This window comes from Dama dama, chromosome 4 (genome assembly GCF_033118175.1).
Source record: "Dama dama isolate Ldn47 chromosome 4, ASM3311817v1, whole genome shotgun sequence".
NCBI classification, from domain to species: domain Eukaryota; kingdom Metazoa; phylum Chordata; class Mammalia; order Artiodactyla; family Cervidae; genus Dama; species Dama dama.
In genome coordinates, this window is record NC_083684.1 from 72,504,716 (window position 1) to 72,639,464 (window position 134,749).

General features: G+C 49.9%; 6 protein-coding genes and 2 pseudogenes across 14 annotated transcripts; 4 read left to right on the top strand and 4 right to left on the bottom strand.

Annotated features, from left to right (window-relative positions):
• Positions 1-8,509: 8,509 nt before the first annotated feature.
• TRIM28 (tripartite motif containing 28) lies at positions 8,510-14,563 on the top strand. Of its 2 annotated transcripts, XM_061140458.1 has the most exons (18): positions 8,510-8,876; positions 9,209-9,321; positions 9,532-9,664; positions 10,787-10,828; positions 11,305-11,440; positions 11,518-11,634; positions 11,719-11,833; positions 11,993-12,139; positions 12,243-12,357; positions 12,436-12,542; positions 12,631-12,667; positions 12,749-12,794; positions 12,874-13,126; positions 13,212-13,531; positions 13,609-13,732; positions 13,812-13,898; positions 13,977-14,114; positions 14,218-14,563. In XM_061140458.1, exons 1-18 carry the CDS (start codon positions 8,525-8,527, stop codon positions 14,392-14,394), a joined length of 2,559 nt encoding a protein of 852 aa, XP_060996441.1. In that variant the 5' UTR covers positions 8,510-8,524; the 3' UTR covers positions 14,395-14,563. The 2 variants fall into 2 exon arrangements, with proteins under 2 accessions (XP_060996441.1, XP_060996442.1); XM_061140459.1 differs by lacking the exon at positions 10,787-10,828.
• A 573-nt stretch (positions 14,564-15,136) lies between these two features.
• Positions 15,137-17,886, bottom strand: CHMP2A (charged multivesicular body protein 2A). Of its 5 annotated transcripts, none has more exons than XM_061140512.1 (7): positions 17,737-17,875; positions 17,345-17,495; positions 16,822-17,035; positions 15,799-15,978; positions 15,598-15,728; positions 15,457-15,518; positions 15,137-15,344 (listed from the first exon to the last, which is right to left on the bottom strand). In XM_061140512.1, the coding sequence occupies exons 3-7, from the start codon at positions 16,987-16,989 to the stop codon at positions 15,217-15,219; spliced, it is 669 nt and encodes a 222-aa protein (XP_060996495.1). In that variant the 5' UTR covers positions 16,990-17,035; positions 17,345-17,495; positions 17,737-17,875; the 3' UTR covers positions 15,137-15,216. The 5 variants fall into 5 exon arrangements, with proteins under 5 accessions (XP_060996495.1, XP_060996496.1, XP_060996493.1 ...); XM_061140513.1 differs by having other exon boundaries at positions 17,345-17,534; positions 17,737-17,870; XM_061140510.1 differs by lacking the exon at positions 17,345-17,495 and having other exon boundaries at positions 17,737-17,886.
• A 650-nt stretch (positions 17,887-18,536) lies between these two features.
• UBE2M (ubiquitin conjugating enzyme E2 M) lies at positions 18,537-21,324 on the bottom strand. 2 transcript variants are annotated; one of them, XM_061140517.1, is made up of 6 exons: positions 21,151-21,324; positions 19,910-20,004; positions 19,749-19,787; positions 19,533-19,636; positions 19,164-19,227; positions 18,537-19,058 (listed from the first exon to the last, which is right to left on the bottom strand). In XM_061140517.1, the coding sequence occupies exons 1-6, from the start codon at positions 21,257-21,259 to the stop codon at positions 18,918-18,920; spliced, it is 552 nt and encodes a 183-aa protein (XP_060996500.1). In that variant the 5' UTR covers positions 21,260-21,324; the 3' UTR covers positions 18,537-18,917. The 2 variants fall into 2 exon arrangements, with proteins under 2 accessions (XP_060996500.1, XP_060996501.1); XM_061140518.1 differs by having other exon boundaries at positions 19,164-19,282.
• Positions 21,325-25,930: 4,606 nt separating this feature from the next.
• Positions 25,931-35,653, bottom strand: MZF1 (myeloid zinc finger 1). 3 transcript variants are annotated; one of them, XM_061140472.1, is made up of 5 exons: positions 34,154-35,653; positions 33,625-33,733; positions 33,078-33,148; positions 32,848-32,968; positions 25,931-27,531 (listed from the first exon to the last, which is right to left on the bottom strand). In XM_061140472.1, the coding sequence occupies exons 1-5, from the start codon at positions 34,547-34,549 to the stop codon at positions 26,096-26,098; spliced, it is 2,133 nt and encodes a 710-aa protein (XP_060996455.1). In that variant the 5' UTR covers positions 34,550-35,653; the 3' UTR covers positions 25,931-26,095. The 3 variants fall into 3 exon arrangements, with proteins under 3 accessions (XP_060996455.1, XP_060996454.1, XP_060996453.1); XM_061140471.1 differs by having other exon boundaries at positions 33,625-33,745; XM_061140470.1 differs by having other exon boundaries at positions 33,625-33,808.
• A 1,924-nt stretch (positions 35,654-37,577) lies between these two features.
• LOC133055259 (WW domain-binding protein 4-like) lies at positions 37,578-38,425 on the top strand (annotated as a pseudogene).
• Positions 38,426-39,120: 695 nt separating this feature from the next.
• LOC133055013 (tigger transposable element-derived protein 1-like) lies at positions 39,121-44,875 on the top strand. Its single transcript, XM_061140480.1, has 2 exons — positions 39,121-40,585; positions 42,888-44,875. The coding sequence occupies exons 1-2, from the start codon at positions 40,511-40,513 to the stop codon at positions 44,724-44,726; spliced, it is 1,914 nt and encodes a 637-aa protein (XP_060996463.1). The 5' UTR covers positions 39,121-40,510; the 3' UTR covers positions 44,727-44,875.
• Positions 44,876-48,330: 3,455 nt separating this feature from the next.
• On the top strand, positions 48,331-54,739 carry LOC133055261 (tigger transposable element-derived protein 1-like). Its single transcript, XM_061140674.1, has 5 exons — positions 48,331-48,498; positions 48,902-49,267; positions 50,221-50,590; positions 52,357-52,436; positions 52,807-54,739. The coding sequence occupies exons 1-5, from the start codon at positions 48,331-48,333 to the stop codon at positions 54,634-54,636; spliced, it is 2,814 nt and encodes a 937-aa protein (XP_060996657.1). The 3' UTR covers positions 54,637-54,739.
• A 13,823-nt stretch (positions 54,740-68,562) lies between these two features.
• On the bottom strand, positions 68,563-84,205 carry LOC133052288 (histone-lysine N-methyltransferase PRDM9-like; annotated as a pseudogene).
• Positions 84,206-134,749: the final 50,544 nt, after the last annotated feature.

The window sequence follows — 134,749 nt, forward strand, 5'->3', positions numbered from 1 at the left end:
TGCCCACTCCAGTATTCTGGCCTGGAGAATTCCATGGACTGTATAGTCTATGAGGTCGCAAAGAGTCAGACATGACTGAGTGACTTTCACTTAACTGTGGATAGGGTGGATTCATTGTGTGTCAGTCAATGACAGTGGTTGTCTTTTTTGATGTGCAAGTCCTATCATTAGGTTTGGCTTCTGTGTCGTCTTAACAGGTTCCAGTCATCCTTTGGGCACTGACTGGTGTAACAAGGTGCTCCACGGGTGTGCTTCCACTGCAGGGGCACAGATTCCATCCCTGGTTGGGGAACTAAGTTCGCACATGTCCCATGGCATGGCCAAATAATAGAGAAAAATAAATAAATACACATAACCAGGTGCTCCGAGCTCACCTGGAGCTGTCCCTGAAATCCTTTGTCCCAGGACCCCTGGTTCCTAACTGCAGAGAAGGAGCTAAAGCTCTGGGCTCTGGATGTCTCCTATCCTTTCCCTCCCTGCCCTCCCTGGGGGCCAGAGATTCCCCAGGACTGTGGGAGCCTGGACAACATGGTGTACTCACTGGGATCGGTTTTCCCATCTGTGAAATGGGGGCTGCAGTAGGCAGAAGGGTGGCCCCAAAGATCTATACGCCATAATCCTTGGAAACCACAAGTGTTACCTCATCAGGAAAGAGGATCTTGGCAATTGTGATTAGGGACCTGGGATTGGGGAAATTATTCTGAGTTATTTGGGTGGACTCTAAATGTTAATTCACATACACTTTTATAAGAGCGAGGCAGAGGGAAGTTTGTCATCTGTCTTAATCGGTTCTAGGTACAAAAACAAAATAGTGATATTATAGACCAAGGCCAGAAATTTGGTTCTCACGATTCTGGAGGCTGAGAAATTGAAGAACAAGATGCCCACAAGGTAGGTTTCATTCTGAGTCCCCTTCTCTTGGCTTGGAGGAGGCTGCTGTATGGCTTTACGGTCACATGACCTCTTCACTGTGATCACAGCAAGCTGTCTGGTGTCTTTCCCCCCACTTTTTTTTTTAATTTGTTTTTGGCCACTCCTTGTGGCTTTCAAGATCTCAGTGCCCTGACCAAGAATTGAACCGGGACCACAGCAGTGGAAGCCCAGAATTCTAACCACTAGGACACCAGGGAACTCCCTGGTGTGTCTTCTTAACAGGACACTTAATAGGATGGAGGGCCATAACATTGTACAGAAAGCAGTGACCAAAACCATCCCTAAAAAATAAATGCAAGAAGTTAAAGTTGTCTGAAGAGGCTTTACAAATAGCTGAGAAAAGAAGGGAAGTGAAAGGCAAGGGAGACAGGGAAAGATATACCCAAATGAATGCAGTGTTCCAGAGAATAGCAAGGAGAGATAAGAAAGCCTTCTTAAGTGAATAACAATACAAATAAATAGAGGAAAACAATATAATGGTAAAGACTAAAGTTCTCTTCAAGAAAATTGGAGATATCAAGGGAACATTTCATGCAAGGAAGGGCACGATAAAGGACAGAAATGGTATGGACCTAACAGAAGCAGAAGAGAAAAAGGAGAGGTAGCAAGATAACACAGAACTATCTGAAAAAGATCTCAATGACCCAGATAACCATGATGGTGTGGTCACTCACCTAGAGCCAGACATCCTGGAGTGTGAAGTCCAGTGGGCCTTAGGAAGAATTACTACAAACAAAGCTAATGGAGGTGATGGAATTCCAGCTATTTCAAATCCTAAAAGATGATGCTGTTGAAGTGCTTCACTCAATATGTCAGCAAATTTGGGAATCTCAGCAGTGGCTATAGAGCTAGAAAACATCAGTTTTATTCCATTCCCAAAGAAGAGCAATGCCAAAGAAAGTTCAGACTACTGCCTGACTGCGCTTATTTCAAATGCTCGAAAGGTAATGTTCAAAATCCTTCAAGCTAGGTTTCAGCAGTTTGTGAATCTAGAACTTCCAGATGTACAAACGGGGTTTAGAAAAGGTAGAGGAACCAGAGATCAAATTGCCAACATTCGTTGGATCATTGAGAAAGCAAGAGAGTTCCAGAAAAATACCTGCTTCATGACTATGCTAAAGCTTTTGACTGTGTGGATCACAACAAACTGGAAAATTCTTAAAAAGATGGGACTATCAGACCACTTTACCTGTATCCTGAGAAACATGTGTACAGGTCAAGAAGTAACAGTAAGAGCCACACATGGAACAATAGGCGTTCCAAATTGGGAAAGGAGTACGACAAGGCTGTATATTGTCACCCTGCTTATTTAACTTATATGCAGAGTACATCATGCGAAATGCCAGGCTGGATGAATTACAAGCTGGAATCAAGATTGCTGGGAGAAATATCAACAACTTCAGGTACGGAGATGATATTTGGAATGACAGACTAATTACAGCTCAAGCAGACAGATCCTTCATTAAACAGGCAGCAGGTAGTACTTCTAAGTACTTCTAAGACATGGGAGCTGACTGATGCTGAAGGATTGACCATGATCCTGTTTTGTTGTTCAGTTGCTAAGTCAGGTCTAACTCTTTGCAATCCTGTGAACTGTAGCATGCCAGGCTTCCTTCACCATCTCCGGGAGTTTGCCCAAACTCGTGTCCCTTGAGTCAGTGATGTTATCCAACCATCTCATCCTCTGTTGCTCCCTTCTCCTGCCCTCAATCTTTCCTAGCATCAAAGTCTTTTCCAGTGAGTCAGCTCTTGGCATCAGGTGGCCAAAGTATTGGAACTTCAGTTTCAGCCTCAGTCCTTCCAATGAATATTCAGGGTTGATTTCCTTTAGAATTGCCTGGTTTGATCTTGCAGTCCAAGGGATTCTCGAGTCTTTTCCAGCACCATAATACAAAACATTAGTTCTTCATAGCTCAGCATTCTTTATGGTCCAACTCTCATATCTGTACATGACTGCTGGGAAAACCGGGAAAACCATAGCTTTGCCTATACGGACCTTTGTCAGCAAAGTGTTGTCTCTGCTTTTTAATAAGCTTTTAATAAGCTGTCTAGATTTGTCATGGGCTTCCCTGGACCTCAGTTGGTAAAGGATTCACCTGTAATGCAGGAGACCCGGGTTTGATTCCCAGGTCAGGAAGATCCCCTGGAGAAGGGGTAGACTACTCACTCCAGTATTCTTGGGCTTCCCTGGTGGCTCAGACCAGAAAGAATCTGCCTGCAAAGCGGGAGACCTGGGTTCAATCCCTGGGTTGGGAGGATCCCCTGGAAGAGGGCATGGCAACTCACTCCAGTGTTCTTGCCTGGAGAATCCGTGTGGACAAAGAAGCCTGGAGGGCTACAGTCCATACTGTCGCAAAGAGTTGGACACAACGGAGCAATTAATACTTTTACACTTTCATTTTCAGGTTTGTCATAGTTTTTTTTTTTCCAAGAAGCAATTGTCTTTTAATTTCATGGCTGCAGTCACCATCCGCAATAATTTTGGGGCCCAAGAGAAAAAAACTTGATTCTGCCTTCCTTTCTCCTTTTTATATGTCTTGTCTCCTCTTGGTTCTGCCCTGTGCGAAAAATACAAAGAGGCATGTGCTCAAGGCCAGTCAGGGAAGGGGGAGTGTCTGGGCACATGCAAAATGGAACTTTTTACATATTCATATAGGTGGGAGTGGACTGAGCATTTGCAGGCTCTATTGCACATATCTTTCCCATAATTCAGTATCATATAATCAGATGTATGTATATGTAGAATATTTATGAGCCCTTAATAGGCTCCTAGCTGCCTAAGGTTACTTGAGGACACAGCTGTGCATCAAGGGTGCTTTTGCCAGAGTGGGAGAAACCTCTGTGGTTAGTTTGTATCCACTCACTGTGTGCTGATGGCGCCTGTGCAGGAGCTGGAAAAGCTTGTGGTTATTTTTGTAACATATCTGTGAGATCTCCTGGGTGTGTCTGGGATGGGGTTTAGAGATCAGCTTGCTTGGTTTTTGGCTAGGCCACTCCTAGTTGCTGATGCCTAACTTCCTACATAACAATATAATGATACAGCTCTTAATGGCACAAAGTGAAGAGGAACTTAAAAGCCTCTTGTAGAGGGTGAAAGAGAATGAAAAAGCTGGCTTTAAACTCAACATTCAAAAAACTAAGATCATGGCATCTAGTCCCATCACTTCATGACAAATAGAAGGGGAAAAACTGGAAACAGTGACAGACTTTATTTTCTTGGGCTCCAAAATCATTGTGGATGAAATTAAAAAACCCTTGCTCCTTGGGGGAAAAGCTATGACAAAGCTAGACAGCGAGAGATTTGGACCATAAAGAAGGCTGAGTGCCAAAGAATTGATGCTTTTGAAATTCTAGGGCTGGGGAAGACTCTTGAGAGTCCCTTGGACTGCAAGGAGATCAAACCAGCCAATTCTCAAGGAAATCAACCCTGAGTATTCATTGGAAGGACCAGTGCTGAAGCTGAAGCTCCCATACTTTGGCTGCCTGATTGTAAGAGCCAACTCATTGGATAAGACCCTTCTGTGTTTTGCTGTCAGAGCTGGTTACCAAGGATGCTCACTGTACATGTCATGTGTATGCTTTTCTCTACATATCATAAGGCTCCATGAAAAGGTTTAAAAGTTCACAGAAACAAAACAGATCATTTGTTGCCACTGGCTGGTTGAAGCAGGAATGGAGAGTGAGTGCCCATGGATTCTGTTTCCTTTTGGGATGATGAATCTGTTCTGGAATTAGATGAACTGGTGATTGTACAACATTGTGAATGTATGAAATGGCATTGATTTCACACTTCAAAACAGATAAATTGATGGGTGTGATATGTGAATTTTAACACAGTTATTTTTTTAAAAAAAGGTTTAAAAAGTAATAGAAGGGGCTTCCCTGGTGGCTCAGTGGTAAAGAATCCGCCTGCCAATGCAGAAGGCATTGGTTCAATCCCTGGTCCTGGAAGATCCCACATTCTATGGGGCAACTAAGCCTGTGTGCCACAACTATTGAGACTGTGCTCTGCAATAAAAGTCACAGCAATGAGAAGCCGAGTGCCACAATGGGAGAGTAGTCCCCGCTTATAGCAACTAGAACCCCCCCCCCCCCCCCCCAGCAATGAAGACTCAGTACAGCCAAAAATAAGTAGATGTTTTTAAAAAGTAATAGACTTCAAATCTCATCTTGTAGCCTACAGAACTAGCATCATCTTCAAGCATTTGTCCTTTTACTCACTGACTGAGTGCCCTCTGTGTAGCAGGCCCCAGGTGAGATGCAGCAGACAGAGCAGTGATGTAAACAGTTTGGAGCTCATGTCTTTGTGATTCTCTCATGTTGAAACGTGAAAGAGGAGGAGGAGTCACCCAGAAAGAGAGGTGGGAGAACATTTTGGGCAGAAGGAAAAGCAAGTGCAAAGGCTATGAGGTGGGAACAAATGGGTCAGCCTGTGTGGTTGGAGCTGAGTGTTGAGATCAGAGGTCAGGAGGGACAGACTCATCAAAATCTGATTGTTATATGCCTGGTAAGATACATAAAATTGCCATTTTTGACTCTTTTTACATATATGATTCAGTGGCATTAAGTACATTGATGATGTGCAACTATCACAACTGTCTTGTTCCCAAATGAAACCTGTAAAGATGGAGAAAGAGATCGGAGTGATCCTGCTACAAGACTTCCCCAGGAAGTAGCTTTGGTGGTAATACCTGAAGGTTGGAGGTTGAGTCCTATGCAAGCATGGAGTTTGGGAAGTGAAGAGGCAGTAAGGATGGCTGTCTGCAGGCAGGTACGCTGTCTGCAAAGCCAGAATATAGACAATTTCTAGTGGTCCAGGATTGGAAAGGGTGAGATACCGTAGAGGGTGGCAAGGAACACAGGGGTTAAGGGTATAAGGCGACACCGGCTTACTGGGGAGTAAGATCATGCCCTGCCATGCTCTTCTGAACAGGCTGGCTCCTCAGGGAGGACTCAGAGGCAGGTTCTGGCCTGGCCTTGCCCTCCTGTAAGCCCACTTGTCTCCACCATCGCACTTCCCCGAGTTGTCTGAGCCTGATTTCTACTCGAACCTGCCTCCACGGATGCTGTTCTGAAAGAATTGCCCGAGTCTAGTGAAGGGACCATAAGCGGGGCAACTGGAGGACCCAACCTGTCCAGCAACTTCTAAGCACTTCCCACCTCTCCCGTGACTGCTCTCAGTGCCTGCCTGCCTCAGGGCCTGTGCACTTGCTTCTGCATGAACTGTGCTGTTGGAGAAGACTCTTGAGAGTCCCTTGGACTGCAAGGAGATCCAACCAGTCCATCCTAAAGTAGATCAGTCCTGGGTGTTCATTGGAGGGACCGATATTGAAGCTGAGACTCCAATACTTTGGCTACCTGATGCGAAGAGCTGACTCATCTGAGAAGACCCTGATGCTGGGAAAGAGTGAGGGCAGGAGGAGAAGGGGACGACAGAGGATGAGATGATTGGATGGCATCACCGACTCAATGGACATGAGTTTGGGTGGACTCCGGGAGTTGGTGATGGACAGGGAGGCCTGGCGTGCTGCGTTTCATGGGGTCGAACACGAGTCGGAATCGACTGAGCGACTTAACTGTTCTTCCTCCAGCTGTTAGGGCCAACCCTGAATCCCACACTCTTGACCATCACCTATTTATTTTGACTGGCGAGCCAGGATAGGTATGGCTCATCCCTACCCTTCGCAACCCTGTGATTTTGGGGCCCAGCACAAAGTGCTGGATGGGGTCATGGAAAAGTGCTCAGCTAATAATTACTAAAGGATTCCACGCCTCAGGCAGCGCACAGCCAGCCACCAACTTTCCTACTCCCTCTTCCTAGGAGGGAAGCGAGGACTCGGGCCCAGGCCGCGGGGGAGGGCGAGGCCCGCGGCGGGGGAGGGGCGGGCGCTGGGGCGGGGCGGGGCCCGGATTGGGGGCCGCGCCCGAGCCGAAACAAAGGCCGGAGCCGAGACAAAGCCCCGCGGCCCCCAGGCCCTGATGCGGGGGCCAAAGATCCCGCCGGCTGGGCCGCGCCGGAGGCACTTCCACCGCCGCCTCCGCGTGCGGGGTCCTGGGGAGCCGGGTGGGGGAGGCCGCGCCCCGCTCCCCTGAAGCTTTTGCGGGGTCGGTGGAGCCGCGCCTGGCGGAGTCGGGTCTGGGGGCCGGACGTGCCGGCCCTTCAGATTCTCTGCGTTCTCGCAGAATAGCCGCCGAGCCTCCTCCCGGACTGGAGGCTGCAGGACCGGGAGCCCCGCGCAGGGACGGAGGCTCACCCCAGGCACAGCTCCAGGGCTCTCGTGCCTCTGGTTTTCTCTGCCTGGTGACTCCAAATAGATCCCCTCCCGGCGACCTTGCTTTCCTCTCAGTACCCCTCCTCCCTCAGCTCCAGCCGCAGGCTCTGCTCCCTTGCCCGCGGGCCCACTGGGCTCCTTCCCCCCCTCCCCCCCGCCAGATTCCGCCCCACCCCCAGGATTCTCCGCACCGACTCCGCTTCTGACAGGATTCTCACAGAAAGACCGTGTTTGTCTCCCTCCCCTAAGATTCCTCCTCCAGGCCTAGCTTCCCCCACCTGATAGAACTCTCCCAGACATTGCTTCCTTCCTCAGACAGGCATACCCGCCTCCCACGCAGATCCTGCTCCCGGCTGAGGCAGGCTTACCCGCCCTACAGATCCTGCCTCCATCCTCGGATGGACCTCCCCACAGACTCCGCTCCCCTCTTCAGTCCGCCCACCCGAAGAGTGTCAAAGCCAGCGCAGTGGCTGGCTAAAAGGTGGCCAGGGGCGCTTGGGGACCAGGCGGAATTTCAGTTTCGCTGCTCTGAGCCCCTTGGGATCTAGTTGACTTAGGTTTCAGTGTTTCTCACGTTAAACAATAAAAAGGTTAGAACGCAAGTAACCGGCCCGGCCACAGGGTGGGGACCCTTGGCCCCTCCGCCCGGGCCAGCATCTCCCCTAGGTCTCGGTCCCGCCCCCTCCTGAGAGCACCCGGTGACGTCGCTGCGGGCGACCTCTCCGGACGGTCCGAGAGGCGGGGACCCAGGCGGGGGCCGACCACGTGCGCGCCTGCGAAACAAGCGGCCTGGAGCGGGCACTACAGTAGCGGGCACGCGCCCGGCCGGCGGGTCAGGCTGGGGCGGCGGAGACGCAGATGCCCGGCCCCTGCCTCAGGAGAGGCGCTGCGAGGGGTGGTGGCGGGGTGGAGCCGCGCGTGCGTACTCGCGGCCTCGCGCGCCCCAGCCCCGCCTCCAGGCCCGAGGCGCCCAACGCGCGTGCGCGACGGCGTCGGCGCCAGTTATTTCTGTCCCGCCCCCCGACAGTGGCTCTTTCTGCGAGCGGGCGCGCGGGCGAGCGGTTGTACGTGTGCCGTGTGGCGCTGATCTGAGCAGCCGCTGAGGAGGCGGCGCAGGCGGCGGCGGCGGCGGGAGAGCGGGCAGCGGCCGGGTGAGCCTCGGCAGCGCCCCGCGCGCAGCGGGCGGCGCCCCAGGCTTCGCCTGGCGGCGCTAGGCCTCGCGGCTGCAGCGGCCCAGCCGTTGGCTGCGAGCGCGTCTGCGCCTGCGTGGCGGGCCCCGCGCCCCTCCTCCCTCCTTGGGCGCCCCCGGCGGCGTGTGAATGGCGGCTTCGGCGGCGGCGGCGGCCTCGGCGGCGGCGGCGGCCGCCTCCGGCAGCCCGAGCTCGGGTGAGGGCTCGGCGGGCGCCGAGAAGCGCGCCGCCGCCTCCTCGGCCGCGGGCTCAGCATCGGCCTCGGCGGCGGCGTCCGCCTCGGCGTCGTCACCCGCGGGGGGCGGCGGCGAGGCGCTGGAGCTATTGGAGCACTGCGGCGTGTGTCGGGAGCGCCTGCGGCCGGAGAGGGAACCGCGCCTGCTACCTTGCCTGCACTCGGCCTGCAGCGCCTGCCTCGGGCCCCCGGCGCCTGCAGCCGCCAACAGCTCGGGGGATGGAGGTGCAGCGGGCGACGGTTCTGGTGAGTGCGGTCGGGCCGGGGGCGGCCCCTCCCCCACCCTGCAGCCAAGGTTCGGAGGAGGTTCGGGTATTGGGGGTCGGTCCCCAGCGTGACAATGGCAGGGGTCATCTGGGTGAGAGGGTCGGGGCCGGACAGTGGCCGAAACGGGTGCGGGCTGTGGGTCTCGTACTCGGATGGGGCGACTGTTTCAAGTTAGGTTGAAGAAGGGTTTGATTGCTTCTCCTAGAGCGGAAGGTTGGCCTAGTATGGGGTGGAAGTTGGCCCCTGTGGAGGATGGTATCGCAGTCTGGATGTGAATATGCGGTGATCTTGTTTTCCCCTGTTCTTCGCAGTGGTGGACTGTCCAGTATGTAAGCAGCAATGTTTCTCCAAAGATATCGTGGAGAATTATTTCATGCGAGACTGTGGCGGTAAGGCCGCCACGGATTCCCAGGATGCGAATCAGGTATGTGTTGCCCAAGCAATCCCTGGAAGGCCTCTGGACGTGGGTAGGAGTCTGCATCGCAGAGCATAGTACCAGCTCCAGGCTTTACCACGGCTTTAGCAGGTTATCTAGGCTAAGCAAAGGCATCATCTTACCAGGTTGTATTTTCTGGGTCTGAATGCAGATGTGTCTGGTGGTGCTGTCTCTTCTGACTCTGCCTTTGCTCAGCAGTGCTGCACTAGCTGTGAGGATAATGCCCCAGCCACCAGTTATTGTGTGGAGTGCTCTGAGCCGCTCTGTGAGACCTGTGTGGAGGCGCACCAGCGGGTGAAGTACACCAAGGACCACACCGTGCGCTCCACTGGTATGCAACACGGAGGGTGCTGCCTTGATTCTTCTCCTACATGTTTCTCCAGCTGCTTTTGATGCTGGTTGCAGATGGTGGTGGAGTGTCAGGGAATTTCTGAGGGGGTACCAATTGAAAGGCCCCAGGGCAGTGTTCAAAAAGGGGGAGGCCGGTGCTCTGGTGGTCGCCTCTGCTTGTCCGGGTGGAAGGGGCAAAGCCACAGGCAGGGAGTGGAGTGCACGGGGATCTCATGCTGCACTAGAGGGTGTATTGAGGCTTTGAGGAAGCACTTCAGGGAATTCCCCAGGCAGGGAATATGCCTCCGAGGTGGAGGGGGATCGCATGTACGGATACGGAAATGCAGGCTGTTGGGGAATGGTGTGAAGGATCTCCTAGGCCTGAGATTCCCTGGAATGTGGTTTAAGGCTCTGTAGGAAAAGTGAGGTCTTTGGACCTTGTGTCCTCATAAGCCATGAGTGTCCTCAGACTGGCACTGACCAGTGAGTGTTCTAAGTGTTCTTATTGTTAGGTCGCAGATGTTTCAAAGTCTAACTAGGTATCTTCAGATTTTTCTGTGAACGTGGTGGCAATTCTTCGGAGAGGGGCTTGGGCTTGGTTTTTCATCCAGAACTCTCTGTGAATGGTGTTTTGGTAGTCATGCCGTAGCTCCTGCAGCCCAGAGGACAGTTTTGATGGGAAAATCCAGATGGAGGTTGTTGCTGTGAGTCATGAGGAGCCAGGAGGGGGAAGGGTAGGGGTCTCCAAGGGGGTCCTGGGTTCTAAGCAAAGATCAGGGTGCAGGAGGGGGCTGTACTGGGGGGACTGAGATTTGCCTTATCTGTATCTCGATGTTTTTATGTCTCAGGCTGGGTCAGTGTAGCATTGAGACGTGATTGGGGAGGAAGGGGCTGGCTGTTCCCAAGCAGTTATCTAATGGCAGCAGATTCTGGGAAGCGGTGGGGGTCACTGTGGTGTATTAGTCTTTGGGGGGTTTTGCTTTGAGCACTTAAGACCCTTTTCCCTGTGCGGGGGCCTGACCCCTCTCTGAGGGTCCTGGTCTGACATCAACTTTGTCCAGCCTGAGAAGGCTTTGCAAGGCTCCTCGTGGGTTATTAAGATGGTGTGGTCTCCTTTTACCAGAGAAGAGAGAAGAGGTCTCCAGGCGTGGCTCAGGAGGAAAAGGTACCTGACATGTCTTTAGGTCCTTGTTTGCTTTCTGTCTGGGCCAGAAAGCTCTTGTGTGTGTCCGGATGCCATGGTTGCCAGAGTCCCCTCCCCTGCGGCACAGTCTTTTGAGTGGAGGAGAAAGGGAGCCCAGCAGTGGGGGCTGCAGAGGCGGAGGAGCTCTCTTGAGTGTCCACTTGGAGGAGTTTTCAGTAGAGGGAGCAGTGGGGTGGTTGTCAGAGGCCATCGTCCTTACACTTAAGTTGTCACTCCCAGAAGATGAAAGAAGGGAGTGCGGATCTCTTAGTCAAGATTAGGGCAGAGGGCGTTCAGAGCAAGGATTTGGGCCCTTCCCTGTCCACTGCTGTAGGCCCTCTGCATTTTTTAGCAGATAAGCCAGGGCTGCAGGACAGACACTGTGAGGCCCCAGTCTGTCTGCCCCTTGAGTTGAGGCAGTGAGGACCAGCTCCTGCTTCATAGACCCCATTCCTCAGGGCCAGCCAAGTCGAGGGACGGTGAGCGCACTGTGTATTGCAATGTGCACAAGCACGAGCCCCTTGTGCTGTTCTGCGAGAGCTGCGACACCCTCACCTGCCGGGATTGCCAGCTCAACGCCCACAAAGACCACCAGTGAGTCCTGAGGCATGGTGGGTGGGTGCTGCCCATTCCCATGCTGGGCGCCCGGGCCCACCTCTGTTTGCCCTCAGGTACCAGTTCCTGGAGGATGCAGTGAGAAACCAGCGCAAGCTCCTGGCCTCGTTGGTGAAGCGCCTCGGGGACAAGCATGCAACACTGCAGAAGAACACCAAGGAGGTTCGCAGCTCGTAAGTGTGGAAGCCAGTGTGATGGGAGAGGTCCTGGGGTGAGCACCTGCCCTACTGGCCCTGATCTCACCCTCCGCCCCCCAGGATCCGCCAGGTGTCTGACGTACAGAAGCGCGTGCAAGTGGACGTTAAGATGGCCATCCTGCAGATCATGAAGGAACTGAACAAGCGGGGCCGCGTGCTGGTCAACGATGCCCAGGTACCTCCTGTGTGGTGCTTGTCTGCTGACAGCTCGCTTTAGCTCTGGTAGCAGCGTCCTGGGGGTTTGGCTCCCTCTGCTGGCCGCTGATGCCATCCTTGGGTGGGGAGAGGTTCTAGTGCTGTTTCCTCCCTGACCTATCTTGCTCTCTACCTGCAGAAGGTAACTGAGGGGCAGCAGGAGCGCCTGGAACGGCAGCACTGGACCATGACCAAGATCCAGAAGCACCAGGAACACATCTTGCGCTTTGCCTCGTGGGCTCTGGAGAGTGACAACAACACTGCTTTGTTGCTCTCCAAGAAGCTGGTGTGTGCTGGTGGGCACCCAGGCGGTGGGTTCCAGGTCAGCACCTCCCAAGGCCTTGGAGCACTGTCCTTTGCCTCTGTACTCATGTACCGCTCTCCCCCAGATCTACTTCCAGCTGCACCGGGCCCTTAAGATGATTGTGGACCCCGTGGAGCCCCATGGCGAGATGAAATTTCAGTGGGACCTCAATGCCTGGACCAAGAGTGCAGAGGCCTTTGGTGGGTGTTTGTCTTGCTCTCACTGAAGCTTGCTCTCCCAGGCACTATGCCTTAAGCTGTTTTACCTCCTTGCTGCAGGCAAGATTGTGGCCGAGCGTCCTGGCACCAACTCCACAGGCCCGGCACCCATGGCCCCTCCTCGGGCTCCGGGGCCTTTGAGCAAGCAGGGATCTGGCAGCAGCCAGGTGAGTAGGGGAGGGGGCCGTGGGGGAGGAGAGGGGCCTGAGGCCTGTGGGTGGCCGGCCTGCTGAGGTCCTCTTGCTTTTCCTACAGCCTATGGAGGTGCAGGAAGGCTACGGCTTCGGATCGGGTGAGTGGTTTCTGCCCAGTAGGTGGGAGAAATCCAATGTCCTAGGTTCATCTAACCTATCTTTTTCTGTGTCCCGGGCAGATGACCCTTACTCAAGTGCTGAGCCCCATGTGTCGGGGGTGAAGCGGTGAGTGACTGTCCTTTGGTGCATGTAGGGACAGGGTGGTCATGGGGTCAGGGGTGCTCAACACAAGCCACACCCACAGGCCCCGCTCAGGTGACGGCGAGGTGAGTGGCCTCATGCGCAAGGTGCCACGGGTGAGCCTCGAACGCCTGGACTTGGATCTCACGGCTGACAGCCAGCCACCAGTCTTCAAGGTCTTCCCAGGCAGCACCACTGAAGATTACAACCTCATCGTCATTGAGCGAGGTGCTGCTGCCGCCGCTGCTGGCCAGCCTGGGACTGCGCCCTCAGGGGTCCCTGGGGCCCCTCCCCTGCCGGGAATGGCCATTGTCAAGGTGAGCCTGCTCCTGGGTATGCGGCTGGGGCTGGGGAGTGGAGGTCTGCTGTCCCGGCCACTAAACCACCCCTGCCTCCTCGCAGGAGGAAGAAACAGAGGCTGCCATTGGAGCTCCGCCTGCTGCCACCGAGGGCCCAGAGACCAAGCCTGTGTTGATGGCCCTGGGGGAGGGCCCTGGTGCAGAGGGTCCCCGCCTGGCTTCACCCAGTGGCAGCACCAGCTCAGGTCTGGAGGTGGTGGCTCCAGAGGGCACCTCAGCCCCAGCTGGTGGCCCAGGTTCCCTGGATGACAGTGCCACCATCTGCCGTGTCTGCCAGAAGCCAGGTGACCTGGTCATGTGCAACCAGTGCGAGTTCTGCTTCCACCTGGACTGCCACCTGCCTGCCCTGCAGGATGTGCCAGGGTGCGAGGCTGTGGAGTCTGCAGGGTGGAGGGCTGGGCTGGGTCCTGTGCAGCCCCTCACCTCTCCGTTTCCTCCAGGGAGGAGTGGAGCTGCTCTCTCTGCCATGTGCTGCCCGACCTGAAGGAGGAGGATGGCAGCCTGAACCTGGATGGGGGGGATAGTACCGGAGTGGTGGCCAAGCTCTCACCAGCCAACCAGCAGGTGATGGGGGGGACCCATATGTTGGGTTTTCCTGCAGCCCCCAACTCCTCTCTGACTCTGATGCCCATGTCGTCTGCAGAAGTGTGAGCGTGTTCTGCTGGCCCTCTTTTGCCATGAGCCCTGCCGGCCTCTGCACCAGCTGGCTACTGACTCCACCTTCTCCCTGGTGAGTTCTGGGACTTGGGAGGGTGGGAGGTGCAGGGGCTCTTCGGCCTCACCTTCAGCCTGTGGCCTCTGCCTGCAGGATCAGCCTGGGGGCACCCTGGACTTAACCCTTATCCGAGCCCGCCTCCAGGAGAAGCTGTCACCCCCCTACAGCTCCCCCCAGGAGTTTGCCCAGGATGTGGGCCGCATGTTCAAGCAGTTCAACAAGCTGACTGAGGTGAGCCGGTGAGGATGGGGGTGAGTTGGAGGTGGGGAGGCTGGGGGGCAGAGGGGGCAGAGGGGGCAGAGCTAGGACCCATCCACTGTAATCTGCCTGGCAGGACAAGGCCGACGTGCAGTCCATCATTGGCCTGCAGCGCTTCTTTGAGACTCGCATGAATGAGGCCTTCGGGGACACCAAGTTCTCTGCTGTGCTAGTGGAGCCCCCGCCGCTGAGCCTGCCTGGTGCTGGCCTGAGTGCCCAGGACCTGTCCAGTGGCCCTGGTGAGGGCCCCTGAGGCTGGGCAGCCCCTGAGCCAGCCCAGCCTGGCTCTGTTCTCTGTCCTGTCACTCCTTTCCCCATCTCCTTCCTCTGGTGGCCTGGCTCCCACTCCTTGGTGGCCCGTACCCTAGTCCCTCACGATATGGTTTTTACTTCTGTGGATTTAATAAAAACTTCACCAATTACTCAGGCCTTGGTTGGTGGGGGCAGCGGTCCTGGGCCTGGTGTCTGCCTGCCATCAGCCCCTCACCGAAGCCCTTGTGCTGAATGGGGTGGGGCTCATGTCTCTAGCCATCTGGTGTCTGGGGAGGGTTACGTGGTGGGCTGGCGGATCTCTGGGCAAGCAGGGGGAATCCCCAGGTGCGAGCTGCGTCCTAGACTGGGGCAGAACATTTCTTATAACCAGACAGGGTATCACAGTGAGCTGGGTGGGCTGAGACTTCCACTTGGCTAATAAAGTTGGGCACTGTATCCGTAGGGGATAGGCCTGGCTTCCTGGAATTATACCAAGAGGTCTGGGGGAACCTACCAACATTTTTGGGGGTGCTAGCCTTGAGGCTCAGGCGGGGGGGGGGGGTTGCTGCACCAGTGTTCGCAGCTCACCATCACCTCCCGAGCCCAGAGGACCTGGTAGGCTTGCCCAGATGAAACCATTCCAGCCCTCTATCCCACACCCTGACTGACTGGCACATTACCAAGCCTGAGTGACTTCCTAACCCAGCCTGGCTCACGTCAGGTCAGTCGCACAGGCCCAGAACTAGTGTCCAACTTCGTTTATTACAGAAGGTACAATGAAAATGCCGGGCCATCCACTGGCTCCCTGGGGCAGCATGGGCAGTCAGTCCCTTCGAAGGTTCTTGAGCCTCTCCTCCAGGTCTGCGTCTGCATCCACCAGGGCAGAGGCTGCAGCCTCTGCTTTCTTTCCACTGGCAGCCACACTGAGGGAGCCTCCAGTGGAAGGGAGGTCTGCAGAGAGTGGGGATTAGGAAGAGCACCCATGCAGAAGAGAGTAATGCAGGGGAGGGAGGTGGTGGCTGGGTCACAGGGTTAACACAGGGCCCAAGATGTAAACACTCACTTGACAGCTCATCTGTCAGGCTCAACCCCAGTTCATCCAGGACCTGGGCTACAACAGCATCACTAGATAAGCAGAGAATGCTTATGAGGATCAGGCGCAGAGCCAGGTATCCCTACCCACCCTTCCCGCCAGTCTCCAAACCTCTCTTCTTCGTCATCCTCATCCCCCATGGCGTCATCGATGGCGTCGTTCATCATCTCCTCCTTCATGTCCATGATCTCTGCCTGCCGTTCAAACTCCATCATGATCTTCTGGATCTGGGGCAACTTCAGCTGAAAGGGGGAGGAGGGTGAGTTTGGGCCCGAGTTCAGCAGGGGTGGGGGGTGATGGGGAGAGGCAAACCTGTCTGTTCATGGTGCCCATGGCTTTGGTGACGCCCTTCATGGCTTGTGCCATTGAGTTGTTAGACTTGAGCGTCTGGATCTTGAGGGACACAGCCTGGATGTTGGCCCGCATCAACACAAACTTTCGGACGTACCGCCTGGTACGCACCAGGTCTTTCGCCATGATCCGGACCGCGTCCTGAAGAGGGGACAGAAGGCAGGGAGTGAGCCTTGGGGGTGTGCTCATTGCCCCTGCATGTGCCCACTGAGGCCTTCAGGGGCTCCTGGGGATCTGCCCCAGTGCTCACCGCCCCCGCCCCGCCCCAATGCGTCTTGGGTCTCCACTGCATAGACCCCTCTGTAGGCTTCTCGCCTCTCTGGTCCAGGAATCCTGAAGAAAAGCCAGGCCCACCCTTTAGGAATCCTTTTTCCTCAATGGCTAGTCAACACCCATTCCTGAATTTCAATCTTGGCCAAAGAAAATCGCCCCCTCCACCTCACACAGGCTGCACCAAATCCTGATTTACATACAAAGGTATCCAAGCTCAGCTGTAACGTCCTCCCCAAAGCTCCTCCTTGCCTTACCCATCCCAGGAAATGTTACCTCCTCAAACAAGCTGCTCAGGCCAAAACTCAGCCATCTCTTGCTAGTTGGCCCTTAGGGCAAGTGGAATCTCATACCACATCTATTGAAGTAACTCCTTCAACTCAGCCCTCAGCTCCCACTGTTGCCCACGATTCTAAGTCGTCTGGCATGGGCCACTCTTGAGTTTCCCTATTACTCCCTCACTGAACATCTGCTGTTCTGACACACTTGACACTTGGCTCTTCGCAGGGTTGCCCTCTTAATTACTCAAGGCTCTAATATCAACTCCATAGAGGCAGCAGTTTTGGACTCTGAAATTAAGGAAAGCCCCACTCGAACCCTTCATTCCATTTCCCTAGAACATGTTAGTGTTTTGTCCCGTTTGCTGCAGCCCCAGGGTCTGACCAAGCGACGGCACCTGGCCTGGAGTCTCAGCCTGTGCCTAATCAAGCTTACCATCTGGCCCTGCTTGGCCATTTTCTTGATGTCTGCGATGATTTTCTTCTCCTGGGTCTCGAGCTTCTGTCGCTCACGGTCCAGCTCTCGCATGGCCCGGTTCAGGGCGCGCTGGTTCTGCCGCAGCAGCTCCTCTGGCGTCTTGCGCCGCCCAAACAACAGGTCCATGGCCGCAGAAGCCTACCAGTAAGCCTGGGGCTAGCGTGAAACCTGGCTGCAGGGTGGTGTGAGGCACAGCTGGGGTCACATTGTGTATGGGCGGGGACAGACGAGGGCTCACAAAAAGGAAAAGGGTGAGCAGGGAGAAAACGAGTGAATGGAAAGGCCAAAGAGTGGAGCCTGGAACTTGGGGAGCCCCAGCCACCCCAGCTCCTCTTACTCCACAGTGCCCCTACGGAGGTTCTGGGCTTCAATCTCCTCCTGACTCTGGGATGAGACCCTAGAATGTCCAATGGACCTAGGCTGGAGATGACCATGTGTGGATACAGCAGGGGAACGGGCGCGGGGAGAGGGGGCTCGGAACCTGGAGCTCCAAGGACAGGCCAGTTGACAGGGTCCCTAACACGAGGAGCTGGAGGCCGCAAGTGCTACAGACGGTCGATGTGGGGGCTCCGAAGCTGACAGCGCGTGGATGGCATTCAGTTTAGGGCGGGGATCTTAAATGCTGAGGGAATCTGGGTGCGGAGAATAAGGCTGCGGGATGTTGGGGAATCCTGGACAGAGGGCGGGATTTTAGGTGATGGGGTGCCTTGTTCACCCAGGAAACTCTTGGGGCCTTTCGGGGGTCTTGGGCACCGAAGGCAAAACAACATGGGGACCCAGAGGATAAGGGAGGGTCCCAGGCAGGGGCGAGGCCCTCGAACGCCGCCGCCCTCGCGCCCACCCAGGACCCGCGCCCCAGTAGGGGCGACTCACCGGAGTTGGGATGGGGACTCGCTTCCGTTTCCGGGTCACGCTCCTCTCTTTCAGAGCCCTGGAGCGCCCACCAACGACAGCCCCTCGGTTCTGTCGCCTCGACCGTCACCGCCGTTTCCGGATTAAACCATCTGACGTCACACGCCCCGCCGGCGCCCGGAATGCTGGGCGGGGACAAGAGCGCGCGTGCGCACGCGCCGAGGAAAGGGCCGGCCACAAACGCATGCGCAGCAGCTTCCGCCTCGCTGCCGCAAGCTTGGTATTCCGTAGGTTCAGGTCCAGCCTAAGGGAGTGGAGGCCCTGTCCCGTCCTGGCCCTGTGGGCTTGGTGCCCTTTCGGGCGCCTTCCTTCCAGCCACCCGGTGGTCCTGCACCCCACCACGTCACCCACTGTAGAGCCCTGCTCATCTGAGGGACCCAGAACTCGCGCTGATGTTTCCGAACTTCAGGTACCCAGTGGCATCAAGGCAGTTTTCCTCCTCCAGCAGGAGGGCAGAACAGTAGACGGTGCGGACTTAGCCCCTATGCCGGCTCACTGGCCGGGAAGCCAGTGGTTACTGGATCCTGCCCCTCCCTTGTCCCAGAGTGGGATTCATCTCACCCTGCCCGAGGCCTGGGGCGGGGTTTCCCCCACCAGCACTGCCTCGGGCACCGGGCAGCCTGCTGCCTAAGGCGGGGGGGTGGGGGGGGGGTGTCCCCTCATACCACCTGTGAGCATACAACTCCCACCACTCTTGCTGCAGGAGCTCTGGCGGCCATCACCTGCCCCTCCCAGCCCACAAAAGGAAGAGGCAGAGGCCATGCAGTAACATTCCCCTTTAATAGCCTGCTGGGACCTCCAGTGGTGGAGGGGTGGGGTGCCGGGTCCCCAGCCACCCAACCCCCATAGCCACCCACCCCAGAGCCCAGAGTAGGGGGTGGGGCTGGACAACACCCAGCGGGGGGCTAGACAAGCCAATTCATTTCCCATCGCTGAGTGGGTCGGGGGAGGCAGCGCCGACCTTAATCACGTGGTGGTTTAAAAAAAAACAAACTAGGAGCGGGTAGCAGGGAGGGGTGGCCGGCCAGGGCATGGGATTCCCCCACCAGCCGCCCCCATGTCCCCCCACCTGTGGCCCCCAATAAATATCTGCAGGGGACGCCGGGGCTGGTGGCCCTGGCAGGGGTGGGTATGCACCAGCCCTATTTCAGGCAGCGCTCGAAGTAGGTGGAGCCGATATAGCCACCCCGCATGGAGCGCTGCACATTCTGCTCAAACAGCCTCCGGTTATTCTGCAGGACCTCGGCGGCTTCCTTGTTCAGTGGGTCTTCAGGGTTGGGCTCCTGTGGCCGGTATGGGGGGCGGGGGCGGGGAGGTCAACAAGCCCAGAAGGCAGAGGGCCAACCTTCCCCAGCCGCCCTCCCACCCCCACCCCCACCCCTACTCACCAAGAAGAGATACTGCAAGCCATAAATTATGGAGTTTATCGTAAGGACTGGCTTCCAGTCCTCTCTGTGGGCAGAGAGCATCATGATAGGGGCTGGTGAGCAGGCAGCCACCACAGGCCCTGCTGGGACCAAACAGGTCAGGCCCAGGGCATGGGACAGCGCGGTCGGGAAATGCTAGCGGGAGGGTGCGGAGAAGCACAGGCCAGGGAGAAAGCCAAGGTCAAGCCATGAGGAAGAAAATGAGCTGGAGACAGAGGGACACACAGACCACAAGGGGGAGGGAAGGGAAAGAAACTGGTATAGTGCAAGGTCACTAAGGGGGCCTGGCAGGCAGGGCTGGGCAGCGTAGTGGAGGGCCAGTGCCCTCACCTGAGGATGTTGAGGCAGACGTTGCCCTCGAGGTCAATGTTGGGGTGATAAACCATCGTCTCACACTTCACCTTGGGGGGGTCATGCGGGTAACCCTGGCCCACCTGGCTCCAGGAGAAGAGAGGGCAGGTGGATAGGTGCACAGCAGTGCCTGGCTGGGGCCTCAGCTGTTGCTTCCTCAGCCCAGGGAGCCACCCCTGCCCACCTGAGACTCACCTTAAAACTGAACACAAACTTCCCGCTCTTGTAGAAGCCCTGTGAAGGAAGAGGAGAGGAGTCAGAACCCTGCTCTGCAAGGTCTGGCAGATTAACCAGGTATGCCAACTTGAGGTGGTGTCACCTGCCGTGCCTGAGAATCCAGTTAAGCGTGCCCTCACCTCATCAGGACAGATAACCAGCTTGAAGTTGAGGAGGTCGTCTGGATCTGAGAAACTGATGTCACACGTCTTGGGCAGATTCAGCTCGTTTATGTCTGGGTTTTCACAGCAGAAAAGGGCAACAGGCCGGGAAGGGGAGAGATAGTGGGTGCTCAGAGCAGGTGCCAGCAGAGCCTCCACAGCCTCTCCCAAGACCCCGGCTCTGTCCTGGGCAGTGGGCCACAACCCCCACCCTCCCCCTGCTCCTCCTGCTCCGCGTCTCAAGGCAGGCTCTTCCACATCTATGGAACACCGCAGATGTGCTTGAACTCCTGACCCAGGGTAAGCTCCAACTCTTCTGAATCCACAGTCCTAAGTCCCCCAACCCAGCTCCTACATGTTCCCACTCCTATGTGCCCCACCAAGAGCCTCTGACTACCCCAAACCCAGCATCCTGACCGTGACCTCTGCTTTCTAGAGAAATCTCTACTTGTCTGCCCAGATGCAAGGATCTTATCCCCCTTCCTCACCCTAAATCACCACCACCCCCAATCCCTGGCCCGCTGTCCATACACTCCTCTCTGCTTGTCATCCTAAACTCAGGACCCCATCTGACCGCCAGATCTGTGAGTTCCCAAGCCTCCTACCCTATACTATTCTGAGCATAAGATTTCCAGCATCTCTAGCAGGATGGTCTACACCAAACCCTACTCCTATCTCTACAATCCCTGGCACCCAGTATACCTCTCTCCTCCTGTCACCCCAAACTGACATGTGACTCCCCCAGGCCCACGAAACCCAGGCCCCAGAACCTACTTCACCAGGCCTGACTCTGATTCCCAGTGACTCTAGCGTTAATACATTAAATCTCCCACCCCGATCCTCAATCCTCGACCCCACTGTCCCTATCTTCTCTTCCTGTCGCCCAGGTTCCCGTCTGACCCCCAGACTCTCGAGTTGCCGGTCTCCCCCTTCCGCTGCCACCCTCAGATTCTCGGTCCCTAGTATCAAACGCCTAGCTTTCCGAATACGCCCAGTGCCCCCTGATCGGTCCCCCTACCTCCGACCACTTTGGTGATTATATTACCCCACCCCTGGCCCCTCGGCCCCCAGGCCCTGGTCTCCAAACCCCACATCCGCGGCCTCCCCGTTTCTGACACCTTTGACCCCTGGCAGCCGCATTACTCCACACCTGACTCCCGTATCACCCCGAGCCAGGCTCTGACCTCCGACCTCCACTCCCATCCCCCGACTCCCCTTACCCTTCTGGATCCGCAGCTGCGCCGCCGACGCCTTCTTGCTGCTGCCCTTGGTGCCGCCCGCCGACTCCTCCTCCTTCTTCTGCTGCTTCAGCGAGAACAGCTTGATCATCCTGCCGCCGCCGCCGCTGCCGCCGCTGCGGGGCCCGGGACCCCGGCCACCCGGCCCCCCGCCGCTGCCCGCGCCGCCTCCGCCACTCGGACCCGCCGCCGCGGCCTCTTAGGCTGCTGCCGCCGCCCGCCGGGCCTGCCGCGCTGCTCCGCGCCCACCGCGCGGCCCGCGTCGGCTCCCGTAGTCGGCTCCGGCCTGGCCCGGCGCCTCGGGCCCGCTCGGCGGCGCTCGGGCCCGTTCGGCTGTTCTCGGGATCACTCGGCCCCGCCCCCACCCGCCGCTCCCTCCTCCCGGCCGTCCGCTCCGGCGTCCTCAGGCCGTGTCCCTGGGCCTGGTCACTCGCTCTCTTCGCGAGGGCTCTGCGGCTCAAGGCGGAAGGGGGAGGCGGGGGCTGCGGTGGTCGTGTACTAGACAGGAGGGCCGGCTTCCGTGGCAGCAGCGGCTTCGGCGCGGAGGTCCGCAACGGCCTCGGGCGCCCCACCGCTTCGGCTATTTCCGTTGCCTGCCCGCTTCGGCTCTTCCCGTCCGGCCTGCGCTGTGCGCTTGCGCAGCCGCCGCCACCGCCCCACGTTGCTCCGCGCTGGGACTTGGGGGGTCGAGCTCCTTCGGCTTGGCTCGGGTATTTCCGTTCGTGCAGGCCGGCCGGTCACTTCCGGGGACGCCCGCGAGTCCGGGGTGGTGGTGGGGGGGTGGTGGTGGTATCGCCGCCATATTTAAGTGGGGCAGATGCGGGTCGCCTTACTTGCGGGCCGCCATGCCCACTCGCAGTCGTGCGAACGGCGGCGCAGGCGGGCCAAACGAGGGGCTTGTCCCCAGGGGCCACAGACCGAGGCAGGGTTAGGGTCAGAGCCTGAGCAAGGCCAGGAGCGTGGCCTACAGTGCGTGACCCAGAACCTTCGGTGTCCCATCTCAGGCCCAGAGAACCCGCTCGCAGAGAGTCTGGTTGAGGTAAAGTAACAAATAAAACATGTATTGTGTCAGAGCGTAGTACAACACTGTGGAGGTTTACACGAGCTCACACACTTGGGGGCAGCCCTCCGCGCGGGTCCAGAGTTCCCCGCGGGTCTAGAGTTGTCCCGCAGGAGACCTGCGGCCTTCCGCCGTCTGTTTGCGCGAGGTGGGCGGAGCCAGCCTCCCCTCCAATCGTAGCTCAGCGTGCGTCGGAAGGCGGGAGCAGGCGGCGCGGAGCGGTTCTGCGGCTTCAGGCTGTCACCGAGGACACCGTCAGGCGGTGAGCTGCGCCAAGAGAGCTGGTCGAGGCGGGGGCCGGGCCCGCGGGGCGGCCGGGGCTCTGCCCCTCAGCCTTCCCGCGTCCGAATGAGGTTCCTGCCGCACGCCCCATCCCGTCGCTCAGGCGACGTGCCACCGTCTTCTGGAGCACCGTGGGAGTAGTCCCGGCGGCCCGGTTGGCCCGCGCTAGTGGTGGGCAGGCTCAGCCCATGGCCTCTTCTTGGCGACCCCGGGCCAATCCTCACCCCAGAAAGTAACCTCCACCTTTTCGCGCCGTGGTTTGGTGTCCCTGCCGACCCCAGCCTTCTCCCGGGTACCCTCGGCGTCCTTGGGCTCCGTGGTCTCAGATCCCAGTCGTGGCTGTGCAGCCGTTCCCTTTTCCTCCCGCTTGCATTCCGCTTCTGCCATTCCAGAAGCCCCCCTTCAACCCTCTGGTTGTCCTCGCTCCACATTGCCGGCTTCGTTGACTTCTTTGAGAGCTGTGTGCTGGAGAGGTGCTGGGGTGAGGCTAAGCGATCGGAAGCCGCAAAAAACCTCAGTTTTGGGGCGGATGAGATTGCAACCATCCTGGTGTTCTCAGGCTTCAGGCATGACTGGTCCTGGGACGCGGAGGACTCTTCCAAAGTTAGTTTTCCTCTTTCTCTCTGTTCTTCTCATCTGCTCTACTCTTGGTGATTATCTTTGTACAGGACGTGAGGGTTGGTGACCATCCTGCAGTTTCCAACCAAAGTCTCAGGGATGGTTTTTATTGGCCAGCCTGGTTCATGTATCCATTGTCAGGCCAGTTGCCGAGACCCTTCAGCTAAAGTCCCATCTCGGGATAGAGTATTCATCCCCTGGAGAGATAACAGTCCACAGTTAGACTCGTGTGATCTTTGATCTTGTGGTTACCCCACTGTGCAGTGGGGAAGACTTGATCATGAAACAAAATGCTAAGCAAAGGGGGCCATAGTGTCTGGACCGAGGAAGAGAGGATGGCCTAAGTGAGGCAGGCGCCTGGGTTGGAGGTGGTGCAGCTAAGCTTGTCACCTTAGTGCTCACTCGAGTGGCAGAGAGGCCCAGGTGGTTTGGGTGGTACAGGTGCTTGTGGCCCTTGGGCCTGCCGCCTGTTAGTAGGCAGCACAGTTGCTTAACACGTGCAAAGGCCGTGAGGGAAGCTGGGGCCAGTGCTTTGGAGGGACTGGGCAGAGGACCGGGCAGAACCTGGTGGGTGGGTTGTGAGGGTGAAAGTGCACCTCCGATTGTTAGCCTAGCCTCTGGGCCCTGCCACTGTGAAGAAAGGGTCTGTCCAGGGAATGAGGGAGTAGGAGTGGGCAGGGCAGGGAGGCTGAGTGCTGTGGGCCTCCAGGCTGGAGGTGGATGGCTGGAATCAGAGCAGTGCTGATTGGTGGAGACAAGTAGATAGATCTGGGAGGCTGGGGTGCTGATGAGAATAACTGGATGGATGTGGCATGGGGCAGCCAGCTGGGCTTGGAAGTGGACAACATGGACTCGGATACCGACAGTCTGGGGACAGGCTGGCTGGGCACTGTTGTAGCCTTCCTAGATGACCAGTGCATAGGTATTCCTCTCCTGGGTTCTTCTATGGCTCTGGCCAAGTGGTCATTCTGTCCAAGCCTTCAGTCTTGATGATCACATGGTAACACTTGGGTCTTGACCTGTAGCTGTGTGACTGGATTGCAGAGGTGTCCCTGGCCAGCTGCAGAAATGACCTTTCATGGGTGGCCCTCACATAGCTGTTCACGTTGACTTCTCAGAGGGCTGTTTTGGGACGTGGGTCCATGGACTTCTCAAGGATTTGGGTGTGGGGTCCCATCCGGATGTCTCCATGCTAATCACGTTTGTTGTAATTTTTCCTGTGTGAAATTTCATGTTTTTATGTAGTTGTATCTGCACAGCTTTCATGATGAACACAAAGATGACCAAAGATGAGTTTTCTTTGTTTCAGATTATAAGTCACACAGGTCATTAAAAAAAAAAAAAAAATCCACATGACAGGATTTTATAAAGTTCCAGCAACATTCCTCCAACCTGAGACCACTAGCTTACTGGCTACCTGTGTTCATTCGTGTGACTTCCCTGATCTGATTCTTCAGCCCCTTCCTGTCTTCTTCTCTCTGATTCTATGTATCCCACACCAGGTTTCTCAGAACTCTTTGTGACCAGAGAACTGAGTGCTGTCAAAGGGCCGAGGGGACCCCCCCCCCCCCCCCGCCCCCCGCAGCTTCCCAGCCCTGATCTTGCCACACAGGAGTGCCTCTGCCTGGGGGAGTGGCTGACCTGCTGGATGTAGTAGATGCCAAGAGTGATTCTGGTTGTGGCTGGGGCTAGGCTACTGGGGAGGGGGAAGGAGAGGGGTAGAGCTGGGGAGGAGGCGGGCTGAGGCTGGGAGCGGGCCTTCTCTCGCATGTTGGTAGGAAGCCTCTGGCCCAGGCTGCTTGTCTTTTCCTAATACCAGGGCCCAAGTCTTGTGGGGACCGGGGTGACTCAAAGTGGTAGGTGAAATTCCAGCTGCGTTTCTGGAAGGGCTGTTCCTGGAACCCTCTAGGCCTCTAGACCAAGAGCAGGCTGACACCAGCCTAGGGTGAGGTTTAAGTCCCAAGCCCGACCCTGCTGCATGAAGATCCTCTTTTTGGAACTGCCTTTCACCCACGGTCTCTGATACTTCTGGCATCCAGTGGGGGAGTGGGGGGCCGTGTCAAGGCCCCAGTGGTAGGATGGAAGGGGAGGACAGGGCAAAAGCAGCAGTGGTACGGGAAGAGGCCGGAGGGGTCCAGAGGTCCCGCCCTCAAGTCTGCAGGACTCTGACCTGGAGCTGCCAGTGTCTGTCCACCTGCATGTCAGCAACTGGTGTGTCTTGTGAGTAGTTACTGAAAACACATGACAGAGACCTTCCAGTTGGAGGGTACTTAGGGCTTGTGCCTGGGGCCAGGGAGGGAAGAGAACAGCCCACGACAGCACCTGGAGGGCTGGGGAACTGGCCTGGCCTTGCCGCCAGCTTTGGTTCTCAGACCGGCTGGAGTCTGCGGGAACAGAGGAAAGTCTTTTAAGACTAGATTCCCACTTAAAACCTTACAGCTTTTACAGCTAAGATATGGCTTCCTCGGTTTCATAAACATATAAACTCAGGCTGGCGGTGGCCTCATGGGCCCCTGTTTGATGCTTCAGCACCCGATGATCTTGGCTGGCTGGCAGGGCAGTGCCCTCCAGGTCCTCCCCTGGCCGTTGGCTTGGCCAGCGGAGAGGTGGGTCGAAGGCAAATAGTACAGGAGCCCCGCTGTAAGGGGACGTACTGCAGATGGGGGGCAGGCCCTGCTAGGGGCCACATCTGCCGGGAGCCCTGGGTCTTGCAGGAGGCACGTGGTTACAGAGAAGGTGGTAGACCAGTAGCATGGGCTGAGAGGGGTCCTGGCAGGTGGGCAGACAGTGCAGACCCAGACGGAGGTTCTGTATATTGTTTATTGAGCACCTACTGGGAGCCAGGCCCTAAGAGAGCTGGCTTGTACAGACGTGATCACGGGTCTCCGCAACCCCATGAGGTAGGTGGAACACCTACCTACACACCCTGCCTCCAATGGTGGACGACGGTGGGGCCACGTGCTCCGGCTACTCTGCATTGTGCACGCGCTGGTGCTGAATGAGCTTGGTGCTCTGGTGGAAGCGGCGGCCGCAGTCCTGGCAGGCGAAGGGCTTCTCGCGCCGGTGGGTGCGCAGGTGCTGCGTGAGCGTGGGCCGCTGGCGGAAGGCCTTGCCACACTCAGGGCAGGCGAAGGGCCGCTCGCCCGTGTGGATGCGCCGGTGCTGCGTGAGGTTGGCGTGCTGCCGGAAGCGCTGGCCGCACTCGGGGCAGGCGAAGGGCCGCTCGCCCGTGTGGATGCGCTGGTGCTCGGTGAGCCGGGAGACTTGTGTGAAGCCCAAGCCGCACTCGCGGCAGCGGTAGGGCTTCTCGCCCGTGTGCGTCCTCTGGTGGCGCGTGAGCTTCAAGCGCTGGCTGAAGCGCTGGCCGCACTCGGGGCAGGCGAAGGGCTTCTCGCCCGTGTGCACGCGCAAGTGCTGCGTGAGCGTGGGCCGCTGGCGGAAGGCCTTGCCACACACGGCGCAGGCGAAGGGCCGCTCGCCCGTGTGAATGCGCCGGTGCTGCGTGAGGTTGGAGCGCTGGCGGAAGCTCTGGCCGCACTCGGCGCACCGGAAGGGCCGCTCGCCACTGTGCACGCGCCGGTGCTGCAGCAGCACCGCGCGGCGCCCGAAGCGCTCGCCGCACTCGGCGCAACCGAAGCACTTGTCGCCCGTGTGCACTGCCTGGTGCTCCAGCAGGACGGCGCGCCGCGTGAAGCTCTGGCGGCACTCGCTGCATGGGAAGGGGCCGGGGGGCTCGGGCGCGCCGGGAGGAGCGGGGGGCGCGACGCTGGGGCCCGGCGGGTCGCCGTGGATGCGCTGGTGCTGCAGCAGGTTGGAGCGCTGGCGGAAGCTCTGGCCGCACTCGGCGCAGCGGAATGGCTGCTCGCCTGTGTGCACGCGCCGGTGCTCCTCCAGGCGCGCGCTGCGGACGAAGCCCTGGCCGCAGTCGGGGCACACGAAGGGCCGCTCCTCCGTGTGCGTGAGCTGGTGGCGCAGCAGGTGTGAACTGCGGCTGAAGCTGCGGCCGCACTCGCCGCACACGAAGGGCCGCTCTCCGGTGTGGATCTTCTGGTGCCGCAGCAGGTTGCTGCGCTGGCTGAACACCTTCCCGCACACATCGCAGCGGCCCCCTCGCTCAGCTCCGGCCCGTGTGCCGGGGCGCCCCCGAGCCCGGCTGCGTCCCCTGGGGGCACGCCAGCTCGCCGCGGCTAGTCCGCGGCCCACGCCCTGGCGGGCATCCTCCGTGGGGTCCGGCTCACCTCCCAGGTCGCTGGAGAGCACTAGCGCGTGTGAAAAGCCAGCTTCGTGGGAGGCTGACTTGAGTCGGCCTGTGAGGCTGGCCACACCGAGGTCCCAGGGCAGGTGGATGTGAGGGCTCACGATGTCTGAGTCCACAGAGACGCTGTCCATCTGGAGTGTAAACCCTGCATGGCACAAGGGGATCCACTCATTGATGACAGAGAACCCGCTGGTGCCCAGAGACACTCCAGCCCTGGCGAAAGGGTGTGAAATGGAGCGACCTAAAACTGTCCAAGGAGGCAGACAGAAGTCACCTGGGCAGGGGCAGGGGTTCTGTCCGAACAGGCTTCCGAAGGCGGTAAGGATGGGACAGACAGGTGGAAGACTAAAAACGGGCGACCGGCTTTCCAGGAGTGGCATAAGTTTGCAAAACCGCCTTTCCGGAAGGGCTGTAGTGCAAAGGTGGCCCTTGCACTGGGCAGGTGGGTGATGTTGGTTCTCACAGATGCGGAGAAGTGGGTGGGTTTGAGGGAGGCTAGAAGTGGAGCGGACAGGCGGGAAATTCTGGCACCAGGACTTCTGTCTGCTGTGCCGTGCCTGTGATGCCCGCGGGACTCCTGTGGTGCTGCTGAGACCTCTGCAGCCACTGGGGCACAGGAGTCTGGCCCTGTCTGTAGGGAAGTGTGGATGTGGTACCGTGGCATTTACAGGGCACACGGAACCCTGGGCCTGCCTGTGATCAGACAGGGGTGGGCGTCTGGCTCAAAGGAGCAGGTTCCAGCCAGGCTGTGAGCACTCCATCCTTAGATGCTGGAGGAGGGAGGAGATGTAAGCACAGCACAGAGGAGGAGGGGGTTACATCAGGGACACAGAGAGGGGAACAGGGGTTTCAGGGATGACAGAAAATCTATAAGCTGCCAAGGAAAATGCAGATAAATTATACTGCATCAAAGGAAATCATTTGTGCTCAGCAAAAACCCTCAAGAGTCAAAAGATGAATGACAAACTGAGGAACCCTCCAGAGGCAAGGGTCTAATTAACCAAAGTAAGAGCAGCAATCAGTCAGCAGGAAAGAATGTGGGCAGAAGACTGGAAAAGAAAAGGAAATGTCACTGATGCTTAAATTCCCTAAAACATGCTTAGTTCCCCCCATAAGAAAACTGCATATTAGGGCTATACTCATCTGCAGTTTCACATCCTTACTCCAGAACCCAAGTGTCTGTGTGCATTGCTGGTGAGCACAGACAGAAGTTGGTGTCGTCAAGTACATCAAACAATAAATTTCCCGTGGGCTAATCCAACGATTCCACTTTTAAGTACTTCTCCACCAGTTGTGTTCCTCCCTGTGTGAAATGACCGGTATAGTGAGAGAGTCAATTCCTAGGCAGGTTGATAAGAAGTCTAGGGGTCCCCATGGAGAGAGGGGTCTGGAATTCTCAAGGAGGCAGAAAGGACAAACTTTTTTCCCTCTATAACAATAATGTATCCTGCTTGAGGACAGTCTCTGGAAAAAACCTTCTGGCTAGTTCTGTTATCTCAATATGTAAATCATGGGAGTAGGTCTGGTGAGGTCTTTACAACCTCTAGACATTCTTGATTCACTGTAATAACTAATTTGAGAGTATATAATTCCAGTGCTAAGACTAGCAAGGGGGTACTCTTTCTACCCCCTTCTGATATCCATGTCAGAAGCTTTGTCTATCTCCTTTATACTTTAATAAAACTGTATTACACAAAAGCTCTGAGTGACCCAGCCTCATCTCTGGCCCCGGATTGAATTCTTCTCCTCCAGAGGCCAAGAACCCCGGCGTCTTTGCGTGATTCAGCAACAACCTTTCAATAGGAGGGTTCTCAGTTCTCACTGAAAAATAACTCAAAAGAGTGTCAGTGGGAACCTGGATGGGTAAACAGGTGTGTTGTGGGGAGCTGTCCAAAGAGGAGGGCGCTCGCTGCTGTGTGTTCAAGTGGGAAGATGCACGAAAAATGTCAGGCAGAGAACAGGGTGAAGATTAAGCCTCCATGTGTGTTTTAAAGACGGCAAATGAGTATGCATCCACATTTGTGTTTGCTTTCCTGCACACAGAATCTTTCTGTAAGTCCATACAAAAGACCGGTGCTGCTGGCTGTTGGGGTGCAGGACCGTGTGACTCAGGCAGGGGAGGGGCGCTCCGCTGTATATGCCCTTGGGCCTTCTGAATTTTCTAACGTGAATGCTACCTATTCAGAATGTTCTCCTGATGAAAACACTGGCTGCACTGATGTTCCATGGAGGGCAAGGGGAGCAGCCAGGACACCCGGTGCGGAGCCCACAGTGGCTGAGGGAACCGGTATTTGAAGCAGGGGCCATAGTTGTCTGTGGGTGAGTGCAGCCTGAGGAAAGATGGGACTGCAGAGAAAGGACCTGCTGAGGAGCTGTAGGTGGAGCCGCCAGTGTGGCTGGAGAGAGCGGAGGCTGCGCTGTGCTGAGAGAGGCAGGGCGCTAGCTGCCCAGCAGGGCCCCCAGCTGAAGGCTGAGACAGCGGAAGGGGTGGCTGGCTGCCAGACCTCCTCTCAGCTTCAGCATGCAGCACTGACAGAACATAAGAGAAGAACCTTAAAAATACCTGGGACAGCTCCAAGACAATAAAGGACCGTCCAGAGCTTGTGCACCGTGCTCGAAAGTGGTAAGGCTGTAGAGACTGGGGGCTGAGGCCAGGCTCTGCCGTGAAGCTGGGGGTTGAGGACTTGGCCTGGGTGAGCTCAGTCCACCCACAGACTTTTGGTGTGGGTGAGCCTGCAGAGGGATCTCCACTGAACAGCTGGGGGCCCAGGTGAGCCTTCCAGTTCAGAGTCACGATGGACTCTGTGGCAGCCTGTCACCCAGGATGATGCTTAGTGCAGGGACAGATGAGGAACTCCCCGAGCCATGAAGGGCAGGCTGTTCGCAGTGCAACCAGTGGGAGCACTCGCACCTCAGGAAACCAAGCTAGCTAACAAGTCCAGAAATAACATCAGGTATGTCCAGGTTCTCAAAGGATGGGTCAACATCCATGAAGAAAGAATGAGTTTGGGCCCTTTATTGATAAAAACAGCAAATGGGGACTTCTGGGTAATAACAGTATCTATTTACATTGGTTTCATTGTGAAACAGCATTAAAAACCTCCATAAAGGTTTTCTTTGGTTTTGTTTTCTTCAAGATATAAAATCCACAAAGATGAAAAGGAAAGGAAACAAAGCAACCCCTGATATTTCTACTCTGGATGGGAGACCAAGCAAACAGTAATTGTGCAGCAGTGGGGAAAAATGGAAAGAAATCAGCCTGTTTGATCTCAAAGGCTTGAAATGTTCAGGATTCGGAAGGACCAGGTCCCTCTGGCCATGCAGGTAAAGGGGCAAGGACACCAGGTGGGCAGGGGAAGCTGACTCAAGCTGAAGCTAGGCTACCTCAGGGAACAGCGCTTGGCCCTCTGTGCACACAATTCTGAGGAGATGGAGGATGCAGGCGGGCATTGCAGTAGCTCTGATTTCTGGATCTCTTCTCCCATCCTGGCAAAAGGCTGGGTTGAGGGTGTGCGCCAACACTGAGGAAGTCGAGGGGGTAAGTGAAGCCACCCAGGGGACTGAGATGCCAACCTGTCTCCTAGCCGGGATGCAGGCAAGAGGCTAGACATGCCTTCTTAGGACACTCAGAGAAGAGAACTGAAGACCCTCACAGCAAGGGTGCCGCCTCCACGCAGCCCAGCCAGGGTGCCCTATGACTCCTTCAGTGGCATCCACGGTTGCTCCACCCACCCACACATGTCTCCCAAGAAGTGGGTCTCTGTGGGGAGCAAACTCTTCATCTCTCCTAGCTGCCCTCTCTCACCTGCCAGAGAGATCAGAGAGAACACTGGGAGAAAGCTTGAAGACAAGTCATCATTTGTTGGGCTCCAAAATCACTGTGGATGGTGACTGCAGCCATGAAATTAAGATACTTGCTCCTTGGAAGGAAAGCTATGACAAACTGAGACAACGTACTAAAAAGCAGAGACACCACTTCGCTGACAAAGGTCCATATAGCCAAAGCTATGGTTTTTCCAGTAGTCATGTATGGATGTGAGAGTTGGAACGTAAAGAAGGCTGAGCACGGAACAATTGATGGTTTTGAACTGTGGTGTTGGAGAAGACTCTTGGAGAGTCCCTGGGACTGCAAGGAGATCCAACCAGTCCATCCTAAATGAAATCAGTCCTGAATATTCATTGGAAGGACTGATGCTGAAACTGAAGTTTGGCTTCAGTTTGGCCACTTGATGTGAAGAACTGACTCACTGGAAAAGACCCTGATGCTGGGAAAGACTGAAGGCGGGAGGAGAAGTGGGCGACAGAGGATGAGATGGTTGGATGGCATCACCGACTGAATGGACATGAATTTGTGCAAACTCCTGGAGACAGTGAAGGACAGGAAAGCCTGGCGTGCTGCAGTCCATGGGGTTGAGAAGAGTCAGACACAACTTAGCGACTGAACAACAACAAATTATTATCCTCAGAGAAATAAGGAAAGATGTTACAACTGTAAGAACAGAAAGTGGCTTAAGTAAGTATTCAGGGAAAGAAGACACTGGTGGGAATTGAAACTCTACTAGCAGATGTGAAAATCTCAAAAGGAGAATCTGGAGGCTATCTGAAGAAATTTTCTGGAAGATAGAGCAGAAAGAAAGGGATGGGAAATTGCAGAGAACAGAACACTGCAGCATTTGTCCTAGAGCCCAATAACTGAGTGACAGGCATTCTAGAAACAAGAGAACAGAACAATGCAGGGGAAGGAACTCAAAGAAACAATTCAAGCCAGTTTCCCACAATTGAGAAATTGAATTTAAAGTTAAACAGCCTTACCAACAGTGGTGATAAAAAATGTTTTGACCCAGTTTTACAGCAGTTAAGAAAAAAATGTTTGGAGACTGAGTCAATAAAAAGAACTCTTCATCCAGCCAAAATTCAGTGTAATGTGGAGTGTTAGACGAATGTTTTAAATATGTAACACCTCTCAGAACTTTACCTCCTGCTCCAGAGTTCACAGGAAGGTCCACCAGGACACGGGAGTAAACCCAGAAGTGGAAAGGCCCAGGTAATGGGATGAAGACGAGATGGGGCCTGGATGATGGTGGGCCATCGCAGGCGTGTGACTGAGGTGGACCTCGCAGGGCATCTGGCCTGAGAGCCTGGGCGGTTGGGTGGGACACTGTGCTGTCGTGCCCAGTCCCCACCTGTGTGTAGGTCCCTCCTGTCTGTCCACCCTGCTGACCTGCTGTCCAGTCGGTGGGACGCAGGCCTGGAACCTGGGGGCCATCCAGGATGCCAGGGGTGGGAGAGGAGGTGGGGAATGTGAGTCCTGCTCTCAGGAGGGTTTATGGGGCCAGGAGGTTAATGGAGGGCTTGGCTTTGGAGGGCAGGAGATGCTGAAGCAGGCTGAACACTGCAGCGGCTGCCCAGGCAATGCGGGCGCGTAGGTGACACTGCAGAAAAGGGGCCCTGTGTTACTCACCTGGGGAGAAGATGCCCCCAGCTTCCTCCTGCCACAGGGCCCCACGGTGCTGCCTCCAGGAGGAACCCTCAGGCCCAGGCTCACTATGGGGGGAGGCCTGGTCCAGCACCACGCCACAGTCCTGAAACCACAGTGGTCACTGCTGGTCTGTGTAGCCAGGCCCACCCAGGAGGGACCTACCCAGCCCCCACCCAGCCCCACCCGCTGAGGCTCCCAGAGCAGGGACTCACCCGGGCCTGGTGGGGGAGCAGAGTGAAAGGGGTCCCCTGCAGGCTGCTTAGAGGCTGAGGACGCAGCGGTTCTGGAGAAGGAGGGTGCGGTCAGGAAGCTCCAGGGCGCCCCATCCCACTGCCCTCCTCAGTGCTGTGGCAGGTGCCAGGATCCGGTTGGGTGGGACCTGGGGCTGGCGTGGCAGGGGTATCTCGGGACTCACAGGAACGCGGTGTGGGGGCATGTCTGGCACCTGCCCGGGAGGCGGAGGAGAGAAGGGCACCCCCCAGCACTTGGTGCCCCCCCCGCCCCCCAACGCTCCAGTCTGCTGCTGTCTGGTCTGCAGCAGTTGGCTAATCTCACCCCCCACCCCCCCCCCCCGCAGCAGACCTCCTCGGGGAGAGGACTCCTTTCTCCCACACACGGGAATCCCAGGAGCCAGCACCATGCTGAGAACGTGGAAGGAACCACAGCTGTGGCAGGTTTGGCCCACAGGGGAGAATGGCCACCACTGGCTGGGCAGGATGCGGGGGCTGCCGAAGCAGAGGGCACATCTCCTGCCCTTACCTGGCTCCTCGGTAACCTCGGACTCCTCTTTCACCCGCAGGCCCAGTGCTGACTGCTCCATGGCCCCAGGGGGCATCTCCAGCCCAGGTTCTGGAGTCTCAGGTGTGGGCTGAGGGAGGGCCTGGAAGTTGGGGGGCTCTGTCCTCTCCGAGAGCACCTCCTGACCTTGCACCTGGACCGTGACCTGGGCAGGTGCCCCCCATCAGGAGCTCAGGTAGGGAGCTCCCTGGCCTCCACCCTCTCGGGATCCCAGGGGTACTGACTCGGCCTCTGAGGACCCACGGCCCCCAGGGACTGACAAGGAGGGCAGGGACGCCCTGCAGTTGCTCTCCTCTGCCGATACCGCCCGCCTCCCCCCCAGCCCTGCGGCCTGAGTCCTGACTCCAGCTGATGGAGGGCTGCCGTCAGAACCGCGGCTGCCCTGGCACAGGGTCTGCTGCAGGTGACCACTTGCAGACCGCGGGGGACTAGCATCCTGCTGAGCAGGGCCCCCCCAGGATGAGGCGGAGACCCCAAGCCTCTGACTCACCCATCTGCGGGGCCCTCCTGGCTCCCGGCGGAGGCCCTCGACCAGGGCCGCGGCCTCCTCAGGGCTGCCTGGCTGTTGTCCTCGCACGCGGGCCTGGATCTCGGGGGGTAGTGCGCCCAGGAACTGCTCCAGCACCAGCAGCTCCAGCATCTGCTCCTTGGAGTGCGCCTCGGGCCGCAGCCACTGGCGGCAGAGTTCACGGAGCCGGGCCAGCGCCTCGCCGGGCCCCGCGGCCTCCTCATAGCGGAAGCGCCGGAAGCGCTGCCGTGCCGCCTCTGGGCCCGGATCCCAGGCGACGGCTTCGCCCTCCGCCTCAGAGTCCTCTAGCTTCACCGTGACGGGCCCCTCATCTTCTAGGGATGCGCGGCCCCGGGAGCCCAAAGCCGACGGCCTCATCGGAAAGACCAGGCTGGGGCTCTTGAGGCCAGTGTCCACCCCCAGGGAGGAGCACGCAGAGGCTGCTGCGATGGGGACAGTGGCGTGCCGCTCAGGCCGGAGGCTGCCGCGTGGGGCCGGCCAGACCTCGCTGAACCCCTCTAGCTGGGCGTGTGCAGTCTCTGGTAACCCCCTGTTGCTGGGCTGGTTCTCAGGCCCAGAAGGCTCCTCCTCTGCCCGCTAAATCCCACCCGTCTACACGCACGGCCTGAGCCCTGCCCTCAGCCCTCTCCCGGCAAGAGATACCTACGCCTACGACCCCCACCGCTGGGCGGCCGCACCACCGCCACCCCGCCCCCGCCGGCCCATCACTGCGCCATCCACTCTCCTGCGTGTTTCTCCGACTGTTGCCCCCCCCCTCCCCCCCAGCGTGGTTTCATAGGGCATCCCCCCTCCAGCGGCCCCAGCCCACACCTGTGCGAGGCCCACTCTAGGGCACATCACTCTGACGCCATCCTCCCCCTATCCAGACCCCTTTTCTGAGCCCCATTATCTCCTCGACCTCCTGACTCAGGTAGGGCTAGCGGGTGATGGCGTTTCAGAGAGGGGTGCCAGGGGCCCCAGACCGCTGGCCTCGGAGCCTGCGAGGAGAGCCGGAGATCCTGACCCAGCCTATTTGCCACGTAATCCTGCCGTGTCGCTGGTGCCACTGTGAACCTCCGCTCCCCGGTCTGCAAACGGGGGCGACCCCCGCCCCACTCGTACGGTGCGAGTTTTGGAAAGAAACCGGAGTTTATTACGTTTGATTTCGAGGCCTCCCGATCCCGTGAGTCTGACCTTGGCTCCTTAAGGCTCCAAGTCTGCCTGAAACCCCAGGGGAAGGCTGGGCCTCCACGACCCTGCCGGCCCTGCGCACCTTTCCGAACTACATCGGCCAGGAGCCCAGGCGAGCGGCGCTTGCCTCAGGGAGCCGGGGCAGATCCGGGTGCCGCCATGGCAACGGGGCGGGTACTCCAGGCTCTGTCGCCGTGGCAACCCGCTGTGATTGCCCCGCCGCGCGCGACAACCCCGGGCCCGCCCGCAGGGAGCGCTAGGACCCTGCCCCGCGCCCCGCGCCCCGCGCCCCGCGCCCCGCGCCCCGCGCCCCGCGCCCCGCGCCCCGCGCCCCGCGCCCCGCGCCCGCAGGGCTGCCGTCCGGGTCGCTGCCCGAACCTTCCCGGCCGAGGGGGCCCGGCCCTCACCTCGGCGCTCAGCGGGCAGCTCCGCGCTCCCGAGCATGCGCACTCGCCGACCTCCACTCCCGGCCAGACTGTAGCTCCCAGAATGCTCCGCGCAGCAGCACACGCGCCGCCTCGCACCCCGGCCCTGCTCCCCCACTCAGTTTCCACTCTCGCCTGTTTCCACGCTCGCCTCAGTTTCCACCCTCCTCCCGCTGTGATGCCGGGCAGTGTCTTTCCAGACGGTCGGGCCACTCTTGGGGCCGTGTCTCCCCGCTCTCCCAGCCTCACTTTCAGGCGTCCCGGCACCCGTCGACGCGAGCTTCTCAGGGGGAAATGCGCCCAGCTCCTTCTTCCGGGCAGCGCGTGGCCCCCCCCAGCAAGTCTCCCTGAATTCTCTACGGGGCTTCCAGGGGTTAGGGTTCTGCACCAATCACGGCCCTCGCTAGGACGCCCTCAGCCCCCGTCTCCATAGCAACTCCCTGCCGAGACTGGGTCACCCTTTCCTCCGCCCTGGGGACCGCAAGCGAGCCTCCCATTTTCGCCCTGCAGAGAGCCAGGGCCCCGGGCCCGGGCCCGAGCGGTGTGGTTGGTTGGCCTTCCGCGCGCGTGCGCGGCCCGTTGACGCTCTTTTGTTGTCATCGGCGGTAGGCGGGCCCCAGGCGTCTCCACAGTAACCGGTGCGCTGAGCAGGTGGTTTCCAGGGCAACCCCGTGTACCGGGGGTGTCTGAGAGGATGGGAGAGGTGGGGTGAGGGTAGAGATGCTGAGCGAGCGAGACAGCGAGGAGAGAGTGAAAGTAAGTGAACACATAGTGACAGAGACAGGCAGGACAGACAGCGTAGAGGGCTTTCAACTCTCAGAGACCTAGATCAGAGAGTCAGGGCTGGTCAGACGTGTGTCAGAACAGTCAACAAGAGGGAGAGAAATCAGGGCCGGGATGGAGAGGAAAGGAGAGACAAAGGGTGAATCGATTTACAGCGAGACGTGCAGTTCGAGAGATTCAAGTGACAGACGAGGATCAGGAGTACAGAAGCAAGAGGAGAGACGGGGACAGAAATTGGAGATAGAGTGAAATGGGTCGAGAGTTTTCAAGGGTTCAGAGAAGGGTGACAGCAAGAAGAGAGACAGACGGAGCAGGAGGGACACTTGTTAAGGAAACTTACCCAAAACTTGTCAATAAGAGAAAAAAGATGGCTGGGAGTCCTAGCACCGTTTCTAGTAAGACTGCTTCAGGTTGTCTGATTCCCTAAGCGAAGCAACTCTTTTGATCAGAGTTCAGATACTGTGACGTTAGATGCTAACTTGTAAATGGTTGATAGGTTGTAAGTGTTTTCTGTCCAGTAGAGAAGGGTACCCCAAGTTTTTTTTTTTAACCACCCTGTAGGACACTAAGATGCCTGCCCACTCCTATGTGGGACACCACCAATCCAACTTTGCGCTATTATTTCAGTGTTTGTTTGTTCTTTTACCTTCTTTGTTGTTTCTTCTCTCTCACCTTCCCAGAACCACCTGTGTCATCCTGCTAGTTCCCACTGGAGGTAAATACCTCTTTGACACATGTTCACTGCGTTTGTTTTTAGTGGTTTCAAAAATTAAAATTTTGACAGTCTGAAGGCAACCATTTCTCCCTGAATGTGGAACAGATAGGAAGAAAGAGAAAACAGTGAGACAGACCCAGGGAAGGAAGGCGGTACGAAGGATGATGGAAAGAAAGAGACCGGTCCTGGCTCAAAGGCTCCAGTGTGCCTCTCGGTGAGCTGGGTCCCAACTCATCCCACACAGGGAATGTGAGCCTCACCCAGGCCTGGACCAGAGCGGCTGGTCCAGTCCATGGAAGACTACTGGGAGTCACAACCAAAGAAATTTCTGTGAGTACTGCAGGTGCTGGATAGTGGACAATAGGCCTAGTGTTTACTTTCTTGGAAGAGGAAAGAATCATAAGGAAAATGTGGCAAAGAGGATATGTGAGGTTAAACAGGAAAGCCTGGAGAAGGGAAAGGAAGAAGAAAAAGCATCAAAGGAGTTTGCTGCAGTGGAGGTAGCTGTCCTGAAAGGATACCAACAGGATTTGAAAAGGTTTGACTCAGAGTCAGAAATTTCAGAGCCAAGCATATTGTTAGTGACCAGTGCTGTTCCATTCATCTCTGCATCAAATCAGCAGGAAGACAAAAAAGACCCTTCAAAGGGCAGATGGGCAGAATGAGTTATCTCTCAGGGTTACCATTTCTATTATGATCTTATCACAGGAGTACCTCAGTGGGAAAAACCTGAAGGATTTCAAGGAAACTTAAAAAAGCAGCAGTGAAAACTGGGTAGAAGGATTAAGTGAAGATGGTTATACATGGTATTATAACACAGAAACAGGGGAATCCAGATGGGAAAAACCTGATGATTTCATTCCATACTCTGGCGATCTCTTATCTAGTAAAGTCAATGAAAGTTACTTGGTACCCTGGAAGAGTCCAACTATCAGATTCACATAGTGACTGATGGGGGAACAGGAAGCAAAAAAGGGAAGGGGTAAGGAAAGTTCTCTACAGCAATGCAAAAGCTAAAAATAAAGTTTAAGGAAAAAACTAAAACAGTGATAAAGGTACTGAACCAGAAACAGAAAGAAAAAAAATACCTAAAGGAAGAGTTCATGAGGTCCAAATGAAGAAAAATCCAAAGCTCATTAGAGAAAAAAAAAAAGTATATATATCAGGGGCTTCCCTGTTGGATCAGTGGTAAATAATCTGCCTGCCAGTGCAGAAGACTGGGTTCGATACCTGGTCTGGGAAGATCCCGTATGCTACAGAGCAGCTAAGCTCATGCACCGCAACTATAGAGCCTGTGCTCTAGAGCCCAGGAACACTACTGAAGCCCACAGCCCTGGAGTCCATGCTCCACAAGAGAAGTCACCGCAATGAGAAGCCCACGCACTGCAACTAGAGAGTAGGCCCCGCTCTCTGCAACTAGAGAAACGCCTGCGCAGCAACGAACACCCAGCTCAGCCCAAGTAAATACAATTTAAGAAAAAAATCAAACCCATATGGAGAATGGGAAGAAATTAAACAAGATGTTGAGTCCCATGAGGAGGTAGATTTGGAATTTCAAAGTGCTGAAAATGGTATGTATCAACTTCGGAAGCTGATGTTGGTGGGGAACCCAAAGTGGTCTCCTGAAGTTTGTGCAAACTCATGTCCATTGAGTCAGTGATGCCATCCAACCATCTCATCCTCTGTCGCTCCTTTCTCCTGCTCTCAATCTCACCCAGCCTCAGGGTCTTTTCCAGTGAGTTGGTTTTTTGCATCTGGTGGTCAAAGTATTGGAGCTTCAGCTTCAGCATGAGTCCTTCCCGTTAATATTCAGGGTTGATTTCCGTTAGAATTGACTGGTTTGATCTCCTTGCAGTCCTAGGGACTCTCAAAAGTCTGTCACTGAAAGAGTGTGTGCTGGGTCCATCTCCTCGCCGCTCAAAAGCCAATAAACAGGCCAGCTTGGTAGAAAGGAACGTTTGCTTTATATCTGATGCTGGCAACTGGGGTGGGGGGGGAGGAGGGTGTTGGACATCTGTCCAAAGGCGGACTCCCGCCCCCAACAAGCAGGGAGCAAGAGCTGTTATAGACAGAGGAGGGGGGTGGCTACATGCAGAAATCGCACAGGTATCTCTAACAGTCATCTTCAAATTGGTCATCAGTGGTCTGACCAACATGATCTTGGTTGTTTTAGGTGTAGTTAATCTTCAATTCTAGGGTCCATTTATTCCCATTTCTTTGCAGCCAGTTCTTGGAACTGTGGCAGCTCATGTCGTGGGTGTAGTCTGGTCATCATGTAGTTCTTCCACCTGGTGTTTTGGTATCTATAAGACAGCTCACAGGATACGGCTCAGAATATTATTTATAGCCCTTGAGAAGGCACTAAAGGTCCTTGACTATGCTTAATAACTACATTATGATTATTTAGTTTCCTTTGTTTTCCTTTGTTTCGGCATTTCTCTCTTCTCTGATTAAACTTATTCTTTGACTAAAGTTTTCCACAGAAAAAAAGGCAGGCATAGGACGTCGTCATGGTGGTGGTGGTGGCGGCGGCGGTGACAGCGGCAAGGACCATATAATCCTGCTCCATTTCAAGTTTTCTCCCACACCAGAATTCCAAAGTATCAATCCTTCCGTGCTCAGTCTTCTTTATGGTCCTAGTTTCACATCCATACCTGAATACTGAAAAAACCATAGCTTTGACCATACGGATCTTTGTTGAATTTTAAACCAGCCTTTTCACTCTCCTCTTTCACTTTCATCAAGAGGCTCTTTGGTTCCTCTTTGCTTTCTGCCATTACAGTGGTATCACTGGCATATCTGAGGTTATTGATACTTATCCAGGCAATCTTGATTCCAGCTTGTGATTTATCCAGCCTGGCATTTCACCAGTTACTAGCATGCATATAAGAATATTACAGCTTATTAAAAACTTCATGAAAGAGGAAGAAAAAAAAAGAAAGTGACGGAAGGCAGACGGCAGAAAAGACAGGAGAAGGAAATTAATGGGCAAGAAAGCCATCCTTGGACTGACACGGCTTTGAGCTTCCCTGCTTGGACTTAGCGTTGGGCAGGCGCCTCACTGAACTACATTTCCCGTCAGGCCCTGGGCGACCGGGCACAGCAGCAGGCGCGTCTTGGGGGCAGGACCCACGCGGCCCCCTCCAATCCTGGTCGTCGCCCGGCAACCTCCGTCTCCGCCGCTAAAGATGAAGGCTGGGCTCGGTCGCCGCTCGCAAGCGGCGAATGAGGCCGGAGATGAGGAGGCTCTGCAGCCCCGTAGGCCCAGTTGAGTCAGCTGGCCCATGTTGCGGCCCGGAGGTGAGGGCGGTCGGCCGCGCGGAAGCCGGGGCTCCGGGGGAAGGGGCGGAGGCGCCCATACACTCGGTTCTCGTGGGGGGAAGGGAACGGATGCGCGGGGAAGGGGCCAATGGGAGTCATCGGCAGCCCCGCCGCCTTCTGGGAAATGTAGTCTCGCGCCTTCCTCCCCGGCGGGCTTGGGGACTTTCTAGAGGGCGAGGGAGAGAATGTGTGAATATACGGGGGAGTTTAAAATTGTGGGTGAGCAGGCGAAGGCATCGATATGGAGAGAGAGGGACGGGCGCTTGACTTGTTTGGAGTTCGGGGCCTTTTTCCTGGAAGCCTTCCCCATGCTCACCCTTCTGTACGCCAGGTGCAGCCCATGGCTTAGGGTTAGGTACTCTTCGTGGGTGCCATAGACACTCCCCCAAACACGAAGACCTGTCAGGCACCTGTCCTTGTTTTTCACACGTATTCCTTAAAAAAACTTTTACTGTTTTGACCAGGTGCTACTTTCACATGGTTTGAAATGCAAAAGGGACAAAGTGAGAAGTTGGCCTCCCTTCAGTGTACTTGATTTGATAAGTTAGCACATGACCATAGAATACCTCTAGAGTGCCAGGCTCTCCCGCTGGGGACTCAGCGGAGTACTCTGTAGGTACAGCTCCTGTCCTGAGGCAGTGTGTGAGGGATGCATGATAAAGGTGGGGAGGGCTTCTCTGATCGGGTTACTTTTGAGCAGAGACCTGCAGAAGAGAGAATAAGCCATGCCTGTTAGAGGGAAGGGCGCCCTACTGTGGGCCAAAGAGCCACAGTAGCAAAGGCCCTGGGCTGGGGGTGCCCTTAGCCTGCCCTAAGGATGTAGTCATGAGTAAGCAAAGGAGAGAAGGAGGCTTAGAGGCCCTTGACAAAGCTGGTGATGACTGTGGCTTTGACTCAGGGTGGGAGGCCTAGGAGGACCCTGAGCAGAGGGGCCATTGGTTTTTTTTGGGGGAGGGCAGCACTTCGCAACTTGTGAGGATACTAGTTCTCCAGCCAGGGATCAAACCTGTGCCCCCTGAAGTGGAAGCATGGAGTCTTAACCACTGGACATCCAGGGACTTCCCCCTGACTTGTGTGGAGAACCACCTCCTCTGCCCCCGGTGCTCCACAGTGGTGGTGTGATTTAAGGAAGTTCCCCTCTGTGTTAGTTTCCTGTCATGGCTGTACCATATTACTACAGACTTATTGGTTTCAAACAACACAAGTTTATTATCTTAAGAGTTTGGAGCTCCAAAATCTGCAGTGGGTCTCCTGGGCTAACATCAGGGTATTAGCAGGGCTGGTTCCTTCTGAAGCTCTAGGTTTCAGTGGTCACATTGCCTTTTCTTTTTTTTCTCACATTGTCTTCTGAGTGAGTGAAATTTTTTGCGTCCTCTTACACGGATCCCTGATTACGTGTAGGGCCCACTTGGATGACCCAGGATGATCTATGCCTCTCAAGATTATTATTTTAATCACACCTGTCCCTTTTGCCTTGAAGGGTCATTTACTCATTGTTTCCTGGGATTAGAATGTGGATGTGTTTAGGAGGCATTATTCAGTCTCTCACACTGAGTGAGAAGCATGGAGATGCTCCTGCTCATCAGTGTCTGGGAGGTGGATCAGGATTTCTAGACTTACTTCGCATTCCCTTATGGTTTCAAGAGTTTTGCTGGGAAAAAAAAAAAAAAAGAGTTTTGCTGGGGGAAGAGCAAAGTCTCCTGGCAGATGTTTTTGTTTTTATGGTGTGTTCAGCCTCTTCATTTATTTTTTAATTAGAGGATAATTACAATATTGTGATGGCTTTTGCCAAACATCAACATGAATTGGTCATAGGTATACATATGTCCCCTCCTTCTTGAATGCCGCCCCATCACATCCCTCTAGGTTGTCACCAAGCACCGGCTTTGGGCTCCCTGTGTCTACATCAAACTCCCAGTGGCTATCCATTTTACATATGGTAATGTATATACTTTAGTGCTAGTCTCTTAAATCATCCCACTCTTTCCTTCCTCCACTGTGTCCAAAAGTCTGTTCTTTATGTCTGTGTAGCCTTTGCTGCCCTCCTGCAGACCGCTATTTGATCTCATAAATGAAAACTAAGTGAAATGCTCCTCTGGTTGCAAAAGGATGCTCAGAAGTGTGTATGCAGTTTGCTTCACATTAGGGAGAGAAGGGACTGGACCTGCCTCCGAGGCCGTGGCCTGCAGGGCTGTGGGCTCTAGGTCAGAGCACGGAAGGGCCAGGCGGTGGTCTCTGCTCGCTCAGACTCACAGTAACTCCTGTGTGTTCCCCTCTTCAGGCAGAGATGGCGTGGCAGGAGAGGCCCAGGGGCCACTGTGGCACGGCGCTGGGTACCGCCGACGGGCAGAGGGACGAGAGCGTGTTGAAGTGCATGGCTCGGGGAGGCAGCCTGAAGCCCCCCCAGACGCAGGGCTTGGGAAAGGCGCCCCTCGGGCTTGGCCTCCGCCACAGTGCTAAGCGGGACCGGAAGTCCATCACCCTGCACGTGAAGCTGGAGGTACTTCGGCGCTTTGAGGAGGGGGAGAAACTGACGCAGATTGCCCGCGCCCTGGGGCTGGCCACCTCCACGGTCGCCTCCATCCGTGTCAACAAGGACAGGATCCGGGCCAGTTCTCAGGCAGCCACGCCCGTCTGCACCACGCAGCTCACGCGGTGCCGGGGCGCACTGATGGGCCGCATGGAGCGCCTGCTGAGCCTGTGGATCGAGGAGCAGAAGCGGAAGAACCTGCCAGTCAGCACGCTGCTCATCCAGGACCAGGCGCGCCGGCTCTTCGCCCAGCTGCAGCACGAGCAGGGCGGTGGCGGCCGCGCCGAGACCTTTGGGGCCAGCAACGGCTGGTTTGCCCGGTTCAAGGTGCGCCACAGTGTGCTGCTGACGGACGAGCCCGCCGTGGCCGACGCCCAGGCTGCTGCGCGCTACCCGGCGGTGCTGCGCGCCATCCTGGAGGAGGGCTGCTACTCACCGCGACAGGTCTTCAACGTGGATGAGACAGGCCTGTTCTGGAAGCGACTGCCTGAGCGCATGCTTCTGGCGCTGGAGGGGACAGCTGGGCCCGGGCCCAAGGCCTCTAAGGACCACCTGACCCTGCTACTCGGTGGCAATGCGGCTGGTGACTTCAAGCTGAAGCCCCTGCTGGTGTACCCCTCAGAGAACCCACGTGCCCTCAGGGGCTGCTCCAAGGCCAACCTGCCTGTGGTCTGGCGCTCCAACCGCAACGACTGGTTGACGCCTGTCATCTTCCAGGAGTGGTTTACTAGCTGCTTCTGCCCCGCTGTGGAAAGCTACTGTGCCAGCCACGGCCTCCCGCACCGTGCCCTGCTGCTGCTGGACAGCGCGCCCTGCCACCCTGTCCACTTGGGTGGCCTCTCGGCCCACGTGCGGGTCGAGTTCCTGCCCAAGAACACGTCCACCCTGATCCAGCCCATGAACCAGGGTGTCATCACTGCCTTCAAGGCCCAGTATCTGCGCCGCACACTCAGCCAGCTGGCCCTGGAGACGGGTGGTGCAGACCGACCCTCCGTGTGGGAGTTCTGGCGCAGCTACACCGTCGTGACCGCTGTGGACAACATCGCTGAGGCCTGGGCGGAGCTGCAGCCTGCCACCATGAACAGTGCCTGGAGGAAGCTCTGGCCCGAGTGTGTGCTGACTGGTGCTCCCGAGCCCAGCGCTGTACCCCAGCTACCCCGCAGCATCGAGGCACTAGCCAGCCGCGCAGGCCTGGGTGATGTGGCTGAGGCCAACGTTGTTAGCCACCTGCTGCAGGCCCCCGGGGAGCCCATGCCCATCCCCCCGGGTATGGACGGTGGGCACATCCGTGGCCCTGGGCTGCCCTGCCAGGCTAGTCAGGGCCTGGCCTCTAGAAGACCGGAGTCGGAGGCCACAGGGGGTACGGAGGCTGAGGGCGCAGGTGTGGGTGCACTGTGCCCCGAGCATCTGGCCCGGGCCCTGTCCCACTTTGCTGCTGGCCTGCGAGTCCTCTCAGAGAACGATCCCAACCGGGAACGCAGCCTGCGGGTGTCCCGGGCTGTCTACTGTGCCCTTGCCCGCCTCCGGGAGCTGCTCCGGGAAAGGAGGCTACAGGCTCGGGCTGCTCCTGGGCCTCCAGAGGCCCCATGACGGTGGCAACAAAAGAGATGTCAGGAAGTCTGCACTCAGCCCAGGTGGGGCCCACGGAGGGTGGGTGAGTGGCCACGGGTACAGACTCTGAAGGACAGACCTCTTTAAATGACCTGTGTGATTTGAGGCTTGGGCCTGATTGCAAGTGCGCTTTGTCTGATGAGTTTTGTTTCTGGAGGGTAGACCCTGCCACATCTCACTCATGGCTTTCACACCTAATGCACAGCCAACTTTGTACAGTGGCACACAGAGCACCAGGCTTGAGGGCAGTGTTTTCTGATTTGCAGATAAGCTGTGGGACCCAGGAGTGCCCATCCATGTCAGAGACACACCTTGTAGAACAGCAGTTGCCAAGCAGAGCCCACCAGAGCAGCCTTCCTTGTGGTGAGGGGCCATGGTTGAGATGAGCCTCTCCTGTTTGCCGGCCCTGACTGTCCGTGCCCCATTGTGACGTCCCACCAGTTCTGGATGGGGGTTTCCTACTCTCCTGGCTCACCTTCCATGCCATCCTCACCCCTTTGGGCTTCCATGACTTGTGTTGTCTGAGCCTCCACTGTGCCAGAGCCCATGAGCATGTGTGGCTTTTGATACCAGGCACCATTCCTTGCTTTGGAGATGTTTTCTTCCCTGGGTTTCTGTGCCGTGGTTATCTTGGCTTCTCTCTAGCTTCTGAGGCCGAACCTTTTGTCACTTTGCTGGTCTCCCAGATCTAGAGCTCTTTGAAAGATCTCACTCATTCCTGAGGGTTCAATGGCCTCAACATTCACCTCGTTCTTCTGTCCCCTTGTTGTTGTTTTTCAGTCTCTGTTGTGTCTGACTCTTTGCGACCCCATGGACTGCAGCACGCCAGTCTTCTCTGTCCATCATCTCCTGGTGCTGTGCGTGCTAAGTCACTTCAGTCATGTCTGACTCTTTGCCACCCTATGGATTATAGCCCACCAGCCTCCTCTGTCCATGGGATTCTCCGGGCAAGAATAGTGGAGTGGGTTGCCATGCCTTTATCTCCCGGAGTCTGCTCAAAGTCATGTTCATTGAGTCAGTGATGCCATCCAACTATCTCATCCTGTCAGCCCCCTTCTCCTCTTGCCTTCAGTCTTTCCCAGCATCAGAGTCTTTTTCAAGTGAGTCGGCTCTTTGCATCAGATGGCCAAAGTTTTGGAGCTTCGGCTTCAGCATCAGTCCTTCCAATGAATATTCAGGGTTGATTTCCTTTAGGATTGACTGGTTTGATCTTGCAGTCCCAGGGATTCTCAAGAGTCTGCTCCAGCACCACAATTCGAAAACATCAATTCTTGGGCGCTCAGCCTTCTTTATGGTCCAACTCTCACAGCCGTACATGACTACTGAAAAGATGATAGCTTTGACTAGATGGACATATGGACCTTTATCAGCAAAGTGATGTCTGAAGCACACTGGGGTATCCGCCTGAGTTTGCAGACATACCATGTGGACTGTCAACACAAAGTCTGCAACGGAAGGCGTTCTTGTACCCCAGCTAGATGAGCCCCAGGTGGTGAGACAGGGCTGTCTGGCCTTGACTCCTTTCAACACAGGTACCTGCATGTGCCTGTGTGGGTGCATGTGCATGCCCACATGCACCTACACGTACACACCCACATGCACACACTGACACACCTAGAGTAAAGTTGGGAGAGAGCATTCCTGTCACCCAGCTAGCACTTGCAGTTGTGGGCATGCTGTCAACACATAAAAGCAGCCTGAGCCATGGCGGGGGTCCAGCCTTCCAGGGAGAAAGGTCAGGTGTGGCCTCTGGCCTGCTTTCCTGGCAAGAGCAGCAAAAGGGATGCCAAGAAGAGAAGGCGCTTTGCTGAGGAGCCTTGTGACTGGATTAATAAATTACACAAATTATGGGCACTTGTAACATGCTGGATGTGGGGAGACCAGGGTGGGAGAGACCGGTTTCAGAGCTGCCAGTCCAGAGGCGGTTACATTCTGTGTGACAATGGCTATGACGGGTGACTGGTGAGGGACCCAAATCCAGTGGGGGCCAGAGGAGAGAACGGATAGGGAAGACTTTCTGGGAGGTGGTGCCCAGCTTTTGGAAGCCATTCATTTCAAAATGCCAGGCATCAGACAGGGACCTGTTGAGGTGGCCCAGCATGGTGTGGCTGGTAAATGCCTGCGGACGGGGAGGCAGGAGCAGCCCCGGTGGAGCCGGAGTGTGGCCCAGCGGCTAGAGGAGATAGGTGACCCAGTGGGAGAAGATGCTCCCTCCATTCCAATCCCTAAGAAAGGCAATCTGAAAGAATGCTCAAACTACCGCACAACTGCACTCATCTCACACGCTAGTAAAATAATGCTCAAAATTCTCCAATCCAGGCTTCAGCAATATGTGAACCATGAACTTCCAGATGTTCAAGCTGGTTTTAGAAAAGGCAGAGGAACCAGAGATCAAATTGCCAATATCCGCTGGATCATCGAAAAAGCAAGAGAGTTCCAGAAAAACATCTATTTCTGCTTTATTGACTACGCCAAAGCCTTTGACTGTGTGGATCACAATAAACTGGAAAATTCTGAAAGAGATGGGAATACCAAACCACCTGACCTGCATCTTGAGAAACCTGTATGCAGGTCAGGAAGCAACAGTTAGAACTGGGCATGGAACAACAGACTGGTTCCAAATAGGGAAAGGAGTATGTCAAGGCTGTATATTGTCACCCTGCTTATTTAACTTATATGCAGAGTACATCATGAGAAACGCTGGGCTGGAAGAAGCACAAGCTGGAATCAAGATTGCCGGGAGAAATCTCAACACCTCAGATATGCAGATGACACCACCCTTATGGCAGAGTGAAGAGGAACTAAAAAGCCTCTTGATGAAAGTGAAAGAGGAGAGTGAAAAAGTTGGCTTAAAGCTTAACATTCAGAAAACTAAGATCATGGCATCTGGTTCTGTCACCTCATGGGAAATAGATGGGGAGACAGTGGAAGTAGTGTCAGACTTTATTTTTTTGGGCTCCAAAATCACTGCAGATGGTGACTGCAGCCATGAAATTAAAAGATGCTTACTCCTTGGAAGGAAAGTTATGACCAACCTAGACAGCATATTAAAAAGCAGAGACATTACTTTGCTGACCAAGGTCCGTCTGGTCAAGGCTATGGTTTTTCCAGTGGTCATGTACTAGATGTGAGAGTTGGACTGTGAAGAAAGCTGAGCGCCGAAGAATTGATGCTTTTGAACTGTGGTGTTGGAGAAGGCTCTTGAGAGTCCCTTGGACTGCAAGGAGATCCAACCAATCCATCCTAAAGGAGATCAGTCCTGGGTGTTCACTGGAAGGACTGATGCTGAAGCTGAAACTCCAGTACTTTGGCCACCTCATGTGAAGAGTTGACTCATTGGAAAAGACCCTGATGCTGGGAGGGATTGGGGGCAGGAGGAGAAGGGGACGACAGAGGAGGAGATGGCTGGAAGGCATCACCGACTGGATGGGCATGATTTTGAGTAAACTCCAAGGGCTGGTGATGGACAGGGAGGCCTGGCGTGCTGCGATTCATGGGGTCGCAGAGTCGGACACGACTGAGCGACTGAACTAAACTGAGCGGAGGGAGGGGTAGAGACGCAGGTGAGGTCGTGAGGCAGGTCATGGCGGAGAGGCCGCTCGCGCATGGACCCATCGGCTCCTTTCCTCAGAACCAGGGACAGGACCGGACCTCAGCCAAAGCGCAGTGGAGTACCGGTCTCAGGGCCCTGAGGAACGCCATCCCCCAGTTGCCCCCTGGGAAATGTAGTATCGGCGGCTGGGCTGGGAGGGTCTTGTGACAAGCCAAGGACTACATTTCCCAGCGAGCCTCAGAGGCGGACAGGGGCTCGCGCCAATTCCACTTCCCGGCGCGGGAGGTTGTCATAGAGCTGCATAAGCGTCGGGTTACCCCCATTCACCTCCGCTGGCTAGCGTGCAGGGTCGTGGGGAGGTGGCTGGGGACTCGGGAGAGGGGGCGAGGGGCAGAGTGGGAACAAGGCTCCGGAAATAGTCCGTGGGGCAGCCAGGAAACTCCTGGTCCTGGGAAGGGTGTTTGGTCGTCGTTTCTGCACGGCGGCGTTGTTCCACGCCAGCCGGCGTAGCTCCTCAAGGCAGTGAGTCCGCGGGAGACAGCAGGCGCGTGGGGAAAAGCCCCGGGCAGGGTGTGCAGCTGGCCAGAAGGCGCGGGACTAGACGGCGGAGGATCACCACCCACTTCCTGAGGCACTCAGCGATATCCTCGGATCGGCGGCGCGGGGGCTGCTGGGACATGGAGTCCGGCAGGACCGGGCCTGTCCCGGAAGCAAGTTGCCCGGAAGTGATCCGCGAGGATCTGGGCTCTCGCCGCGCCTCAGAGTCAGTTCTTGTGCATCCGCGTTGGTCGCTTCCTTGGCGGAGTTTCTGGGCCTCCGGCCGGCGGCTCCCAGTTCTGTGGACACACTCGGTCAGCTTTTCCGCCCAGCTGCTCCTAAACGCACCTCCCCTGAGAAGTCTTCCTGGATTTCTGCAGCTCAGGCCACCTCCCTGCTCCCGCTGCACCTGCGCGCGTGCCCCCCTGAGGTGAGAGTGCAGGAGGGTCGGGGCAGGGTACTCGGGGGTCAGAACCCGGGTGTTTGGGCGCTGTTGGACTGAGCGGCCTGGTTCAGGGGAGCCCTGACAAACCCTGTTAAAGCCATTCATTGGCACGGAAAATGATCTGTGTTCTTAAGTTACAGTGGTAGCAAATGACTGATGGAAAGAAAGAAACTCAGATGCTTTGCAGACGTTACAAAAGGAAATGCAGATGTTTTCCTCCAGTTCTTTTCCCCAGAGTTGCCAGCTGAGGGGTTGCTGGTTTTCAGGATCTTTTGGTGAACACTTATAGCAGTAGTTCCTGTTTGCTGTTTGGAAATTTTACCATTAAACAGGACCGGGCCCCAAAGGAGCCTAACGTGAAGGAAGGCCCTCAGGGTAGGCTCCCGCTCTTGCTCTGCCTGTGTGGCTCCTCTCCCTGTCCCCAGCTGCCGTCGTGGACTTCTCCCTTTTGTCACTCCTTCCAGTGCCCCGCAGACTGCATCCTGCACTTGGGCACTTGGTCCCTGGGCTGGGACCCTCCCTGGTCACTGGGCCTCCGCTAGTTCACGCTGACACCTCTGCTTGGCTGCTGACCGGCTTTTCTGTCACTGAGACACTGGACATGTCCATGCTCCCTCCCCAGGAGCAGCCCATCTCCTTGGCCCAGTCTGGCCTGAACTTCTGAACGCTTCCCTCCAGGACCCTTTCCCTTACTGTCCTAACCAGGTTCCCAGTTCAAGGTGTCCTCTGCCAGCTGCCCAGGTGGCCGGGTTTGGGGATGCGCTCCCTCATGGCAAGTGGCCTTGCAGGGTGTAAGTGGGTGGAGGGGTGTGGGTGGTCCACAGCCCTGATTGGGTATGCATGTTTACCAGGAAGACAGTGCGTGTGGCTGAGTGAAGACGGGGAGGCCAGCTTCCCCGTGCCTCACCATGGCAGCTGACCCGGCACCCTTCGGTCAGGAGGAGCTCGTGATCATCAAGGTGGAGGAGGACGAGGACGTCCCGTGGGATCCGGAACCGTTCTCCAAGCCTCAGCCCCACACCCCACTGCCTGCTCTCAGTTGGGACCCCCGGCTGTGCTTCCGCAGCTTCCGCTATGAAGAGGCTGCGGGGCCCCGCGAGGCGCTGGCCCAGCTCCGGGAGCTCTGCCGCCAGTGGCTGCGGCCCGAGGTGTACTCCAAGGAGCAGATGCTGGAGCTGCTGGTGCTGGAGCAATTCCTGGGTGTTCTGCCCCCTGACACCCGGGTCTGGGTGGAGTCCCAGTGCCCTGAGAGCGGCGAGGAGGCTGTGGCGCTCGTGGAGGACCTCTCTCAGATGTTTCAGGAGACTGGTGAGCCCCAGGGAGTGGGCTTGGGGCAGGGGAATGTGCCGGGGGACCCAGCCCATGACCCTTGGTCCTGAGTGCCTGCTCGCTGTGCCCCGGTCCTTTATGTCCCCATCGCTGGGAAGAAGATTCAGAATCCGTGACCTGTTTGGAGACTTTCCTAGCCTGTGAGCCTCCCAGAGGTGCAAACCTGTGGTTGGCATGGCATTTCCCTCTCTGAGGGTGCTCTTGGCCTTCTTTCTCTTTTTCTTCCCGGCGAATTCACTGAGTGCATGGCATGTGCCAGCCCTGTGGGTCCAGCAGGGAAGGGAGAGACCAAGGTCCTTGACCTGATGGAGCCCAGTCTGGTTTGAGTTGGATGATGAGACCCTCCAGTCACAAGTAGAGTGTCCTCCTTTCTCTGGAGGGAGTGGAGAAAGCCCAGCCAAGGGTGCCTTTGCAGTTCGTGCTGTATGATGTCTTCACCTTGGCCTGGGTGTGCACTCACACAGCTATGCAGCAGGCCGGAGAGGTGTCTGGTGATAGCCGTAAGTCCCCCGTGGCCTCTGTGTGCTCGTTCACTCAGTGTCTGTGCAGCTCCTTTGCCTGCTTGGCCCCTTGTATAAAGGGGTGGAAACCATAGCACTTCAACAAACAGACAAAAACCCATCTTTAGTAAGCTGTAACACACACATCAAAAAATCGTACAGTTCATGGGTTTTAGTATATTCACGAGGTGCTACAACCACCACCCGTGTCTAACACCATAGTGAAATCACCTTCAAATGAACTCCGTGCCCAGCAGCACTCACTCCCCTTTCTGCCCTCTCCCAATGCCTTCGCAGATGCTAACCTGCTTGGTGTCTCTGTTTCTTACTCTGGATGTCTTAGTAAATGGAGTCATACAGTATGTGGCTTTGAGGATGGGCTTCTTTCACTGAGTGTAATATTTTCAGTGTTCATGGTGTAGTATGTCAGTATCTCACTGGTTATGCCTTGTCATATCCAATTGTATAGTTATAGTACATTCTGCTTATTTGTTTTAACTGTTAATGGATATTTGGATTGTTGGTACCTTTTGGCTGTTACGATTAATGCTCATGTGAACTGAAGTATACTTTGTGCAGACAGATGTTTTCATTCAGGGTCCCCAAGACCACCCTTAGTGATTTTTGAGGAGCTGCAGGAATCGACAAGACTGTTATAGTCATGGTTGTCGTTTAGTACAGTGAAAGTATGCAGATAAAGTCAGTGATGGGAAAAGGTGCCCATTCTGCGAGACACCAGGCATGAGATTCCAGAGTCCTGTCCTGCGGAAGCTGTGTGGGTTGTGCTTAGTAACCCTGGCAGTGATGTGCCCCAGCACACCCAGGGTGCTGTCCCCCGGGGGGCTTGCCCTTTGTTACCAGGCAGAATCTTCCAAGGGCTTTGAGGTCCCCTACTGGGAGCAGATCAAGGGCCAGACTTTTGCTGGGAGCGGGCAGGGCTTGGACAGCTCAGGCCTGCTGACACAGCTTTTTACCGACTACCCAGCTGCAGCCCAAGGAAGCATCTGACGACTGTTTCCTTGGCATTTCAGTGACTTGGGTTTCAGAGGCCTTGGGTGTGCTCTTGAGGTCGCGTGTATGTGGGTCAGAAGGGGCTGCTGCCTTCTGTGTGAGTCTGAGGGCAGGCGAGGTCTCATCCAACTCCGAGTCCCTGGCCAGTGTCCAGCCGCACGTTGACCTCTGGGTGTCCAACCCCTGTGTCCATGGGGCGGGGCTGCAGACACTAATGCTCCCCTTCTCCCTCAGCCCTGGTCCAGGCCCCTCCTGAGGACCAACAGCCTGGAGACCTTGCAGAGCCGGCCAAACCCTTCTCGGATGGAGCTCAGGTGAGCTGTGAGTCCTCCACAGTCAGAGATGCCATATCCTGCTGAACTCTGCCCCCCCACCCTTCTTTACCCCAGCCCTGGGAAGGTCACCATAAGCAGTTGTGCCCAGCACCCCCTCGCCCCCCACCCCTGGTCCCTCACCCTTGGGCTGGGCCCTGCCTGGCACCGTGGTCCAGGCTAACACCATCATATACAGAGTTCAGTAAGTCCCTTGTATATGAATTTGCCAGTTGCAAACTTTTACAGATGTGAATGTGTGTTTGCATGTCCAGTCACGTAAGTTAGTTCACGTGTCTGGGGTACACTGTCACATGCATGCAATCTCTACATAGGGTTGTGTGTTTGTGTACTTCACAGTACAGTAGTACAGTATCTTTATTTCAAGCCCAGGATGTCTGGAAGCAAGCGTAAGAGCAGCGGTGACGTAGCTGGTACTGCTAAGAAGCGCCACGCGATAACGATGGAAACGAAAGTGAAGATAATTGAGAGAGTGGAGCGAGGTGAAAAGATGACAGATGTTGCTCGTTCGTTTAACTTGAACCGTTCAACTATCGGCACGATCGTCAAGAACAAGGACAAGATCCTGGAACACGTGAAGTCTGCTGTGTCGATGATGTCGACGATCATATCCAAGCGGCGTGGGAAAGCGATGGAGGAGATGGAGAAACTTCTCAGCGTGTGGTTGCAGGACCAGCATCAGCGTCGAGCCCCACTCAACATAATGCTGATTCAAGAGAAAGCTAAAAGCCTGTATGAAGACCTGAAGAAGAAATATGGTGAAGAATCAGACGGCCCGTCTTTTAACGCCAGCTGTGGCTGGTTTTATCGGTTCAAGGCCAGAGCCAATCTTCACAACGTAAAAGTAAGTGACGAGGCAATGAGTGCAGATATGGCTGCTGCCCGGGAATTTCCTGACATCCTTCGAGAAATTATTGATGAAGGGGCATATTTACCAGAGCAGGTTTTTAATGTGGATGAGACAGGACTGTACTGGAAGAGGATGCCAGACCGAAGTTACATCAGTAAGGAGGAAAAGTTGATGCCAGGTTATAAAGCAGCAAAGGACAGGCTGACTCTGCTGTTTGGTGGCAATGCTTCCGGCGATATGAAGCTGAAGCCTCTCTTGGTTTACCATTCAGAGAGCCCCAAAGCCCTTAGAAATATAGCCAAGGGCTCTCTTCCTGTTGTGTGGAAGAGTAACCCCAAAGCTTGGGTTACACAGGCCATTTTCCAGGACTGGTTTTTCCACCACTTTATCCCGGAGGTAGAGATATACTGCTTGGAGAAGGACATCCCGTTCAACATTCTTTTGTTGCTTGACAGTGCTCCAGGCCACCCCCCGTTCATGGATGATTTTCATCCCAACGTCAAAGTAGTGCGTCTTCCACCGGATACTGCGCCCCTTATCCAACCCATGGACCAGGGAGTTATATCGACTTTCAAGAAATATTATTTACGTCACACTTTTCGTCAGGCAGTGAAGGCGAGTGATGAGTCAGGAACAACCTTGCGACAATTTTGGAAGGACTATAACATCTACAAGGCCATAAAAAACATTGACTTTGCTTGGCGTGAGGTTACGGCCGGCACCATGAATGGCGTATGGAAGAACCTTTGCCCGCAGTTTGTTCATGATTTTCATGAATTCGAGAAGGTGAATGAGGAGTCCAGAGAGGTCTTCAGCAACTTAGTGACCCTCAGTGAGAAGCTGGAGCTGGATCTGCAGGAGGATGACTTCATTGAACTCCTTGCTGTGCAACACGAGGAGCTTACTAACGAAGACCTGATGGAACTGGAGGCCCAGAGAAAGGACGAAGAGAGACAGGAGGAGGAACAACGAAGTGAAGAGCTGAAGAGATTCACGATGCAGGACATGGCCAGGGGGTTCTCTCTGTTTGAGGAGGCACTGTTCATTTTAGAGGCCCAGGACCCGAATGTAGAACGGTACACGAAGGTTGAGGCAGCCGTTCAGAACGCAATCCAGTGCTACCGTGTCATCTACGATGAGAAAAAAAGAGCCACTGCCCAGACAACCCTGGATCGGCTTTTAAAGAGGGAGATGGAATTGCCAGCTCCTTGCTGGCAAGGAGCCAGAACCTGTGCCTCGACGTCAGGCCTGAGTGACGTCACAGCCCGCCCGCCTGTTGCTGACGGTCCTTCTCTCTGCCAGCTCCCCCTCCTCGTCCAGCTCCACCAGTAACTTCTTGCCTATTCACTCCATGCCAGTCCCTCTAATCAGGTGTTATGCTGTACTCCTGTACTTTCTAAGGTATTATACTGTAAGATTAAAGATGCTTTCTTTATTTTGTGTGTGTTTATTTATGTATTTATGTGAAAAGTATTATAAACCTATTATAGTACTCTGTAGTCAATACTACACACAGTACTATTATAGTATTATGTAACCAGTACTGTATACAGTGCTATGCAGTACTGTGTAGCCAGTATTATATACAGTACTATTATAGTACTGTGTAGCTATACTAAATGCAGTACTGTTGCAGTACTGTGTACCCAGTTGTGTTAGTTAGGTCCCTAGGCTAACTTTGTTGGACCTACAGCTGTGCTCTTGGAATAGAACTTGTTCTTATGTAGGGGACTTACTATAGTTTAGCAGTTTCTGTTGGACAAAGATAGAAATACAGTGGTCATTATTTATGTCTTCTGATTTTAAAGAAAAATGTAAAATGTAGGTGCATTCTATGATAATTCAGACCTCAGCAGAAGTGTATAAAGCTTAAGCTTCACACCCAGCCTGCCTCCCTGGAGATGGTCACTGTCACCCACTGTGTGTCCTTCGTCCCTCATGTACACACGGGCAGTGCACACATGGACGTGTGCGTGAACGTGGGGCACATAGATGTTTCAAAAGAAAGCCCCATCCACACTCTGCAGCCCACTGCTGTCACTTCATTCGTGCCAGGCTCCCCTCCAGTGGTGCAGGCAGCCCCAGCCTTTAGTGGCTCTGTTGGAGTCGTCTGCCCAGGCTGAGAGGGCGTGTGGGCTGCTGTTTGCCTCTCATTCTGGGACACACACCATTATCTTGGCTCTGCCCTCTTGGGCTCTTCTGCCCTCTGGGCCTGCCTGTCCTCTGGATGGGACCAGAACATCTCTCTGTGTCAGGGGCTCCTGCATGTTTGTGATCATGGTGGGTAACCCAGGGAGTGCCCCATGATGAGAGGAACCTGCTCACACGCAGGAAGGAGAGCAGACCAGCCCAGGAGCTTGGCTGGGTGAGGGGGGAGAGGGGACCCCACCCTGGCCCTCCCTATCCCTGACTGCCATTGCTGGGTGTTCCTGAGACACCACCGGGCCTGGGAGCATCTGCAGCAGCCTTGCCAGACCTGCCTGAGTCTGGCTTAGCTGGCCTCCTGCTGGCAACTCTGAGACCCACCGGGGTCTCCCCGGTCAGGCTTCCATCACCCCTCCGGACTGCGGGGCTGCCTCTGAGCGCTGGGCTGCCCACTGCGCTGTGGAAGGACGGGGGGCCAGGGCCTGCAGTATGCCGTCTGGGCGGTTTCCCCCTGCACAAGCATTTCCTCCTTAGAAACAGTCAAACACAGGACGTCCCTGGTGGTACAGGGGCTAGGACTCCACTCTTCCACAGCAGGGAGCTCAGGTTCCACCCCGGGTTGGGGAACTTAGATCCCACATGCCCCGTGGCATGGCCCCAAAATAAATGAATTTTAAAAAACCCACAACACACCCAGAAACAAAAGCCTGGAGTTCTGACACCCTTAGCGACACGGCTCATCTGGTAAGTCAGGGCCCTGACATGGCCCCTGCCGCTGGCCTCTCCTTTGCCTGGCCGCCATGGAGCGGGGAGCTGGGTTCATGTGCCCTGGCTGCCGTCCCTGGGCCAGGCTCTGACATCTGGTAATTTCTGTGCTCCTCCTGACATCAGTATGCGGTGTGTCCTGCCACCCTGGAGGTTTCGCTGAGGCCTGCGAGTAGGTGAGGTGGGCTGGTGTCCTGAGAGCCCGGGCAGGTGGCGGTGGGTTTTTGGTGAAGTTTCTGTGGTCCGTGGGGCAAGAATCCATCCAGTGGGCAGTGAGCTCTGGCCAGATATGGCCCGGAATCCCCTCACCTAGAGCGAGACACGAGCCGGTGACCTCTGACGGTTTTCCCTGATCCCGTGGGCACTTAGCACCCGTAAATGCCGCCACCCGTTTTGCAGCAGGTCGGGGCAGGGGCGGCAGCGGTCCTGAAATCGGCGGTCACAGGGCGGGAGCAGAAATATGCTGGAGAGAGCGGTGTGGGCCTGAAGCCCGCCCTGGAGAGGCTGCTGCGTGTGCGCCAGCGCCGGAGTGCCAAGTGGGACCGCAAGGCCATCGACCTGCAGGTGAAGTTCGAGGTGCTGCGGCTCTTGGAGCCGGAGAGAAGCTCAGCGGGATCTGGAGGACCCTAGGGCTGTCTGTCGCCCCCGTGGCTACCATCCGCAACAAGGACAAGATCAGAGCGAGTGAGTTCGCAGGCGTCCACGTCGCCCGCCACCGCCAGGGCGATGGAAAACAGCGGCTGAGGAGCGTGCGGATGGAGGACCCGAGGAGGCGCGCGGCGCCCGGCACCGCGGTGCTGGGCCAGGAGAAGGCCCGCAGCCTGCTCGCGGAGTTCAAGTGGGCGCAAGGCGCGGGGCTGGGCCCGAGACCTTCGAGGCCAGGCGCGGCACGGGCCGCGCGCAGGTGCCCGGCGCCGCTGCAGAGAGTGATCCCGGACGGCGGCGACGCGGCCCGGCAGGTGTTCCGTGGGGACGAGACCCGGTTGTTCTGGAGGCGGCTGCCCGGCAGGACAGGCCCTTCCGCGGCGGATAAGCCGGACCCTGAGCTCGCAGGCGCCCGCGATCTCCTGACCCTGCTGCTCAGCAGCAACGCCGCCGAAGGCTTCAAGCTGAAGCCGCTGCTGGTGTTCCTCGCGGAGAACCCGCGCGCGCTCAGGGGCTTCTCCAAGCCCAACCTGCCCGCGCTGTGGCACTCGCACAGGGTGCCCGGGTCACCAGGAGCCTCTTCCAGGAGCGGCTTAGGGGCTTCTGCCCCGCAGTGGAGAAGTACTGCTCCCGGCACGCGCCCCCGTTCAAAGAACTGCTCGTCCTGGACGGCGCTCTCCACCGCCCCGGGAACCTGGACGACCTCTCCGACGACGTGCCCGTGGAGGACCTGCCCACGGATGCCGCAGCCCTCAGCCAGCTAGCCATCCATCCAGGGCCTGATCGCCACGTTCAAGGCCTGCTCTCTGCGGAGGGTCTTCCGCTTCCCGCCGGCGAGGGCTGGGGGCGCAGAGCCGTCCAGCGAGGAGCTGGCGGGGTTGGAGCGGGAGCGGCAGCCGGGGGAGGGCGAGGACAGCTCGCCGGGCACCTGGCCAAGGCCGGAGCACACGTGGACTCTGGCCTGCGGGGCATCAGGGACAACGACCCCCAGCCAGAGCGCAGCCCCCGCGTCTGCCGTGTCCTGAACGAGGTCAGCCGCTATCGCCAGCTTTTCAGAGAGGAGCGAGGCCTTATATGTCGTGTGGTGGGGGGCGGGGGCGCGTTGGAAGTTCTGAGACCTCCAGACTGTTGGGGGTGGGGGTACTCCCTCTCCAGTTTTCACAAGGAAGTGACACTGGCCTGCATGCTTCCATTTTATATCAATCCCTGATTTTTTTTTTTTTTTTTTTTTTGTCATCAAGTAATTTATCTCAAGTGAACCTCTCAAATACATGGTTTTAGAAGCCTTGATGAACTCTCAAGTTTCTTTATTGCATCCTGGGTGCTTTGGGGCCAGTGCGCCCTAGATTTCCTAGTGGAATCGCCAGAAGCGTCAGTCTCCCTGGGCGGTATTCCTCCGCCTTGCTCACTGCACTGAGCCCCTCCTGTCCCCACAGTTGGGCTCCTGGGGTGGGGTTCAGAGAGGGTTCTGCTTGTTTTCTGGCCTTTCACCCTTCAGCCGGGCTTCAGGACCTGCAGCGGCAAAGGCTAACCCCAGACAAGCCCCACCAAGAGACTCAGGGATCCAGGGCGCGGGCCTGGGTGGAAGGAGTGTCCCGCCACATGCCTCTGATCTCTGTTCCCCCCAAATCTTAGATGCCTCTTCACCCCCGCAGTGAAGCCCAGCCCCCGCTGACCAGCCCGGAGAGGGAGGAGGGACATGGCCGTGGGTGAGCTGGTGAGCACAGCAAGTGGGGCGGGGGGGCCCTGGGCACCCTGGCTTGTCCTCTGCTGTGAGCTCCCGCTCCAGCCTGGGGCTCAGGTCCCCTTGTCTTTGGATGCCTGGCCTCAAAATAGACCTGTCTGTGGGGCGTGCTAGCCTACATGAAGCTAGTGTGGACCTGGGAGACGGGACCTGAGCAGAGAGGGAGCCCCCACAGGCCCATCTCGTCTTCAGCCAGGCCTGGAGGCAAGATCCGGGCCCCCAGCCCTGCTCAGCTGCCCACAGTCAGAAAGCTTGCCCCTGGACCCTTGTCCTAGACCATCTTCTGGGTTCAGCTCCTCTCCCACCCCAACCCACGGTTCACCTCTTCCTGCCCAAGTCCCAGGGCACTCCAGTTTGTGATCAAAAACTTCCCTGAGCTCCCCTTCTGTCCTGTTTCTCTCACCATTGGCTCCAAGTGGAGCTGGGCTGGGTCTGGCTGTGCTGGGACGTTGCTCCCCCATCAGCCCTCCGGGGCCAGTGGTTTTCTCCCCTGTGGATGCCTGAAAGTTGCCCACCAAGTGTCAGGTTCAGAAAGGGGGTGTCTGGGGGCAGGGAACACTGGTGGTGACTGCAGCTGTTAAAAGATGCTTGCTCCTTGGAAGAAAAGCTATGACAAACCTAGACAATGGTGAGCTGGTGAGCATGGCGAGCGGGGCGGGCGGCACGGGGCACAGGCTGTGAGCTCCCGCTCCAGCCTGACATCGCTCCAGCAAAGCAGAGACATCACTTTGCTGACAAAGGTTCGTATAGTAAGAGCTATGGTTTTTCCAGTAGTCATGTATGGATGTGAGAGTTGGACCATAAAGAAGGCTGAATGCTGAAGAATTGATTCTTTCAAACTATGGTGTTGGAGAAGACTCTTGAGAGTCCCTTGAAATTTAAGGAGATCAAAGCAGTTAACCTTAAAGGAAATCAATCCTGACTATTCATTGGAAAGACTATTGCTGAAGCTCCAATACTTTGGCCACCTGACTTTAAGTTGACTCATTGGAAAAGACCCTGATGCTGGGAAAGTTTGAGGGCAGGAAGAGAGGGGGGCAACAGAGGATAAGATGGTTGGATGGCATCACTGACTCAGTGGACATGAGTTTGAGCAAGCTCCGGGAGATGGTGAAGGACAGGAAAGCATGGCATGGTGTAGTCCATGGGGTTGTAGAGTCAGACATGACTTAGTGACTGAACAACAACAACATCACTGATAAAAACAGATTCAGCTGGCGTTCAAGGAGGATGCTCTGAACATTCCTAAATCAAGGACTTTGTGATCAAATATGTCTGCAGTGAATTTCTAGGTAAGATAAGGTGACTCTGTACATTTACATTATCTGTCAGGTGTTCAATAAACAGTGAGCAGTGGAGGCCCTGGAAGCCAACCTGTCCTGACTTCTAACGTCATGTGTGCACACTGGCCTCCCTGTGTTTAGGGTTAGGGTTAGGGTTAGGGTTAGGGTAAGGTTAGGGTTAGGGCTAGGGTTAGGGTTATGTGGTGGGGGCTTGGGGCATGAAATGGGCAGACGGGTGCAGGTGGGAGCTCCCCGCAGGTGCTCTGCTCTGATGGCGTTTATTCCCCACATCTGCCCGCATTCTCTGCTTTGATGCAGCACAGTGCCCTGTGGGCATCAACCCCGGCAGGAAGGTACTTGACCTGGAGCCTAGGATGTGTTAGGCCCACCCCCCAGCCCCTGCGGGGAAGCAGTTCCTGAGCGCTCTCCTTCCCTAACTGACCAGCAGGATGGATGGACTGTCTCTTCCTGTGGACGCTGCAGGATTGTCCTTCCTGGGCGACCTGGGTAGCGCCTCCTGCTAGGAGCCTGGAATGCTGCAGCCGGGCCACTTCCGGTCTGTCTTTGCAGGATGCTGGACTGCGCTCCACCAGGTTCCTGGCTCTCCCCGGGCCCTGACCACCACGTGGTCGCAGAACCTGGTCACAGTTTTGTTTTGCCTGCCGACATGTTTAGTGTCAAAGCTTTTGTTCCCTTTCCTGATGTGAGTGAAATGTGGAGCCAGTGATGATTTCTTTAAGAAAGATACATCCCAGTTCTCACACGCAGGTGAGCCCCTGTCCAACAACGAGAGACCCAGGGGGTGTGACCTGTGCCTTCTGGGAGCGCAGCCCTAGGCGACTTTGAACCTGGCCAAGTTCTGTCTACATGGTGGATTCAGACCTCTGCAAGTCCTGTCTACACTCATTATGTTTAGATGAGACCATGTTCTTCTACAGTGAGAACAGTCACGCCTGGCCAGGTTCTCTGTGCAGTAGGACATGGAGACCTGGGTGCAGACCCGGCCTGGCCTCTGTCCTGGAAAATTCCATGCCTGTGTCTGCATGTCAGTGCTCAGAGGTCTGGGGTCTGGAGCTGAGGTGGGTTTCTCTGGGTAGCCGTGGGGTTCCATGGCCCTCCCGGGGGTCAGTGCTGAGGTAGGGCTCTTAGTCTTTCCCTCTGACACGTTCACCGCACCCCCCCCCCCGGGGGCTCATCAAGACACAGATAGGCTACCTGGTTGTTGTTGTTCAGTCTCTAAGTCGTGTGCAACTGTTTGTGACCACAGGGACTGCAGCACGCCAAGCTTCCCTGTCCTCCACTATCTCCTGGTGTTTGCTCAAACTCACGGCCATTGAGTTGGCGATGCCATCCAACCATCTCATCCTCTGTCATCCCCTTCTCCTCCTGCCTTCAACCTTTCCCAGCATCAGGGTCTTTTCCAATGAGTCATCTTTTCCCATCAGGTGGTCAAAGTATTGGAGCTTCAGCTTCAGCGTCAGTTCATCCAATGAATATTCAGAGTTGATTTCCTTTCAGATTGATTGGTTTGATCTCCTTGCAGTCCAAGGGACTCTCAAGAGTCTTTGCCAACACCACAGTTCAAAAACATCAGTTCTTCAGTGCTCAGCCTTCTTTATGGTCCAGCTCTCACATCCATACATGCTTACAGGACAAACCACAGCTTTGACAATATGGACCTGGCTTGTTTACACATTAGGGGCCTGCCGACCACAGCCATGGTGCCCTGATCAAGGGAATGTGTGACCCCCAGGTAGGGGGGTCTGGGAACTGAGTCTCACCCCATCTGCGTGGGCCAGAATCATGTGCAGAGGGAGACCAGCTAAGAAAAAGAGGGAGACCAGCTAAGAAAAAGGGAAGAATACATGTGAGCTTCACTTGACTTGTGTTTAGGAATCAATGCTTTACAGTATCATTTTATACAAGCCTGTGCCTATTTCCTCTTTACCCCTGAGTGGTTCCCCATCCCTGGGGCTCCTGAAGACTCCTCAGGTGAGCTACCTGGTAATTATTCCTATTCACCAGCATGAGCATCGGGAGAAGGGAGCAGGTTTATCTGGGCAATTGATTGGAGGGCACATGGACCAGCAAAAAGCCAATGAGCAGCAGGTGAGGTTGCAACTGTGATCTCCTTCCAGTAGACGTCCATACTCAGTAGAGACCAGACCTGCCCCTCCTCTTCTAGCCCAGCATCTGGTGTGTTTTCATGGAATCTCAGTGGGACAACAAAAGACCGAGACTACCAGCACGAAGGCAGTGTGTTCAACATTATTATGACATCTGTAAAAACAGTTAATATCACACAGAACCGAAGGGAATGTGGGAGAGCAGGAGGGGGAACCTGGGTCCCCAGTGAGACCCTCTCAGCAAAGCTGGGCCTGGGTCAGGCTTGGAGGGTGTGACCGAGAGTTTGCTGGACAGGACGCCACATTTAGAGGGCCTCCTGCAGTGTAGGTTTCAGGGCTACATAGCAACTGAGTGCAGAGCATGGTGGCTGAGCTGATGGCTGTGGATCCTGCAGGCTGAACGCTGAACCCTGAACCCTGAACACTGGAAGATTGTCTGGAGCCACAGGACGTGCTTGCTGTCTCTGCTGAGATGATCACACTGGGGACCCAGGTTCCCCCTCCTACTCTCTAGCAGCCATCGGACTGCAGTCACTCCCCACAGGGAGCCCTGAGGAAACTCGGGAAGGAAAAGACAGGATACTGGCCCCAGATGATGAGCTATGTATCAAAAGGAATAATTTCAATGAGATGACTCTTGCATCTTCCCATACATAAAAAGTGCTAAATTCCTTACCTTTAGATGCTGCCTGCATTTTTGAAATCCTAAAAGATTCTTGCTGAAAAAACTTAACTCTCAACACCTAGATTATAAATATTTTTATGTCTACACATATGAAGTAGACACTTTCCAAAGAGCAACAAAAGAAGACAAATCTCAACATTTAGAACACTGGCCCCAGTGGTGGACACTCCCCAAAAGATGCAACTGATGGAGCAATTAGAACAATCACCACCCCCTTTCCCATAAGATTGTGGAATGAACACTGAGAGTGGGGAATTGTTACAGGGAAGAACAAAATCTGACTCCATGTTCAAAAAAATTTTTTTTCAAATTAAATCTTCTATTTTAACCTTTGCTTCCTGTTGGTTTGTTTGCTACAGGGATACTGTCCATACATAATGGCCTGCCCCAGGAAACCCCACTCCTCTGCCTTTGTCCAGGACCTGTCCACCTGTGGATGGCTACAGGAAGGGAGAAAGTAACACATCTTCTCCCGAGACTGGCCATTCCAGGAGATATTTGCCAGATTAATGGCCTTTCCACTTTATTTCCTCACCTCCCAGCTCTGTGTTCTATAAAAGACACTGGCATCCAGATCCTGACAACATGGTTTCTTTGAGATATTAGTCTGCTATCTTCTCAGTCTGCCAGCTTTCCAAGTAAAGTCATGTTCCTTGCCTCAGCACCTTGCCTCTGATTTATTGGCCTGTTGTGAGGCATGCAGAGCGAGCTTGGACTTGGTAACAATCCCACATGCCTTGCAGTCAAAAAATCAAAACATAAAATGGAAGCAATATTGTAATAAATTCAACAAAGACTCTGAAAATGGACCATATAAAAAGATCTGAAACCAAAAACCAAAAGGAATTCAGTGGTTGTCTGAAATATTTAAAAAGGAGTTAGTGCCCCTCTTGCCCATAACCCCTGAAGCCACACTGGACAGTTAGGCCCTGTCCATTCAGGACACCCTCTCCAGACCCCAGGTGGAGGTGCTCTGCCCCCAGTGCCCACTTGGGTCTCAGGAGTAGAAGAGACACAGCCTAGGGGGTCTCTTCTCTGGTCCAGGGGAGCGTCACACCAGCCACCCTGTCTCGCTGCCCATAATAAATGAGGAGGGTTGTCGGCACTTGGGTGAGTGATGTTGTGGGCACCTGGACTGCCTCGTCCTTGTGATTTGATGTGAAGACAACACAGAAGGAGAACCAGCCAAGAGGGATCCAGGCAGCAGTAAACCCCTCTTCACAGGGACCCTGTGAGACCCAAGACTCACTCTGCCCACCCTGCTCCGACTTTTCGGAACTGGTCTTTGTCATTCTCTGGGCAGGAGGTGGGAAGGACAACCCGGTCTCTCTTCCACCTCCTGAGACCCAGGTGGGCACTGGGGGCAGCAGCACCTCCACCTGGGGTCCAGAGAGGGTGTCCTGAATGCACAGGGCCTAACCGTTCAGTGAGGCCAGCCCTTGTCCGCAGTGCACTGACCTGCTGCAGGGTCTCGGGTTCCCTGGCATCCAGCTCACCCATCACCAACCCCAGCTTGGTGCCTTGGCAACCCCTCACTGGCAGGCACCCAGGAGGTGAAAGCTGCATGCCCAGAGAGAAGGAGGAGAAGGCGGTGGGGTAGGGGTCCTGCTCCCCCAGGAACAACCAGCTCCACCTGCCATGGCCTTTCTCCTCTTTAGTACGTGTCTTTGTGGCTGATGTTGCCAAACACCTTCCTCTGGAAGAGAAGGCTCCATGACCATGGAAGGGGTGGAGGTTAGGAGGTGCTGTAGCCCTAAACGCAGGGAGCTTGAGGACTAAATTCCCTGAGCCCTGAACATACTGCCTGTTCAATCTGTACCAACAGAGGCTGAGATCCAGAAAGATCCTCTGTGGAAACACTTTTCACGTCCAAGAAGAGGACCAACTGAGACCAAGATCTGGGTAGATTCTCTGTGGAAACACTTTCCCGACCAACAAGAGAGGATTTGTTAGCCCACAGCCGAACCCCGAGACGTGGGACGTGCTGTAACTGTGGAGACTGCAGGAAAGGCATTTGAGAGGCTTCTTCCCGGGAGGCTCCCCTGAGGCCCCTGGAGTTACTGGACCTAGAGGCGGAGCACTCGCGCTTCTCTCCTCACTGCAGGCCAGACGGTGCCCCCAACCACACAGCCCTGCTCCTCCGCCTCCCTGAGTTCAACAGAAACCCCCGAGTCATGAGGCCAAAGCACAGTCTTCTTGGTGAGCAGAGCAGAGGCCAGTGGGAAGGGGGGTGGAGCCTGAAAGCTTTTGTAGAAGAAAAAGATGCATGTGTGTTCCCGTGTGGGGTGGCCAGATGCTGCAATAATTGCTGTTCCCTACACTTTTATGGGTGGGTTTTAGTTTCTGTATTTTCTAAATTTCTTTCTTTTTTTTTTTAAACAGCTGCATATTATGAGAAAGTTTTTGCAATCAACCACGAGAACTTGCAAAATAAGATCTTTTTTTTTTCTTTTGCTAAAATGTTACAGTTTTCTCTTGGTGACAGACGAACCTCCTACTTTTAAATGTTCATTTAATCGGCTGCACTGGGTCTTAGTTTTGGCATGCAGGATCTTCAGTTGTGGCATGTGGGATCTAGTGCCCTGACAAGGGATTGAACATGGCCCCCTGTGTTGGGAGCTCAGAGTCTTAGCCTCTGGACCAGCAGGGAATGCTGCAACCTCCTACTTAAAAAAAGCTTATTTATTTACTTTTGGCTGTGCTGGGTCTTCGCTGCTGTGCAGGCTTTTCTCTGGCTGTAGGGCGTGGGGGCTGCTCTCTGTTTCTGCGCTGAACTTCTCCCTGTGGTGGCTGCTCTGGTTGGGAAGCACGGGCTCTAGGCTCTTGGGCTGCAATAGTTGTGCATGGACTAAGTTGCTCCACGGCACGTGGGGTCTTCCCAGATCAGGGATTGAACCCGTGTCTCCTGCATTGGCAGGTGGATTCTTAACCACTGCACTACCAAGGGAGTCATTCCCCTTCCCGCTTCCTGCCAACATCCCCCTTTAAAAAAAGACTAAAAATAATCTGTTTAGTAAATTTTCAGGAGTCTGAGCTCTGAGGTCAGTGCCTGTGGTGTCATTCTCCCAAAGGCTTCAGACACCAGTTGGGCTCATGAGTCTGGCAACCAGGGCGGGTCTGATGGCTAAAGACAGGCTTGGCCTCTGGAGCTCTGCCTCACCAACTCACCCAGGGTCCCCAAGTCCTGGCAGCCAAGCAGAGCTGCGCGCAGGCAGGGCTGGTACAGCCGTGGGGCCGCCGTGGTCAGGGTGGAGTGTGCAGCGGAGGCAGCTAGCTGTCTGTCCCCATGACTGCTGGTGTCCTGTGTGCCCGTGCAGGGCAGTCGTGGTGTCAGGTGGGGCCTGATTGCTGTCCTGGGGACAGGATGGGACCTCAGAGAGCTTGCATCCCCACTCCCCATCCCCCAGCTCCGCTTCAGGTTGTGGCTTGTGGCTGCTGGCAGCTTCCTGGGCTGGGAGGCTGTGTAAAGCACCAGCCCCCTTGCTCAAGGTCAGCTGAGACCCCCAGCTCTGGGGTCACACACCATCTGTGCCACCATCCAGGTCATCCCACTTCTGTGAGGGAGGGCCTGTGTGGGGCTGTGGGTGATGGGGGATTTGGGGGTGTTGTGGGCTGGCCCAGGAGCCAGCTTTTTGAGGGAAGGGGAGGGGAGGGAGAAGCTTTGACCTGCTCAGCCTTCCAGGGGATTCCAGGCCCAGCTCTGGTGGGAGGTGCAGGTGAGAAGCCCCTGCAGGTTTCTGGGTCCCCACCGTTTTTCAGTTGAAGCGCCTCTGCCTGCACCACCCCTAACTCTCCCTTCCGTGGCCCCATCCACAAGCCACAGAAGATGGGGAGTTTACGTGGCTTCCCTTTCTGTAGGGAAACATGTTCTTGAAGAAAGCATGACAGAAACGAGAAAATAATAGTGCGTGGTTATCACTGACACGGTTCATGTAGAGACACTTCACAAGCCTGGCAGATGGAGGGAACTGAGAGCCATTTCCCTGGAGTCCTGGAGTCCTGAAGTCCTGGAGTCCCCACCCTCCCCACCGCCCCATGGCTCACTCTCCGCTTGGTGTCTTCTGGTGGCCGGGTGGACTTCAGCCTCCTGAAACCTTCCTGGAAGGATCAGGCCAGGGCAGAGGTCATTCACAGAGGGGAGGGTGTAGTCGACTCTTAAGAACGCCACTGCCCCCACTCTGTGTCAGAGCTCAGTTCTGGGTCTAAGCAAGCGTGGCTTCCTGGGGCGGTCACCACCCTCACTCATCCAGGGTGGGGGGGCTTTGTGTCCACCTTATCTGCTCATGCAGCCTGGTCACCCCGGGACCCAAGGTGTGTGCATCTGCTCTGCTCACAGCTCACCCTGTGAGCTTCACTCATGAAGGGGAAGTGTAAGGATGAACTATTCCATGGTTAAGAATTTCGAGGTTGTGACAGCATTGACCACAGCACACGGGCGCAGGTATGAGGCCCATGCATAGAGAAGCCGCGGTGTGGGCTTCGAGGACCCTCCGTGAGGGGGTGGGATGGGGGCCGGACAGGGATTTCCTGCACAGGCGGCTCCAGGCTCTGTTCTCGGCAGGGCGGACGACTGTGGGCACTGCCTGTCTGTGGATGGGCTCTGGGGCTGCCCAACTCAGCAGAAATGGCAGTGGTAGGAAGGGAGGTCACCCTCCGTTAGCACCCCTGACCTCACACCCCCTCATCAGGGCAGCCGAGTGCCTAAATGGCCCCTTCCTCGTCTAGCTCTGAAGACCTGGAAGGTGTGGAGGCTGAAGGGCAGGCAGAAAAAAATTCTGTAAAGCAATTATCTTTCTATTAAAAAATAATAAGAGATTAAAGAAAAAACCCCCACAAAAACAGCAAAGGCAGGGCTTTCATTCTCAGCCAGCCTCTGCCAGATTCTGCCTGTGCTTATGAAAAGACCAAAATGCTGGTGCTCCCACCCCATATCACAGATGAGAATAGAGACACAGAGAGGTTGAGCATCTTGCCCCAGGTCACACAGCTGATGAGGGCAGAGCTGAGAACAGGACCTCTGAGGTCGAATCTGGAGTCCAGATGCTGTGATGACCCTGAGGGAGCTGCAGAGACCAGATGGCCCATGCTGAGCCAGGCACACACACGCACACACACACACACACACACACACACACACGTGCACGTGGCCTTCACCTTTGAGGCTACAGAAGTCAGAGGAAACCAGAGGGCCACCAGGCGAGGCCAAAGGAGAGCCGAGGTCTGTAAGGGGGAGAAGCCACACTTCCCAGGAGGCTGGGAAATTCCCTTCCCTGGTGAGTCTGTCTCAAACCCTAGATTCCTCTCCCTGGACCCAGGAACTGACTGTCCAGTCACCTAACTGAGTTGGCTCCAGAATTATGCCTCCCCAGGGGTTCAGCTACCACTGGGCCCCACTGCTGTCAGTGATAATGGAGGAATGAGTACATAGTCTGGCTTCAGATTTGTTTGGAGACAAAATTTATTAGAAGAGGAGTACAAAAAACCACGAAGGCAACTGGCATGAATATCTCCAGAACACTTAAGAAACCCTCTGCTGTTTATCTACCTCCTCTCCTGTCATGAAAGTCTATTTAATCAAGTAATTCTGTGCTTATCACACTCTTTCTTAAAAATATTTGTTATATATTTATTTATTCAGCTGTGCTGTGTCTTGGTTGCAGCATGTGGGAGCTAGTTCCCCAATCAGGTATTGAACGTGGGTCTCTGCATTGGGAGTCTTGGCCACTGGACCACCTGGAAGTCTCTTCTTATACGCTTGGGGACAGTAATGGGTCATAGACCTCCTCTGAGGCCCTCTTAGAGCTGGGGGCATGGGGTGGCTGCAGTAATCCTCCTGTGGCTAAGATGTGGTTTGTTGGTCATGACTCACTCACACTCCCTGCAAACATAAGGCTACTCCCCTGTGTGTGTCCTCTGGTCTGTGATGAGGAGGGACTTCTGACTGAAGCTTTGCCCTCACTCCCCACAAACATGGGCTTCTCCCCTGTGTGTGTCCTCTGGTGGGTGATGAGATGGGACTTCCGATTGAAGCTTCGCCCACACTCCCCACAAACATAGGGCTTCTCCCCTGTGTGTGTCCTCTGGTCTGTGATGAGGAGGGACTTCTGACTGAAGCTTTGCCCTCACTCCCCACAAACATGGGCTTCTCCCCTGTGTGTGTCCTCTGGTGGGTGATGAGATGGGACTTCCGATTGAAGCTTCGCCCACACTCCCCACAAACATAGGGCTTCTCCCCTGTGTGTGTCCTCTGGTGTATGATGAGGTGGGACTTCCGATTGAAGCTTTGCCCACACTCCCTGCAAACATAGGGCTTCTCCCCTGTGTGTGTCCTCTTGTGTGAGATGAGATTTGACTTATCACTGAAGCTTCGCCCACACTCCCCACAAACATAGGGCTTCTCCCCTGTGTGTGTCCTCTTGTGTGAGATGAGATTTGTTTTCTGACTGAAGCTTCGCCCACACTCCCCACAAACATAGGGCTTCTCCCCTGTGTGTGTCCTCTGGTGTCTGATGAGGACTGACTTCTGAATAAAGCTTTGCCCACACTCCCTGCAAACATAGGGCTTCTCCCCTGTGTGTGTCCTCTTGTGTGAGATGAGATTTGACTTATCACTGAAGCTTCGCCCACACTCCCCACAAACATAGGGCTTCTCCCCTGTGTGTGTCCTCTTGTGTGAGGTGAGATTTGACTTATCACTGAAGCTTCGCCCACACTCCCTGCAAACATAGGGCTTCTCCCCTGTGTGTGTCCTCTGGTGTCTGATGAAATTTGACTTGTGATTGAAGCTTCGCCCACACTCCCCACAAACATAGGGCTTCTCCCCTGTGTGTGTCCTTTGGTGCATGATGAGATGGGACTTCCGACTGAAGCTTTGCCCACACTCCTCGCAAGCATAGGGCTTCTCCCCTGTGTGTGTCCTCTCGTGTGTGGTGAGACTTGGCCTGTCCTTGGAGCCTTGCCCACACTCTCCATATTTGACTTTTATAATCCCTGAGACCCCTGCCCCCATGAGTAATTTGCCTGTGTCCTCTGGATTCAGTTTCTGGCTTGTGCTGGGCTCTTCTGTCATTAGCTCTTGCACCCCAGGACCCCCCATTTGTCCTCTGGGTGAGTAGGAAGAGGCCCTTGAAATCCTCTTCAGCCTTATGCTTTTCAGCAAAGGTTGGGGCCTGTCCTTGGCCTCGTGACCCTCAGGTTTGTCGCTCGGGCTGTGTGGATCTGAATATCGCTGATTTTGATTGCCTGGGCAGGGATCCTCTGGTTGGAGGTGGTCTCTTTCAGATGGTCTCAGGAGGGTCTGAGAGGGGTGACTGCATTGGACGTGTTGGCTGAGGAATTTCTGACTGGAGAAGGCCAGAGAGCAGGAGGCACATGGGTGGATCTTGGGCTTCGGTTCTGCTGAAAGAGGAAACTTTTGGTCAGGTAGCTGGTTTGCCGTAGTAAAGTCTGCCCCACTAATCATCTAAGTGTTGACAGTGCACAATTTGTCTCCCATCGAGTGTGTCTTTACAGTCCACTTTTCCATTCTATTCTTATTCTCTACATCTACAGAAATCCAGGAAGCTTGTGTCAAGGGCCTTTTCTACATATCACCCAGATAGGGACCTTCCAGGAGCATCAGAGGCAGCGTCTCTCCTGATAGAGGTGGATCTGCAGGGACCTTTCCTTGCATGTAAGAGCCAGACATCCTGGAATGTGAAGTCAAGTGGGCCTTAGAAAGCATCACTACGAACAAAGCTAGTGGATGTGATGGAATTCCAGTTGAGCTATTTCAAATCCTGAAAGATGATGCTGTGAAAGTGCTGCACTCAATATGCCAGCCAATATGGAAAACTCAGCAGTGGCCACAGGACTGGAAAAGGTCAGTTTTCATTCCAATCCCTAAGAAAGGCAATCTGAAAGAATGCTCAAACTACCGCACAATTGCACTCATCTCACACTCTAGTAAAGTAATGCTCAAAATTCTCCAAGCCAGGCTTCAGCAATACGTGAACCGAGAACTTCCAGATGTTCAAGCTGGTTTTAGAAAAGGCAGAGGAACCAGAGATCAAATTGCCAACATCCTATGGATCATAGAAAAAGCAAGAGAGTTCCAGAAAAACATCTATTTCTGCTTTATTGACTAAGCGAAAGCCTTTGACTGTGTGGATCACAATAAACTGTGGAAAATTCTGAAAGAGATGGGAACACCAGACCACCTGACCTGCCTCTTCAGAAACCTGTATGCAGGTCAGGAAGCAACAGTTAGAACTGGACATGGAACAACACACTGGTTCCAAATAGGAAAAGGAGTACGTCAAGGCTGTATATTGTCACCCTGCTTATTTAACTTATATGCAGAGTATATCATGAGAAACGCTGGGCTGGAAGAAGCACAAGCTGGAATCAAGATTGCCGGGAGAAATATCAATAACCTCAGATACACAGATGACACCACCCTTATGGCAGAGAATGAAAAGGAACTAAAAAGCCTCTTGATGAAAGTGAAAGAGGAAAGTGAAAAAGTTGGCTTAAAGCTTAACATTCAGAAAACTAAGATCATGGCATCCAGTCCCATCACCTCATGGGAAATAGATGGGGAGACAGTGGAAACAGTATCAGACTTTATTTTTTTGGGCTCCAAAATCATTGCAGATGGTAACTGCAGCCATGAAATTAAAAGACACTTACTCCTTGGAAGGAAAGTTATGACCAACCTAGATGGCATATTAAAAAACAGAGACATTACTTTGCCAACAAAGGTCCATCTAGTCAAGGCTATGGTTTTTCCAGTGGTCATGTATGGATGTGAGAGTTGGACTGTGAAGAAAGCTGAGCACCGAAGAATTGATGCTTTTGAACTGTGGTGTTGGAGAAGACTCTTGAGAGTCCCTTGGACTGCAAGGAGATCCAACCAGTCCATCCTAGAGGAGATCAGTCCTGGGTGTTCACTGGAAGGACTGATGCTGAAGCTGAAACTCCAATACTTTGGCCACCTCATGCGAAGAATTGACTCATTGGAAAAGACCTTGATGCTGGGAAAGATTGAAGGCAGGAGGAGAAGGGGACGACAGAGGGTGAGATGGCTGGATGGCATCACTGACTTGATGGGCATGAATTTGAGTAGACTGCGGGAGTTGGTGATGGACAGGGAGGCCTGGCGTGCTGCGATTCATGGGGTCACAAAGAGTTGAACATGACTGAGCGACTGAACTGAACTGAATTGAACTGAAGTGTCTGAAAAGTCATGTCACAGTGGCCACAGGTGTTTTACTCCACTGAGAGATAAGAGTTGATGACTTAGGTGGAATCTCCTGAGCGGCTCCCTGTGAGGGGAAAGGGTCTGTTAAGTTAGGGGCGCCTGGCCTGGAGCTCTCTGCATATGGGAGGCAGCACAGGGGGTGGGTAGAGCACGTGTGAGTAAAGCTGAATTTGAGGCTCCTTGTTCAAAGAGCAGCCTTTGTGCCGATCTCTGCAGGAGGTGGGTTTCAGACTGGGCAAGACTGAGCGGCCCAGGTCCCACTGACTACAGGTCTCTGGCTCCTGCTGCCCCAGTTGGTTCAAAAATTGCTCCTCTCTCAGTTTTCCATAAATCATAAAATAAAGCCATGTCCTTTCTCAAGCCTCACCAGTATTCATACCTCATTTATTTCGTTTAGTCTTAATCCATTTAACATGCACTAGGAAGCCCTGTTTAAAAATACATCTCCAGCCAGACTCTTCACACCCTCACTCCCAAGCATCTTCAGCCAGCCCACTCTCCCCTCATGTCTGGCAATGAACTGACCTCTGAGGGGACTCCCTGCTGCTGTCTCTTCCCCAAAAATGAACCAAAGCATCGTCTTAGCACAGAGAACATGCTGCTTGCAGCTGAAAGCTGCACGGTTGTTCTGTGTCACCCAGGAAGACCCCTGGGGCCTGCATGTGGACACAGGCCCTGAGGCTTCCGTGTCCCATCCAGCCTCCTTCCTCTCCCTCTGTGCTTCCTCCCGTGACCCCTGGCATGGCCTCTCTCCCCGGCCCTGGGGCTGCGGCACTGTCTGCTCCCTTGCCTGGAATCCTTTCCCACGGGTGTTATCTCTGCAGAGACCCTGCCCCAGCATCCTCCGCCACACCCCACCCTCTGCTCAACTGACTTTAGACTGGATTGTACTCTGCTTGGAATCGGCCCAGGGAGGCTCCCCAGGATGGGGTGGGGCACTGGAAGAGGGGTGGCACTCACCTCTCCCAGCCGCGAGCTCGCTCTTCCCCCTGCTGCCCTGCTTGATGCCGAGGTCCTGGCCATAATCATCCCCGTACCAGACCAGCAGCTCACAGCCCGGCCTGACCACCTGGCAGGTTCGGTAGAAGATCTGCCCATGATACTGGATGGCCACCAGGTTCTGCTCCTTGTCGTCCCGGGCACAATTCACATACCTGGGGTGGAGGCCGGGAAAGGGAAAGAAACCTCAGGTGATGAGTGCCCTCCACACTCAGACCATGCCCAGCTCATTTCCTTCAGTTTCTGAGGCCACCGTGGCTCCCACCATGGCTGGAATGCTTTTCTCCCCTTACCTAACTAGCCATTTTCCGGAGCCCAGTTCCAGACTCGTCTTCACTTGGACTGTCCATGAGGCTGGTGACCTCCAGCTCCTCTAAACTCTGAATTAAGTTCTCTTTCATCCACAGGACTTGGTGCTCCTTGGCTACCATGCAGCCCTCAGCACTCACCCCAGCCTGCCTTCTCTCCTGAGGCTTTCCTCCAATCTCCCCACGTGTATCCAGGGTCATATTCACTTGCCTACCCCCTTGTACGGAAACTTGGAGAGTGCTCTGACATAGCTTGAGACACAGAACAGTAATAGTTTATTCACTGTCTGCCTGCCCTGATGAAAGAGGAATGGCTGTGCTCAGGGCCATCCTGCCCGCCCCCCCCCCTCCCCCCCCCGCCTGGTTCCTTCCGAGGCCTCAGGGCTCACTTCTCACTGGAACCAAGCCTGAGGAGGTTGTTGCACACATAGAGTCAAGGTCTCCTGCGTTAGGTTATCCTGGCACTGTGCAGTTACTCAAAGATAGAAGAATTAAGGTTACTGTTCCTAAAATCAGTTGGCTAATGTCTGTCTACAGTACGTTCTCCAAAAGGATACGGGTTGTGTGATCTGCTTCAGTAACAAAGTTCACTGTCTAAACTGAAACATAAAGTGTTTGGTAAGTGTCAATTAAATGAGTTAAAGTGTCCTTGATGAATTTAGACTCCTCAAGTTGTTTTCAAGTTCCTCAGTTTTGTTCAGCATGTAGATGTATTTTGATGGCACATGCTATATTTTTATTTCCTTCTTTCTAATGTCTTTTGAAATGAAAGAGCATGATATGGAGGGAAAAGAGGAAAGAAGATGTGAAAGCTGTTGAGGCAGCCGGGTTGAGAAGGAAAAGGGTGTGGGATTGAGGGAGTATTGACGTCTACACACTGCAGACTCACTGCACTCACCTCATCCAGTTGGCCCAAGACGTGTCCTTTCCATCCACATACTTGTAGCAGTTTCTCCCTTTGGTGATCTGAGTGTCAGAAAAAGAGTTACAAGCTTTCCTCTCTCTATATATTTTTTTTGGGTAAGAAGCAATAGAAGAGCTATTTCCCTCTGCAGTCATTGGTGCTCTTCAGCCTTCATGGATTCAACTGCCTGTTGGACCACTCGGTAAGCTCCTTACTAATCATTCCAAGTCTGAGTCTCTTGGTTCATTGAAGGCAAGGGCTCCACAAGGGAGGAGTCACTTCTGTGTGCCTGGACCACTGTGTTCCCATGTCTGCTCTGACCTTTAGATATAGGTCCTGTGTGCCTGGACACTGTGCTCCCACCTCTCCTCTGATCTTTAGAGAGAAGTCCTGTGTGTCTGTACACTGTCTCCCACCTCTCCTCTGACCTTTAGATAGAGGTCCTGTGTGCCTGTACCACAGTGTTCCCACCTCTCCTCTGACCTTTGGATAGAAGTCCTGTGTGTCTGTACACTGTCTCCCACCTCTCCTCTGACCTTTGGATAGAAGTCCTGTGTGTCTGTACACTGTGTTGGCACCTCTCCTCTGACCTTTAGATGGAAGTCCTGTGTGTCTGTAGACTGTGTTCCCACCTCTTCTCTGATCCTTAGATAGAGGTCCTGAGTGTCTGTACACTATGGTCCCACCTCTCCTCTGACCTTTAGATGGAAGTCCTGTGTGTCTGTAGACTGTGTTCCCACCTCTTCTCTGATCCTTAGATAGAGGTCCTGAGTGTCTGTACACTGTGGTCCCACCTCTCCTCTGACCTTTAGATGGAAGTCCTGTGTTCACACCCAGTGCACACAGTACACAGGGCTGACTGTGTCATTGCCGACCGTGTTATCACCATCTGCGTCCTCACATGTAGACATGAAGTACCCCCTACCACACACTAGCGATTAGAGGCCAGAGGACAGGGAAACAGGGGTGTTTCTCACCAGCCAGGAGTACCCACTGTTGGCGGCCTCCTCATCGTCTGTGATCTGGCCCTCGTAGGGGCCAAAGTACAGGCCCCTCGGCAGATCGGATGCCTCATTCCACACTCCAAGCCCAGCCTCCGGGATGCCCGACAGTCTGATGCTTAACCCAGGGGGTAGAGTGAGGGCTGAGCGGTTGGCATGCCCCTTTTCCACTGCAGAGTCCTTTACAAAGGTTGGGGGCCCGTGGGCAGCACAGCTGTCGATGAAGAAGTTCTGACATTCCTCACAATCTGGAGGTGAGAGCAACAGGGATGAGGGGAGGTATAGTGACGTTGTTGGTCGTAAAACCTTCAGAAAGAACTGGGGCACTCATGGCATGTGGCCTCGATCCTGCACCCCAAGTCATAGAGGAAGGGGATGACTGGGAGACCAAATGGTGAGGTGAGGTTACTGGATCAAGGCCTCGCAGCCCCTTCTCCGTGAGTGGGCCAGAGGGGTCACTCACAGAGGTAGTCATCATCCTGCGGCTCGCTGACATCTTGGTACACGTGGCCCTTTCTTTCTCGTAGACTGTATCTCCTCACTCCAGTCTCCTTTCTTCTGAGTTCTAAGATGGAGAACAGAAGCTAGGCAAGGCTGGTGGGGTCTGGGGAGTTAGTCCCTGTTTTATCGGAAAGTGCGAAATCTCCTACCTGCCCATCTATACACTTTGTTAAAACTTTCTTACATGTATTTTTCAAACTTTTACTTTTGTAATTTTATGTTTTAATGTTAGATTATTTATTTCTTGGCCATGCTGCATGGCTTGTGGGATCTTAGTTTCCTGACTAGGGATGGAACCCACACCTCCTGCAGTGGAAGCATGGAGTCTTAACCACTTAACCACCAGGAAGTCCCTTCTCTATACTTTGTTTCTTCTCCCTTTAACTACAGGTTCAGGAGACTGAGGCTCCTCACTGACCACAGATGCCCAGTTCAGTGTTAGCTTCCTGCACTTCCTGTTAGTAGGTTTAACTTCCCAAACTTCTTACTTAGGAAATAGCTCACTGACACATCTACTCAGAAAATATATGTTAAGGGCAGATGACACGTAAGGCATTGAGCAGAGGTCTGGGCATAAACACTAATAAAGCATGGTTCCTATTATCACAGCTGGATTTATTGAACTACTTGTAGGTGTCAGACTTTTGCATTTAATGTAAGGCTTTCAAGCACTATATGAGTTATGTATCCTTATCTTCACTTTACAGATAGCAATCAGGACCTCAGAAAATGTATAAGATTTTCCCAAGGCCCCAGTGCTAACTTCATGTCTCAGATCAGTCCAGCTTAAACCCACGCCTACCCAAAGTCCATGCCACTCACCTAGGCCATACTTATTCGTTTTTCTACAGGGATTAAAGGAACTAATTAGAGGAACTCCCCAAATTTTCTCTTACCAACTTTTTGTCTGGGGTGCTGTCCAGGGGTCCTTGCTTTTCTGGGAGGGGTGACTGGTTTCTGAGCCTGCTTGGAGCCACTTGTCTTCAGCAATTTTGCTGCTCCTGGCAATTCCTTCAAACTAAATTCCTTACTTAATGATGCCCTGGACATTCCCTTTCAAGTGAGTAAAAGACAACATGCATCTTTTTAGTTCTTTGGGACTTAATGAAGTATTTTCACATGCATGACTTCAGTTAATACTTTGACAATTCTTGGAATACCTGGTAGAGGGTGGGTCTGAACACTAGAGTGAAAAAAAGGATCTAAGTGGGTAGTGAATCAAAACTAGAATTCATATCTTAAGGTTCTTTCCCTTCAACTTTCTGCATAAAAGTGAGAACAAGGCAGAGAGAATAGCTGGAGGTCAGGGAAAGCAGAGGGTAAGGGCTCATAGAGAAATCTGGGGGGTTTTCTATTAATTAGTGGAGCTTTGATGGACTAGGAAGTATGGAAAATTACAGAGGGGACAAAACACATCTGGAAAATAAAGTGACAAAGCAGTGAGATTGAGAAGAGAAAAGATGATCAGCAGAAACACATTTAGACAATAAAGAAAATGAGCTGAAAGTTGCAGGTTACCATGTCCTAGAGACAATGTTTGGAATTAAAGTAGCTGGTCTCATCAATTCTGCTTGAACAAGGCTGTACGGCTAGCTAATTCTCCTCAGTTTCCTGATGCATAAATTGGTATACATTCTAATTCTTAATGTTACAGTGGACATGAAATTTAATACCATTTCAAGAAATCATTGTGTGAGCTACTTAATACAGTATTAATGTGCGCGTACATCCCTGCCATCAATTTATCCCTTCAACTGCCTCTGTATTTGAGGTCTAGCTCACAGATACTATCTTCAGCATTCTTTGACCTTCCTACTCCTAGATGAATGTTTAAATGTGGAGTCATTCATTCTTAAAACATTCAGGGGGCCCTCAGGGGCTTTGAGCTGGGCCTGGACTTCTGAGAATTAATGGGTATGGGCTAGGCTCTCAAAGCTCACAACAGAGGGGTAGGCTAAACAAATGATTCCAAACAGGAGAGTTGCCTAATCAGAGCTCAGAGGAAGGACCTGTTACTTCCTCCTGCAAGAATGAGCATTTGAAATGATGCCCAGATGATGAGTTTCTACTCAAAAGCGGGTAATCTATGTGAAGTCCTTCAGTTATTTTCTTATTTGTTGCTTCTCAGTCATAAACCTGAGGTTTGTCAGGGCTGCAAGTTGCTTCCTCTTATTGGTGCGGGAGGTTCTGAGGTAGGGATCCTGTCATCTTCTTTATCTTGGACTGTCCACTCTACAAACTCCCCAAAATGTCCTTAAGCGTCTTCATCTTGGACCGTCCACTCTACAGACTGCCCAACATATCCTTAAGCTTCCCTTAGTCAGATGTCTTAGCATATCCCTCCCTAGCACAGCACAAAAGAACTGAAGTTGAAAACATCTCTCAGATGAATGCTATAAAGATATATGAATAAACTTCATAGAACTATGGAAGTTTTAATCAGTTTGTAAGGGGTTTAGAGAACATACTTCGGATTAGATTGCACTACCAGTGATACTGTGATCTCAGGCATATAATCACATGTTTTTTACCTCATTTTTTCGATCTATAATGGTGATAGCTATATACCTAATTATAGATACTGTAGGATTGTTTTTAAGGTTTAAGTAAGTTTATTCACATAAAATGCTTAAAGTCTGAAATATTGTGAAAATAATGTAACAATAGAACAGCCTACTATTGTTGTTGTTCTTACTAACTGTAAAGATGGTGATGATATAGACAGTGTGCTAAAGATTCAGGACAGGAAGGCAGCCGTCTCTGTGTTTCCTCCTATTTTTACCTCTGACTGGATCCATGAGGAGGATATTTTGGCAACAGGATTTGGGAAATACTCACCTTCTGGTGTTTACTGTGCTCTACTCTGAAGGCCATCGCAGAAAGTTTACCTAAATAATGATGAGAATCAGTGTTTTGGTTGGTAAATGTTTCCAAACTCTGGGCATTCTAATTAAGGACACATAATTCTGAGGCAGAGAGTGACAAGGACAAGGATTACCAAAGGAGAAATGAAAAATGATTTCTGTATCACCAACTTCTACACTTCCACTGGGAGCATTACATAATTTTCTTAAAATTAAAAAAAAATATGAAACTTCATCTGTGCCTCTTCTGATGTCCATAAAGTATCTAATAAATTTACTAGCCTTTCATGACAAAAATACTCAACAAAGTAGAAATAGAAGGAGGTGGCTGCAATATAATAAAGGTCATATATGAAAAGTCTACCTCTAACATCATAGTCATCAGTGAAAACCTGAAAACTTCTAAGATCCAGAAAACAGGGGGCGGTCCTAAGATGGTGGAGGAAGAGGATGGGGAGATCACTTTCTCCCCCACAAATTCATTGTAAGATCGAGAAAACAAGGCAAGGATGCCCATTCTCAACATTTCTATTAACCATAATATTAGAAGTCCTAGCCGGGGCTTTAGGGTAGGAATGGAAACAAAAGGCTTTCATTTGGAAAGAAAGAAGCAAAATTATGTCTGTTCACAGAGGACATGATTTTATGTACAGAAAAATTTATAAAATTCCACACACAAAAAAACCCTGCACAGAAAGTTGCACGGTACAAAATCAACATTCAAATACCTTTCCCTGCATGAACAATGACCATCCCAGAAAGGAAAATAAGAAAACAATCTTATTTACTTTTTATTTTTTTAAAGCTGTAGTCAAGAGCTAAATTTAAATTTTAAAAATATATTTGTTTTTATTTATTTATTTGTGCCAGGTCTTTGTTGCGGCATGTGGGATCTAGTTCCCTGACCAAGGACTGAACCCAAGTTCTCTGCATTGGGAGTGTGGAGTCTTAGCCACTGGACCCCCAGAGAAGTCCCAATAATCTTATTTATAATAGCATCAAAAAGAATGAAATAATTGGGAGTAAACTTAAGGAGATGAAAGACTTATACATTGAAAACTACAACGTATTGCTGAAAGGAATCTGACGTAAGTAAATAGAAAGGCAGCTCATGTTTGTGGATTTGGAGACTGAATATTATTAGGCTGTTCATACTACCCAAAACAATTTAAAGATTCAATGCAATTCCTATCAAAATCCCAATGGAATTTTTTTCTGGTATAGAAAATCCATCCTACAGTTAATCTGGAATCTCAGAGGACCCCAAATAGGCAAAACAATCTTAGAAAGAACAGCAAAGCTGGAGGCCTCTGATTTCAGAACATATTTCAAAGGTACAGTGACCAAAAGAGTGTAGTTTTGGCATAAAGTGTGTGCTTAGTCACTCAGTGGTGTTGACTCTTTGTGACCTTTTGGTCACACAAAAATAGAAGTCCCGGTAGACTGTAGCCCACCAGGCTCATCTGTCCAGGGGATTTCTCAGGCAAGAATACTGGAGGGGGTTGCCATTTCCTTCTCCAGGGGATCTTCTTAACCCAAGGATTGAACCAGTATCTCCTGCATTGAAGGCAAATTCTTCACCTGCTGAGCCTCTGAGGTAGCCCGCTGGCATAAAGACAGACATGTCAATCAATGGAACAGATTAGACAGCCAGAAATAAACAGAAATACACTCTTGGAAACATCGTTTAATGATCTTCATCAAAGGTGTCAGGACAACAGGGAAAGTTTAATCCCTATAACGAATGGTGCTGGGGAAACAAAATATCCATATGCAAAATAATGAAGATCTTACATCATGAAGAAAAATCAACTCAGAATGGATTAAAGACCTAAATGCAAGACTTGATAAGACTCTTAGAGGAAAACAAGGATGAAGCTTCACGACAATGAATCAGCAATGATTTCTTAGATATGGTACCAAGTGCACAAGTATTAGTAATAAAGTAAAAATAGACAAATGAGACTACATTAATCTTAAAACCTCTGTGCAGCAAAGGACACAGTGAACAGAGTGAAAAGGCCACCTACAGGATGGGAGAAAATGTTTGTAAAATATGCATCTGATAAGGGGTTAATAAGCATACACCAATATGAAGCCTACCTATAAGCCAGGAAGAGAACCTGATTGACCACGATGCCACCCTGATATCAAACTTCCATGCTCCAGAATTGTAAGAAAACAAATTTCTGTGGTTTAAGGCAAGCAGTCTGTTTTGTTATGGCAGCCTGAGCTGACTAACACAGTGGGAGAAGGAATTGAATAGACATTTCTCCAAAGAAGATACACAAATGGCCAATAAACATATGAAAAGATGCTCAATATTACTAATCAATAGAGAAATATAAATTAAAAGCACAATGGAAATTATTTCATACCTTCTGTGGTGGGCAATATGAATAAGAAGACAATAGCAAGTTTGTTAAGGATATGGAGAAATTGGAACCCTTATACACTATTGTTGGAAATGTAAAATGTTGCAACCTTCATAGAAAACAGTATGGAGTTTCCTCAGAAAATTAAAACTGCTGTATGATATAGCAATCCAACTCAAGAGTATATTTCCATAAAAAATTGAAAGCAAGATCTTGAATAAATAGTGTGCACATCTATGGTCATTGCAGCATTATTCCCAGTTGGTGAGATGTGGAAGCAATCTAAATGTTCACTGGTGGATAAACAGATAAAGATTATATATAAGATATATCTTATATCTGTTATATACACATGCACACAATGGAATGTTTTTAAGCCTTAAAAAAGAATTCTGTCATATGCTACATCATGGATGGGCCTTGATGATATTATGCCAAGTGAAATGAACCAATTAAAAAAGACAAATATTGCCTGATTCCACTTCTATGAGGTATATAAATTAATCAAATCCATGGAAACAGAAAATATAATCGTGGTTCCCAAGGTTTATGAAGATGAAGGATTGGAGAATTGTTGCTCAGTGGGCTAGGGCTTCAGTCATGCAAGATGGAACATTTCTACAGATTTGTTGTACAGCAGTGTGTATATATATATATATCCCCAGTGGCTCAGCGGTAAAAATCCGCCTGCAATGCAGGAGATGCAACAGATGCAGGTTCGATCCCTGGGTTGGGAAGATCACCTGGAGCAGGAAATAGCAACCCACTCCAGGATTCTTGCCTGGAGAATCCCATAGACAGAGGAGCCTGGCAGGCTACAGTCCATGGGTACACAGAGTCAGACATGACTGAGCGATTAACACTATGGCCACTAACACTAATGTGTACATAGCAGCAGTATACCATACACTCAGAAATTGTTAAGAAGGTAAATTAAGATGTGCGGAGGTATGGTGAACTGTGGCCTATGTTTTCCCTATAAAGAATCTCTCTTCATGTCAAAACCTTTGCAGGCAACCAAATGTTTGGTTTTCATGTCCCTTTCACTAGTTTTAATAACATAAGGGAACAGAGGGACTTCCCTGGTGGCACAGTGGATGAAAATCTGCCTGCCAATGCAGAGGACACAGGTTCGATGGCTGGTCCAGGAAGATTCCACTTTCTGCGGGGCAACTAAGCCTGTGTGTCACAAGCTACTAAGCCTGCATGTGCTCTGCAACAAGAAGCCACTCACCACAACCAGAGAAAGCCCGTGCACAGACACAAAGACCCAGTGCAGCCAAAACTAAATAAATAATTTTAAAAAATCTGGGCGAACAGAAATTCATGGAGAATCGTAGAACTATCTAAATTGTTTTCTCCAGTCTAGGAAGATTAACTCTTCTAAATTGAGCAGCAGAAGAGGAAGTGAGCTGCTCACTTCTATTTTATGAGTGTACTTCATTTTATTTACCTGATGCTGTCTCTGGTCAGTGAAATATGGGGAAGATTGGGGAGAATAAATAGTTCTTTCAAACGCTTTCCCAGAATCAAAACAAAGAATTAGTTTAACCTTAGGAAAGCCTGGCGTGCTGCGATTCATGGGGTTGCAAAGAGTTGGACACGACTGAGTGACTGAACTGTACTGAACTGAACTGAGGGTAAGAAGATCATGTGGTGTTGTTTTATGCTGCTACTAAGTCACGTCAGTCGTGTCCGACTCTGTGCGACCCCATAGATGGCAGCCCACCAGGCTCCCGTCCCTGGGATTCTCCAGGCAAGAACACTGGAGTGGGTTGCCATTTCCTTCTCCAGTGCATGAAAGTGAAAAGTGAAGGTGAAGTTGCTCAGTTGTGTCCCACTCTTCGCGACCTCATGGACTGTAGCCTACCACGCTTCTCTGTCCATGGGATTTCCCAGGCAAGAGTACTGCAGTGGGTTGTTGTTTTATATACATACATAAATAATGTATCTTGACATAATACATTAATCATTTCCTCTTCTAAGAGATTTAATCCAATAACTGAATTATTATATTAGTATTAAATCTCTTTGGTGAATTTATAGTCTAAGGTTTCCTTACTTGCCTTTCATTAAGAATGTTTAGCAAAAATAATTCTTTTTAAAAAGAATGATAAATTTTAACCGTAAAACTTTTGAGAAACCTATACATTCATCTTCATTCAGGCTTATGTCAATATTCAGCCACAACCACTTCGGAATGCTGAAAATTATGTTTTCTTTGCTAATGACTGAGATGTAGTTGAGACCTAAGCCCAGGCTGGTTTCAGCAAGACACCTCCAAATCCTCCTGGCCCCTCACCTTGCTGCCTTGGTGTCCATTCTTCATCAGAATCCTCAATGTCATCTACCTGGGGTTTGATGACCTGCCTGTGGTGATGCACGAAAGCTGGTCGAGTGGCTCTGAAACCTGGAAAGAAGCAAAATATTTGTTCTAAGGAGGAGGAACAAAACACAGAAGCAATGGAAAGTATCACAAAGTCAGGGAATCAGTAGGATGGGCTGGGAGAATCTAGAACAAGGCAAGAGGTGAGCTCTGCACTGCAGGGTCAACCTCCCTTTGGTACGAAACTGTAAACATTTCCTCCAGGTTAGTCTCCACACAAAAGGGAACTGTGAGCAGATGAAGCCACCTAAGAGCGGGCCAAGTGAACACTGAGGGTGAAGACCTGTTTCATGTTTCCCAGACTCACAGGCACCCAGCACTTCCTGTTACCTATAGCAATTAGCGCTTCGTAGTTCCTTTTCACATTCCTATATCGGATTTTTTCCCATTCTCCCATCTCTTCCCATTCTTCCTTGGAGAAATATACGGAGATGTCTTTGAAAGCATCTTTGGCCTAAGGAAAATAACAGATTTCATCAGTGATTTACTAGTCTAAGTCAAACCTTAGAGCTGGGCCTTCTCCTCCACCTTTCGTGCAGGGAGTAGCCTGAAGCTACTGGATGGTCTCTGTGAGACAGAGATGAAGACTTTCCTTCCTGACTGTGTCCTGCTTAACTGAACAAATACTGAGCATTTTCCTAACTCTCCCTGGACACAGAGCAGTTGACGAATCTAGTGTCCTGTTTTGTCCCACTCCACCCCACCATCTCAGACAGGACCAGGCATTCCCATCCTGTGTACGGTCACAGAGAAGTTCACTCAGCTGCCTGGGCAAGCAGTCTGTGGTGCTTCAGGGACCAGCGCCGTGCCCTTCCTATAGAGCTGGCTTAGAGCCCAGCTTTGCCGCCTCCACCTCTCACCGTGGGCTTCCACTCTGTTCTCCTGGCATCTCCCTCAGTGCTTTCCTCTGGAGACCTATTCGGCCTCATGGCCATTGGAGTGCTCAAGACCAAGGTGCCTGTGGAAGAAGAAGGTGCTGAGACAGCCCAGACCACTGTCCAGAGCCTGGTCTGTCTTCCTTGGGTGGAGTGTCCAGGGCAGGAAGGTGAGGGGAAAGTCGGGGTGAGGGTATTGGTGGGGTGGAGGAATCCTGACTAGCTATGACAGACCAGGCTAATGTGAACTAGATTTGGTTTCTTTGGATCCCCTACAATTCAGCCCCTCCGAGGAAAGACACTGGGAGGGATGTGTCTGTGAGTGACAGAGGGATTCCTGAGGAGACCTGGAAACCCCTAACTGCTGGACTGGCATCAGGCTGAAATCATGACTCTGTTCCAGTGCAGGAGAGGGACTATTTCTCCAAGAAGGGTTTTTGAGGATCTCCGCCTGGGGACTCAGAAAAATTTGGGCATAAGGTGGGTTCTATATCTAAGGGTCTGGTCACTCGGCTTGAGGAGATCTGGGTCCCACGGGCTGAAGGAACTGGGGTCCTCATACGGAGGGGACTGGGGATTTTTTGGCTGATGTAGAATGCGCAGGGTGAGAGAACTTGGGATCTTTGAGGCTGAGGAAATCAAGGGTTTCTTATTAAGGTGCTTTAGGTCCCCGACAGGCAGGACAGTTGGTGTCTTGAGGACGAAGAGCTTTAAGAGCTCCCAGGCTGAGGTATTCGGGGTCTCCGAGGTTAAGGAAATTTGGTCTGTCTGTGGGTGCTATTTTTAGGGTGCCTCAGGCTGAGGGGAACTGGGGTTTCTCTAAGTATTTGAGGGTCGCAGCACTAGGGGATTCGGTGTTTCTGTGGGTGAAGGGACTTGTAGTCCCTGAAGCTGACGAGACGCAAGCTTCCTTCAGATTAGGACTCAGGTTCCTCAAAGCTGACGGGATTTGGGGCCTCCCACCCTGGAATTTGAAGCCGTCAGGCTAAGGGTTTATGAGGGTTGCGCAGGGTGCGTTCCCGTCAGTCTCCCTGCTGTCCTGTGGCGCTGCCCAACCTGTCCTGGGGCTCGCTAGTAGCTCGGCGACGTCCAGTCCTCCCGCGCTGAGGCGAGTAGTCAAGGGCGAGCGGCTGACGTCTACCCTGTCAGGCACGAGCGACCAATCGGCGTTGCGATCTGGCCAATAGGCCCCGGGAATGTGCGGAGGGCGATGGAGGCCCCGCCCCACCGCTCAGGGATTGGCTGCTCTGGGGGCGTGTCTGTCAAGAAGCCTCCAGCGCGCAGGCGCATCTTGGCAGTTTTCTTTGCTTGTTTTCAGGCAAGGCCTGTTAGGCCTGGATCCTCACGTGAGCGGGTTGTCCTCAGGCAGGATGTTTCCTTCCACTGCCCTCAACTAGAATCTCGGCTCCACCAGACTATAGTCATGCTCCCGGACTTTCTCCTAGGCCCACCTGTGCCCTACCTTGTCAAATCCAGCTTTGGCAAGAACTCTATGTGATGAGTACTGTATTATTCAGGGGAAAATGGTGTAATTAACTAAATTCTGATGAAGGGAAGTGAAGTGAAGTTGCTCAGTCGTGTCCGACTCTTTGCGACCCCGTGGACTGTAGCCTAACCAGGCTCCTCCGTCCGTGGGATTCTCCAGGCAAGAATACTGGAGTGGGTTAACATTTCCTTCTCCAAGGGATCTTCCCGACCCAGGGATTGAACCCGGGTCTCCCGCATTGGAGGCAGACACTTTAACCTCTGAGCCACCTGGGAAGAATCAAATTCTGATGAGACACAGGATAAACAGCATATGGTCAAAGATTTAAATGTAAGGCATGGAATAAGTATGTTAGAAAAAACTCGGAGGATTTTAAATCTCAAAGTAGAAGTGGCACTGATGAGTCATCTGTATATTTAATGTAGGTATTAAAAGCCTTCAGAAATGAGGTATAAATAAAACCTCAAAACCTTGTAAGTGTTTTCTGTAAAATGAGGCATCGAACTGGAGGACAAAGGATCCACAGAGCTGAATTTATTTGACACCTACTGGCTTCACAAGGTAAAATAGGGACACTGTTTCTGGCCCTTAACTAAATTTGCTCACAGAAAAATAATGTGATTTCCATGTATTGGAAGCAAGACAACTGACTGTAGAATTAGTATCAAGCGGTGGTTGGGAGTCTGGATGGAGAAATGTTACCAGGAAAGTGAGTTTACCTCTTGGGGGGTGTTGAGCCAGAAGATACAACCCAGCCAAAGCTCATGTGAAGGAAAAGTGTATTACTTGCAGAACTATGAAGAACACCATGGAGCTTTCCAGAGCAGTATCTCTCTAAACTGCAAAGTTGGGGAAGCTTTAATCTATGGGTACAGGCATGTTCAGGCTTTCATGGTGGCTCAGACGGTAAACAATCTGCCCATAGCAGAAGACCCGGGTTCAATCCCTAAGTGGGGAAGATACCCAGAGGAGGGCATGGCAGTCCACTCCAGTATTCTTGCCTGGAGAATCCCATGGACAGAGGAGCCTGGTGGTCCATGGAGTTGCAAAGAGTCAGACACGAGTAAGTGACTAACACGTTAACTTTACAGGCATGTTCATTAAGGGTCTTGGGCTGTGGGAGACTCCAAGCTTCAGTTGATTAAAGTCTCGAGAGTTAGAACTAGTCACCATCAGCATCCCTTACATTCCAGCTGGTCTGGTATAGATATCTATTCTTGATATAGATATAGATATCTATTCTTCTTCATATTCTTTCCCCATATCAGTTCAGTTCAGTCACTCAGTCGTGTCTGACTCTTTGTGATCCCATGGCCTGCAATACACCAGGCTTTTCTGTCCATCACTAACTCCCAGAGCTTGCTCAACTCATGTCCATTGAATTGGTGATGCCATCCAACCGTCTCATCCTCTGTCATCCCCTTCTCCTCCCACCTTCAATCTTTCTCAGCATCAGGGTCTTTTCAAATGAGTCAGTTCTTCACATCAGGTGGCCAAAGTATTGGAGCTTCAGCTTCAGCATCAGTCCTTCCAATGAATATTCAGGAATGAATTCCTCTATGATTGACTGGTTGGATCTCTTTGCAGTCCAAGGGACTCACAAGAGTCTTCTCCAACACCACAATTCAAAAGCATCAATTCTTTGGCACTCAGCTTTCTTCATGGCCCAACTGACAACCATACACGACTACTGGAAAAACCATAGCTTTGACTAGATGGACCTTTGTTGGCAAAGTAATGTCTCTGCTTTTTAATATGCTGTCTAGGTTGGTCATAGCTTTTCTTTAAAGGAGCAAGCATCTTTGAATTTCATGGCTGCAGTCACCATGTGCAGTGATTTTGGAGCCACCAAAAATAAAGTTTGCCACTGTTTCCATTGTTTCCCCATCTATTTCCCATGAAGTGATGGAACTGAATGTCATGATCTTCATTTTCTGAATGTTGAGCTTTAAGTCAGCTTTTTAACTCTCCTCTTTCACTTTCATCAAGAGGCTCTTAGTTCTGCTTCACTTTCTGCCATAAGGGTGGTGTCATCTGCATATCTGAGGTTATTGATATTTCTCCCGGCAGACTTGATTCCAGTTTGTGTTTCTTTCAGCCCAGCATTTCGCACGATGTACTCTGCACATAAATTAAGTAAACACAGTGACAATATACAGCCTTGATGTACTCGCTCCCCAATTTAGAACCAGTCCGTTGTTCCATGTCTGGTTATAACCATTGCTTCTTGACCTTCATACAGATTTCTCAGGAGGCAGGTAAAGTGGTCTGGTATTCCCATCTTTTGGGACTTTTCCAACAGTTTGTTGTGATCCACACAGTCAAAGGCTTTGTCATGGTCAATAAAGCAGAAGTAGATGTTTTTCTGGACTCTCTTGCTTTTTCAATGATGCAGTGAATGTTGGCAATTTGATCTCTGGTTCCTCTGGCTTTTGTAAATCCAGCTTGAACATCTGGAAGTTCTTGGTTCACGTATGTTGAAACCTCACTTGGAGAATTTTGAGCATTACTTTGCTAGCATGTGAGATGAGCGCAATTGTGCAATAGTTTGAACATTCTTTGTCATTGCCCTTCTTTGGGATTGGAATGAAAACTGACCTTTTCCAGTCTGTGGCTACTGCTGAGTTTTTCCAAATTTGCTAGCATATTGAGTGCAGCATTTTAAGAGCATCATCTTTTAGGACTTGAAATGGCTCAGTTGGAATTCCATCACTTCCACTTGCTTTGTTCATAGTGATGCTTTCTAAGGCCCATTTGACATCACATTCCAGGATGTCTGGCTCTAGGTGAGTGATAACACCATTGTGGTTATCTGGGTCATTAAGATCTCTTTTGTATAGTTCTGTGTATTCTTGCCACCTCTTCTTAATATCTATTGCTTCAGAAATGGTCCATACCTTTTCTCTCCTTTACTGTGCCCATCTTTGCATGAAATGTTCCCTTGGTATCTCTAATTTTCTTAAAGAGATCTCTATTCTTTCCCATTATATTGTTTCCCTCTTTTTTTTTTTTTTTTGCATTGTTCACTTAAGAGGTTTTTTCTTATATCTCCTTGCTATTCTTTGGAAACTTGTATTCAGATGGGTATATCTTTTTCCTTTTCTCCTTTGCCTTTAGCGTCTCTTCTTTTCTCAGCTATTTGTAAGTCCTCCTCAGACAACTCTTTTTGCCTTTCTGCATTTCATTTTGGTGGGTGGTTTTGATCATCGCCTCCTGGACAATGTTAGGAACCTCTGTCCATAGTTCTTCAGGCACTGTTTATCAGATCCAGTCCCTTGAATCTATTTGTCACTTCTACTGTATAATCATAAGGGATTTGATTTAGGTCATACCTGAATGGCCTAGGGGTTTTCCCTACTTTCTTCAATTAAAGTCTTAATTTTGAAATAAGGACGTCATGATATGAGCCACAGTCAGCTCCTGGTCTTGTTTCTGCTGACTGTGCAGAGCTTCTCCATCTTTGGCTACAAAGAACATAATCAATCTGATTTTGGTAGTAACCATCTTGTGATGTCTGTGTGTAGAGTCTTCTCTTGGGTTGTTGGAACATAGTGTTTGCTATGACCAGTGCATTTTCTTTGCAAAACTCTGTTAACCTTTGCCCTGCTTCATTTTGTACTCCAAGGCCAAACTTGCCTGTTACTCCAGGTATCTCTTCACATCCTACTTAAAAAAAAAATTAATTTATTTTAACTGGAGGCAGATTACTTTACAATTTTGTGGTGGTTTTTGCCATACGTTGACATCAGTCAGCCACGGGTGTACATGTGTCCCCCTCTCCCAAACCCCCCTCCCACTTCCCTCCCCATCCCATCCCTCTGGGTCGTCCCAGTACACCAGCTTTGAGTGCCCTGTTTCATGCGCTGAACTTGGACTGGTCATGTATTTCACATATGGTTATATACATGTTTCAATGCTATTCTGTCATATCATCCCACCCTCGTCTTCTCCCACAGAGTCCAAAAGTCTGTTCTTTACATCTGTGTCTCTTTTGCTCTTGTGTATAGGGTCGTCATTACCATGTTTCTAAATTCCATATATATGCATTAATATACTGTACTGGTGTATTTCTTTCTAACTTACTTCACTCTGAATGACAGGCTCCAGTTTCATCCACCTCATTGGAACTGACTCAAATGTGTTCTTTTTCATAGCTGAGTAATAGTCCATTGTGTATATGTACTACAACTTTCTTATCCATTCATCTGCTTATGGACATTTAGGTTGCTTCCATGTCCTAGCTATTGTAAACATTATGAACATTGGGGTACAGGTGTCTCTTTCAATTCTGGTTTCCTTGGTGTGTATGCCCAGCAGTGGGATTTCTGGGTCATATGGCAGTTCTATTTCCAGTTTTTTAAGGAATCTCTACACTGTTCTCCATAGTGGCTGTACTAGTTTGCATTCCCACCAACAGTGTAAGAGGGTTCCCTTTACTCCACACCATCTCCAGCAATTATTGTTTGTAGACTTTTAGATGGCAGCCATTCTGACTGGGCATGAGACGGTATCTCATTGTGGTTTTGATTTGCATTTTTCTGATAATGAGTTATGTTGAGCATCTTTTCATGTGTTTGTTAGCCATCTGTATGTCTTCTTTGGAGAAATGTCTGTTTAGTTATTTTGCCCATTTTTTGATTGGGTCATTTATTTTTCTGGTATTGAGCTGCATGAGCTGCCTGTATATTTTGGAGATTGATTCTTTGTCAGTTGTTTCGTTTGCTATTATTTTCTTCCACTCTGTCTTTTCACCTTGCTTATAGTTTCCTTCGTTGTGAAAAAGCTTTTAAGTTTAATTAGGTCCTGTGTGTTTATTTTTGCTTTCATTTCCATTACTCTGGGAGGTGGGTCATAGAGGATCTTTCTGTGATTTATGTCAGAGAGTTTTTTGCCTATGTTTTCCTCTAGGAGTTTAATTTCTGGTCTTAAATTTAGATCTTTAATCCATTTTGAGTTTATTTTTGTGTATGGTCTTAGAAAGTGTTCTAGTTTCATTCTTTTATAGGTAGTTGACCAGTTTTCCCAGTACCACTTGTTAAAGAGATTGTCTTTCTGCCATTGTATATTTTTGCCTCCTTTGTCAAAGATAAGGTGTCCATAGGTGCGTGGATTCATCTCTGGGCTTTCTGTTTTGTTCTGTTGATCTATATTTCTATCTTTGGGCCAGTACCATACTGTCCCGTGACTCTAGTTTAGTCTGATTGACGTCCTGCTTTTGCATTCCAGTCCCCTATGATGAAAAGCACATCTTTTTTTGGTATTAGTTCTAGAAGGTCTTATAGGTACTCATAGAACCATTCAACTTCAGCTTCTTTGGGATTAGTGGTTGGGGCATAGACTTGGATTACTGTGATATTGAATGGTTTGCCTTGGAGATGAAGAGAGATCATTCTATCATTTTTGAGATTGCACCCAAATACTGCATTTTGGACTCTTGTTGACTGTGAGGGCTACTCCATTTCTTCTAAGGGATTCTTGCCCATAGCAGTAGATGTAATGATCATCTGAATTAAATTCCCTCACTCCAGTCCATTTTAGTTCACTGATTCCTAAAATGTCAGTGTTCACTCTTGCCATCTCCTATTTGACCACATCCAATATCCTGTGATCATGGACCTAACATTCCAGGTTCCTATGCAATATTGTTCTTTATGACATCAGACATTACTTCAATCACCAGTCACATCCACAACTGGGCACTATTTTCACTTTTGCTCCATCTCTTCATTCTTTCTGGAGTTATTTCTCCACTCTTCTCCAGTAGCATATTGGGCACTGACCGACCTGGGGAGTTCATCTCTCAGTGTCATATCTTTTTGCCTTTTCATACTGTTCATGGGATTCTCAAAGCAAGAATACTGAAGAGGTTTGCCAATACTGAAGTGGTCCCTTCTCCAGTGGACCATGTTTTGTCAGAACTCTCCACCATGACCTGTTTGTCTTGGGAGGCCCTACACAGCATGGCTCATTGTTTCATTGAGTTAGACAAGGCTGTAGTTCATGTGATCAGTTTGGTTAGTTTCCTGTGATTGTGGTTTTCATTCTGTCTGCCCTCTTATGAATAAGCATAAGAGAGTTATGGAAGCTTCCTGATGGGAGACAATGACTGTGGAGGAAACTGGGTCTTGTTCTGATGGGCGGGGCCATGCTCAGCAGTCTTTAATCCAACTTTCTGTTGATGGGGGAGGCTGTGTTCCCTCCCTGTTGTTTGGCCTGAGGCCACAGTGTTGACCCACGCTTCCACCAGAGATTCTGGACTCTCACAGGGAATTCTGACTCAGTCACTTGTGGGGGCACTGCTCCTTTCTCCTGGCTCCTGGTGCACACAAGGTTTTGTTTGTGCCCTCCAAGAGCCTGTTTCCCCAGTCCTGTGGAAGTTTTGTAATCAAATCCCACTGGCCTCCAACGTTTAATTCCCTGGAGATTCTCAGACCCTTTGCCAGATCCCCAGGTTGGGAAATCTGTTGGGGTCCTAGAATTTTCTTAACAGTGTGAGAATTTCTTTGGTATAATTGTTCTGCAGTTTGTGGGTTGTCTTCTCAGTGTCTCTGTGATGGGTCTAATGGCAACTTCCTCCAAGAGGGCTTATGCCACACGCTGCATGACCCAGGTCTGCTGCAGCCAGAGCCTCTGTCCCTGTGGCAGACCACTGCTGACCCGTGTCTCAGCAGGAGACACTCAGACACTCAAAGGCAGGTCTGGTCAGTCTCTGTGGGGTCTCTGGGTCCTGGTGCACACAAGGTTTTGTTTGAGCCCTCTGTGTCTCTGGTGGGTATGAGGTTTGATTCTAAATGCGATTTTGCCCCTCCTACCATCTTACTGGGGTGTCTCCTTTGCCCTTGGACATGGGGTGTCTATTTTTGGTGGGATCCAACATTCTCCTGTCAATGGTTGTTTCACAGTGAGTTGCAATTTTGGAGTTTTCGCAAGAGAAGATGACCACATGCCCTTCTAGTACATCATCTTTTCCCTTGTAAGTTATTACAAAATGTTGAGTTTAGTTGCCTGTGCTATACAGTAGGTCCTGGTTGATTATCTATTTTACCCTAATTTTTTAAACTGTTTATTTTAGTTATTTAATTTATTTTTGGCTGCACTGTCTTTGTTGCTGTGCATGGGTTTTCTCTAGTTTCAGTGAGTGGGGGCTACTCTTCCTTGTGGTGTGAGGGCTTCTCATTGCAGTGTCTTCTCTTGTTGTGGAGTACAGGCTCCAAGGTGTGTGGGCTTCTGTAGTTGCAGCACATGGGCTCAGCAGTTGTGGCTCCCAGGCTCTCAAGCACAGGCTCAATAGTTGAATGAGAAGCCTTCACACTACAACAAGGCGAACACACTCTCTTCAAATAGAGGAAAGTCCACACAGCAGCAAAGACCCAGTGCAGCCAAAAATACACAATAAATAAATAAATAAAATTAGAAAATAACAACCTCTATAAAACCCCACAAAATTCGGATCTGGTGTCAGGTAGCCCAGTAATTAGGTCTGTCTGTCTCTGGTTCTGAAATGCAAAAAGAAGGAAAACTACAAGGGGTGGTCTGTGGTAAAGGCAAGCACTAGGGTGTAAGTAGCATGGGGTTAAAGGAGAACAGGTGCAGGATGTAGCTCAAGCAGAGTTAGGGAGCAGAAAAACAGACTTAGTTACAGAGTACAGATTAGGAGCAGTAAAGGAAAATCTAGGAGGGATCTGGCCTGCTTGTTGTTCTCTTTATCTTCTTTGTTCTCAGGAAAGAAAAGAAAATCATGTCTATCTTTTCCTTTTCACTGCAACACTGATAGAAGCAACTTATATGAGAAGGAATGGCCTTCAGGAGCCCAGCCTCGTTCTCCAGTTCATGTATAAAAGCAGTGAGTTTGAGACATCACCAGGAGAAAAGCAGACATTTAATAACTTGTATACCTCCTGTACATAGAGGAACTGTCCAGGAAACCTGAGTCATTCCCTGAAATGTCCAAAGCCATCATCTCAAGCACGATCTTTAGAGAAAAATAAAAGAAAGACTTTGGGGAAAGGGGGAAGCCTGTTATAACAGGTTATCATGCAAACATAGTAAAAAATGTAAGATTGTTGCAGATTTAAGTCAAGACCTCTCCACTGATAAGAATTACTTGAGCGTTACTTATCATCTACTTCTGGTGCAAAGAGGGATAGCCCTTAAATATGTAGAGTTCTCTGTTGTAAATGTCCTTCACAAAAGGGCAATTGCTACTAAGTTTTCTGAGATTTCTGTTTTTTTCTTTTTTAAAGTTAGACTGAAATAATCCTTATGTCAGAGAGGCATACTTTGGAGTGGCATATTCTACTCATCTTATCATGGATGTACCCCACTTTGCTTATGCTTTCATCTATTGAAGGATATCCTGATTTTTTTTTCCAATTTTTAAGCTATTATGAATAGTGATGCTGTGCATAATTGCATCCTTGTTTGAATTTGGGGTAAATTCTCAAAGCAGTTGGCAATACTGAGCACATGATTGCTGGACCCGGTGTTTTGGCTTTGGAAACACTGCCCAGCTGTGTTATAGAGTGGCCGTTCATACATCCCACCAGTAGTGAGGGAGACTTCTTGCTCTTCCTCCTCCAGCAGTGACCCTAACACTGAGCACATGATTGCTGGATCCGGTGTTTTGGCTTTGAAAACACTGCCCAGCTGTGTTATAGAGTGGCCGTTCATATATCCCACCAGCAGTGAGGGAGACTTCTTGCTCCTCCTCCACCAGCAGTAACCCTAACACTGAGCACATGATTGCTGGACCCAGTGTTTTGGCTTTGGAAAGCACTGCCCAGCTGTGTTATAGAGTGGCCATTCAGACATCCCACCAGCAGTGAGGGAGACTCCTTGTTCGTCCTCCTCCAGCAGTGGATATTGTCATGTATATGGAGTTTAGTGGTCCTAATAAGTGTGGTGTGATATCTCATGATTTTAACTCAATGTTCTCTAGTTCAGTTCAGTTGCTCAGTCATGTCCAACTCTGCAACCCCATGAACGGCAGCAGGCCAGGCTTCCCTGTCCATCAGCAACTCCCAGAGCTTGCTCAACTCATGTCTATCAAGTCAGTGATGTCATCCAACCACCTCATCTTCTGTCATCCCCTTCTCCTCCCACCTTCAATGTTTCCCAGCATCAGGGTCTTCTCAAAGGAGTCAGTTCTTCGCATCAGGAGGCCAAAGATTTGGAGCTGCAGCTTCAGCATTAACCATTCCAATGAATATTCAGGACTGATTTCCTTTAGGAATAACTGGTTTGATCCAAGGGACTCTTGAGAGTCTTCTCCAATACCACAATTCAAAAGCATCAATTCTTTGGCAGTCAGCTTTCTTTATGGCCCAACTCTCACATCCATACATGACCACTGGAAAAACCATAGCTTTGACTAGATGGACCTTGGTCAGCAAAGTAATGTCTCTGCTTTTTAATATGTTGTCTAGGTTGGTCATAGCTTTTCTCCCAAGGAGCAAGCATCTTTTAATTTCATGGCTGCAGTCACCATGTGCAGTGATTTTGGAGTCCAAGAAAATAAAGTCTCTCATTGTTTCCATTGTTTCCCCATCTATTTGCCATGAAATGATGGGACTGGATGCCGTGATCTTAGTTTTTTGAATGTTAACTTTTAAAACTACTTTTTCACTCTCCTCTTTCACTTTCATCAAGAGGCTCTTTAGTTCCTCTTCACTTTCTGCCGTAAAGGTGGTGTCATTTGCATCTCTGAGTTTATTGATATTTCTCCTGGCAATCTTGATTCCAGCTTGTGCTTCATCCAGCTTGGCATTTCTCGTGATGTACTCTGCATGTAAGCTAAATAAGCAGGGTGGCAATATACAGTCTTGACATACTTCTTTCCCAATTTGGAATCAGTCCAATGATCCATGTCCAGTTCTAACTGTTGCTTCTTGACCAGGATAAAGTTTTGTAGGAGGCAGATAAGGTGGTCTTGTATCCCATCTGCTTAAGAATTTTCCACAGTTTGTTGTGATTCACACAGTTAAAGGCTTTAGCATAGTCAATGAAGCAGAAGTAGATGTTTTTCTGGAATTCTCTTGCTTTTTAATGATCCAGTGGATGTTGGCAATTTGATCTCTGGTATCTCTGCCTTTTCTAAATCCAGCTTGAACATCTGGGAGTTCTTGGTTCATGGACTGTTGAAGACTCGCTTGGAGAATTTTGAGCATTACTTTGCTAGCATGTGAAATCAGTGCAGCTGTGTGGTAGTTTGAACATTCTTTGGCATTGCCCTTCTTTGGGATTGCAATGAAAACTGACTTTTCCAGTCCTGTGGCCACTGCTGAGTTTTCCAAATTTACTGGCATATTGAGTGCAGCACTTTCACAGCATCATCTTTCAGGATTTCAAATAGCTCAGCTGGAATTCCATCACCTTCACTAGCTTTGTTCATAGAGATGCTTCCTAAGACCCAGTAGACTTCACACTCTAGGATATCTGGCTCTAGGTGAGTGATCAAATCATCATGGTTATCTGGGCCATTAAGATCTTTTTTGTATAGTTCTGTATATTCTTGCCGCGTCTTCTTAATATCTTCTGCTTCCATTAGGTCCATACCATTTCTGTCCTTTATTGAGCCCATCTTTGCATGAAATGTTCCCTTGGTATCTTTAATTTTTTTTGCACATATTCAAGTATTTTAACTGCAATGGGTGGAGAATGTTCAGGAGCAGCTAGCCTAGGGATCAGGCAGCATTTACTTCAAGATGCTTCTGCGTGGTCCCCCAGCTCCCCACTGAGGAGCCTCCTTGTGGGAGTTGGGGTGGGGGATTGGGAGGGTAGACGAGGGGGTCAGGAGTGTGGAGGAGGGGGTCGGGAGTGTGGAGGAGGGGTGGGTGAGTGGAAGGGCTGCTATCTGCATGTAAGTCCCCACCCCAGACCATCTTCAGAATGGCTCATTGGTGTAGCAAGCATCCTAATTGGGTTTTCACCTGTGTAACTGGTGGGTTCTTAAAGAGCAATGTGAACAGTGACATTAAATGTCCTCAGTCAGGACTAGATACTTACTACACCACATACAGGTGTAAGAACCTGGGGAGGCATGTGCAGCCAGTACCCCTAGGGACAGGGTTCAGACTTGACCCCTCAACATTTTGGGGTCCAGCCACTGCTTTAGCATTTCTGAGGGCCCAGTGCTGACTCCAACGGTTCTGTAATCCAGCCTCCATCTTTGTTTAGTGAGACCCACACTTCTAGGATCCTACAGAGCAAAGCCTGTGTGAATTCTCTGTGGCTTCTCTAACAGATGACCACATGTTGGGTGATTTAAAACAACAGGAGTTTATCCTCCCCCAGTCCTGGAGACCAGACACCTGAGATCAAGGTGGCGCAGGGCTGAGGTCCCTCCAGAGGCTCCAGGATAGGGTGCTTCCTGCCTTTTCAAGCTTTAGGGCTCCAGGGGTCCTGGGGCTTGTGGCCCCCTCCCTCCCATCTCTGCCTCCATCTTCACGAGGCTTCTCATCTGCATCCTCTTTCGTCTCTTGTAAGGACTCTGTCAGGTGGATTGAAGGTCACCCTAACCCTAGACCTTACCTTGAGATCCTTAACTACATCTACAAAGACCCTTTGCCCAGATATGGCCCTGTTCCCGTGTTCTGGGGGGACACATCTTTTGGGGCCACCATTCACCCCATTATCTGTATATAAAAAAACAACCCTTATTTTAGGAGATCACCACAGACTCATATAGATGGGCAAAGACAGTGGCCACACAGGTGGGGTCTGGAGAGAATGAGGATCCTGGAGTCACCTGGAATGGATCAAGGCCTGGCTTCATCAGGTGAGGGGAATCACAGGGAGGAGCGGGGCGTGGTCTTGTTCAGGCATCAAAAAGACCATGTCGGGTGGAATGTGAGATGCATCATGAGGGCAGGGAGCTTTGTAGGGCCTGATGGAGGGATTAGGCTTGAGACAGGGCCGTGGGTGTAGAGGGGAATTAGTGTGGGGGTTGGCCATATGCCCTGGAGAAGGAGCTGACAGTCCCTGGGGCACAAGGAACTGGGAACCTGGGAGGCCTCCGTGTTACTGAGCCGAACCCGAGTCCACACACCTGAGTGCAGTAAAGCCAGTCACCTGACACCAGTCGCAGTAAAGGAAAGTGCAACGTTAATTGTAAAGGCACCAATACGTGGAGACAGGTAACTCGTGCTCTAAATCCTGAAATCCCTGAAGGGTTTCAGGAAAGCAATTTTACAGGCCACATGAGGGAGGGGGTCACAGAGTATGTTATTCGCTGATGTACGGTTCTCTGGTTGGTGAGGTAACAGGCAGCTAACCTCACAAATCCTCAGGCACTGGACACTCTGGGGGTGACGTGTTCATGCTCATCAAGTAGTTAACTTCTTCCACTCAGTGGGGCTTTTAGCAGCTGTAAAACAACTCCCTGAGTGTGCCTCAGATACTTTTATCTCCATACTTCAGAGAGGAGCTATAGCAGAGGATACAGGATGGGGTCTGTCCTGGGAGGGCCCCACAGGCTCCTGCTCGGTTACACCAGGTGTCTGGGTTCAGCAGCTGGAGAAGCTGGGGCTGCCTCCGGGGCATGGGGAGCAGCAGGATCACAGTGCTCAAGGGGCCTGTTAGTCCCCAGGATGAGATGGGGAGGCCGTGGGTGGATAGATGCACCTGGCCTGGGAGAGGGGTGCAGGCTGGAAATGTCACTGGAATCATCACAGGGAGGAAGGGGAAAGGCCAGGAGGGGGCAGGTGGGTTATAGCACCTATGTGCAGGTGATGATGGTCCTGTTGGACACAACTCAGAGCTGTAAGGAGTGGTGGTCAGGGGCTCAGCTTCATCCTCTTGTTCTTTGCTTATCTGTAACTTCCCACTCCTGCAGCGAGGAGCCTGGCCCCCACCATTTGCATTTGTCAGCTCTTTTCTCCTCTTCAGATTACATGTACAGTGGTCTCAGAATTGTTAGCTACTGCACTCTGGAAAGATCTCTATAAAATGAAGCCCAGTGTTTATGTGCAGGCCATTTTGCCTTTTGTGTATAGATTTCATTCATTTCCAAAGTCAACACATTTTGTCCCATCTCCTACAGTGAGGTATATTTTTCGTGCATTTCTAATGTGGTTAGGTTTTGTTGCATTGGATATTCTGTCCTGCGACTCTCCTACACTCTAAATAACTGTACTTGAATAGATTGTTTGATCCCTTGGGCTATACAAATTGATGAGTGTAGATAAATGCATAGTGACAGGTGTCCATCCTAAAGCATCACAGGGAATAGTTCAATCCCCTTCAGCAGATGACCTGCTTATGATCTATGTAGCTTTGCTTTTCATAGAATGTCATAAATGAGGTCATACTGTGTGCTGTCTCTCCAGACTGTATTCTTTCACTGAGTGATATGCACATGAGATTTAACCATGCTTTTCAAGGTTTGGTGGTTCATTCCTTACTACTGATGAGTAATACTCCATTGCATGTGTATGGAAGGAAAAACAATTTTCACTCTGCCCTTCCATAATAAAAGACAAATTACCAGGAGGAAAAACAGAAGCATACCTCCTCTATGCTGCCCTGGTGGCTTTGTGATAAAGAATCTGCCTGTAATACAGGAGACTTGGGTTTGACCCCCGGGTTGGGAAGATCCCCTGGAGAAGGAAATGGCAACCCACTCCAGTATTCTTGCCTGGAGAATCCCACGGACAGAGGATCCTGGTGGGCTACAGTCCGTGGGGTTGCAAAGAGGTGAACACAACTCAGTGACTAAGACAACAAATAGCTTCTGTATACAGGGTAGCTGCCAAAGAAACCTGAGTCACTCCCTGAAATGTCCAAAGTCATCACCTTAAATACTGTCTTCAGCTAAACACAGAAGACCCCAAAGAATGGGAAAAGCACGTATGGAAGGTAATTACACAAGACACAGTAAGGAAGGGTATGATCGTTTATAGATTTAAGTCAGGACCTCTGCATTGTTGTTACTTGAGTTTTAATTATCCTGTATTTCTGGTGCAAACAGGGACAACCCTCAAGTGCAGCGATTTCTCTGTTATAAATGTCAATCACAAAATGGCAGTTTCTGCATAGTTTCTGGAGAGCCCTCTGTTTTTTTTTTTTTTTTTTCCCCTTGGGAGTGGGCTTAAGCAATGCTCACAGCAGAGAGGCATATTTTGGGGTGGTATGTTCTACTTGCTTTGACATGGATATACCCCAATTTGATTATTCATTCATCTATTGAAAGATACCCTGATTACTTCAAGCTTTTAACTATTATGGATAGTGCTGCTGTGCCTAAGTTCATCTTTGTTTGCATTTGGGCATGAAGTTTTCAAAGAAGTTTCCTAAATACTGGAAGTATGATTGTTGGATCCCAAGGTGAGGTTTGTTTAGCTTTGGAGAAAACTGCCCAACTGTGTTACAAGGTGGCTGTGCATGCATCCCACCAGCAGTGACGGAGCGTTCCTGCTGTTCCTCAGCCTCCAGCAATTGGTATTGTCATATATTTAGAGTTTAGCATCCCTAATATGTATAGTGTGATAGCTCGTGACTTTAATTTGTAATTCCCTAATGGTGTATGCTGTTGAGTGTGTTTCTGTTTTGTACTATCTGTATAACTTTTTTTTGGCTGGGTGTCTGTTCAGATCTTTACTTATTGTTTATAGGGTTGTTCAAGAGGTCTTTGTCTATTTTGTGTCCAAATCTTGTATCAGATATGAATTTTGCAAATATTTTTCTTCCAGTTTGTGGCTTGTATTTTGATTTTCTGAATGAGGTCTTTCAGAATAGACATCTTTATTTCTATAAAGTCCACAATGTTTTTCTTTTGTGGACTGACAGCTTGTGTGTTAAAACTCAGAGCTCATGATATACAGGCCAAACCCAGGGGCATGTAGATTTTCTATGTTTATGTCCACAATTTTGATAGTTTCAAAATTTGAATATCTGTTAATAAATTGGAGTGAATTTGGTGACTACATTTCATTCTATACAGTTTCGAGTTAATTATTCCTTAATTATTTTGGAGAAGTTTTGGATATTGGCAATATTTCAGTTTGAATTTCCGTAGTTTAATAGACCTAGCAGAACTGCCCTGAGGGGCGGAGTCTCCGCTTAGCTGTGCCTGCGCGAGTGAGGGAGGCTTGACCTGCAGTTCTCATTGGCTGGCAGGGAGCGAGGAGCCCGCCTCCCTGACCCACCCCCACCCCAAGCGGAAATCCCGCTCTGACTGAGTACTTGGCTGTGTGTGGCTGCTGACAGGAGTCTGGTCTCCTCAGGACCCACTGTGGTTTCAGCTTTGGGACGTTGTGGGATTCAGTTCAGGAAGACAGGGAGTCTGGTCTCCTCAGGACCTGCTCAGGTTTTGGCTTTGGGACATTATGGGGTTCACTTCAGGCTGACAGGAGATGGGTCTCCTCAAGATCCACTGGTGTTTTGGCTTTGGGACATTGTGGGGTGAGTTCAGGCTGAGTGGGTGTCTGGTCTCCTCAGGACCTGCTGGTGCGTCAGCTTTGGGACTTTTTGGAGTTCAGTTCAGGGATATGGGAATCTGGCCATTGAGGACCCACTGGGGCTTCGGCTTTGGGACATTGTGGTGTTCAGTTCAAGCTGATGGGAGTCTGGTCTCCTCAGAACCCACTTGGGTTTCAGCTTTGATACATTTTGGGGTTCAATCCAGGGTGATGGGAGTCTGGCCCCTCAGGACCCATTATGACTTTGGCTTTGGGACATTGTGGGGTTAGTTCAGGCTGATGGGAGTCCGGTCTCCTCAGGACCTGCTGGTGCTTCAGCTCTGGGACTTTGTGGGGTTCAGTTCAGGCTGACAGGAGTCTGGTATTTTCAGGACTCACTGAGATTTCAGCTTTGGGACATTGTGGGGTTCAATTCAGGAAGATGGGAGTCTGGCCACTGAGGACCCACTGGGGCTTCGGTTTTGGTACGTTGTGGGGTTCAGCTTAAGCTGACAGGAATCTGGTCTTCTTGGGACCCACTGGGTTTTCAGCTTTGATACATTTTGGGGTTCAATCCAGGGTGATGGGAGTCTGGCCCCTCAGGACCCATTAAGGCTTTGGGACATTGTGGGGTTCAGTTCAGGTTGACACAAGCCTCGTTTCCTCAGGACCTGCTGGGGCTTCGTCTTTGGTACATTGTGGGGTTCAGTCAAGTCTGACAGGAGTCTGGTTTCCTCAGGACCTGCAGGGAGGTGGTGCCACTGAAGGAAAAGGTGAGGAAAATTGGGAAGAAACTTTCTGTGTGTGGCTATTATTGCTCAGTGTCTGTATTCAGAGGACCCAGGACAGTTAGGGCTTGATGTGGAAATTTGTGGGTTTTTAGTCAGTTTTTGTCTGTGGTATAGAATGGTGTCCAGTGTTGTTCCTTGGTGTGTGGTGTCCATTTTTCCCAGCATGGTTTATTGAGGGGACTGTCCTTTCCTGGGTGTATGTTCTTAGCTCCTTTCTTGTAAATTGATTACCAGAACCTGTAGATTTATTTCTGGGCTCTCTGGTATCTGTGCCTGTTTCTGATACAGTTCCACATGTCTTGTGGTGCCTTTAGGTGCGTAATGCAGATTGAAGTCAGGAGGTGCTGCCAGCCTGTTCTCCTTTCTTAGGGTCACTTTGGCTCTTCTGGGTCCTTTGTGGTTCCTCACGGATGTTAACATTGTTTTTGTTTCTGTGAAATATGTCAATGAGATGTTGGTAGTGATTGCATGAATGTGTACATTACTTTGGTTAGAATGGAGATTTTAACGGTATTGTCCCCCGTGAGCATGGGATGTCTTTTCATATCTGTTCAGTTTAATTGAGCAGTGTGTCTTGCAGTTTTTAGCTTGCAGCTCTTTCAAGTCCTTGGTTAAATTTCTAGTTTTTGGGGGATGCAATTGGACAGGGGATTATTTTCTTAATTTCTCATTCTGATAGTTCTTTATTAGTGTAGAGAATCACACATGATCTTGCAGTTCTACTGATTTATTTTTTTGGCCATAGGACCACTTCAACTTGCATCAGCTTCCCAAACTTTGTGCAAATGTCTTTCTCCATTCTAATGCAGTTTTCTTTTTCTGGGACCACCAGTGGGGCTTTCCCTCATGTCAAAAACTTTTGTGGATTTAAAGTGACAAGATGACTATCATCTGCATGGCTTTTTCTGTGTGGCTTCTTTCACTGAGGATGTTTTCAGTGCTTTTCCATGTTGTAACCTGTATCATTTTTTAATTGTGATTACAAACATATAGTATTTATCATTTGAGTCATTTTAAGTATGCACTTCTATAGCATTAACTGCACACAGGTTGTAAAAATATCCTCACCATTTATCTCCAGAATCTTTTCCTTTTCCCGAAGTGACACTGTAACCATTAAACACTCACCACCCTCAATCCCTGGCTACCTTATTCTACTTGTAATTTGTCTTATTTGGATATCTTGTACTGGTGGAATCATAGAACACTTTTCCTTTTGTGTCAGCCTTGTTTCACTTCACATAATGACTTGAAGGTTCATTCACATTAGAGCATGTGTGAGAGTTATCTTGTTTTTGAAGGTTGAATCATATTCCATTGTGTTTGTACTACACTGTGCTTATCCATTTATCTGTTGAATGCTTGTGTTGCTTCCATCTTTCGGCTACTGTGAATAATGCTTCTATGAATATGGGATACGAATATCTGTTCCAGTTCTTGGTTTTAAATATTTTGGGTGTATTCCCTGGACTGAAATTGATGGGTTCTGTTAGCTCTGTGTTTGTTTTTGAGGAGCCCCCTACTGTTTTCTACAGCTGTGGCTCTATTTTACTATATGGCATATATTATTGTATGCCTTTATATGGCAGAGTAATTCATCTTATGGATTGATCTACCTTATTTTGCTTATTCATTCACCTGTTGGTGTACATTTTCATTGTTTTTACCTTGGGCTGTTGAGAACAGTGCTGCTATGAATATTGGTGTACAACTTAATATTTGAACATCTGTTTTAAATTCTTTGTATGTATGTCTAGGAGTGGAGCTTCCAAAATGTATGATAATTACATTTCTATATTTTTGAGAAAATGCTGAAGTTTTACACACATTTATTGCACCATTTTACATCTCCACAAGTAAAGTTGGAGTTCCAATTTCTGTACATTTTTGCCAACATTTGTTATTTGTCTTTATTATTGATTTTTCCCCATGTCCATCCTGTGTGCCTTATTAAGGAGAAAGTAATAATTTTGGACCCACACTTGAGGAGAGGGAAGTTAGCTTCACATACTTGATGGACAGCTGAGTGTCTGTATCAATGTTTAGAATCTTTCTGCATAGAGATTTTTATTCAACACTACTCATAAAATTATGTAACTTTTTAAAAAAACCAGTTTGGACATATGAAAATTATTTTAAACTTTTGGTTATAATCCAGCACTATGTTATTAGCCTGCTTAGTTTATTCTTGCTTTGGCTATTGAGAGCTTTTTCTATGCTCTCTTGTTTTTATTTTACATAATTTAGCTTTCATGGGTTTTTTTGGTACTTCTTTCTCACATTTTAAGATTGTCTTGCTTTACATATTTACTGTCTCAGTCCTAGTATCAGCCACATATTTAAAGAATCCTTATTCCTTTTTATTACAGAATGGTGCATGTGGGAACTTGCATGTGGGAACTTACTATTCTTAGTAGACAATGCATGAAAATACATATGCATGTATCCCACACTATGCATACACACAGTTATGAAGATTTTCACAGGGAGCTATGTGTTTCTGTATTAGGCTAAAGATAGTTTATAATGATGTCTCGGACCTGATCTGTTATGACACAGGTATTGTAACCTTCTCCCTTTGTCTGCCTGTAACCTCCCACTCCAGTGGTAAGAAATCTGGCTTCCACTACTTGTCATTTATCAAATTCAGTGCTTGTTCCATTTGATGACTGATACGGTAGTTTCAGTCCTGTTAGCTACAACGTCCCATAGGAAAGAACTTACAAAGTCCATTGTTTATGCATGGTACATTTTGCCTTTGGCCTGCAGATTCCATTCATTTCCATAGTGATCTTCGGTCAGCTCATTTTGTCCTACCACTAACAGTGGGTTTTTTCTTTTTCTTCTTTAAAAAAAAAAAAAAAATCTCTTGGCTGTGCTATATGGCATATGGGATTTTAGGCCCCTGACCAGGAATTGAACCCACCTTTCCTGCATTGGCAATGTGGAGTCTTAACCACTGGACCACCAGGGAAGTCCTGAAGTTTTACATACATTTCTCAATCAGTTAGATTCTTTGTTAAGTTCTGCATTCCAGTCTTTGGAATAGATAAATAAATAAATGTGAATAAGTAATAATTTACTTGTTGGGTTCTAAAAACAAAAATCCATGTGCTTAGACAAATGCACAGTGGCAGGTATTCATCACTACAATACCATGTGAAATATTTCAGCCACATATTCCATTAACTGTTTATCATGTCTGTTTTGTCTTTTCTAGAATGTCTTATAAGTTTGTACAGTGTGTAGCACTTGAGGCTGGATTCCTTCACTTAGTAATGCAAGTGTTAGATTCATGCTTTTTCTATAAATGGGTTGGTAGTTCATTCCTTTGTATCTCTGAATATTATTGTGTTGCATTGTATGAGAGGAAAGATAATTTTCTCTCTACCCTTTGATGCTCTTTATTGAGATCGTCATAATGAAAGGGAGATGAACTGGAGAAAAACAATCGGAGGTTTAATATATGCCGTGCATTCGTGTATACTTGAAAGATACCTGGGAACACTGAGTCACTTCCTGAAATGGTGCAAGTTCAGTTCAGTTCAATCACTCAGTTGAGACCAGCTGTTTACAACCCCATGGACTGCAGCACACCAGGCTTCCCTGGCTCAACCTAATGTCCATTGAGTCAGTGATACCATCCAACCATCTCATCCTCTCTCATCCCCTTCTCCTGCTGTCAATCTTTCCTGGCATCAGGGTTTTTTCAAATGAGTCAGTTCTTCCCATCAGGTGGCCAGTGTGTTGGAGTTTCAGCTTTAGCATCTGTCCTTCCAATGAATACTCAGGACTGATTTCCTTTAGGATGGACTGGTTGGATCTCCTTGCAGTCCAAGGGACTCTCAAGAGTCTTCTCCAACACCACAGGTCAAAAGAATCAATTCTTCAGTGCTCAGCTTTCTTTATAGTCCAACTCTCACATCCATACATGACTACTGGAAAAACCATAGCTTTGACTAGATGGACCTTTGTTGGCAAAGTAATGTCTCTGCTTTTTAATATGCTGTCTAGTTTGGTCATAGCTTTTCTTCCAAGGAGCAAGAGTCTTTGAATTTCATAGCTGCAGTCACCATGTGCAGTGATTTTGGAGCCTAAGAAAATAAAGTCTCTCACTGTTTCCATTGTTTCCCCATCTATTTGCCATGAAGTGATGGGACCAGATGACATGATCTTAGTTTTTTGAATGTTGAGTTTTAAGCCTTTTTCACTCTCCTGTTTCAGTTTCATCGAGAGACTCTTCAGTTCCTATTCACTTTCTGCCATAAGGGTTGTGTCATCTGTGTACCTGAGGTTATTGATATTGCTCCAAGCAATCTTGATTCCAGCTTGTCTTTCATCCAGGCCAGTATTTCACATGATGTACTCTGCATATAAGTTAAATAAACAGGGTAGCAATATACAGTCTTGATGTACTCCTTTCCCAATTTGGAACCAGTCCCTTGTTCCTTGTCCGATTCTAACTGTTGCTTCTTGACCTCCATACAGATTTCTCAGGAGGCAGGTCAGGTGGTCTGGTATTCCCATCTCTTTAAGAATTTTCCACAGTTTGTTGTGATATACACAGTCAAAGGCTTTGGAATAATCAATAAAGCAGAAGTAGATGTTATTCTGGAATTCTGTTTGTTTTTTTTTTCCTATGATCCAGCAGATGTTGGCAATTAGATCTCTGGTTCCTCTGCCTTTTCTAAATCCAGCTTGATCATCTGTATGTTCATGGTTCATGTACTGTTTAAGCCTGGCTTAGAGAATTTTGAGCATTACTTTGCTAGTGTGTGAGATGAGTGCAATTGTGTGGTAGTTTGAACATTCTTTGGCATTGCCCTTCTTTGGGATTGGAATGAAAACTGACCTTTTCTAGTCCCGTGGCCATTGCTGAGTTTTCCAAATTTGCTGGCATATAGAGGGCAGCACTTTAACAGCATCATCTTTTAGGATTTGAAAAAGCTCAGTTGGAATTACATAGCCTCCCATAGGTTTGTTTGCAGTTATGCTTCCTAAGGCCCCCTTGACTTTGCATTCCAGGATGTCTGGCTCTAGGTGAGTGGTCACACCATCATGGTTATTTGTGTCATGAAGATTTTTTTTGTACAGTTCTTCTGTGTATTCCTGCCACCTCTTCTTAATATCGTCTGCTTCTGCTAGGTCCATACCATTTCTGTCCTTTGTTGTGCCCATCTTTGCATGAAATATTCCCTTGCTATCTCTTATTTTCTTGAAGAGATCTCTAGTCTTTCCCATTCTGTTGTTTTCCTCTATTTCTTTGCATTGATCACTGAGGAAGGCTTTCTTATCTTTCCTTGCTATTGTTTGGAACTCTGCATTCAAATGGGTATATCTTTCCTTTCTCCTTTGCCTTTAGCTTCTCTGCTTTCCTCAGCTATTTGTAAAACCTCCTCAGACAACCATTTTGCCTTTTTCCATTTCTTCTTCTCGGGGGTGGTCTTGATCACTGCCTCATGTACAATGTCACAAACTTCCATTCATAGTTCTTCAGGCACTCTGTCTATCAGATCTAATGCCTTAAATCTATTTGTCACTTCCACTGGATAATCATAAGGGATTTGATGTAGGTCATACGTGAATGGTCTAGTGATTTTCCCTACTTTCTTCAATTTAAGTCTGAATTTTAAACTAAGGAGTTCATGGTCTGGCCTCCAGTCAGCTCCTATTCTTGTTTTTGCTGACTGTATAGAACTGCTCCATCTTTGGCTTCAAAGAATATAATCAATCTGATTTCGGTGTTGACCATCTGGAGATGTCCATATGTAGAGTCTTCTCTTATGTTGTTGGTAGAGGGTGTTTGCTATGATCAGTGCGTTCTCTTGGCAAAACTCTGTTAGCCTTTGCCCTGCTTCATTTTGTACTCCAAGGCCAAGTTTGCCTGTTACTCCTGGTATCTCTTCACTTTTGCATTCCAAGACTGGTCCAAGACTTTACCTTAAACACTATCATCAACTAAGAATGAAGGAAGGAGGTTAGGGAATGGAAGAAGACATCTAAGGGAATTTATTAGGTGAATCATAGTAAATAAGGGTATGGTGGTTTTGCAGAGTAACATCCAGCTTAGACAAGCTTTTCTTGATATTTATCATCATCCAATTCCTGTCCCAGAGAGGGACACACCCTTACAGATGGAGATATCCTTAATAAATGTAAATCTGCTTCATAAAATGCCATTTCTACTTGGTTTTCCAAGATTCTCCTGGTGCTGCTGTTTTTTAAAATTAATCAGTCCAAAATAATCCTTTTGTCAAATGTGCATATTTTGGGTGTGCTGTATTGTGCTCCCCTTGACATGTCTGTGTCCTAATTTACTTATGAATGCATCTATGGAAGGACATCCTGATATCTTTAAGTTTTTAACTATTACATTACTTGATGCTAGTTTTTATTTCACAGTTTTGCAAAGCAGTTGTCTAAATACAAGAGGTACACTTCTTGGATCCTGAGGTGAGACTGTTTAGATTTGGAGAAAAGTGCCAGACTGTCTTCCAAAGTTGACTGTACATGCATTCCACCAGCATCTTGAGTGTACTCTTGTATGCTTACTTACTATCTATCTTCTTTGGCCAGGTGTGTATTTCAATCTTTACTGAATTTTAAAGAGGACATTTGGTATAATTTGAGTCAGATCCTTTTTCAGATATGTGTTTTGGAAATGGCACTAGTGGTAAAGAAACCCACTTGCAAATATAGGAGACATAGGAGGTGCGGGTTTGACCCCTTGGCTGGGAGGATCCCCTGGAGGAGGGTGTGGCAACCCACTCCAGTATTCTTGCCTGGAGAATCCCATGGACAGAGGAGCCTGGCAGGTTATAGTCCATAGGGTCACAAAGAGTCAGACATGACTGAAGTAACTGAGCATACATACAGTATGTGCTTTGTCTTTTGGTTTTCTGAATAAGGTCTTCCATAGAGTAGAAATTTTTATGAAGTCCACATTATTTTTTCTTTTGTTGATAAACTTTTATTAAAAGTTATTTTTGTTTTATTTTTGGCTGCACTGGGTCTTTGTTGTGCATGGACTTTTTCTAGTTGTGGTCATGGGGCTACTCTTAGTTACAGTATGTGGGCTTCCCTTGGAAGTGGCCTCTCTTGCTGTGGAGCATGGGCTTCTAGACTCTTGGGCTCAGTAGAAAATATTTTAAAAATATTTTTCCTGATGCATGAGTATAGGATATTTTTTTTTCTGTTTTCAATATCTTTATCAATGCTCTATACTTTTCTGATTATAGGTCTTTGATGTCTTTGGTTAAATTTATTCCTAGATAGTTTTTTTTTCTTGAATTATGAATGGGATTGTTTTCTTATTCTTTTTGATGGTTTGTTGTTCATATAAAGAAACATAATTGATTTGTGTGTATTCCATTTTTTTGGCTGAATTTATCTTTTAATGTATTTTTTGAAATAATGTAAAAGATTGTGAAGCTAAAATCTCACTGTTTCTCCTGCAATCCAGATCATCTATAGGACCCACGACTTAGTGGCTACTAACACCCTCTTCCCACGATGCCTCTTAATACTAATAATGTATGGACTCCTACAAGGGAAATAAATGTCACAACTTTGGTTGAACTTGGTCTGGTAAGTCTTGGCCTCTATAACAAAGTCTGATGCCTGTCTTACCTGATTTCTTGAATGGTATTGTCATGGTTGTTTTGAAAAGTAACTCACTTTCCACTAATTTAAAATGTACAGAAAACTTTTAATAATGGTAAAAAGTACTCATATTTGCCAATTCACACAAAATGTTCAGTGTATTTTACCCAAAACTGTGACACTCTCCTGAGGAACCAACACCTAGCCCCCCATGAGAAAATCATGTCTTCTGTGTCATAGTTTAATACACAGGCCCACTTCCACTTTCAGCTGCTGTCCCAACTGTGTGAAGATACCTTTTTCCATCCTGATCCGGTTTTCTTTTCCTGGAGTCATTTCTGAGTTTCCCCTCATTTGGACGGCCTTGAAGGATTTAAAGCAGACAAGATGAATAGGGGATCTGGGTGACGTTTTATGGTATGGCTTTTCTCACTAAGGGTGTTTTTATTTTTTATTTATTTTTAAATTTTTTTATTAGTTGGAGGCTAATTACTTCACAACATTTCAGTGGGTTTTGTCATACATTGATATGAATCAGCCATGGATTTACACGTCTTCCCCATCCCAATCCCCGCTCCCACCTCCCTCTCCACCCGATTCCTCTCGAAACATCCCACCCTCGCCTTCTCCCAGAGAGTTCAAAAGTCTGTTCTGTATTTCTGTGTCTCTTTTTCTGTTTTGCATATAAGGTTATCGTTACCATCTTTCTAAATTCCATATATATGTGTTAGTATGCTGTAATGTTCTTTATCTTTCTGGCTTACTTCACTCTGTATAAGGGGCTCCAGCTTCATCCATCTCATTAGGACTGGTTCAAATGAATTCTTTTTAATGGCTGAGTAATATTCCATGGTGTATATGTACCACAGCTTCCTTATCCATTCATCTGCTGATGGGCATCTAGGTTGCTTCCATGTCCTGGCTATTATAAACAGTGCTGCGATGAACATTGGGGTGCACGTGTCTCTTTCAGATCTGGTTTCCTCAGTGTGTATGCCCAGGAGTGGGATTGCTGGGTCATATGGCAGTTCTATTTCCAGTTTTTTTAAGAAATCTCCACACTGTTTTCCATAGCGGCTGTACTAGTTTGCATTCCCACCAACAGTGTAAGAGGGTTCCACTAAGGGTGTTTTTAGTATTCATTTATGTTGTAACAATTACGACCACTACACTTTTTTCTCATTGTCATTAAAAATACAAAACGTGGCATTAACCATTTAATTCATTTTAAGTGTGCAGTTTTGTGATATTACTTTCACATAGTTGCACAAATAAGTTAAATAATGTGTGTACCTCATGGGTGCATGGCAGATACTCATATATATATATATATATATATATATATATATATGAAGTGAAGTGAAGTTGCTCAGTCATGTCCGACTCTTTGCAACCCCATGGACTGTGTGTGTATACACACACACACACACACACACACACACACACACACACACCACAGCCACACACACACATCTTTATCCATTCATCAGATGTTGGACAGGTAGGTTGCTTTCACATGTTTGCTGTTGTGAATAGTGCTGCTATGAACATAGTGCAGATGGTGACTGCAGCCATGAAATTAAGACTTTTACTCCTCGGAAGGAAAGTTATGACCAGCCTAGATAGCATATTAAAAAGCAGAGACATTACTTTGCCAACAAAGGTCCGTCTAGTCAAGGTCATGGTTTTTCCAGTGGTCGTGTATGGATGTGAGAGTTGGACTGTGAAGAAAGCTGAGCACCGAAAAATTGATGCTTTTGAACTGTGGTGTTGGAGAAGACTCTTGAGAGTCCCTTGGACTGCAAGGAGATCTAACCAGTCCATCCTAAAGGAGATCAGTCCTGGATCGGACTGATGCTGAAGCTGAAACTCCAATACTTTGGCCACATCATGCGAAGAGTTGACTCATTGGAAAAGACCCTGATGCTGGGAGGGATCGGGGGCAGGAGGAGGAGGGGATGAGAGAGGATGAGATGGCTGGATGGCATCACCAACGCGATGGTTATGAGTTTGAGTAAACTCCGGGAGTTGGTGATGGACAGGGAGGCCTGGAGTGCTGCGATTCATGGGGTTGCAAAGAGTTGGACACGACTGAGCGACTGAACTGAACTGAACTGAACATAGTGGTGAATGTATCTTTTCAAAGTGTAGCTTTGTCTGGATATATGCCCAGGAGTGGATTGCTAATTCATATGACAACTTTTTAGTTTTTTGAGGATCCTCCATACTGTTTTCCACAGTGGGTGCATCAAGTCCCACCAACAGTGTAGGAGATTTCATTTTCTCCACCCCCTCACCAGCATTTGTTATTTGCAGACATTTTATTGATGCCATTCTGACGACTGTGAGGTGATAACTCATTGTGGTTTTGATTTGCATTACTTTAATAATTAGCAGTGTAAAGTGTATTTTTATGTGCCTGTTGATCATCTATATGTTTTCTTTGGAGAAATATCTATTTAGACCTGCCCATTTTTAATTAATTTATTTTTTTGAGATGCATGTGCTGTTTGTGTATTTTGGAAATTAGACCTTTTTGGTGGCATCATTTGCAAATATTTTCCCCAACAATTAGTACAGGTGCTGGGACAACCAGATCCCACATGCAAAAGAACAGCATTGGATCCCTATTTCCTCACTATTCAAAATCAACTCAAAATGGATCAAAGGCCTAGATGTAAGACCCAAAATTATACACCCCATATAAGAAAACGTGAGAGAAAAACTTCATGACTTTGGATTTGGCCATGATTTCTTAGATCTGCTACCAAAACCACAAACAACAAAAGACAAAAGAGATGAATTAGACTTTTTCAAAACAAAATTTGTTGTGCACAAAATGAATAAGGAAAAAGATCTGCCATCCAAAATGGCATGAGATGTTTGCAGATCATGCACCTGATAAAGGTCTGTAACCTATAAGCTGAGACCCCACTGGCCCAGTGGGGTGCCCGTGGGGCCCCTCCTGTCCCAGATGATAAGGGGGTTTCAAGCCTACAACACTCTTGGGCTGGACACTGGTCATCCTCAGCACCCTCAAGGAGTGAGTGCTGGATGGTTTTGAGCGCAGTTCCTTCTCATCACTGCCCTCAAAGACTGGAGGCTTCAACATGTCTCCAGAACAACAGGGAATCTTTGCACATCTTTGAGAATCAAGGGATCATCCTTCACTTTCTCGAACAGTGCATCTTACTTCATAGCAGTGACCTTTTCCAATATGGTTCCCATGGTGTTCTCCCACCTTCTTTATTTCTCTGAAAGTGCCCAGGGTAATTTGGGTGGCTCCAGTCCCCACAGCAGGTGACAAGGCCAGTGGGGCCAGGTCGTGGTGGTCCTTCCTTTCACTGGATACTAATTCAGACTCTCAGGATGACTTTGAATGTGGATGCCCCTGGTTCTCCATCAAGAATTCTCATCTCCTCACCTTCTCTTTTCCTCTTGCTTTTCAGTCTCAGATTTACCTGACATCACCACTCACAGTTCCTGAAGAGCCCAGAGGTTTCTCCTGAAGGAAAGGTTCTGAAAGATTCAGAGGGATAAATAAAGAATGCAGATGATTCCTATGTCGTGCTGATGCCTAGAGGGTGATGAGAGTGAGTGTTTTCTCATGAGAATTGTAAAATCCTCCAAGTAATAGATCATTGGGGGGCATCCTTTGTCTTCCTGCTCATTCTAATAATGTTGTTCCTGAATTTTAAATCAGTAAAAATTTATCTTATAAATATGCCAAGGGGGAGATCCATTTAAAAATGTTACTGAAGTAACTCCAAGGGTTTTAGAACAAATAGCGACACAGAACCTGAGGTCAGACACTGGCTGAGAGATTCCCACCCTGAGCCACTGTCCCTTGGAGGGTGGGATGGCCGTGACTGTCCTCCGGCAGGTAAGCCTCCTCAGGCACACCCTGTGTGGGACCACCGCATCACAGAATCTCAGAATGGCCGTGACCGTCCTCCAGTAGGTAAGCCTCCTCAGGCACACCCTATGTGGGACCACCACATCACAGAATCTCAGAATGGCCGTGACCGTCCTCCGGCACGTAAGCCTCCTCGGGCACACCCTTTGTGGGACCACCGCATCACAGAATCTCAGGATGGCCATGACCGTCCTCCGGCAGGTAAGCCTCCTCAGGCATACTCTGTGTGCGACCACCGCATCACAGAATCTCAGAATGGCTGTGACCTTCCTCCAGTAGGTAAGCCTCCTCAGGCACACCCTATGTGGGACCACCGCATCATAGAATCTTAGAATGGCCATGACCTTCCTCCAGTAGGTAAGCCTCCTCAGGCACACCCTGTGTGGGACCACCACATCACAGAATCTCAGAATGGCCAATGGCCGGCAGCTGGCGAGAGATGAGGAAAACAGTTGTCCCAGCAGCTTGGGTCAACTCCTGAGCAAGGACTTAGTGAGGGTCAGCGTCAGGCCGTTAGAGCCAGCATCAGGGCCTTAGAGACAGTGTCAGGACCTCAGAGATAACTTGATGTCCTTAGCATGAGTCAGTTAAGGCTGTTCATTAGGGACACTTCAGAGACTTTATTAGGGACATATTCAGGGCCTTGATTATGGACAGAATCAGAGGGATATTTAGTGACAGCATAGACTATAAGGGACAGCATCAAGGCCTAAGCTAGGGACAGTGTCAAGGCTTCAGGTAAAGTTGTTCCTTAGGGATATCTCAGGGCTTTCAATAGGACCAGCATCAGGGCTGTAGTTAGAACCAGTGTCAAGGCATTAGTTAGTGGCAAAATCAGGGTGTTACTTAGGGAAAAAGTCAGGTCATTATTATTGACAGTGTCAGGGCCTTTGTGAGGAGGAGGCTCTTGACCTTACCAAGGAACAGGATCAGAGAAATATGACCATTGTCAGGTCATGAGTTAGGGCCACAATTAGGGTGTTACATAGGGAAAGAGTTAGGTTATTAATGACAGTATCTGGGACTTAGGTAGAGTCATCATCAAGACCTTAGTTAGGAAGAGCTTCCGTTCAGTTCAGTCTCTCAGTTGTGTCCAACACTTTGTGACCCCATGGACTGCAGCACACCAGGCTTCCCTGTTCATCACCAACTCCCAGAGCTTGCTCAAACTCATGTCCATCGAGTCAGTGATGCCATCCAACCATTTCATCCTCTATCATCCCCTTCTCCTCCTGCCTTCAATCTTTCCCAGCATCAGGGTCTTTTCAAATGAGTCAATTCTTTGCAATAGTACTTTGCTGAAGTACTGAAACTTCAGCTTCAGCATCTGTCCTTCCAATGACTATTCAGGACTTATGTCCTTTAGGATGAACTGGTTGGATCTCCTTGCAGTCCAAGGGACTCTTAAGAGTCTTCTCCAACACCACAATTCAAAAACATCAATTCTTCAGTGCTCAGTTTTCTTTATAGTCCAACTCTCACATCCATACATGACCACTGGAAAAACCACAGCTTTGACTAGATGGACCTTGGTCAGCAAAGTAATGTCTCTGCTTTTTAATATGCTGTCTAGGTTGGTCATAACTTTCCTTCCAAGGAGTAAGCATCTTTTAATTTCATGGCTGCAGTCACCATCTGCAGTGATTTTGGAGCCCCCCAAAATAAAGTCTGACACTGTTTCCACTGTCTCCCCATCTATTTCCCATGAGGTGATGGGACTGGATGCTATGATCTTAGTTTTCCGAATGTTAAGCTTTAAGCCAATTTTTTCACTCTCCTCTTTCACTTTCATCAAGAGGCTTTTTAGTTCCTTTTCATTCTCTTCCATAAGGGTGGTGTCATCTGTATATCTGAGGTTATTGATATTTTTCCCAGCAATCTTGATTCCAGCTTGTGCTTCTTCCAGCCCAGTGTTTCTCATGATGTACTCCGCATATAAGTTAAATAAGCAGGGTGACGGTATGCATCCTTGACATACTCCTTCCCTGATTTGGGATCAGTCTGTTGTTCCATGTCCAGTTCTAACTGTTGATTCTTGACCTGCATACAGATTTCTCAGGAGGAAGGTCAGGTGGTCTGGTATTCCCATCTGTTTAAGAATTTTCCACAGTTTGTTGTGATCCACGCAGTCAAAGGCTTTGGTGTAGTCAATAAAGCAGAAGTAGATACTTTTCTGGAACTCTGTTGCTTTATTGATGATCCAACAGATGTTGGCAATTTGATCTCTGGTTCCTCTACCTTTTCCAAGTTCAGCTTGAACATCTGGACATTCATGGGTCATGTACTGTTGAAGCCTGGCTTAGAGAATTTTGAGCATTACTTTGCTAGCATGTGAAATGAGTGCGATTGTTATGGGATTCCAGTTGAGCTATTTCAAATCCTAAAAGATGATGCTGTGAAAGTGCTGCACTCAATATGTCTGCAAATTTGGAAAACTCAGCAGGGGCCACAGGACTGGAAAAGGTCAGTTTTCATTCCAATCCCAAAGAAAGGCAATGCCAAAGAATGCTGAAACTACCGCAAAGAGTCGGACATGACTGAGCGACTGCACTGAACTGAATTGAACATTCTTTGGCATTTCCTAACACCCTGGGTGCCCACCTGGAGCCCGGGCCTAGTGATCCCAACTGGCATTTTTTGCCCGGGGAGCCCTGACGTGGGGCGGCCCAGAACCTGCTTCCAAAGGCCTCCCATGGCTGTTTGCCTCTTCTGGTAGAGCAAGCTTTGTTCCCTGCTCCGGCACTGGGTACACCAGGGGCCGGCCCACCACGCCTTGCTGGGGGCCCATGGGAGGTGCCAGGTGTCCTTGGCCAGGTGACCCCAGCATGGCACCCGGCCCTCTCAGATGCACTCCCACAGCCTCATTCCCCATGGGCAGGACCGCGCTGACTTAGGAATGTGTCTGCAAGGCTTGCAGACTGCAGGCAGACACCCAGGCCTGACTCAGGAATTGAGGCCCTGGAGCAGGCCCGGAGGTCTGGCATCTGAGGAGCCACAGACTGGCTGTGTGACAGAGGCCTGAAAACCAACTGTCTGGGGCTGCCTTTCCTGCCTCCCAGGAAGATAGCATCCCCAGCTGCCTGCGGGCTGAGAGTGACCCCTGGCTAGGAAGCCCTGACTGGGAGGTCATTTTGCAGTGGCATTGGCCCCTGGGGCCCCGCGCCCAGGGAGGGCTCCCACACTCCCAGGGACTGTCCAGCCAACCTCCACACGGCTGTTCTGTCACGTTTGCTCTGCAGGAGAGAGCTCTCGAGCCTAGGCTAATCTGCACTGTGATCAGCTTCTGCGGGCAGAACACCCTGGGTGCCTGCCTGGAGCCTGGACCTGGGGCCCAAACTGGCTTTTTTTGCCAGGGGAGCCCTAATGCAGGGTGGTCCAGCAACTGCTTGCAAAGGCCTCCCGTGGCTGTTTGCTTCCTTCTGCCAGAGCTAGCTTTGCTACCTGCTTCGGTTTTTTGCAAGCTAGGTGCCGGGCTACCACCCTTCGCCGGGGTCCCGTTGGAGGTGCCAGGTGCCCTTGGCCGTGTGACCCCAGCATGGCACCCGGCCCCCTCAGACACACTCCCACAGGCTCCTTCCCCATGGGCAGTACTGCGTTGACCTAGAAATGTGTTTGCAAGGCTGGGAATGTGCAGGGTGACACACAGCCCCTACTTGGGAATTGAGGCCCTTGGAGCAGGCTTGGAGGTCCGACCTCTGAGGAGCCAAACCCCTGCTGCGAGGAGAGCCCTGAAAACACATTCTATCGCCTGCCTTTCCTTCCTCCAAGATGTATAGCTTTCCCAGCCTCTTGTGTGCTGAGAGTCACAGAGGGCTGGAACAGACTTGCTTTAACGTCATTATTCAGTGGCAATAGCCCCTGAGGCCCTGCGCCTAGGTTGGGCTCCCACACTCACAGGGGAATCAAAGTGACATCCAAATAAGTCAGCTCTTCGCATCAAGTGGCCAAAGTATTGGAGTTTCAGGTTCATATTAGTCCTTCCAATGTATATTCAGGCCTGATTTCCTTTAGGATGGAGTGGTTGGGTCTCCTTGTAGTCTAAGTGACCTTCGAGCGTGTTCTCCAACACCACAGTTGAAAAGCATCAAATCTTTGGTGGTCAACTTTCTTTATAGTCCAACTTTCACATCCATACATGACACATGGATAAACCATAGCCTTAACTGGATGGATCTTTGTTGGCACAGTAACGTCTCTGCTTTTTAATATGCTGTCTAGTTTGGTCATCACTTTCTTTCCAAGTCGTAAGCACCTTTTCGGAGAAGGCAATGCCGACCCACTCCAGTACTCTTGCCAGGAAAATCCCATGGACGGAGGAGCCTGGTAGTCTGAAGTCCATGGGGTCGCTAAGAGTCAGACCCAATGAGCGACTTCAGTCTCACTTTTCACTTTCATGCATTGGAGAAGGAAATGGCAACCCACTCCAGTGTTCTTGCCTGGAGAATCCCAGGGATGGCAGAGCCTGGTGGGCTGCCGTCTATGGGGTTGCACAGAGTCAGACACGACTGAAGTGACTTAGCAGCAGCAGTAGCAAGCATCTTTTAATTTCATGGCTGCAGTCACCATCTGCAGTGATTTATGAGCCCCCCAAATAAAGTCTGCTGCTGTTTCCACTGTTTTACCATCTATTTGCCATGAAGTGATGAGGCCAGATGCAATGATCTTAGTTTTCTGAATGTTGAGCTTTAAGGTAGCTTTTACACTCTCCTCTTTCACTTTCATCAAGAGGCTCTTTAGTTCTTCTTCCCTTTCTGCCATAAGGGTGGTGTCATCTGTATATCTGAGGTTGTTGATATTTCTCCTAGCAATCTTGATTCCAGCCTGGGCTTCATCCAGCCCAGTGTTTCTCACGATGTACTCTGCATATAAGTTAAATAAGCAGGGTGACAATATACAGCCTTGACATATTCCTTTTCCTATTTGGAACCAGTCTGTTGTTCCATGTCCTGCGACCTCATGGACTGCAGGATGCCAGGCTTTCCTGCCCATCACCAACTCCCAGGGCTTGCTGAAACTCATGTCCATTGAGTCAGTGATGCCATCCAACCATCTTATCGTCTGTTGTCCCCTTCTCCTCTGCCTTCAATAGAGACTATTATAGACATATATATATATATATATATTTCCATTTATTTTTATTAGTTGGAGGCTAATTACTTTACAATATTGTAGTGGTTTTTTGTGCCATACGTTGACGTGAATCAGCCATGGATTTACATGTATTCCCCATCCCGATCCCCCCTCCCACCTCGCTCCCCACCCCATCCCTCTGGGTCTTCCCAGTGTGACTATTATAGACAGATATTTTAAAGTATAATTATTTTTAATAGTTTATCTAAAAGCTCATATTGCATTTACATTTTTAGGAGTTTTTTTGGTTTGTATTTAGAGGTACTTTCTTTGTTGACAAGCTTGTGACAGATATAACAATATAGCAATATTTAACTTATAATAAACCTAGGCACTATGAAAATTTTATGCTTAATGTTAATGACTCTTAGACATGTCTATATTAGAGTTGTGGGAAAAAAATACTATTTAATATTGACTATTTCCCAGTTCACATGAATCTAAAAATCACTCAGGTCATTTTTTTCTTGTAGTTAGAACTGTTTGATTTGTAAGGGCTTCCTTTTCTTTAGATTATTTAAATAAGAACTCACAACTTCAGCAATATTATAAAAAAACAGAAGACTCACACTGAGACATACATAAATCCACACAGACAGACAGAGATCTTCTAGTTTTCCGCCTAAGATTTAAAATATCTCTTTGACCTTCTTTTTTTGGGGCGCGCGGGGGGGGGGGGGGGCGGTGCTTGACGTTCTCATTTGCCCAAGGCTGAGGTCTCAGGCAAAGTGGGCGGTGTTTTTCAAGGAAAGGGTTAACTTCAAGCTTTGCCCTAGGCAGGACTTTTTAACAAGCTAATTGTTTTTAATTGCATATGCAAAAGAACCAGCTTTACAGTTTCCAAGAAAAAAATTTTTTTTATTTTAACCTATTTTCTCTATAGAATATCATGGCTATCCTAGGTCAGGTCATCTTTCCTTTTTGTAGTCATAGTTTTATCCCTGAATTATAGACAGATCAGCTGACAAGGTAGTTGAACCTGCGGAATGATCATTAACGTGCGTCGTCTCCCTCTTCCGCCCGACCTCCCCGCCACGTTCCCTCGAGGTTGGGTCCGAGGGTTGGGGTGGGGGGTGGGGCAGGTGCTCAGCGCGCCCCCACCCTATCCCACGCGCCTTTGCCCGTGGCGCCAGCCACTACTGCCTTCCCCTCGGCCACCGACCGCACGGCGCGGATCCTCTGGTCGCTTCTCGAGGGCTGTGCGGCCTGACGGGTGGCGGCTCCCCCCCGCGGGGCCGCGTGCCTGTCTGTCGCCTCCAGCCGCTGGCCCTGGACCGGTCTGCCTCGGCCGGTCGTCGGTCGTCCGCTGCGCTGGGCCTGCCGCGCGGTCGCCAGGCGCCTCCCCACGCCCTCCGAGCCTCGGGGCTTGCTCCCAATCCCCCCTCTCCACGCCTCCCGCGGCTGTCTTGTCCGGTTCTCTCGCCCTCTCACCTCTGTCGTGTCCCCTGCCTGCTTGGCGCCACGCTTCCCGTCGGAGCCCCTTCCCTCTGCCCTTGGTGGTGGGGGGAGAAGGGTGCCTGGGGCGCGGGTAGGGGGTCCCGGTGGTTGAAGGGAGAGGACGGGGTCCCCGGGGTGGGGAGCGGCCGCACGGGTGTGCGAGGTGGTGGGCGAGGGCTCTGCCCAGTTACAGGGGGATGTGGGGATGGTCGTCTGGCGTTGGCGGGGACCTCCTGGCGGCGGTCGACCGGCTCACGGTGGGGCCCCCATGCGTCACGGGCCGGTAGCGCTGAGGCCCGCAGGCGGCCGCGGGCGGGAATGCGGTGGTAGTCGAAGTCGGGGCGGTGGCCCTGGGGCGCGCCGTGCGCCTCGCCCGCCTCCCCTTTTCAGGTACCTAGCGTGGAGCTTCCCTGGTGGCTCAGATGGTAAAGCGTCTGCCTGCAATGCAGGAGACCCGGGTTCGATCCCTGGGTTGGAAAGTTCTCTTGGAGAAGGAAATGGCAACCCACTCCAGTACTCTTGCCTGGAAAATCCATGTAGGCTACAGTCTATGGGGTCACGAAGAGTCGGACACGACTGAGCGACTTCACTTCACAGCTGATGAAAAGCTTGGTTGTCTGGGTGGGGTGGATTTGCTCCTGGATGGATTTCACCTGGCAGCAGTAGCGAGGCCCGCGGGCCTCTCCTGGGAGGCGTATGGGCGGAGCACACCTGGCCCGCACTGGGAGCGGAGCGCACCTCCTCCGAGCTCTTAGGCAGTGGGTCCCAGGTCTCAGGGGTTTCCGTTGCAACAGGGAACACCCATTTCGTGGGCTCCTGGGTCCCCATCAGTGGGCATCCAGTGAGCAGAGCAGTGCGGACCGCAGGTAAGGGAACTGGGGATCGGTGGTGCAGGGTGGAGAGGGGAACCACGTATTCCACCCTCTCTGTTGGCACAGTCTCGGAGCCCCTTAACCTGGCGGTCGCAGAAAGGCCTCGCCATTGGGGTCAAGGCCTTTACCACTTTACCCCTTCGCATAAAGTTCAGACCCGCGCGGTTTTTCCAAGCAGCCTAATGCCTGCAGCGAGGTCCCGAGGAAGTCCAAGGGATTTATCCTGCCTGGTGATTTTACCTGCTGGGATTCCACAACCCTTAGTCTGGCGGGCTGGCCCAGACCTGCTTCTGGCACTTTGCAGGCCTGCGGGCCCTTGACCACCTGCTGGGATGGGAACCGGAAGGGTCCGCGAATTGCACCGTTGAAACTTAGTAGGGTGCATGGATTTAAAAACCTGGTAGCCACCCAGGCAGAAAAGAAGGGAGGAGGGCACCTTGCTGCCCTTTCATGGTGAAATCTGTGGTTGTCCTGCTGAGAGAGGGTCTTTCCATGGGGACCCTGTGCAATAAGTGTGGTGTTTTGGAACTGAATAACAGAACGTGTAAAAATTTTAAATTATGTGGTGCTTTAATTAAAAAAGCTCCAAAGTTTTTGCAAATTGAGGTCTAAAAATTGAAAGCCTATTTTCCTTCCACTGTGGTATTCTATGAAGAAATGTGCGGTTTTTTTTTTTTTTAGAAAAGAGTCAGAAAAGTGAGGGAAACAGAAAATTCAGAGGTGCCCCTGTAGTTTGGTGAAGGCCTTAGGTCACTTGTAAATGCTGCTGGCTGTCGGGCGGCAGTCTTTTCCTGTGGCTGATGGGCACAGAGCTCTGCAGGCTTGTCCTTTGCATGGATGTTCTTGTTTGTGGAAATCCAGCTCAGAGCCATCTCCTGATGTGTAAGAATTTCCTAGACTAGACCCCTAGGCAAATCCCGCAGGGCCAGGGACTCCTCCTTTCATTATATTTGTCTGTTTGACTGAAAAGCAGCAATGAGATATTTTTCTTTAAATCTGGTCTATCATCCAGGCCTTGGAGTAGTATTTCCCTCCCCCTCAATAGGCTTGGGTTCCAGGGATGAATTATCGTCAGTTGTCCATGATTTTACAGATGAGGAAACTGAGACCTAGAGAAGGTGGAGGACTGTCCAAGGGAGAATGGGATATCCTTCCAGGAGCCCTGGCTCCTGAGTTTTTAATGAGCTTCCTACCCAGCATGGTCATTAGTTGGCAAGTGTTGACATTGAGAATAAACTATTGGTGGAAGTGTAAAAGGCTTTTTAAAAGAATGTGCCTACCAGCTGTGCATCTTATGGAGTATTTTCATTATACTCCCCAACCCTTGGAAAGTGCTGGGCACAGGGCAGATGCCTCATCATTTTTATTGAATAAGTTCAATATCACACAATTATTTCCGTAGTGTCAGCAACACTATGAGGTATATTAGAATAGTGATCATCACAGTTGGTACTTCACAGATCAGTAAAGAAAAGAAAACTTTTTCTTAGGAAGACTGTAAAAGAATTGCTAAGTATTAAGTTTATCCCACAAGGATATTTTCAAAAAATGAAACAAATCTCTCCGATCATCACTAAGGCTATTGGAGGTCTGTTGAGGACCCCACGCAAGGGAGGTTCTACCTCCTAGGACACCCCTGCTTCAGCATCTCCCTAAGCCAGCAACCTGGGACAGCTGAGTACACTTGAAGTTCCTTCCTTGACCTTGGGAGTTTTTTTGGAAGACAGTTTTTTGACAGACAGGGGTGGGGGAAGGTTTTGGGATGTTTCAAGTGCAGTTCATTTATTGTGCACTCTATTTCTCTTTCTGTTCCCTGGTGGCTCAGTTGGTAAAGAGTCTGCCTGCAATGCGGGAGACCCGGGTACAATCCCTGGGTCTGGAAGATCTCCTGGGGAAGGAAATGACAATCCACTCCAGTATTCTTGCCTGAAGAATTCAATGAACTGAGGAGTGTTGTGGGCTACAGTCCGTAGGGTCACAAAGGGTTGGACATGGTTGAGTGACCAAACACTTATTTCTATTATTATTTCATCAGCTCCACCTCAGATCATCAGGCATTAGATCCTAGAGGTTGGCCCCTGCTTTAGTTCCCTCTTTCATCTTCTGCACAGCTCCAGCCTGCTTCCTCCTCCTCTTCCACCTGCAGAACTACCTGCTGGGCTTCTCTGAATGTGACTAACCATCTCCTTCCCTCAGTTCCTTTTCTCTGAGTCCCTTCCCCTAACTGGGTTTCCCTGTTCTCCATTTAGGCACTTTTGCCCCAGGTGGTGCTAGTGGTAAAGAACCTACCTGCCAATGCAGGAATTCGATCCCTGGATTGGGAAGATCCCCTGGAGGAGGGCACAGCAACCTACTCCAGTATTCTTGCCTGGAAAGTTCCCATGGACAGAGGAGCCTGATGGGATCTGACAGTCAGATGTGACTGAAGCGACTTAGTGCAGCATACCAGAGGACCTTTGAGCTGCAGACTCGTGATTGTTTTGGCTCTTTGGAGTCCCTTGTCATTCCACGTATATGTTAGGGTCAGCTTGTGTATTGCTTCCTAAAGGCCTCCAGAGGGTAACAGGCAGGAAGGCCAGGGGTCTCCGGACAGAGAAAATAGGCTGCAAGTGTCAGACTTTTTTTAATCTCTCTCTTAAGAGGCACGAGGAAACAAACTAGTGTTACATTTTTTCCCCTTCTCGATACAAATTTAAAAGGAGGTTTCTCTTAAAATTGTGTGTTGTCATGATGACTCCTGGCTCCACCTGAATTTAACTTTTCTCAAACTTGAGCTAACCAATGCATTTTTCTTATGGAAATGTTTGTCTTAAGCTATGTTAATGTACTATGTATTTGCCCTAGATTCTGTCTTCAAGTCGGTTCCTCCTAAAGGCTCAGAACCAACTTGACAAAGCAGTATGTTTTACTCATACCTTGTTCTCCTAATCTAAGTTCATGAAACTATATATTTGCTTGGAAATCTGCCTTTTTTCAGGATTCATGTCAATCATCTTATGGCCCGGGATGAGTCACCTGCCACCAATGTTATCTCAATGCATGTTTTGGGTGAGGGGCCTGGTGCCATTCTGTGAGACATTGCCTTTCTTTAATTAGCAGACTGCTAGTGGCTGTATAACATCTGGCTAAAGACTAGCAGAGGGTAGTCTATGTCAGCAGCTTTCTCTATCTCTTTTATACTTTAATAAAACTTTATGACACAAAAGCTCTGAGTGATCAAGCTTCGTCACTGGCCCTGGATTGAATTCTTCTCCTTTGGAGGCCAAGAATCCTGGCATCTCTTGTGGTTTAGCATCAACCTTTCAGCCTTTTGTAATTCACACTGAATCTTCATTTCAGATTGAAGATGCATTCCATGGTAGCCATCTCAAGTCTTTCCATCGCTATGGAATATCTGTACATGTTTTTAGGATATTTTTCAGCAATCGTGTATAATTTACAGTGTGCCAGTCTTGTCATCCTCATTACATCCATGGCAAAGTATTTTATTAATGTTGACAATATCAAAAGGGAATTGTTTTTTAAAATTCCTTTTCAGATTGTTATTTGCTAGTGTATACAGATAAAACTGTGTAATCATTCATTTTTTTCAGTTTGGACAGCTTGATAGTTGTCTTCACTTTCTTATAATTTAAGATTACCCTGGCTTATGTATTTACTGTCTCACCCCTAGTCTCAGTCATTTCTTCAAAGAACTTGTGTCCTTTTTTTTTTTTACATTCAATTATTTTTGACTATGCTGAGTCTTTGTTGCTAGATGTCTGGTTGTAGTGAGCAGAGGCTACCCTCTAGGTGGCGTGCCATGGCTTCTCATTGCGGAACTTGGGCTCTGGAGCATGTAAGCCTCAATAGTTGTACAGGGGCTTAGTTGCCCCTGGGCATGTGGAATCTTCTAGGACCAGGGATTGAACCTGTGTTCCTTGCATTGGTAGGTAGATTCTTTACCACTGGGCCACCAGGGACATTTCCTTTTCTCTTTTATTAGAGAATGATATTTAAAACATACATGTAGGAGCTAAATATGCTCAGCTGAGAATACATGGAAATATATACATGTATTCCAGCTTACCTTTGAACATATTCAGTTAAAGGTAATTTGTGATGATGGCTCCATAGATATTGTAACCTTTCCTTTTGTTTATCTGTAACTTCCCATTCCAGTGGTAAGATACCTGGCTTCCACCACTTGTCATGTATAGAATTCAGTGCTTGTCCCATGTGGTTACTGAAAAAACTGTCAGAGTGTCTTCCAGAGGGGGCTGTGCATGCATTCCACGAGTATCTTGAGTATGTTTTTGTATGATAGTTTACTATCAGTAGACCCTCCATGGCCAGGTGTCTATTTCAGTCTTTACCAGTTATGAATGGGCTTGTTTGCTCTAGCGTTCTTGGACAATTTGAGTGCAGATTCTTTGTCAGACAGGCATTTTTTTAAGGAAAACGATTGTATTTATTTTTGGCTGTGTTGGGTCTTTGTGTGTGGGCTTTTCCCTAGTTTGGGTGAGCGTGGGCCATAACCAGTGGTGTGCGGGCTTCTCACTGCAGTGGCTCCTCTCGTTGTGGGGCACAGGCTCACGGGCTTCAGGAGTTGCAGTGTGTCAGCTCGGCGTTGTGGCTTCCAGGCTCTAGCGCACAGGCTCTGCAGTTGTGGCACATGGGCTCTATAGCATGTGGGATCTTCCCATCCCAGGGATCACACCTGCATCTCCAGCACTGGCAGGCGGAGTCTTTACCATGGAGCCTCCAGGGCATATTTTAGATTCGTTTTCCACACATGTATCTGGTGAGAGAGGCTGGGATCAAGAGGCCTGGCAGCTGGGAATCCTCAGCCACAGTTCTGGCTGTGCTATCAAAAGCTCTGGGGCCTTTGGCGAGCCCCTCAACTTCCCTAGGACTGTTTCCTCCCCTCAGAAATGCTGTGCTATTGGACTGTAGCCCACCAAGCTCCTCTGTCCCTGGGATTTCTGAGGCCAGAATACTGGAGGGGGTACCATTTCCTTTTCTACAAGATAGCATTTTGAAGATATTTCTTCTGGATATTGGTTTTGATGGAGGAAGGGGGATCCCTTCCAGGGCTTGAGAGTAGGTTCTTGTCTGACACTTGGAAATGAGTTGTTCGAGGAGAGGAGTGCTGTCCAAGCGAGAGGCTTTATTGGGAAGGGCTGCCAGGGCGGAGGGCAGGAGGGTGAGGGAAACGGAGAGAACTGCTCTGCCACGTGGCTCACAGTCTCAGGTTTTATGGTCGTTGGGTTAGTTTCTGGTTTGTCTCTTGCCAGTCATTCTGAATTGGGATCCTTCCTGGGGGCACACGCATCAGTCAGCCGAGATGGATTCCAGCGAGGAGGATCCTGGGAGGTTGGTAGGACCTCTGGACTGGAATCTCCCATCTCCTTTTGACCTCTCCAGAATCCTGGTTGGTGGTAGCTTGTTAGTTCCTTGATCCTTACCAGGACCTCCTGTTGTAAGATGACTCCTGCAAGTGTTTTCTCTTCTCTGTTGCCTGGCAAGGGTGGGTGGTCAGTGGTTCATTTAACAGTTTGTCTTTTGGTTCTCTCGAGTAAGGCCCTTCACAGAGTAAATGTATAAAATTGTAAAAATCAATGTTTTAAATAACTTATATTAATAATTTGGTAAATGGCTTTTTTTGTTGTGTGTTAGAACTAATCACCAGACCAAAGGTCATGTAGATCTTTTGTTGTTTTCTAAAATTTTTATAGTTTTTTAAATTGAATTACGGTGTTGCAAAGTTTGTGTTTATGTTCATTTCATTCCATATGTGTTTTTGTAACATTTATTTTTAGTTGATTGATCGTTGCTTTACAACATTGGTTTGATTTGTCGTACATCAACATGAATTAACCACAGGGGTGCGTGTGGCCCCTCGCTCTTGAATCTCCCTCCCACGTCCCGCCCATTCCCACCTCTCCAGGCTATCAGAGCGCCCCAGGTTGAGTTCTCTGAGTCAGACAGCAAACTCCCAGCTTAGGTTGGTGTGCATGCATCCGTGCTGCTCTCCCCGTTCATCTCACCCTCTCCCTCTCGTTCCCCACCCTTGTCCGTAAGTCTGTTCTCTATGTCTGCATCTCCACTGCTGCTCCGTGAACAGATTCGTCAGGACCATCCTTCTAGATTCCAGGTTTTTCTCTTTCTGACTGACTTCCCTGTTTAATACACTCTAGGTTCTTCCACTTCATTAGAAGTGCCTCAAGTGTGATCCTTTTTGTGGCCGCATTCCATACAGGCTCTGACTGTTCCTTACCGTGTTTTGAGGAGGGTCGTGGAGCTATTCGGCTCCATTTGGGTTTGGGCTTCCAGTCTGAGCGCTCCCGCAGAGCTGCTTCTGGGGGAGCACCCTGGGCTGTGTGAGCGCGGGGCTGCCCGCTCTTGTCCGGCGGCCCGCAGGGGGCGCCAAAGCCCCCTCTGACCCGCGGGCGCAGGACGCTCTGCCCTCAGACTGGGCTGGGTGACCAGCTGGCGGGAGCTTTCTCTCCTCAGGGCCGTCAGGGCTCGGGCTTCTGGAAACGGGGCTGCGTCCAGGCTGAGAGGAGCGGGCTCGCCTCAGTGCCCCAGCAGGGAGGCGCTGCAGGAGGGAAAATCGAGGACGAAGTAGACGTTTCCTGTGTCCAGCTGAGCGCTGACCGGAGGGCCATCTCAGAGGACTCGGGGCGCGGGGGGAGAGCTCCATGTGCAAAACGGCGGGTTTTCAGTTAGATTTCTGTTAGATGATCTGGAGGATGACCAGTGATGTTTTTCAGTGAAGGTGGCCAGTTTTCCTGTCACTGTTTCTTGAGAAGACTGTCCTTTCCTCTTCGCTCGTTCCTGGTTTGATGTTCATGAACTGACCGCGTACATGTGGTTTCACTCCTGGGCTCTCTATGCCTTCCTCGAGTCCACGTGTCTGTGTTCTTGCCAGTTCCTCACTGTGGTGCTTCCTACCGCTCCGTGATGTAGTTTGAAGTCGGAGAGGAAGATGCGTCCAGCTGTGTTCTTCTTTCTCAGAGTCTTTTTGGCTGTTTAAGGGCCTGTTCAATATTAGCAGCCTAATATTAGGAGTATTTCTATTTCTGTGAAAAATGCCATTGAATGTTATTTTGCGATCGCAGTCAATGTATTTGTTGATGGCTTTGGTTGGAGTGGACATTTTAATTCGTCATTGTTCCAGTGCATGAGCAGGGAATAGTTTTCTGTTTATTTGTGTTTTCTTTGGTTTCTTTATCAGTGCTTTCAAGTTTTCTGACTACTGGTCTTTTATGTCCTTGATTAAGTTTGTTGCTAGATGTTTTATTCTTTTTGATGCAATTATAAGTGGGATTTTCTTAATTTTTGTTTCTGATTGTTATTAGTGTATAGAAACACAACTGATTTTTGTATATTGATTGGGATTGTAAATTGTAATATTTTATATGATTGTAAATTGATCCGAAATGATTCAGTTTTACTGAATGTAGTCTAACAACTTTTTGTGAAGTTATGTGGAAAATTTTACTTGTAAAATCTGTTTCTCCTGCAATAGGTCATCCAGAGGACCCAAGACATGGTGGTTACTAATAGACTTCCCACAGTACTTCTTCATTCCATGTGGACTCCTACAATGGCGGTGAGCATCACAGCTTCCCTTGAACTTCATCTGGGTAAGGCTTGGCGTGTATAAGAAAGTTTCATGCCTGTCTAATCTGATTTTCTTTTATGGTATTGACATGAGTGTTTTGAAACATAATTTACTTTCCAGTAATTTAAAATGTACAGAAAACTCCTAGCAATGGGAAAAAGTACTCACATTTGCCACGTCATCTAAAATACTCTATGTGTTTCATCCAAAATGGGTGCATTCTCCTGCAGAACCAGCACATAACCTCCAAAATCAGGAAATCACATGGTTTCTACATGATAATGTAATCCACAGCCCCACTTCCACTTTCAGCAGTTGTTCAATTGTATGAATATATCTTTTTTCCCATCTTCATCCTTTTTTCTTTTTTTAGAGTGTTACTGAGACTTGCAGTTATTTTTTTCAAAGCTTTTTCTGGCTTTGGATTTGACTTGTTTGGATATCTCAGACCAGTGGAATCACAGAACGTTTGTCCTTTGTTGGTCTGGTTTATTTCACTTAATATGATGACCATAAGGTTCGTCCACAAGGTAGCATTGTCAGAATTAATGACTTTTAAGGGCTGAATCATATTCCATTGTGTGTATAGCACAGTTTGTTTATGGAATTGACTGCTATGGACACTTAGATTGCTTCTGTTTCTTGGCCAGTGTGAATCATGCTGTTGTGAATATGACTGCAGAAATATCAATTTCTTCAGCCCCCTTTCCCAAACCTTTTGGGTACATAGCATGAATTAGAATGGAAATATATATTTATTCCATGTGTTAGTTTTTGAGTAATTTCTGTAATGTTTTGCATAGTGGCAGCACCATTTTAGTTTATATGGTAGAATACTGTTCAAGCTTTTGAATATATCCTGTGTTGCATATTCAGTCACCCACCGATGGACACTTGAATGGGTTCTACCTTTGGGCTATTGTGCATAATGTCACTATGAATATTTGTGTACCAGTTTTTGTTTGAATTATTAACATAGTACTATATATGAAAGAAACCGCAAGGACCTACTGTACAGTTTAGGAAACTGTATTGAATATCTTATGATAATGTATAATGGAACAGAATGTCAAAAGGAATATATGAAAAAGACATAATAGCCATAATAATTATTGTGCCAACAATATGAGTTATCATAGCAGTACTCAACATGTGTTTATACATGCCACTAAGATATTCACATCTGTAAGTATATTTCAGTGATCGATTATATAAAAAATAGAGAACTCAGAGAATAAATAAACTTCCTGTCATTGCTCATCATCATTTATGCACTATTACTCCCTGTAAACACTCATTGTATAAGTGCTGGACTAGGAATTTACATTATTGTAAACCAAGAGATTGTAAAGATGTAAGGAAGTATAGCTTATTTAATTCCTTAATGAAGGATTATAGAACTCTATGTACATGAAGTGAATGAAAGTCAAACAGTTTAATGGAGCCACATTATTACTAGAGTGATGAGCTTCCACCCCACCCAATGTTAACTCACAATTAAATCCTGCAGTCGTCTGGCCTCAATATCTGCTTCCTGCCATCCAGAAAGAAAGAAAAGGTGAGGAAGTCCTGACAAAATTGATGCTATTTTTCTTTTTTTGATTTGTATTTTATCACAGGGCTTGGCAAAAAGAGGGCCTAACCATCCTAAGGCTTGCTCTGACATCTTACATATGTTGTCAAACTGCTGATTATTTTCAACAAAGGACAATGATCTGTACTTCAGTTTCTGTTGCTTGAGCTGGAGTAGCAGGCATCCCTTTAAGTGCAGTCTTTCATGCCGAAGTAGGCATACCTGAAGCAGTAGCATGAGATGAACACATTTATCGTGTAGACCTCGCATCCCATGAATTTGTAATAATTTTTCAGTTATACCCATCATCATTGGAGGAGCTGACTTGTCCCAGTAATAACTGGAGTACCCAATATCACAGTTCCTTGACTTATTAATACTTCTTATGAGTACAGTTATGAGTACCTCTTCCAATATTCTTTCTCCTACTTCGGTCATGAAGAGTAGAAGCTAATGGCAGTGATTATTGAAATGTATATCGATTCCTAGGTGGCACAGTCAGTAAATAATCTGCCTACCAGTGCAGGAGATGGAAGTGATTTGGGTTTGATTCCTGGGTCGGGAAGATAACATTTCATACACTCGTTTTATGTGAGCAAGTTTGATACTCATGAGTTTTTTTCTTCTGTATGCAGAGAAACAAATGCTGTTCAACGACACTGAGAGAACCGTAATGTTGAAAATCAGATCTGTGTTGTGAGCAATGCTTAGAGATCCATGCGTTGAAGCATAGTATTATTATGCCTATCATCCTTGTATTTCCCTCAGTGAAATATTTTGAGAAAAGCTCTTCATTCATGGTATAGATTCATGAAGAAGCTAAATAGCATTAATCCTTTACGTTGACAACTGTGAATTTAAATCTCCTGTGAATCATATGTGACAACCACACATACCAACATGATTTATTAGTGTTATATCAATATTTTTAGTCCTATTATATTTCAACTAAAAATATCAATATATAATTGTACACAAAGTCAAGACATAAAGTCAGTGCAAATACAAAATATTCCATCCTTTGAGAAAGGGAGCAAAAATTGTATGTGCTTTGCCTATTGCATTTTTATGTTTTAGATCCTTAAGTATTTTATTCACCACACCCAACTGAATGATTAACACATCTTCAGAGAAGAAAGGATCATTTCTCTCTAAGAATGAGTAGTTCAGCTCCTCTCAAAGCAAAGTCATAAGTGAATCTAATTTTGTGTGAGACCATGAAGACTCAGTGTTTTCATTATGCTTGTGCATATGATGGGAGGTCTGAGAAGGTACTTCTGAAGGTTTATTCATACCAGTCATTCTCATATTTGTCTTTAAAGGTTTAATCACTGAGGTCTTGCTTCTACACTTGCACTAGGCTGAGTAGCAACATGCCCTTTCTCCCTGAGCTTGAGCTCACCACAGCCTAGTAGATGGAAATCGTCAGGATATTCTAGAAACCCTTTTTATTGCAGTCTCTTCAGGAGGTTACAACTGCTGCAAACCTCAGGATTTTACAAAACACTTTTTACAACCCTAGATAAGGATAAAAAGTTAACACTCGTGACAGACACAGGGTTCCATGGCCTGTACATGATTGTTGGCTTTGCTTTCATAATCATCCTGTTTCTTATACCCACTAAGATGTCACTGTATTTTTTTTTATCATCATTTTATCTTTGATGGTTTTTAGATCTATTATGGATTTTCCTATATATCTTCACTTATTGGTGAGGGTCTTATGTTAGTAGTAGTTACTAAAACTCACTTCCAGTCAGTTAGCTGTGGTAGAATAGGAAAAAGAATGACCAACTGTATACTGTTAATATTATGTATTAATATATTTAGTTTTATTGTTTGCAGTCATCCAATTCTAACTTTCTGAAATAAACTTTCAGAAAAATCACGTCCTTTTGAATGTCCATTTGTATAGGAGCACGGCAATGTTATTACATAAAATTGTTTACAGTTTCCATTACATTTCTCCCATTTGATGTAGATATCAGCCTTTGGTTCTATCAGTAGCATTGCAAGTAAAAAAAAAATTTATTAGCGCTCCTATGGTAATTTTAGTGTTATCAATAAGTATAGCATAAAGTGGACACAGAAGAGGTTAGAGGAGACCAACTATGAAAGTTAGTTTAAAAGAAAATATACAACGTTGAATGATTACAGTAGGATTAAATTTATAGTTATGAAGTTCCTTTAGTATAGACAAGTATTATTCTATCCTTTCAGTTTCCTTTGCAGGGGTGTTAATGTACAGATTCCAGTACTATGGCTGGAGTGAATAATACTATCATTATTCATGAGAGCAACTCTACTAAATCCTAAGGCTCATATCACTCAAGGTATTTTAATACCTATTATATTAGTAATGTGTGTAGTTTGTGAAGTCACATAAGTTATATTCTTTCAAGCAATAGTATCAAACAGCTATGGCATCAATTGTGGATGTGAATAGATGTAGAATGTGAATCTGTTTCACTGTGACAAGTTATCATTGAAGGTATTCCATTAATGCCAGTAACAAAGCTGTGCAGAAATAATACAACGTTTAATAAGAAAACAAGATTTACTAATTTGTTTTATTATTCTATTTCTTTTAAACCAATTTAATGACAACAGGCTTAACTTTTCATTAACTTGTATGACCATCAGCAGTTTGACCAAGTTGAAGAACATGACTTGTTTGTAGTCTTCCTCATCAGCTCATTCTATCTACTAGCTTTAAAATCATTTAGTACAGAGCTCAAACACTGTCTACGTGTTAATCTAGTGTTTTGTTTGATTATCATGCAGAATCATTTTAAAAGTAAAAGTATGCTTGTATGAGTTAGAGCTCTGATCTCAACAGTCCATGTAGAAGCTTCCAGTGAGAAATGTACAGTACTGAAATTTGTGAATGTGGTATACTGCGAGTCACAATAAGTATAAACAGCTTCACAGGCTACTTATTTGAAATGACCACTACTAATGACATTCTCATTCATTTGAGGACTAAATATTGCCAACTTAGGCTGTGTTTGCCAAATCGACTTTGAAGTATTCTTCACATAGTCCTTCACTGGTCATGGCACTTGTCAGATTGAAGAAATACGTATACTCATGTTTTGTTTGAGATTTTAAAGTCATTCTTCAGTTTTCTTTGAGGAATGGTTCTGTATATGCCCCGTGGTTCCCCAGATCCACTGATGTTCATGTGTCTTGAGGCTTCCCAGGTGGTGCTAGTGGTAAAGAACCCACCTGCCAATGCAGGAGACATAAGAGATATGGCTTCAATCCCTGGGGCAGGAAGATCTCCTGAAGGAGAGCAGGCAACCCACTCCAGTATCCTTGCCTGGAGAATCCCCTGGACGGAGGAGCCTGGTGGGCCCTAGTCCAACCAATCCCAAGGAGTTGGACACGATGTCAGTGACTTAGCACAGCACATGATTCATTGTTGTAGCTGACATAACGGAGATGGCAGGTAAAGAGGTGCCAGCAGGCGGAAGTCAATATTCACCACCTTTAAACTTTGGAATTTATTGTGATATTTTACACCCATATTTGTATGACTTCATAGTTGGAGAGTCTATGCATATGAAGGGCTGATTGTATTATATTTATGTTGAGGGAAGATTTATTTTTATGTGGTTTGAGATACGGGTCCCATTTCCTTCATATGCATGTGTATACTCATCACCTATCATCATTTTTTGAAAGATCATTGTTTTGAAATGTTGTTGCCGAACCATGAAAGATGCCGGGATTCTTGGCCTCCTTAGGTGAAGAATTCAATCCGGGGCCAGTGTCGAGGCTTGATCACTCAGAGCTTTTGTGTCACAAAGTTTTATTAATGTATAAAAGAGAGAAAGCTTCTGACATAGACATCAGAAAGGGGTGGAAAGAGTGCCCCCCTGCTCGTCTTTAGCCGGATGTTATATAGCTACTAGCAGTCTACTAATTAGAGAGAGGAATGGCAGCAGGCCCCTCACCCACAGATACATGGAAATGGCAACAGGTGAGTCATCCTGGGCCATAAAAGGATTGACATGAGCAGATATATAGCTTCATTAACATAGAGTAGGAGAACAAAGCATATTGGTAAAGCATATTGGTTTATCAAATCTGTTCTGAGCCTTTAGGCAGAACCTACTTGAAGACAGAGTCTAGGGTAAATAAATAGTACATTCACATAGGTTAAGGCAAACATTTCTATAAGAAAAAATGCATTGGTTAGCTTAAGGTTTGAGAAGAGTTAAGTTCGGTTGGAACCAGGTGTCATTATAGCAACACAGAATTTTAAGAGAAAACCTCTTTTAAAGTTTGAATAGAGAAAGGGAAAAAAGATAACACGAGCTTGTTTCCTCCTGCCTCTTAGAAAAAATGTCTGACACTTGCAGTCTACTTCCTCCCTTTGGAGACCCCTACTGGCCTTCCTGCCTGTAACCCTCTCAGTTTCATTCAATGAGTGTTATCTGGCTTGTGAAACATTGAGTCTAGAAGTATGTGTTTATTTTGGGGTATTTCATCCAATTTCATTTAAATGCAAATGTTAATGGTAGTATTACAAAGTTTGTTATGCCATTGCTTTGTATACTGACATATGACATTGGGAAATGTGAGTCTCCAAGTTCAGTTTTGTTTTTCAAGTTTGTTTTTCTTTTTAGGGGTACGGAAAGAAATGATACAATTGTTAAAATCAGCTTTTGTATTTTTGGCTAAGTATGAATTCTGATCACATCGAATCTGGATATGTGTCTGTGCATTAAAGTCCTAATAACTATGTTCATTGATTTCACTACCATGGGATGTTTTCATAT

What these genes read in the sequence shown, in the direction of transcription:
- TRIM28 (XM_061140458.1), top strand. Translation starts at nt 8,525, where the DNA reads ATGGCGGCTTCGGCGGCGGCGGCGGCCTCGGCGGCGGCGGCGGCCGCC. An exon ending in CTGACTCCACCTTCTCCCTG is followed by an intron (nt 13,899 to 13,976) that starts GTGAGTTCTGGG and finishes CTCTGCCTGCAG; the next exon opens with GATCAGCCTGGGGGCACCCT. An exon ending in AGTTCAACAAGCTGACTGAG is followed by an intron (nt 14,115 to 14,217) that starts GTGAGCCGGTGA and finishes TCTGCCTGGCAG; the next exon opens with GACAAGGCCGACGTGCAGTC.
- CHMP2A (XM_061140510.1), bottom strand. Translation starts at nt 16,989, where the DNA reads ATGGACCTGTTGTTTGGGCGGCGCAAGACGCCAGAGGAGCTGCTGCGG. An exon ending in GAGGATGACGAAGAAGAGAG is followed by an intron (nt 15,519 to 15,597) that starts GTTTGGAGACTG and finishes CTGCTTATCTAG; the next exon opens with TGATGCTGTTGTAGCCCAGG. An exon ending in CCTGACAGATGAGCTGTCAA is followed by an intron (nt 15,345 to 15,456) that starts GTGAGTGTTTAC and finishes CACTCTCTGCAG; the next exon opens with ACCTCCCTTCCACTGGAGGC.
- UBE2M (XM_061140517.1), bottom strand. Translation starts at nt 21,259, where the DNA reads ATGATCAAGCTGTTCTCGCTGAAGCAGCAGAAGAAGGAGGAGGAGTCG. An exon ending in GTCTGCCTCAACATCCTCAG is followed by an intron (nt 19,228 to 19,532) that starts GTGAGGGCACTG and finishes CTCTGCCCACAG; the next exon opens with AGAGGACTGGAAGCCAGTCC. An exon ending in GCTTGCAGTATCTCTTCTTG is followed by an intron (nt 19,059 to 19,163) that starts GTGAGTAGGGGT and finishes TACCGGCCACAG; the next exon opens with GAGCCCAACCCTGAAGACCC.
- MZF1 (XM_061140470.1), bottom strand. Translation starts at nt 34,549, where the DNA reads ATGAGGCCGTCGGCTTTGGGCTCCCGGGGCCGCGCATCCCTAGAAGAT. An exon ending in CAGGAGGGCCCCGCAGATGG is followed by an intron (nt 33,809 to 34,153) that starts GTGAGTCAGAGG and finishes GCACCTGCCCAG; the next exon opens with GTCACGGTCCAGGTGCAAGG. An exon ending in CGAGGTTACCGAGGAGCCAG is followed by an intron (nt 33,149 to 33,624) that starts GTAAGGGCAGGA and finishes CTCCTTCTCCAG; the next exon opens with AACCGCTGCGTCCTCAGCCT.
- LOC133055013 (XM_061140480.1), top strand. Translation starts at nt 40,511, where the DNA reads ATGAGGCCGGAGATGAGGAGGCTCTGCAGCCCCGTAGGCCCAGTTGAG. An exon ending in GCCCATGTTGCGGCCCGGAG is followed by an intron (nt 40,586 to 42,887) that starts GTGAGGGCGGTC and finishes TCCCCTCTTCAG; the next exon opens with GCAGAGATGGCGTGGCAGGA.
- LOC133055261 (XM_061140674.1), top strand. Translation starts at nt 48,331, where the DNA reads ATGGCGGAGAGGCCGCTCGCGCATGGACCCATCGGCTCCTTTCCTCAG. An exon ending in TCGGCGGCTGGGCTGGGAGG is followed by an intron (nt 48,499 to 48,901) that starts GTCTTGTGACAA and finishes GCGCGGGACTAG; the next exon opens with ACGGCGGAGGATCACCACCC. An exon ending in TCAGATGTTTCAGGAGACTG is followed by an intron (nt 50,591 to 52,356) that starts GTGAGCCCCAGG and finishes CTTCTCCCTCAG; the next exon opens with CCCTGGTCCAGGCCCCTCCT.